Source organism: Mytilus californianus, unplaced genomic scaffold (genome assembly GCF_021869535.1).
Source record: "Mytilus californianus isolate M0D057914Y unplaced genomic scaffold, xbMytCali1.0.p SCAF_1, whole genome shotgun sequence".
NCBI classification, from domain to species: Eukaryota; Metazoa; Mollusca; class Bivalvia; order Mytilida; family Mytilidae; genus Mytilus; species Mytilus californianus.
Genome location: NW_026262581.1, coordinates 29,788,508 through 29,932,686, shown reverse-complemented (window position 1 = coordinate 29,932,686; position 144,179 = coordinate 29,788,508). Strand labels below are relative to the sequence as shown.

Below are 144,179 nucleotides of genomic sequence, written 5' to 3'. Positions count from 1 at the left end.
TGACATGAGGGTCTGAGTTTGGTTCATTAATTTTTTTATTCTTTAATTTTTTAGACTATTTTTCACTATTCTTTATTCTTTTTGCGCAATATTCTCTATTCTTTATAATTTAGCACCCTATCAGTTTCTATTCTTTATTTTTTGTACATTTCTTTTTCTCTATTCTTTATTTTTTGGCCCTTTTCCTGTACTTTTTGCCTTTAATTCTTATTCTGTAAACCCCACTCAAACCATGCATGATTTTGGAGGATGATTATCTATCTGCCGTTATAGTGAGATCAACGGTTAGCTACTCAGTGTTTAACCTCCAAATTTGTTTTGACCAAAAGTAAAGTTAAAAGATGCGTAATTGCATTATAGGAAAAAAATTCTGTGTTATTGATCAATATATATAACGGAATGCACATTATACAAATAGGTACTAAAAGTTATTTGAAAGTTTTACTGATATACCATTCCTTGTTTAAAATGAGTATGAGCGAAAAATTTATTAGATGTATGTCAATACCAACATACAGATCTATTTAGGACAAACACTTCAATCACTAAATCTCCAAATAAATGTTAGTAGGGTATATATAATAAGTTATATGAAATTAAGTAATTTATTGAAACGATATATTATGCATTTAGTGCCTTAACAACTTTGAACATGTATATGTCTTGATTAAGCAATTTGTATGCATTAATATGAAAGTAATGATGTAACTTGACTTAAATTCACTTTGATCATTTGAACACAAAATGGCAAATGAGTGTACTGTTTAATTATTTGTTCTTTGATGTTTGTAATCTCTTATATATATGTGCATTTTCAAACAATTTGATGCAGAGCTTTTATCCAACGATATTCTAAATTTTACACAAAAAAAGTCATTTTGCTTATTATATTGTTTCATTCAATGTGTCAATTAACAAGTGAAACTGCGAGCTACTGCTCACTGATGATACCCCTGCCCAAATATGCAATTGGAATATTTAAAGTTATTGTAAAATGATATAAGTGTTTGGGAAACAGGAAGCTGTTGAGTGATGAATCTGAAAACGCATCACACGGTATAGCTGACTCATATAAACCCTGAAACAAAATTTCAGGAATCCTTGTAATGTAGTTCCAGAGAAAAATGTGACGAAAATTTTCAACTTGGATGTCATGTGTAAAATGATGTAAGTGTTTGGTAAACAGGAAGTTGTTGAGTGATGAATCTGAAAACGCATCACAAGGTATAGCTGACTTATATAAACCCTGAAACCAAATTTCAAAATCCTTATGATGTAGTTCCTGAGAAAGATGCGACAAAAAATATTCATTGGACGGATGAACAGACAGAGGTAAAACAGTATACCCCCACTTTTTAAAGCGGGGGGATAATAATTAAATATATAGATGACGTTGTTAGAGTCAAAAATACATTTAATTTTTCCACAATATAGATTTTTTGAAAACTTCTTTGAAAGAGCATTTAAAATTGAATAAAATGCTCCGCAGGGCGCAGCTTGATACGACCGCAGAGGTCGAACCCTGAACAGTTGGGGCAAGTATGGACACAACATTCAAGCTTGATACAGCTTTGCATTTGGATTGTGATTAAATATTTGACACAGCATAGGTTTCTGACACAGAATGAATGTGGTCTAAGAACTTAAAAATTTTGACTTGGACATTCACCTATTATGGTCCAATATCCAAAATCTAAATACATGGTTAGATTCAGCATATCAAAGAACCCAATATATTCAATTTTTGTTGAAATCAAACAAAGTTAAATTTTGGACCCCAATTTGGACCAACTTGAAAACTGGGCCCATAATCAAAAATCTAAATACATGTTTAGATTCAGCATATCAAAGAACCCTAAGAATTCAATTTTTGTTAAAATCAAACAAAGTTTAATTTTGGACCCTTTGGACCTCAATGTGGACCAATTTAAAAACAGGGCCCAAAATCCAAAAACTAGATACACGGTTAGATTCAGCATATTAAAGAACCATAAGAATTCAAGAATAAAACCCCATTGAAATTGGTCAAGAAATAAGCAATTTATAAGAAGTATCTTCTTTTGCACAATACTGTGCAATTAAATATTTCTTGCTATTGCGCAATACTGTACAATTGACAATTTCTTGCTATTGCGCAATATTGTGCTATTGGATATTTCTTGCTATTGCACAATACTGTGCAATTGAAGATTTCTTGCTATTGCGCAATACTGTGCAATTGAAGATTTCTTGCTATTGTGCAATACTGTGCAATTGAAAATTTCTTGCTATTGCACAATACTTATTATATAATAATTTACACATCCTGTTTGGTGTGTATCTCCTACCATATCATTATTATTTGCTTTTAAATATAAATCAGAAATAACCAACTTAAAATGGAAAATTTTAAAAGAAAAAAAAAAGGAAGAAAAGAAAAAAAAGGAAAAAAAAAGGAAAAAAAGAAAAAAAAGGAAAAAAAAAAAAATCACCCCCCCCCCCCCCAAATTTTTTGAACCCCCTTATGATTCATCACCCCCAAACTCAATCCCAGCCTTCCCTTTGTGGTATGGTACCTTGCAGTACAATTTCAGAGAGATCCATACACTTGAACACAAGTTATTGTCTGGAAACTAGAAAAATTTGTTTTTTGGCCCCTTTTTGGCCCCAAATTCCTAAACGTTTTGGGCAATTACCCCCAAACTCAAACCCAGCTTTCCCTTTGTGATATGGAACCTTGTAGTACAATTTCAGAAAGATCCATACACTTACACACAAGTTATTGTCCTGAAACTAGAAAAATGCTTGTTTTTTGCCCCTTTTTGGCCCCTAATTCCTAAAATTTTGAGGCAATTACCCCCATCATCAATACCAGCCTTCCCTTTGTGGTATGGTACCTTGCAGTACAATTTCAGAGAGATCCGTACACTTGAACACAAGTTATTGTCTGGAAACTAGAAAAATGCTTATTTTTGGCCCCTTTTTGGCCCCCAATTCCTAAACGTTTCGGCAAATACCCCCAAACTCAATTCCAGCTTTCCCTTTGTGATATGAAACCTTGTAGTACAATTTCATAAAGATCCATACACTTACACACAAGTTATTGTCATGAAACTAGAAAAATGCTTGTTTTTTGCCCCTTTTTTGGCCTCTAATTCCTAAAATTTTGAGGCAATTACCCCCAAAATCAATCCCAGCATTCCTTTTGTGATATGGAACCTTGTGGTACAATGTCAGAGAGATCCATACACTAACACACAAGTTATGTCTGGAAGTTACAAAAATGCTTATTTTTGGCCCCTTTTTGGCCCCTAATTCCTTTACTGTTGGTACCATAACCCCCAAAATCAATCCCAACCTTCCTTTTGTGGTATTGAACCTTGTGGTAAAATTTCATAGAGATCCATTTACTTAAACTAAAGTTAGAGTGCGAAAACCAATGTGTCTTCGGACGACGCCGGACGACGCCAGACGACGTCGACGACGACGACGACGACGACGACGACGACGACGCCAACGTCATACCAATATACAACCACAAAAATTTTTTTGCGGTCGTATAAAAATGCAGATCATCCTATTTGGATAGAATTTAATAAATACAAAACTCCATATTATTTTAGTCAAAAACATTTAAATATAGTAATACAAGTCACAATGATGAAGGATGTTTGCTTTATGTCCAATGGCAAATGTTTCATGTATATTTAGGACAAGTATCTAAAAAAAGAACAAGAGTGCACACGCTGAAATGTCTCGCCTTCTTTATTAATCATTGATATTATGTTGATAGTTCTAAATATAAAGCTTTACTACAACTATCACATAAACTTAACATGATCCAAGAAAATGAGGTCAAGGTCATATAAACCAAACAAAAAATACATGTACACCTTACAATCATTCAATACACTAAATATAGTTGACCTATTGCTTATAGTTTCCAAGATACAGACTTAACCAAGAAAACTAAACATTGACTAATGAACCATGAAAATGAGGTCAAGGTCAGATGAACCATGCCAGGCAGACATGTACAGCTTGCAATCCTTCCATACAACAAATATAGTTGACCTATTGCTTATAGTAATAGACAAACAGACCAAAACACAAAAACTTAACACTGAGCTATGAACCGTGAAAATGAGGTCAAGGTCAAATAAAACCGGCCAGACTGACATGTACATCATAAAATATTTCCATACACCAAATATAGTTGACCTATTGCATATAGTATTAGAAAAAAAGACCAAAACTCAAAAATTTTACATTGACCACTGAACCATGAAAATGAGGTCAAGGTCAGAAGACACCTGCCAGCTAGACATGTACACCTTACATTATCATTCCATACACCAAATATAGTAGACCTATTGCATACAGTATAAGAAAAACAAACCAAAACACAAAAACTGAACTATAACCACTGAACCATGAAAATGAGGTCAAGGTCAGATGACACCTGCCAGTTCGACATGTCCACCTTACAGACCTTCCATACACCAAATATTCTAGACCTATTGCTTCTAGTATCTGAGATATGGACTTGACCACCAAAACTTAACCTTGTTCACTGATCCATGAAATAAGGTCAAGGTCAAGTGAAAACTGTCTGACGGGCATGAGGACCTTCCAAGGTACGCACATACCAAATAATGTTATCCTATTACTCATTATAAGAGAGAAATTAACATTACAAAAAATCTTAACTTTTTTTTCAAGTAGTCACTGAACCATGAAAATGAGGTCATGGACAATGGACATGTGACAGACGGAAACTTCGTAACATAAGGCATCTATATACAAAGTATGAAGCATCCAGGTCTTCCACCTTCTAAAATACAAAGCTTTTAAGAAGTTAGATAACGCCCCCGCCGCTGCCGAATCCACCGCCGCTGCCAAAACCACCACCGCCGGATCACTATCCCTATGTCGAGCTTTCTGTGACAAAAGTCGCATGCTCGACAAAAATGAGGGAACCACACTTCCTTTCTTGATATTTGATAAAACGTATGAAAATACTATTACTTTTGTTTTCCCCCCTCACATAATCACAGATTCTTTTATTCACAAGAAAGTCTAAAGTATGAAGTATTAATAAAGTATATATAAAACATTTTACTTTGTGTCATTGTTTTATCAAGAATATATATCTATATATATGTGATGCCAGTTTTTTTGCTTCTGCATTATAATGTTCTAAGTTGTACCTGTTTATTAGCAACATACCCAAACAGAACCTGCAGAGGCCATTGATATAGACATACTTTCAGAAATTTCTTAAACAAATTTCACAATCACATTATAACATATTTTGGGGACATTTGTAGGAAATTAATTGTTAATTTTGAGATAATTTTTCCCCAAATTCAGGGTTTTCAATTTTAGTTGCCCGAACATGTTCTTGTAAACAATACCACATGTGTCAATATACAGTTGTTGAATAACATATGCTGAGGGACAAGCTTGGGATAATATTTTAAAAAAATCATTAAACCAGTCATTGCCCACATTAACCAAAATTTAAATATTTTAGTAAATTTTGATCTGAGAATTATTTAAAACAAATCATAAATGTTGAATCGATGAGGTAAAAAAGTATAACAACAAAATAATTCATAAATGACAATGAAAATTTCAATAAGTTATATTTATTGTTAACCTGTGGTTTGTTTATGTGAAATACCAGCTAGATTATAACAATAAACCCTCAATATTAGAATTTTCTATCAATTTCATAAAAATAATGGCGTAATTAATAGCAAGATTGTCAGGGGACAGAAAACAAAGACTAATGGCCAATACATTCCCATAACTAAACAATCCCCACTCAACAGGCTTCCTGAAACAACATACAGTCCAACATGATAAACAGGAGGAAAGAAGAAAATTCGAAGTTTTCAGCATCGACCGGACTCAATAATACAGTTGTTGAATGAGTTATGTTGTGGGACAAGCTTGGGATAATATTTGAATCATTAAACCAGTCATAGCCCATATCAACACAATTTAAACATTTTTGGAAAATTTTGATCCAAGAGTCAAAAAACATATACCAAATTATATATATCGTTTGAAATGATAAAGCAAAATAGCTTCACTGAAAAAAATCACAATTTTTAATGAAAATTCGAAATATTTTTATTTATTGTTAACCTGCGATATCGTTTATGTGAAATACCATCAGTCCTCTAGAACAATAAACCCTCAATATTAGAATTTTCTATTAACTTAATAAAAATAATGGCGTAATTAATAGCAAGATTGTCAGGGGGGCAGAAAACAAAGACTAATGGCCAATACATTCCCATAACTAAACAATCCCCACTCAACAGGCTTCCTGTAACAACATACAGTCAAACATGATAAACAGTATTCCATCAACAGGAAAGAAGAAAATCTGACATTTTCATCATCAACCGGATTCAATATGTTCAGTTCATAACAAATACATAATCTTCAATCTTTCAATAGGAAATGAGCTGACTTTCATGCATTAAAAATAAGAATGTTTCCAAGAAAATCGGTAAAATACCAGTTAATATTGAAAACAAAAGTAAGTTAAAGGAACACATCAAGACTGGATACTTCTAATCAGGTGACCTGATTATTATTTTCTTATTAATCATGTGACCTGATTATTATTTTCTTATTAATCATGTGACCTGATTATTATTTTCTTATTAATCATGTGACCTGGTTTTGATTATTTTAAAAGTACTTTAAGTCTCAACTTGAGTCACTACTGAATTTAATTTGGCTCTTTTTTTTATTTTATAGATTGCATTTTCAAGAAATCAAAACTTGACCCTAAAGTTCTTAGTAAAAACATGAACCCTTTAGAATTGTTCTGACACTGACAAGTCTCAGACTCAAGCTACAAGTTTTTCAGCAGATCCCAGGGAAAGACTGCAGATTGAAGTTGGTCCTGCTGTTTGTAAACATGTTTTCCTCTTGTTTTACTTCATTAAATGTTTGAGGACATTTTTTAGGTCGTTGTAATGAGCAATAACCTCTTCAATTCCATAAAAATATATGAAACATGTAGTTTTTCATCAAAAAGAAGAAAAAGGGAAACGATAATTCACCCAAAAAATAGATAAAGATGACCTGATATTAACTTGCATCCACTCTATCCTAAATTTCAAAATACATAAAATTGAGAATGGAAATGGGGAATATGTCAAAGAGACAACAACCCGACCATAGAGCAGACAACAGCCGAAGGCCACCAATGGGTTTCAACGCAGCGAGAAAATCCAGCACCCGGAGGTGGTCCTCAGCTAGCTCCTAAATAAAATAAAATTAAACTGATTGAAAGATTATGTCTTCATCATATGAAAATCAAGTACAATCCTTCCCGTAAGGGGTTTAGTATCATTATTAAGGTCTAGGATTATTGTGTTAATTTATGACCATATTCATTGAATGGTCAACTTCTGGATCGATAGTTTGAAAGTTTTACATCCAGCCTTTTAAACATGCTTAAAATTGATAATAATTTCAAATTATTCAACCAAAATTCAGAATTTTTTTTTATCTCTAGTCAGTCTGAAGGAATAAAACCACTTATTCATAGCCCCATTGCTTTCTATGTTAAATTCTGCAATTTCAAGCATTAATGGATACTTTGTCTTAAGTTCAAATAAAGTGGCAGTAATTTCATGTCAAAACTATACCTTATCCTAACTTGTGCTGAAAAATTCAACATACATGTAATTGCATATTAGAGCGTACTGGTTCCCAGAAGTTTGATAGTACAAAAACAGGTACTTCTGATCTGAACAACAGGGCAAATGTGCCCTCCTATTATAATTTTATATACTTTCCTTATTATTCGAAAGAAACTTTCAACAAGGGTTCTACAGTGATCCCAAGTCCCCAAGCTTTCATTTGATACCAAAACTCCCCAAATATTTCACCTATTGACAAAGAAATAGCTATGCGTAGGAACTATTTTGTTTAAAATATGTACTACTTTCTTGTATGTCCTTTCTGACCTTTCTGACTGGGCCCGAGTTAGTGGTTCTATACCTGAAGACAGATGTTATGAAATCTTGTTCATCTCTTTTTTTTGTTTAGCTCATATAAGGTGGGTGATTTTTCTTGGCACCTAATTTTGATGTAGTGTATTTTTTCTAATTTTTTTCTCCATTTATAAACCTTTTAACAACCCTCCAAATACATTTAGTGCCAAAGGTCCTCCCGTTAATATGTCTTGATTTAGAATCTAACGTTAAATTATGCCCCCTCACAGTCTTTGAAATTAAAAGGAAACACAAACTAAATGCCAGTCACAATTTGAATTAGCCAGGAGAAATCTTCTCAATAATCTAATGAAATTTTTCTTATACGTTGGCAGAATGAAAAATAGAATTTGTTCAGCCATAGCTTGAAAAATTTGATCATGCCTTTTAAATGATCATTAATCATCTTGGAGGTTATGATAATTGTTTGATCATATTTAATTGTAATGGCAAGAAATTGATATTCAATTACTTAGCAGAGATAAATGCCATTCTGATCCTTTTCAATACTCTCCCTTTGTTTCAATTTTTTAAGATACACCCTTCCCCCTATGATGTGATAAGTTCAGATAAAATAAAAATGAAAACATTAATGGCATTGCAACTCCACAAGAAAAGTATACACAACAGACATTTACAGATCACCATACGATATCCAATCAGTGGTGGATTCAGGTAGGGGTCAAAGGGTTTATCCCCTTTTATCAGAAAAAATATAATTTTGATATAAAATCATCCAAAAATGTTTTCTCCACCCTAAGCTCAGCATAATTTTTACCACTCAAAAAATGATACCCCCCCCTTTTTTCTCTCATCCCTGGATAATCACCCCTGAAAATATAGGCCAAGCTTAATTGTGAAAATGTTAAATACTTTCATCAAAATAAGTCATAAACTGCTGCCATAATAGACCCATATGGTTCCCTCCATTGTCATCGAGTTAACTCAGGTTAAAATCTATCAGTTCTGTTCATTCATTTTTGTCTGGTGCATCTTTTGATGTCTCATAATTATGTGCATTCACCCATTATCTGATTTCATTTCAATTTATAATATTTTTACTATGGTATCATTATTTCAGTGCAAATAATAGCGATTTGCTAGTGAAGCACACTGAAGCATGGATGCAGGTAATTGTGATAAACTTTATCAATACCGATGTCATAAGCAATGACTTTTGTTATCTACTTGCAATCTTTGCAGCCATTGATATCAGATCATCGCAGACCTGGTTAACCAAAGCAACTTGATTCTAACCAGAATGTCATATAATACACCTGAATGTAACCTAATACAGGCATAAATACCAAGTCATTAATGTTAATATAATTAACAACATTGTAACTGATCTGATTTACAACTGAACTTAAGGGAGTCTGGTCTGTGATGTTGTTTTAAGTTGAATATTTTAAGCATGTGACATTAGCTTTTTTTCATATCTTACATACGGTAGAGGAGGTGGGGATCTGAAACCATTTTTAAAAATAATAACAACTAATTCATTATATAAAGGACCCATGAAGCAAACCCTTATTTGCACTGAAAGGTTCTTGCCATGGGAAGCAAGTGGTTTTGGGGTGGACATATAAATATTTGACCATGAAGGTCAAAGTTCAAGGTTATTGTCCATAGTATGTGACACATCATATTGAGATGCTGCACCCATGTGTCAAATATTAAAAGCCTATGTCAAAGGGGAAAAAGGTTATGTATGGGACACGAAAATGTAAAAAGAATTCAAGTATTTTGACCTTGAGGTCAAAGGTTAAGGTCACATCACAGTCATGATGATTTGGGATAACACAATTATGCTTAGGTGTCAAAAGGTTAATAAGTTATAGCTTGGACGAGTTTTATGAGAAGTGGAATAGAAGAAGAAGAAACACAACTAAAACATAATAACTCCCTTAGGCTAAGGGGACACATAATAAATTATCATGATAAATTTGTTTTCTATTACCACAAAAGGGTTAAAAAAAAAAAGTATATATTTTGACAAATCATCAATTGCATCAATCTTATAGCTTAAAATTTTGTGAACATTTTTGGCAGAAGACAAGACATAGGTATTTATGTATCTGAATGTGCATGAATGAAAGTGATAAATTTTTCTGACATCTCAATCAAATCCTTGTAAACCAAACAGCTCAATATTACTTTCAAAGCAATATCCTTGTATCAAATTTCATAATACTACAAAATATTATAAATTTTACGAGCGAAAGCACTCACAATAAAAAGTCTCCCGACTCGGTACCTCTAAATTTCCTTTCCAAGTCACAAATCAATGAGAAAAGCAATCATTGCTTGTGACACAACACGACTTGACTTCCAATAATCAGTTCTTTATAGACTATGTTTACGTCTTCTCCAGTCAGAATTTGTGAGGAAATTAAGAATTTACAGGAAAATCAAGCAAGCAAAATGTAATAGATCACATTTTGTTACAATACCAAAGATCTGTTTTTTGCAATTTTACAGCAATTTTCGGAATACTTAATGAACATCATTTTCAAACTATAATGCACAATATGATTGTTTGATTGCTGAAATTATGCAGTTGTTAAAGGGTTTGGAGTCACATAAATATGAAAGAGAGTTGCAAAATGAAGTTTTAGTAGGCTGTATACTAGTTAATTTTTAGGGAAATGGATTTCATCCAAATCAAAAATATAAAAATATATGAGCATGAATTTATATAATTGAAAGCAAGGATATTAAATACATAATATTGGCCATGAATACTATGAATAAAGAAGATTTATAATTGTTGTACCCTCTGCCTTATAAGATAGACTTAATGTAGAATAGAGAATGGAGACAGGGAATGTGTCAAAGAGACAACAACCTGACCAAAGAGCAGAAAACAGCCCAAGACCACTAATGGGTCTTCAATGCAGTGAGAAAATCACCCACCCGGAGGAGAGCATCAGCTGGCCCCTAAACAAAAATGTATACTAATTCACAAATGGTACATAGACTGTAAACCAACTAATTTTCGCGAGCGATTTATTTTCGCAACTTTCATGAGTAGAAAAATAACGAGGAATATAAATCGTCGTGAATATGCAAAACTTTGATCTTTCATAATTAACTATATCGAGTAAATTTGAAAATCACGAAATTAAATCGCCTTGAAGTGGACTAGAAAGGGCTAAACGCGAAATAAAGTATCCGCGAAAATAAGTTGGTTTACAGTATTTTATACTTTTGATAATGCCACCACCATGATATAGCCAAGAGTGCTGAAAGTGGCATTAAACACCAATAATCAATCAATCATTTAACAATGCTAATTTAGTGTATGCTCCTTCAATGATATGTCTATTTGTATGGATTAGCCACTGAATTGTAAATCTCACACACAATTTTGTAACTTAAAGGAGCAAAAGTCAGGAAATAATTCTCAACAAATGCCCTAGACAAGGTGAAATACATTGAAAACCTTGCTCTAATTCAGACCTTCAACATAAGAAAAGATATATCACCTAACAGTAAAGAATTACCTTATGAATCAATAACAGATGGTCATATAACTAATGTTTTACCACATAAAAGTAATTTGATTTAGCTCAACGGAAGGTTATCTTCAGTTCAAATAACCACAAAATATGAATAAAGAAGATGTAGGGACTTATACATCTATATAATAACAATCTAAACCACACAAATAACCAGAAGACTTATACATCTATATAATAACAATCTAAACCACACAAATAACCAGAAGACTTATACATCTATATAAACAATCTAAACCACACAAATAACCAGAAGACATACAGAGAACAACATGCAGCTAGTCTTCAGTCAAAGACAGGTGTCAATTATGTCAAGCTCATTTTCAATTCAAGTTTAATTTCTAATTTTGGAATGTTTTCAAAAAAATCTTTGCATGAACAAAGTGTTCAGAATAAATGATAAATTTAGGAAAACAAGAATGTGGGTCAATAGGACACCATGCCCCATTCACATTATCACATCACATTTTCATGCTTTGTGATTTCTGCAAAATCTGGGTCAATGTGTTATACGTTTTTATTTGTCTTTATTTGTATAGCTATTTTATTTGAGGATAGATGGATGGCTGTTTAATGTCCAGTGGCAAATTAAATGCATATTCATGTAGAGAACATGATAATGTGATATGAATATAAAAACTGCTGTGGACTAGACCAACACACTAAGCCAGATTTTCAACGTGCTAGTTCACAAGGTAATTATAAGTCCACAGAAAGACATGTCACCATACACGGACACACTTTTCTGACTCTGAGCTGACCAGACTTTGCTCTGGCTCCTAAATGCTGCATGCTTAGCGGAGAAGCATCAAATATCAGTTTTCAAGTCTTTGGTTTGACCCAGCTGTGGTTTGAATCCACAACATCACACAACCCCTTGAACCCTCCCCCTCCCCCTCCCTCCTAAAATTTGTAAAGCATGGGGTTGTCCTAAAATCCTCAATCCGCCCCTGACTTCCTGTGATTGGACTTAGATAAGGGGCAGATAATTCTTTCTAACAATAGAAAACAATGGCGTACTTAGTGTATGATCAGAAATTTAGCCTTACACCAGGTCAAATATGGACTCTTCTTGAAGAAAAATTGTTGTTTGGGTGCTTGAAAATTAAAAACCCATACAAATTGAAATTTACATAAAATAAGGAATGAGCTATTAATAGTCAGTCTCTATGCATAAATTATTTTTTGAAAAAAAGAATCTTCACAATGTGTACAGGGAAAAATCAAGTTCAGTGTGAAATCAAGGACTATTCTTTCCTTACACATGAAAATGGAGGTCATGGAGCTACAGTGAATGTCTGCTTCTAATAGTTTGGGACTTGTGACTTATAGGATGACTTACATTTTGAACACAGGTTGATGAACCAAAACATTTCAACATTCCTGAATATGAAAAGAAATATTTGCCACTGGTTATTAAGCAATTTACAACCAATCACTGTAGCTGTCAAACAAGGATTGTTGGTCTTTTTAATGACAGTACATCAATGTGACATTCTCTTAAAAAATTACCTCCCTTTGCATGAATTTGTCTTTCTTGGAAGCAGACATTCACTTTAGTCTCTTTAGGGAAATTTTGTATTTATTCATATTTTTGTGGCAAGAGAAAGATTTCTTTTCTGATAAAATAAAAAGAGAAGGTATGATTGAAACTGAAAATATTGCAGAAAATTCTGAGGAAAACACTTTTATATATATATAATTTTCAAAATGTGTAAATTTGATGTACAAGCTGTTTAAAAAATCTGCCTATAGGAAATAACTGATAACAATTTTGCATGTAAAAGACCTAATACAATAGAAGGAAATATTCTAAAAATAAGTTAGTTTTATCATTGAACAAGTACACCTAACCTTTTATACTGTAAATGAATAGACGTACTTAACCTTTTGGGTGTTAAGCAGAATTGTCTCAAAATGACCACAAATCTGTCTCCAAATAACCATCTGACATCATGCAACAATTACATTTTTTAATAATGACGTCAAATGTTTTAAATTGTGATGCCAGATTTTGTGGGAAGAACTTGTGTGGTTTAAAGTAATGGCAGACAAATTTGCATACAAATGTTAATACGTCTATAAGAACTTGGTACAACTTGGTAAAACGAAGCAATCAGTTTGTTAGTTCATTTCAAATGCAACATTATTGTTTGCATTACTGTCATAAAATAGAACCTAAGTTAAAATTGAGATGTCTGCTTTAGTCTGAAATTTGATCTTACCCGTCTAGTGTTAGACAAAATGACAGTTTTTATCATCATGCCAACCGTACTAAAGTTTTATCTTGTCTGCAAATGAATTGAAATTTTCTTTTTTTTTTTCCCATTAGTGCTAACAAACATCATTCAGGCTTGTTATTTTAAAGTGAAGAGAGAAAAGCATTAAGTCCTGTTAATCGGAAGTAAACGATTTATAACAAAACATGAAATACAATTTTTATCTGGCTTTAAAAGCTGAAAGTCTATTACATCATATTTTTGTTTAACAAGTTTTAAGGTTTATCAATCGTTGTTACTGATGCAACGTGATTGATCTAGGAAAACTCTGTCAACTATTTAAAATTGCCATGCGTCAAATATTATTTACTTTAAAAATTTCTATCTATTTGGTTCCAAAAGCAAACCATATTTAAACAATATCGTGGCGGTATCATTTAAGTGCAGCTTCATTATTTCATTCGCATAGCAGATTTACATAATTGATTAGCAATATTAGTTAAACAATAGCGATATAAATCAACTGAAAATTCACAATTCTATCGCGGAAATTTTGTATCTCGTAAAAGTCAAACTTGTAACATTTGATTTAAAACCAATACTTAACAAATATCCAAATATTGACAGTAATAAACCATTACACTTCATTCAACAAAATCATTAGGCGTTTGATTACATTATTCAACTGCAAATGAGTTTTTGACTTTTTAATTCAGATATAATTTCAATTTTTAATATCAATAAATTTTATTGTAGCAAAAATTAAAACTACAATGGGAAATTTCATCCATTTGTTTAATTAATGTTTAATGAAAATTTTGAAATTGCATTTCATGTAATTTATCACTATGAATTACAATCACTGATGAGGTTTCAGGGTGAGGCCATGCTGATACTATGATAAGATGGCTTTGTTGATGTCAAATATATAAATCAGTCAAAAAAACTCATATTAAATAAATAAAAGGGCCATAACTCCTTCATGAAAAAATTGACATACAAATAACTTTCATTATTTTGAGCTATCAGCCAGTAATTAAGCCTACAGAAAATTCCATTCCTATGATTAAGCATACAATATGATATGTTCCTGGCTATGTAATTCATATCAAGGGCTAACACAGCATAAAACATAAGTAAGACAGGTTGTGGCATCACTACTTTTTCACTTTGGGAGTCCTCAAAGATAATTATGCTTAATAAGGATTATATATAAAAGATTTCCAAAAACATAATAGTATAGACATGATAGATGTCTGATTCAAATAAAATGTTTAATTACTAAAGAATATTAACTGATTGTCCTTATACCAGATTTAGTTTAAACAGGTTTCCAGAACACACAGGGTTCAGTTTAGACAGGTTAAAATTCAAATTTGGCTGTTCCTTCAGAATTTTGTTTAAATCAGGATATCTCAATTTTTATGGTAATGTTGATTATAAAGCCAATAAGTTTAGATATAATCTATGTAAACTCATTGATCCTTTGAGTAAACTTCTTCTTAAGGGATATCAATTTAACACTGTAGTAAGATCTTTGATATTGTTTTTATCGTTACTTACATTGATTTTTTTTTTCATAACTTAAAACATAACTTAATATATATTGCTCTACATTTGTGAAAACTTATGGTCTTACATGCTGTCCATATTGTGTACTAATATTTTGGCATTGATCAAACTTGTTATTGGCTTTTAACTAGCTGTAAGTAACTGTGAGTACTTTGTAAAAACATAAAATGTAATTTTCAATGAAAAACTTGTCACAACATCAAATATAGACAAGAAATGATTGTAACAGGATGCTGTTACGAAGTCTCCCAAACGAAGCTCCCATAATTCGTCATTCCCATGGTTGCCTGACATTGGGTAAAGTCCAGTACAAATTGGTTTGGTCCAGTAAAGTGATATGCATGATTGAAGCATAAGGACTGACCTTGTATGTCATTCAAATCTGCGTGACATGACGAACAGGAATATGTATGGTTTAGGGGTGGAGATCTCGACCATTTACAAGATATTAGAAAATTTGGGGGGGGGACCCCTGGGGACTGACCCTATATATTATTAAAATCATTGGAACATGACAAACAGGAACATATATGGTTTAGGGGTGGGGATCTCGACCATTTACAAGATATTATAACATTGGGGGTGGGGGGAACTCCTGGGGACCTCTCCTATATATTATTCAAATCTTCATGACAGGACAAACAGGAATATATATGGTTTAGGGGTGGGGATCTCGACCATTAACAAGATATTTGAACATATTCAAATGACAAGGGGTGGGGATGACCCTTCGGGTATTACCATGTATATAATTTAAATCATCTTGGCATGACAAACCAGATTATATATGGTTTAGGGGTGGGGTCTTGACCACTTACAAGATATTAGAACTTTCTCAAATGGCAGGGGGTGGGGTGACCCCTGGGGACCAACCCTGTATTTCATTTGATGTGCTTTATCATAACAAACCAGAATACATATGGTTTAGGGGTGGGGATCTTGACCACTTACACGATATTAAAGCTTTCTCAAATGGCAGGGAGTGGGGGTTACCCCTGGGGACTAACCTATTATTTCATTTAATGTGCTTTTTCATTTAGAAAATTTTCAATTATAAAGATTGTGTCTATCACTAACTGCTTTCAAGTTATAATCATTTGAAAATTAAAAAAAAAAAAATCCCATATGGTTCTATAGTAAACCCCTCCTTCCTTTTTGCCCCTCAAAGTACCCCTTTATAAACCCCATTGCACAAACAAAACTCTGAATGCACCACTAGACATGTTAGTCTAACATATTGTGAAACCCTAAGTTAATCTGACAGCGGTTTTGGAGAACGGATGTGGACAAGTTCAAATTTAAAAGCGGCAGAAGAAGAAGAAGAAGAAGAAGAATTAAAAACCAATTGTTCAGAGAACAATTGAAGGTATTTTCACTTCTTACGATTCATTTTGATATGAAAATAGTAAAATACGGTTTAAAATGTCATTTCGAGTGTCAAATGATACCTTAATGTACACTGATTCCAAAAATATACAATTTTGTTTGAGATAAGGGAGATAATTAGCTACTTCCAGTCTGAAAAATGTCACTTCCGGTATTATTTGATCATTTACTTGACCCTGATTCCAAAAATATATGGTTCTATATACTTTTACATCAAATAACTACAAAATAAGCTACTTCCGGTTTACACAAGGTCATTTCCGGTTGGATTTTCAATTGCAACCTAATGAAAAAAGTCCCATGGCTTTATCGTGTTTAAATATGAAGTTAAAGCAAAGGTCAAAATCTAGAACGTCAAATTCAACTTTGACATTGAGCTCAATTTCAAGGTCATAAACCAAGGACCTTAAATCAAATTACCCTAGGTCTTTATTATACTTGGTAAATGAGTTATACCACCATACATGTAATTTTAAAGATATAAAAGGGAGAAAAACTCCCATTTACGGTCAATGTACTCTCGCAATCAAAATTTACGTGTTACGACATGTCGCAACTAACAAATTAGTAATAAGAACTGAGCAAAAACAATAAGTCTAAAGTGGATCTAAAAACAACAGCTACAATTGTTTATTTTTTTCTTTGTAAACTATCTTCATTCTGAATTTCAATTGTACATTCATCATGTCCAAATTTCTTCAAAATTGGTTATCTACAAAAATTTACTGTTTACAGAAAAAACTATATTGACTTATAGATCAATTAAAAATGATGATATAAATTCTCCAACCATCAAATAACTGCAATTTCTGAACAAATTACATAGTTTTAAAAAAAAGAAAATATTATTTGTATAAAAACAATAAAAGAAAATGTTCATGACACTTTTATATACAATCAATACATGTATAACATTACCATACTGTGAAAAATTATTTGAGATGTACAAAAAAACAAATTTTTTTGCCAAATAAAACAAAAAAAGGAAATAACTGGATAATTGATATAACACCTTTTGGTTATTTTTGTGTATAAGAATATACTGGTAATTGACTGAAACATAATAAGCCTAGGCCTTTAGGGAATCTAAAGCATACTGTAACATATTTTTGTACATACTTTTTCTCTTATAACCATTTTTAGCTAACTTTGAAGTGATTTACATTTTATATATTCTCTTTTTGTGGTAAGATTGATTGAATATTATTGGTAAATAACGCCACTTCAGCACACTTGCTGGCTATTTCAAGCAGCAAGATTTTTTGGTGGAGAAAGCCAGAGATACCAAAGAGAACTACACACCTTTAGCAGAAAAACTTACAATACTAATCAATCAAGATCAAGACCTCAGTGTTGACATGCTAGATGAACTTCTTAGACCACTCATCCACAAAGGCCCTCTTATAAGAGAATACATCATTTTGGACGATTTATATTAGAGAATATTTTTTTACCAAAGATAGTCAAATAAAAAAATAGCTCATGAAAACTAGTTGAATACAGCAATATGTTTCAAGCCATTTGGGCTCAGGGTGATTCATATATATTTATAGGGGCTGATACACCATTTTAGAATACTTTGCATGCATACAATAAAAATTTTGGCATCTTGGCTAAGTGAAGGAAATCCCTATTTAAAGTGCAATTGCTCAAATATGACAACGATTATCTCTGATCTTTGGTTGCCTTTATCTGAAGCTAAAGTTCTTTCCTTTTTTGTATAAGAGATGTTTCTTTTATACTATTCTGTAACATCCATATCTGCTAGTTTTAAGCAAGAATAAAATAGCAGAAAAAAAACTTTATACCACATCAAACACATGCTACATTTGCCAAAGACACTGCACTAAACATGTGTAGGCTTAGTGCATCAGCAATTATGTCTCTTATTTTCAAAATTAAGCAAAATGTGCATTTTATTACCTTACCTCTTAAAGGCTCTTATCATGCTTTATCTGCTTGAACAAAACTGCAGGCTTTCATCAATCACATCAACATTTATCTATCATGATCATTTATCATTGCAAGCTGACATCCCAGAAACTATCTCCAGCTTCATACAGGTAAAACCACCTTAATTACAGGTAAAAACAAAAGTTAAAATTTGCTATATTTACCTTGATAAAAAGTCACCACTTTTCTTGCTCCAGGAAAAAATAACATCAATGCGATGAAGATTCCTTCACATAAATCAATAACACGACCTAAATGAAAAATAAAACATTCTTCTAACCCAGACATCAATCATCGACATCGAGTTAATTAGTCAATTAGGGTAATGATACTGGACAATGGGAATCAGCTAGAGGCATGCGAACAGTATTTGAATTGACCGATGTGAATTGCAGCAACTTCTGTATGAATCGGGAGACACATTTAATAATTATATATGGATGAGTGCCCATTTTATATTGTGTGAATGAAATAAGCCTTAACCTAAAGATATTTTTCCCATGGAGCTGTTGTCCACGGATAGCAGCTAATGATCGAATAAATCATTTGAAATTCGTGTGTAAAATACCGCAACATTAAGTTCAGCTTTCGATTTTATGAATTATCATACTGCAATAAAAATGTAAAGATCATCATATCATACAAAATAATTCTATACAAACTCAGTCTGTGACTTTTATGTTTGAAATTGTATACATTTTCAAGGACATGTGCAAAAAAGATACCATTTGTATGCAAGAGATGAATTTTAAGGTTAATCTTTTTTTCCTGCTTTCAATTAAATTATTTTGTACAGATGACATGTATAACTACAAAATCAAATTCAGCTATATTTAAAAATAATACAGCACAGAGAATTAAATTTCTACAAATGCCACATATTATATGGTCATTAATTTTATATAAATGCCTTGTTTTAGATTATATAACATGAGAAGAGGCTTTTAGCCGTCATATGATTCCATTGAAATTATATTATATAACACAGCTTTTTAAAAGAAGAATAAAAAAATATGTTTTGCTGGAATTATTTAAGGAATTCAGTGCCCTCTAACCTGCATCACATCCTAAGAATAATTGTAATATGCACGAAAACGTGCACATGCACATGTATGTAAATATATTCATTAACAGTCCTCAAGATTTAAGAATTTTTTTATCATTTCATTTGTGTCAACTTTGCCTTGACAATTAGCAACTATAAACTGCTAAAAATACTACAAAAAAATTCTATTTATATTGTATTAGAAGCATGAAAAATTTACAATTTTTTAGAGGAATCATTTATGGAAGGTGCCATCACTTTGCATCATATCCTAAAGAGTAACTGTTACATGAACACTTGCAAATGTACCTGTATAAAAGGTTAATTTACAGTTTTCATATGTGTCAACTTTGAGTTGACAAAATAACAACTACATTTGTAAATGAACTGCTAATAATGCTTAGATATCTAGGAAGTGCTAATTATACATATGTTAGCGGCAATAAGAGAAATTAGGCATTAAGCTTAAATCCTAGGCAATAAGATAACGCCTAGGTAGTAAGTCTATTGCCTAAATAATGTTAGGCATTATTCTTAAATCCTAGGATTTAAACTTAAATCCTGAAAATTTCGTCCAGGCATTAATGTTAATGCCTAAAATAAATACGAGAGTAAATAAAAAGAAATTTATTCAAAGTTAAAATACATTTGGTACATAATAAAATAACAAGAACTGAAGTTTAAATGTCAATTACCTGCAATAAAATCATTAGTAAAATATTGATAACAAAACTCATTGAATAGACCTGTTAAAATAAATATAAACTTGTTGGATAGTTGTCTCATTGGCAATCATACCACATCTCTTTATTTTGATATTGATAGAAAATTGTATTGAAATTTATGTGTTACCACTTGATGCTGAGATATGGCACAGACGATTGCAAAGTTTTAAGTTTCTAGCATTTGTATCTGGTGATCGTCCAATACATTTGTGTAAAGCAGAATTCTTTTGTATATGGACTAATTTGATTCCAACTGACCACTTTGTTAATTCATTGTCCCTCATCCGTGCAGTAAGCATGTCATAAATATTTCCTTTAGACCACTCAATCTACCCTGTGATTGGGGATGTATTGGCTTCCCGTGAACAATAACTAGTTCTGGCACATTAGCATTAATTCAAATATAACCAAAGCTCTAATAGAATAAAATTTTGTTAAGTGATCTTGGTACACCATAAGACAATATAGTTTCAATCTGATTGATTGATTGATTGGTGTGTTAACACCACTTTCAACACTATTGTGCTATTTCGTGGCAGTCAGTTTTTATTAGTCGAGGAAGCCGGAGTGCCAGGAGAGAACCACCGACCTTTGGTAGGAAAACTGACAATCCTAATCAATTAAGATTGGGGTCGAGTGCACCTACCCCGTGCGGGATTCAAACTCACAACCTCAGTGTTGACTGGCTAGTGATACAGTAGTTTGACGTCTTAGACAACTCGGCCACCAAGGCCCCCAGTTTTAATCTGAATTTGATAGGAAATCTATCAAATCGACCTGTCTACTGTATAATTCTTTGGATAAAAATGGGTTTTACTACTACTCCCTTCCCTACCCTATGCGTTTTTTATCATGTTACAATTTTAACAAAATGGAAGAAATAGTACAATGGAATCATGGAAAATGTTTGCAAAGCCATTATTAGGTTGTTTTATTATACTGCCTACAATAATGATAGGCCGCTATGACCTATTTCTTTATGTGTTTTCCCAAAATACCACACAGTTCCTCTAGAAAAAAAAAAAACTTTGAAATTTCCCTCATCATTCTTGTTTACTTAAGTAACCAGTCATTCAAACCTCCAATAGTAAAAAATGTCAAACCATTTTTAGTTGTAATAGTCTATAGCTGCCTTCTTTTCTGGTGCCAAAAGTTTTGTTTTCCCTGATTCAAATTTATATTCCGCAAAAATTCAAGAAATTTGTAGTCACTTACATGCTAATAATCCAGATTAAGAATTGAAAAAAAAAAAATAGATGGGTATTTAAGAAGGAGGCTGGAGGCCTGTTTTTTGTACAAAAAACTTGATTTGATTTGATTTGATAAGAAAAATTATACATTCAATAAAACCTATGGAAAGAATAAACGTGACTGGCAAAAAGTCATATCTACAATTGTCTATTTGTGACCAGCTCAAACTGGCTCGATTAATGAAGAGTGAATTTTCTTTAAATAACTTATAGATAGAATCATCAATTCCACCTTTTCCATAAGACACAATTACTTGTTTAAAATTCATTATTTTTGCAATACCACAAAGAAATACGAGTAAGTTCTGCTTTGAATACGAAAAATTGAAGATCTTTTAAATGAATGTATATTAAATTTTGGAATATAATTTTTTAGATATTATTCATAAATAAGATTGAGAAAGGAAATGGGGAATGTGTCAAAGAGACAACAACCCGACAAAAGAGCAGAAAACAGCCCAAAGCCACTAATGGGTCTTCAACACAGCGAGAAAATCTATTTCACCGAATGTACATGTATTTGGAATATAAAACAAAAATCACAAGTTTAACTTATTCCCTGAAATGATGTTCGGCAATAGGTTGAATAATATTCATCAGATTTCAGGAAATAAGCTTAATGCCTGAAATTTCCAGGCAATAACTTAATACCTAGGCGTTAGCCTATTGTCTAGGATTTAAGCTTAATGCCTAATTTCACTTATTGCCGCTAACATATATAAGGGACCGATTTTGTTATATATTAGTACAAAGTAGGCTGTTAACCTGTGTCATCTCATTCCACCATAATTGAATGCAATACCTGCAGTTAAAATTGATTATGTGGTGATGTGGTGGTTGGTGGAGCATTAATGAAATACTAAAATATGTTATATTTGGTTGTAACACATTAACAATTAAGAATTAATAGTACGTGATTGGTGAACGTTGAAATTACTTTTTAGGAATGAATTTCTAATTTTCTCAGGCCAAGAAAAAAAAAAAAGAAGGAAAATATGGTTAGTCAATGGACCTTTGGGAGGGGAGGGTTAGGTTAAATTTTACCATTTTGCTCAGATCTATACAATCTTACAATAACAATAGTTTATATGTGCTATTTCTTGCTAATATATTTAAAAGTATGAATAAAATGTTTGAATACAGTATATATCATACATACCTTATCTTTTTATCTAAACAGCTCTTCGTCTACGGAAAATCTCTCAACTTATAGTGCCTAACTTTTGTGATAGAAAATCAATATAGTTCTTTGTCTTCCTTCTGAAAGGGAAAAAACAAGTCACAGACAGAGTGACACTTGTGTTTTCAGCTGCTAATGTTGTTAATCACAAAAATGGATAAAAGGAGATGTGTGGAACATAACGTCAATAAGACAGCAACTCAACAATAAAAATGGGTCATCTAATAAGACAGCAACTCAACAATAAAAAATCATGTTAATTTCTCTGTCTTTTGCTTGTTTTTATTAGAAGTCTTTTACTTTGTCAATTCATATCAGAAGAAACTGTATAAAAGTTGACATTAATTATATTACAGAATTACAATAAAAAATTGTATGATCTTGAAAATGTTGCTTTTAACTAGATTGAACTGGTTTAGTGGACTAAAACTAATGTACTCTCCCCTTCATCTTTAAAATCACTCCAGTAAAGAGGAGGCCAACAAAACATGTTGTAGTCAGTGACATGGCAAATAAGAAAACATGATTGATTGGTGTTTGCTTTACGCCGTATAAGCTTAAAAATTGCTATATCATGGCGGGTGCTTTTTCAAATATTTTAACAAAATGTAGTTTTCAAAATCAGACATAGATCTTATAGGATACTAAAACTTAAGTTTAAATAGAAATTACATAAAAAAAAAGAATATATTTATAATGGCATGATACTAAACCCCTAACGGGAGGGATTGTGGTTGATTTTCATATGATGAAGACATAACCTTTCAAACAGATTAATTGAAGTCTGGGGCTAGCATGTCAGCTAGTAGTCCTTTGATAATTTATGTTGATCATTGTCATTTTGCTTAGTTTCTTCTGTTACCTATTCTAACATCAGACACAAGACTTCTTTTGATCTGAGTTTTAGATGATTTAGAAGCAGAAGAAGAAGGAACACTCCTGGCAAGAGAACACAGTTATTTTGTAGTGCATTTCTTATCTAAATTTAAATAAACTGTTATCACAGAGATATGTCTCGCCTTTTTGTAATTTTGATAATGCAAATGTTGAAATTAAAATAGCAATACTTTAACATGTAAGTTATGCAAATATTCAAAGTCGATGAACCATGATGACTGAAGGGACAGGGCTAAACAATCTCCATGGAATGAGATGTGCCAATGCTAATACAACTGCATACCAAATACCATTGACTTATCATAAGTCATTCCCTTTAAACAAACCTAAACACAAACATTAACTTGTAAACTATGTAAAAGTTTCAAAGTCAATGAACCATAATCAGGGGTGGGGCTATATAATCTTCATGGAAATGATACTAGCAAATGCCAATAAATTTGCATACCAAATATCATTGACTTAACATTAGCAGTTCATCTTAAACTGATCTAATCACAAACTAATACATGTAAACTAAGCAAAAGTTTCAAAGTAAATAGACCATGACTGAAGGGGCAGGGCCAAATATTCTCCATGGAAATGAGATGTGCTAATGCTTATACAACTGAACACCAATTAACATTGGCCTAACACTAATGGTTCCCCTTGATCTTACCTAATCACAAACTAATACATGTTAACTTAGCAAAATTTTCAAAGTCTATAGACCATGACTAAGGGGGCGGAGCCAAATAATCTACATGGAAATGAGATATGCCAATGTTTATACAACTGCCTACCAAACATCATTGACCTACCACTAGTGGTTCCCCATAAATTGACCTAATCACAAACTAATACATGTAATCTATGAAAAGTTTCAAAGTCAATAAACCTTGACTGAGGGGGCGGGGCCAAATAATCTCCATGGTAATGAGATGTGCCAATGCTAATACAACTGCATACCAAATATCATTGACCTACCACTAGTGGTTCACCATTAACTAAACCTAATCACAAACTAATACATTGTTGATGACGCCGCCGATGCCAGAAACAGCATACCTATGTCTCGCTTTTTGACTCCGTCAAGGCGAGACAAAAATCTCACCTGCACATTCTCAATAATATTTTTACCGTGTGGTGTACTACTTTTGGGACAAACTATATCAAAATTATGGAAATCTTCATCACCTCTGACTCAAGATATGAACAACTTTGTGTTAAGGGGGTCTTGAATTCTGTTTGACAGCTTCAGTCCAGACATACTTATTTTTAACATTTTCAACAGGACCAAATCACTACTTTACTTTAAAATTCATGAACCAATTTTTTTAACAGTGTAATTTCTTCCCCCTACTTGCTATTTGAGGCATAATACATAAGAAAATATATATATATATATATATGTAAGTCTTAATTTGTACACCATATCCGGATTTGGACAATTAATGTCTCTTCATTGATGTTAGGGATCGAAACAGTATTTGGAAGGCCATATAATTTACCTCAATTTAGGATAGACTCTTGAATTTTAAAGAGTTGACATAGGGTGAACGGATCATATAAACCCGAAGATAAATATAATACAAGCCCAAACGAAAAAATATAAACAAGTCTAAACTGAAAACAAGGTTCAAACCTATGATTTCGTTGGATAAAAACCGCAATTTTTATACGTGTGCATGTAAAACAAATTTCTTGGTAGAGGGGTCTAAATACAGCACAAACAACATTTTTCAAAAGACCAAAAAAGTTAAAAAGTATATTTAAACAAAACGCATTTGACTAACAGGTCGAACAACGGATGTTCTTAAACCCTGCTGACTGCCATTGGCAATTGCCAAATAAACAGATCACAGGATGTAACAAAATGGATCTTTATTATTAATTAAATACCAAACAGAAAACAATAAACTTGCAGAAAAGATGGTATACCGCAAACATGAGGTGCAAATATTTGTACACCATATCCGGATTTCGACAATTAATGTCTCTTCAGTGATGTTAGGAATCGAAACGGTATTTGGGAGGCCATATAATTTACCTCAATTTAGGATAGACTCTTGAATTTTGAAGAGTCGAAATAGGATGAACGGATCATATTATAAACCAAAAGGCAAATATAATATAACCCCCAAACGAAAAAATATAAATAAGTCTTAATTGAAAACAACGTTCAAACCTATGATTGCGTTGGATAAAAACCGCAATTTTTATATGTGTGCATGTAAAACAAATTTCTTGGTAGAGGGGTCTTAATACAGCACAAACAACATTTTCCAAAAGACCAAAAAAGTGAAAAAGTATATTTAAACAAAACGCATTTGACTAACAGGTCGAACAACGGATGTTCTTAAACCCTGCTGACTGCCATTGGCAATTGCCAAATAAACAGATCACAGGATGTAACAAAATGGATCTTTATTATTAATTAAATACCAAACAGAAAACAATAAACTTGCAGAAAAGATGGTATACCGCAAACATGAGGTGCAAAAATTTGTACACCATATCCGGATTTCGACATTTAATGTCTCTCCAGTGATGTTAGGAATCAAAACGGTATTTGGAAGGCCATATAATTTACCTCAATTTAGGATAGACTCTTGAATTTTAAAGAGTCGAAATAGGATGAACGGATCATATTATAAACCCAAAGGCAAATATAACCCGAAACGAAAAAATATAAATAAGTCTTAATTGAAAACAATGTTCAAACCTATGATTGCGTTGGATAAAAACCGCAATTTTTATATGTGTGCATGTAAAACAAATTTCTTGGTAGAGGGGTCTAAATACAGCACAAACAACATTTTTCAAAAGACCAAAAAAGTGAAAAAGTATATTTAAACAAAACGCATTTGACTAACAGGTCGAACAACAGATGTTCTTAAACCCTGCTGACTGCCATTGGTGATTGCCAAATAAACGGATCACAAGATGTAACAAAATGGATCTTTATTATTAATTATATATACTAAGTAAGTCTAAAAGCTTACAACATCACCAAAAAATAATAAAATCATGATCAAATGTTAAATATATTCGGATAACTAATATCCTTCATCAGTAAGATGTCAAATGGTTCTTATCTTGACATGTGGTAGGCACACTGTAATAGTAATCTTGATCATTATACAAATTATCATGAATCAATACGCTGGTAAATTTTTTCAATATTGATGTTTGGGAGGAGGAATAAATTCCTTAAAACTGAAAGAGTCCTGTACTGACGCCTGAGTTACTGGAAACCAAGTGATGGTAGGGACTTATTCTATGTTTTTTCATTAATGCCCTCTGGGAAAACTGTCCTTAACTTTTTTATCCAAAACTTTCCCGAACAAGTCTGTCGGCCCTTGACCAACCCTCGTTGTGGTCTATGATAGTAATGGTAAGGTTTTTGAGATCAGCTTGGGCTTGCCCAGGTGATCTCAAATGACGACTTATTGGGAGGTCGTTCTTGCAGGTGTAGTCACTTCGATGACCATTCATGTGTTTGTTGAAAGGCTTTTCTATATATATATATATATATATATATATATATATATATATATATATATACAAGTCTAAATTGAAAACAACGTTCAAACCTATGATTGCGTTGGATAAAAACCGCAATTTTTATACGTGTGCTTGCAAAACAAATTTCTTGGTAGAGGGGTCTAAATACAGCACAAACAACATTTTCTAAAAGACCAAAAAGTGAAAAAGTATATTTTAACAAAATGCATTTGACTAGCAGGTCGAACAACGGATGTTCTTAAAACCTGCTGACTGCCATGGTGATTGCCAAATAAACGGATCACAGATGTAACAAAATGGATCTCAATTTTAATCTAATACCAAATAGAAAAATAAGAAAAATTGCGGAAAAGATGGTATACCGCAAACATGAGGTGCAAAAATTTGTACACCATATCCGGATTTCGACAATTAATGTCTCTTCAGTGATGTTAGGAATCGAAACGGTATTTGGAAGGCCATATAATTTACCTCAATTTGGGATTGACTCTTGAATTTTGAAGAGTCGAAATAGGATGAACGGATCATATAAACCCGAAGGCAAATATAATACAAGCCCAAACGAAAAAATATAAACAAGTCTAAATTGAAAACAACGTTCAAACCTATGATTGCGTTGGATAAAAACCGCAATTTTTATACGTGTGCATGCAAAACAAATTTCTTGGTAGAGGGGTCTAAATACAGCACAAACAACATTTTCCAAAAGACCAAAAAGTGAAAAAGTATATTTTAACAAAACGCATTTGACTAGCAGGTCGAACAATGGATATATATATATATAGGTGTTTTAACAAATTTTTAGTGCAAAATAAGTAATAATATCAAAAGTTTTCACCTTACAACAGTTATACAAATAGATCTATAAAAAATAACAGGGTAAGTTATGGAATTGGCAAAAGGATTATTTTTCAATCAAAATCTATGAACATTTTTGTAACCATTGTAACAAAAAACTAATTAAGACCTGTGGTAAATAAACTAAACTCATAGATACATGTACCAGACTTAAAATTTTGCATGCCAGACACTCTTTCTGTCTACAAAAGACTCATCAGTGACGCTCGAATAAAAAAGCTAAAATTCCTTGAATGTGCATCAAATGTTTTCACCTTGGTACAATGTGTGCAATTTTTTACCAATAAAAAATAGAGATTCTACGCGATCGCATCGATTATGATTTAATCTTTCTCCTCTTGGGACAGTTTAGAAATGCATGGCTTGTCAATAATGTAGAAATATAGTATTGCACAAGATATAGTGGTGGTATAATCTGTTTCTGTTTTAATGAAAGAACACAATCTTTTTCCTTCCCAATGATCTGCAAAAAGATCGTGTTCTTTTTGTGAGACCTCATTTAGCATGGTAATCTTTTTCATAATGTCACATATAAATATAGGTATCATTTTCCACCATCCTTCATTACATTTTCTCCAAACATGCCCAAAGCAGCAGTACATTGTATATGGATAATGATCTAATGAAAAAGAGAAGTTGGTTTTCATGGTTTTATGCTGGTTTTTTTTTACAGTTGAATTAAGGATGTACACCTCTGAGGAGCCAAAAATTTCTAGAATTAAACTTTTTTTCTTAACCTGATTTTTGGGTTTATATGACTGTAAAAAAATAATTTGTGAAGAAAAAATCATATGGTGGTCCACTTCTTTTTTTGCTACGGCCCTTTGAAAGTACCCAATTTTGATGATTTTCCCATTTTTCATCAATTTTTACCCATTTTTGGGCTATTATCGTGAAAAAAATCACAGTTCCACAATTAAACTTTTTTTCATACTTTCAATAAAGATGTAGTGGACCAATCTGAATAAATTTAACTTAAAAAAACTATAGGTAGGTGTTAATATAAGAAAGTTTTATCATATTTTGATGCTTTTTTGTGTCAAATTTACCATGCTGTCAGTTTTGTAAATTTGTGATTTCTCTCTATTTTAAGAACAAAATGCATATTATTTCAACTTCTTTGTTATAAATGATTGAAAAAATACATATCTAAGAAATTTGAAAAGAAAAAAGTGATATGGGATGTACATGTTTCTGGTATAATCATTTCTTGCACCCCTCACCCATTTTCTCAAAATTTTGGCTAAAAAGACTGACTTGATTGGTAATAAAATTTGAAAAATTTATTACTCAAAAACCACTTATTGTAAATACACAATTTTTTCACTGAGTTAAGTTTGATTATAACATTTTTTAAATTCATTGATATTTTCCACTTGTATCACATGTTTTGGAAATAATTCCAGAATGAGATTTCAACAAGACTGAAACGTCAGAAGAATACATCCTTAAGAAATCTATACAAAATAACTTGGTAGGGGTAGGTACATGCAGACTCAACAAGCTTCTAAAAATTAAGTATTCTATCGAACAAATCAGTTGGGTAAGTACAAAAAAAATGTATCATTGTATGTACGCCAATTTCACTTTATACTTTTTTTTAATTCTAATTCTTTAATTGCCTACAGCCAGAAGGCAAGATATTTTTTTTCCAGATTATGAGATAACAAGTTTTGATCATATAACTTTATATTCCTATACATATATTTAAGATATTGATTGATACAATCTAGACACATTTCACTGTTACAGTATTTTAAAAATACCATTTAGAAATGTTATGATAATGAAAGACTTTAACGCAGGAATGAGTACTGAAAAAAGATTACATCCTATACCTTATCTAAGCATATCCTTTTAATTTTTTTCTCTATAACTTATATTTTCTCATTATTCTCTTATTTTTATCTAGATATATTCTGTATTTTTTTTGCCTTTTTTTCTCTTTTCTTCATTTTTTCCCCCCATATTTCCCTGTTCTATTTTTTGCCATTTTTCTGTATTCTTTTTATTTGTTTGCCCCTTTTTGTCAATTCTTAACTTTTTTTGCACATTATTCTCTGATCTGTTAAGGTGGTACATAACACTACAGGGGGATAACTCTGTAAAAATCAGCTGAACGTTTTAATCACGTTCTATTGTTAAGGAAATATTAAGCTTCTCAATGATCAAAATTAGTGTTTGTCAAACTGCTATATATCCAATGAAATTTCTCCGATAAAGTGTGTGGTTCAAGTTTTTTTGAATTTTTTATATATTTGTCAAAGGGTCAAAGTAAACATTTTGTCAAAATTTTATGAAAATTAAACGAGCCAAATTAATTTTAGTCAAGGTGTTTGGTACCACCTTAACCCAATCAAGACCATCATATATGGCAAGATGGCTCTGCAGAATATATATCAGAATGTCTTAACGATTTTTGCTGCTGAAATTGAAATATATTAAACAGTATTATATAATATGATTGACTGATTGTTTTTGTTTTTAACATCCAGTGGCAAATGTTTCATAGATATTTGGGACAAGGAGTTTATAAGAATATAGGGTATGGCCTTTAAAAAGTTTGGGATCAGTCAACAAAATGGGTTATAAATTTATTGTGCAAAAAAGAACTATTTTGAATTATCAAAAAGTGCAAATGATTGAATAAAATGAAATGGCTTTAGGTTAGAAACTCTGGATATCTGATTGTTGATGATTTTGATAACTTAGAAGATGGTGGTTTTCAGATGGTTCAATCTAGCAACTTATTCATTTCCTGGACAAGTTGTCCACCAAAGGTTTTGCTTGTATTTGAATTCTAAAATATGCAGATTTCATTATTTTTGCAAAAATAAATAGACATTTATTTTATTTCTAACAGATTACCATAACCAATTTGGCTGACTAGTCCCAATCTCAGCCTAGGCCCTATTATTCTGTACAAAATGTTTCATAAGAAATTCAGGCTTTTATGATAATAAAACTAATAAAGTACTGTGTGTAAAATGTATATATATGGGGGGGTAGGAGGGGTCCTGATCATGAAATCCCGGGCTTAAAAACATGGAATCCAAAAATTTAAATCCCGACATCCCGAAATGCGAAAAAAGAATTCCCGGACCCCGAAAGGATCAATCCCAAAATCCCAAGCTTAAAAACACCCGATCCCGGAGTCCCGATAAAGGTCCTACCCCCCCCCCATATATTGTCAATTACAAAAATTTCAGAACACGTTTTTAATACCTGAAGAGTGCTAGCAAGTATTAATTTTTAAAATAAATGTTGTCAAAAAAAAAAAAGAAACATAAATTCAATAAGGATGTGAATCCATTTGATAAATATGAAAATAACCTGTTAATGCCAATAAGTCTTAAAATGTAAATGTATATACATGTAACCACTCTTTATTGCTGAAAATTTATGTTTAATTTTAGTATGTTTTAATTTTTATTTTTGACTGAGTTACCCATTGGATTTTTTTCAATGATTGAAATCTCAGAGTGAGTAGATTGAAATAAGGATTTCACAATAAGGGGCTGCTTGCTCAACCCACCAAATAGCAAAAGGGGAATAAATCAGTTCCTGAAATGATTAAAGAGGGGCCTGATGGGGGGGGGGGGGGCTCATCACGATTCACGAGTTGATTTTTTTGTCAATCACTATTCACAGAAAATAAATTTCCATGATCATGGATCACGAAAATATAAAAAAAAAATAAATCTGTAGAAAAACGGATCACGATAGCGAAAATGCACCGATCACGAAGAACGAAAATAACCCATCAGGCCCCTCATTAGATATTAATAAACTCTGACAAATCAGGAATATTTTTCTATTAAAAAACTAAATGCAGAAAATTTTCCCTGAAAATAGTATAATAACAATATAGTCAATATATTATGTCCCAGCTTTTTCTATAGATGAAAAGTCCTAAATTGTGATTTACTGAGATTTAAATTTAAAAACCTGTGAAAACTTCTAAAAGTTGGGTTTTTTTTTAAAGGAGACTATATATATATATAAAAAGACTATGGCCTTTTAAAACCAAGCATTATAAAAATTAATATGGTACTCAAGAAAGGTATGAGATTTGTTCCATTTTCTATAAAAAAACATGCCATTCAGTTTACTTTCAAAAAATATGGCGGGTTGTGCACAACCTGGAACTGAAATGACCTGTGCGTGCATATTTGTCAGTTGTGGGGTGGTTTGCAGAGAAATAAACATAATGCCTTTCTCTGACCATATCTTTGATATGATCTTAGACAGGTTTCATCTTTTCTATAGGACGAATAATCTATCGCACAAATTATGTAGTCCTCAGCTTCAGTGGATATGAATTACCACGCAAATTCTAAATTAGTGGACAAGGGGAGACAACACAGATTGAATAACACAGGTAACAAAAGGGAATTACCCTAAAAATTCTTGTGACGGTTTGTTTCTAAATTTAGCGTTTACAAATCATAAACACTACCTATATTTGTGGGAGTTTGCACATGTCGGTGAGTATTACCAATGAATAATTTCTAAAAATATCACTGTTAGTTACACAATAATTACCAAAGGTTACATGCACGCTTCCTACACATGAAATAAAATCTCTGTAAAGAATATTATATAAGGATCTGCTGGATATTTATGATGATTCATAACAGAAGTGTTGTAGATAGTCAAAGAGCTCTTCTTCCTGTTAAAGAATATTATGCCAACTAAATGTGAGTTATCATGGTTGTGGAAATCATTTATGCGATTTTCTTTAGAACTGTGTGCCAATTCAGGAGGTTATGTTGACTTAAAACTGAGCATCAATAAAACCTTTTATTTATTTGATTTTGTTAGAAATTCATTTATTTTGGCCTTTCAATCTTTTCAGCTCCTCAAATACCTTCCTGTTGTTGGTTTTCTTTTTTTTAATGGCTTCTTTTCACCTATTCAAGATCATGTTTTGTCTGTGTATTCATTTCAATTTTTTGTTTTGATTGTGTTTTTAAAAATACATTTAGCTCCAATAGACAGTAAATATAATAGACTTCTTGTAACAAATTAATGGTCTATACACCTTATCGCTATTTGTCTCCCATTACTGGACATCACACAAGTTCCCGTAAAATTTTGACATCATAATAGAAAATGTCTGACGCCACAATGGAAAAGTGATTGTTGTATGACGTCAAAAGTTCGAGCGGGACAGATTCTCGGGTCAAGCGGGAATAGCGATAAGGTGTATTACTAAGCACTGTTAGTTTATTACTAAAGTTATTGCCATATCTGATAATTCCTTAAGTTACAAAAGTATTACAAAAACCAATAATCAGTATTGTTTAGTTACATTTAAGCCTAAAATTTTACTTGAGCCCCTATTTATTTTAATCTAGGTTTAAATAAGGATTTGTATAGTACTATACAAATCCTTGGTTTAAATTTCTGTCATACTTCTCAATTTCCTGGAAAACCCAAAAAATATTTAAAAAGAAACAGAGCAATCTTTTACAGGGAACTTATACATGATCTATTAATAATTGTTTGTACCTGATTATATACTTAAGGAAGTTTAATTTGAAATTTGGATGCAAATTCCATCAATATTCAATTTAATTTAAGATGTCACATTTGTGCCTTCATTATTTGACTTGAAAATTATAACAAAATATGTATGATCAGTGTTAAATAACCTGATGATATATATGGTAAGTAACATGTACATTTACTAAAACTATTTAATTAGTTGATTATAAGTTTTCTGTGTTATGTTTTGATACTGTTGTTTGTCTTTTTGTTTGTTTTTTTTTGGCCATGCATGGTGTTGTAATTGTCTGTTTTTTCTTACTTGTGATTTTCAATTGCAACGTTAGTATCTTTTCTATCTTTTTATTTAGTGAAGACAAGATCTTAAATGTCAAAGGTTTTCTGAGTTTTTAATCAAGTTTAAGAAGATGTAGTTCACTTGTTGTGACTAGCATTTTTATGGAAAGGTGTATGCACATAGTTTTATGATATAGTTGAGACTGGCATATGTGACCTGCCATGACATTTCCAGGCTTATGGTGATAAACCTCTTATTAATAATGAGAAAACGTCAATGTAAAGTCACATAACTAAATTGGGGCACCAGTTATTGAATGTCCAATTATATCATGCGGTAAAATAAAGTCTAATTTTTTCTTGACTTGAAGAAATTTGAATCTTATATCATGTATATAGACATGATAGAGATATACAAAACAAGTAGATTTTACGTAAAATTATTAATTTAGGTTAAAATCCCGTTCAGAATCGCGTTCTAAATTCATACAATTTATCTTTTAAATTTCACAGCATTGATCTGAATTAATTCTTAAAGGGGCCATAAAATAAACTTTTGTATATCATTATAGGCATTTCAAAGTGCAGTGTTTAAATTTTTCTCTAATTCATTACCAATACGGATTGCAGCATGAACACCAAGTTTGGAGTAAATCTCATTGTTTCACATTGTAAGGGAAAATATGTACATATGTATGGACATAAACCGGTACATGTAAATCAAGCAAGATATGCCTGCCCATTAGGATCCTAATAGCATGAATAGTGTCTCATCCCATTTTCGTTCATATGGTTTTTTTTTTTTTTATCTATGCCTGACTTAGAACTACTTAAACAAGATGTATGTGTTGTTAAAAGTTTTCTTATATCCCTTTCACCTGCATGCCCTAATATTATTGATCATGTTGTTTGATTTTTCATCTTACTCTACATTAACAGATTTAATGACTTTATTAGGATACATGTACAAAATGTATTCACAATAATATATATATATGAACATTAGAAAGCATATTAAATAATACACAGCTCCTTGATGGTTTATATATATCCTTGTATTCACTTTCTTAGCATTGTTGCTAGGACTATTATACTAATGTTAGTATAATAGTCCCAGATTGATGTTACTACATGTAAGTTTCCTTAAGAAAAAAGAAAAATGTTTAAATGTTTAGGTCATCATTATTTAGATTGCAGATTCCAGTGCATTATTGCCTTGGCACCCGAATAGTTGATACATGTATATTGAAATAAAATTTCTTTAGTTATTTAGTTATTAAAGCTACAATTACATTTTGATCAATTAAAAAAGATTACCCCCCCCCCCCCTCCCCCCCCAAGCAAACAGAAAACAATAAAAAACAAAACAATATGACAAGTTTCAAAGATAACTATAATATAGATGAACATACATGTGAAAAATTGAAAATAAAATGAAAATTTTCAATAAAATCGAAAGTAACAAAAATGACCATTACCCAGTATTCTGTTATTTTGCAGAATCTAACAAAATAATCTGTCAGGGTGTTCTGAATCTATGTATACTTCATAAAAATGCAAAAATCTAATTTTGACCCTAGTACCTCCATAAGCCTGAAAATCTCATGGCTGGTCACATATATGGAAAAGATTTTTGGATGTGGTTTTAACTGTAGCTGAAGTTTTTTGAAGTTTGACCATATTTTAATTTAATGTATTTAGTGCATGTGGTATTATATATGATTTTTAATGTTAAGTTGTTCTCTTAGCTAGCTCATTGCTATTGAAAACTCCATAACTCATTTCTGACATTTCAAATTGGCAAATTAAGAATGGTTTTATATCTTTAACCACTAATAAGCATTGTAACAGGAACATCTACTGCTGTATAAACACAAAGTTATTGTCACTTTTTTCCCAAACTTATACATTCTGTTAGTTTGACAATCATATTGAGACCTTATACATAAATAAAGAATGTCTTACATTAGCAAAACATCCATGAGGGTACATTGTTTGTACCTTTTATCATATACCTTCTTGAACACCTGAGATTACCCCCTTTTTTTTGGTGGGGTTATATGTGTAGCTCAGCTTTTAGTTTTCTACGTTGTGTTTTACAGACTTTTTTTTGTTGTTTGTAAATTTTTTGTTTTCTTCCACGACCTTGTTCGTTTGTCTTTGACTTATAAGTTTGAATATCCCTTAGGCATATTAATTCCACCTCTCCTCTTCCAAATAGTCAGTGAATAAAAGTATTGGCATGAATGAAATAATTCATCAAATTTTGTCTGCGCAAAACTCCATTTCACAAAATTATGCAATTGTGCTTAAGCTAAGGTTGCAACTCTGTGAGAGGAAGTTGAACTTATTCCATTTTTTATGGCCTCGCCGTAGCGGTGGGGGCATTAAGTTTTACCCTGGTCCGTCTGTACGTACGAATGTACGTCCCAAAATTGGTTTCCGTTCTCTAACTTATTTTGCCTCAACCAAATGTTATGAAACTTATACACAATGCTTATTACCACAAAACACAGATCAAGTTTGAATTTTGGTGGCGTCACTCTAGAGTTATGCCCCTTTATAAATGGAAAAATTGCCAAATTTTTATTTTCATCTAAATACCAAGTAATTTTTAAATTGGAGTTATATTCCTTTGTCCCTGATTATAGTTGAATCAACTACAATCAATACTTTATACAATGCAATGTTCAATTTTGACTTCCACTGATAAAACACAGATCAAGTTGAATTTGGGTAGTGTCACTTTAACCATTATTGAGTTATGCCCCTTTATAAATCGAAAGATTGCTGAATTTTTCATTTCCGTTCTCTAACTTTAGTTTGTCTCAACCAAATGTTATAAAACTTATATACACAACCGTTCTAGAGGTATGCGTGTTTACAAATAGAAAAATTGCTGAATTTTTCGTTTCTGTTCTCTAACTTAAGTTAGCCTCAACCAAATGTTATGAGACTTACACACAATGCTTATTACCACAAAACTCCGATCAAGTTCAAATTTGGGTAGCGTCACTTTTACCGTTCTTCAGTTATGTCCCTTTATAACTATATAATATGCAAGCGGGGGCATCATCTGTGTCCACGTGTGGACACAATCCACATTTATTTTCTATTCTTTTCAGGCTCATGAATGTTGCATGTGCTCTAGCTCCCAAAAATTATATTTTTGGCTTTCCAAACTTTTGATCTCTAGCGTACCTGCTGAAGATTATAAAAGTACCATATGTTGTGCACACATAAAATCATATTCTTTTTATTTATCATTCTAATTAATGCACTCATATAAAAAGGGGGCATGTCATTTGTTGTCTTTAGATTTTAAAGTGTAACAGACAATATAATGGGTTGTTTTCTCATTTACATATACTGTAAATTCAGAAATTATTGCGTGCATTTATTATTACGATTTTTGAAAAATTAACAAAAATGCGAGTTTAACTATTGCAAATTTTGGAAAAGCTACATACAGATATATGTATTTTAAATCAGACTGTGAGTTTTTATACGACCGCAAAAAAATTTTGTGGTCGTATATTGGTATGACGTTGGCGTCGTCGTCGTCGTCGTCGTCGTCGTCCGGCGTCGTCGTCCGAATACACATTGGTTTTCGCACTCTAATTTTAGTTTAAGTGAATGGATCTTTTTGAAATTTGACCATAAGGTTAAATACCACAAAAGGAAGGTTGGGATTGATTTTGGGGGTTATGGTACCAACAGTTAAGGAATTAGGGGCCAAAAAGGGGCCAAAAATGAGCATTTTCTAGTTTCCAGACAATAACTGTGGAACGGTGTATGGATCTCTCTGAAATTATACTACAAGTTTCCATACCACAAAGAGATGGTTAGGATTTGCTTTGGGGGGTTATGGCTCAAACCGTTTAGGAATTAGGGGCAAAAAAGGGGGAAAAACAAGGTTGTCCTGGTTAATGGACAAATACTTTAGTACAAAACATAATTTAAAGCAGTGTAAGGGAGATAAATCAAATACATCATTGAAATTATCTCCCTTACACTGCTTTTAAATTATGTATAAAGTAATGGTTAATGAACAATAAAGATAATCTTAAACAGTGTAAGGGAGGTAATCCAAATACAACGTTTTGGTTACTTCCCTTACACTGCTTTTAAATTATGTTTAAAGAAATGCATATTTATAAAGGAAGACCAGTAAAAATATCTGCAAATGTTGCACCTTTTTTTTTTACAAAAAAATCCATATGAAAGATTTGACACTATATTTTTATTAATTCTATTATAAAATAGATTAAGTTAGCACTATGGTAAATTTAAATGGGTAATTATGGTTGCCAACTCCATTGGAAATTTGAATTGAGATTATGACCATATCTTGAGGGAAAGAATTTTTTTGGGGGAAAAAGGGGGGGGGGGATAAAAAGAAATTATGGGGGGCCAATTTTTTCTCATTTCAGATTTCAGAAATTAAAAAGAATTATTCTTCAAATATTATTTTTTTTTCAAATTTCAAATATTGAAAAATTAAGAAGTAATCTTGAATTGCACAGTATGGCGCATTAGATTTGTAAAATCTTTGATCACATTTATTTATTTGTTATGCCGAATCTAACAGTGTATTTAGATTTTTAATTTTTTGTCCAGTTTTCAAATTGGTCTACATTAAGGTCCAAAGGGTCCAAAATTAAACTTTGTTTGATTTTAGCAAAAATTGAATATATGAGGTTCTTTGATATGCTGAATCTAAACATGTATTTAGATTTTTGATTTTTGGCCCAGTTTTCAAGTTGGTCCAAATTTGGGTCCAAAATTAAACTTTGTTTGATTTCAACAAAAATTGAATATATGGGGTTCTTTGATATGCTGAATCTAACCATGTATTTAGATTTTTTATTTGTGGACCCCGTTATCAAATTGGTTCATATTGAGGTCAAAAGGGTCCAAAATTAAACTTTGTTTGATTTCATCTAAAATTGAATTATTGGGGTTCTTTGATATTCCAAATCTAACCGTGTATTTAGATTTTTAATTTTGGGTCCCGTTTTTTAAATTGGTCTACATTAAGGTCCAAAGGGTCCAAAATTAAACTTAGTTTGATTTTAACAAAAATTGAATTCTTGGGGTTCTTTGATATGCTGAATCTAAACATGTGTTTAGATTTTTGATTATGGACCCAGTTTTCAAGTTGGTCCAAGATAGGGTCCAGTATTTAAACTTTGTTTGATTTCAACAAAAATTGAATATATGGGGTTCTTTGATATACTGAATCTAAACATGTATTTAGATTTTTGATTATGGGCCCAGTTTTCAAGTTGGTCCAAATTGGGGTCCAAAATTAAACTTTGTTTGATTTCAACAAAAATTGAATATATGAGGTTCTTTGATATGCTGAATCTAACCATGTATTTAGATTTTTTATTTGTAGGCCCCGCTATCAAATTGGTTCATATTGAGGTCAAAAGGGTCCAAAATTAAACTTTGTTTGATTTCATCAAAAATTGAATTATTGGGGTTCTTTGATATTCCAAATCTAACCGTGTATTTAGATTTTTAATTTTAAGTCCCGTTTTTTAAATTGGTCTACATTAAGGTCCAAAGTGTCCAAAATTAAACTTAGTTTGATTTTAGCAAAAATTGAATTCTTGGGGTTCTTTGATATGCTGAATCTAAACATGTGTTTAGATTTTTGATTATGGGCCCAGTTTTCAAGTTTGTCCAAGTTGGGGTCCAAAATTAAACTTTGTTTGATTTCAACAAAAATTGAATATATGGGGTTCTTTGATATGCTGAATCTAACCATGTATTTTGATTTTGGACATTGGACCATAATAGGTAAATTAAAAAAATTCAAGTTCTTAGACCACATTCTTTCTGTGTCAGAAACCTATGCTGTGTCAAATATTTAATAACAATCCAAATTCAGAGCTGTATCAAGCTTGAATGTTGTGTCCATACTTGCCCCAACTGTTCAGGGTTCGACCTCTGCGGTCGTATCTCATTTTATTATTATTGCAATACTCAAATAGTCGCGTTATTCGCATTAATAAAAACCTCGCAATAATTTCTGAATTTACAGTACACAATCTTCTTTTTTTCAACATGGATATCTTCCTGAACATGTCTGAAAAAATATGCTTTCAACATGCATTATTTATTCATATGCATTGAAGTTTGATAAAAAGCTTTTATAAAAAGTTTTCCTAGTGAAATCCAGCTTCCTTCCCCAATGAAAATTGACCGCCATGATATAGCCAAGTGTGCTGAAAGTGGCATTATACATATTCAGTATTGGTACATCTATTTTCATCCCTTGTGGTTTCATTTTTGTATGGCCAGGCAACTTAACCAATGAACGATTGGTTTTTCAAGGAGAAATTTAAAGTTCCCATTGAATGAACTCCACAGAGAATAATAACTTAGCCTATTGCATTTATACAAATGGACAGTATTTACAAAAATTTAAATAACCAGGTAAACAACTCATTCTTGGTAAAGTTTTTTTTTTTTTTTGCAATAAATTAATTTTACCACATTTGAATTTATCATGGCACCTAAGCATTCGGCATTGATTTTAAATCAATATGACCAATATTATGCAAGAAATCATGCAAAATGGTAAGGAATTTAAATGAAATAACAAATACACAGGAAATAACAACGAAAAATTGGTATCAAAATTGTTTAAATGTGTTTAAAAAGATGATGACATTGTATGATTAATATAAAACATTTTTTTTATGTAGGTCTAAGACCGAATATGGTTCGATCACGAATGGCAGAAGGAGGATCTCCACTCAACTCACTACCAGGTATTGTACTATGACTATAAGGCTGGAATTTGTGTTTAAATAATAAGTATGCCCAAACGAAAGCTTCATAACTGAATAATGTTGGAGAAATTCTTTTTTGGTTCCTTTTGGTCATAAAGCTACTCAGGTTTTCACATATTTTTACATCCTTTGTCTTTCATATACTAGGTTTGAGTGTTTCTGATGAAGGTAAACCCAGTAAGAGCACTTTGGGTGCACCAAATTTATAAATTGTTATTTTCATCTACAAGCACTGGGTTGATAGGGTATATATCACCAGCTCAGTAGTCAGTACTGACATTATTTATAACACCTGTTCAAAAATTGAAAAATTAAGAGCTTATTAAGTATCTAACTTTTCAACTCGCTCAGGCAAAGTTGACCCTAGAAGAATTTTGCTGGCCCCCAAACCAGACAAAATTTGGAGTGGTAAAGGTAAAAAGTCTGGATTAACCATAAATGAAGCTTCATAAGGGGGTCTGCGGTATGGGTTTTGCTCATCGTTGACGGTGACCTATAATTGTTAATTTCTATGTCATTTGGTCTCTGGTAGTGAGTTGTCTCATTGGCAATTATACCACATCTTCTTATTTTCTTAATAGGACACATCAAATTTATAAAATGTTATTTTCAGTATACAATTGAGTAAAGGCTTTCCAGTTATCTGTAGATTTGAACTATCATGATTATGTGAAATCTTAACAGAACAACATAATTCAAAGAAAAGATTAGGCGAAGACTTCAATTGATATTTCCATTAAATATACACAATTATATTCCAGTAAAAGTAAATATTTGGATTACTCAGACTAGTTTATATTATACATTAGATTATATAGGTGTTTTGTCTTCATTGTAGGAATGATAGGTATTCTGTCACTGCTTGCTGAAATCATCATTTGTCAGGTACATGTTGGATTCAAAGATTTAATATATATCATTAGTTAATCTGGTGGAGTCTCTAGTGTATGGTGTCACGAGGATTGTGTTTATATAACATAGTTTAAATGCCAAAACTTTGATGGACTTTAACAGTCTTGTTGCTTTTCATTTCAGATACACCCTCTAAAGAAAAAGATTTTTTTGGAGCTGAAATATGGGAAAATCTTCGTTCAAAACACACAATGCTGTCATACTGGCGCCGTGGCTTGACAGAAGTTCTAAAAGACCATGAATTTGATGAAGCTGAAGGAAAGAAAGTTATAAATTTTCTATTGTCAAATGTAAGTTTTCAAGTACTTACATGAGCAACGTGACGGGTTTCACATGTGGAGCAGAATCTGCTGTCTCTTCTGGAGCACATGAGATCATCCCCAGTTTTGGGTGGGGTTTGTGTTGCTCAGTCTTTAGTTTTCTATGTTGTGTTTTGTGTACTATTGTTTGTCTGTTTGTCTTTCTATTCTAAAGAACCATACATTCAGTCTCTAACAATAATTAAAATTTTATTATTAAAAGATGATCAAATATTTTTTAAAATAAGGTTGACAATTGAGGTACCTCTAAAGATACAGGAAACCTAACCAACTGAAAAAGGGTAAGAAGATAATAAGGGGTAAAAATAAAAACCCACAAAATAGTCAAAAAGAAAAAAAAAACAAACATTACCATAGCCATGGCAAAAGACAACCAGTAGGCCACATTTAAAACAAGAACTTCATCAAACACCTTCGTAGAACTTGGGTCCCCTGGAGGGTTAGGCAGTTCCTGTTCCACTTATTGCATCCCTCATGTTTTTGGGTAAAGATTGTATGAAATGCAATCAAAACCCTATGGAACTGACTTGATATTTAAATCTTCCAAGGTTTTTATCACTACCTTTGATAGTTAAAACAAAATAGTGCCGTGAAGTGATCATTCTTTAGATTCTATCCAATCAATGTCAAGCAATTTATTAATAATATGTTATAATTAGATATTCAAGTTTCAATATGATGTGTATTTGAATTACTGTACTTGTCGATATTTAAAATAACATAAGTAATGCATGGTGTATGAATCTGTTATAAAAATAGGCTCAACTACAATGTAAAATCATGGACAAAGGAAGATAACTCCAACTCAAATTTATAATTTGCTTAGCTATTAATTACAATTCAATGTTTTATTTTAAAATCACAAAATTGCAAAATGAAAGCAATCTTTACCCTTTCAGTGCTCACAATCACTTTGATTAATCTCACTATGTGATAATCATGTTCGTTTTATTTGTTTTAATTTTATATTATACAACTAGTATTTTTGAACACAGAACAATGCTGTGTTCATCTTTTATTAATAGATTTCTTATATTTTGTTTCAATCTTAATTTCCAAACTGCACTGACTGTTTAAAAACCTTAAGCAATCATTAAATTGAGAAATTTGACTAGTCATTTAACATCACTGATATTAATATTTTGAGGATAAAATCTCTAAGCAAAATATGAGATGCAAATAACTCTTTATAAAATTTTGTGTCAGAAGCACTTTCCTTCATTAGAAATGCTAAAACATTTGAGATGGATGCAAAAATATTAAAAATGAAGCGACATCACAGGAGGAGGCAATATATTTTGTGTTGGAAGACTGTGACCTGTTGATGGTTAGATGCCTACTATATTGGTAGATATTTTGACACTACATTAACAGGTTCAAGCAAACAATTTGACAATGCAATGGCAAAAAACGAAAAACGACCAAAAACAGTAAATAAAACACAACGTAAAAACTGAAGTCTGACCAATACTTTCAGGGGTGATCTCCAACTGGTGCTCCAGAAGGTCAAGCAGATCATGCTACACATGTGACAATATTATTGATTTATTTGCAACTGGACCTTAAGCATCCAATTATCAACACATTTAAGGAATGACTGTAATATTTTTTCTGTCTATGAAGAAATAACATAAAAAATATGGTGCACACTGAATAACCCGCGTAGCGTGTTATTTAAAAGTGTGCACCACATTTTTTATGTTATTTCGAATAGACAGAAAAAATATTAAAGTCATTTCTTATAATTTAATTCTTAAAAGGAGTAAATCATGATAAAAATGTTGATGACGTCGCGGTCACATGACAAAATTATGTCTATGAGCTGATAGACAAAACACTTTCAGCCAATCAGAAGATGTGTTACATCCAAAATTAAATTATTCAGGAATACCACAGTAATTTTTTATCAATTCACATGAATAATTTCTGAAAAAATCAATTTTTAAAATATCTTTAATAGGTAATGAGTGAAATTTGTGTTCTATAAGAATACCAGAATTGTTTTAAAAAAAATAGTCCAGGTATCTGTTTTTAGCTATTTCTTTATGGCATCATTATAATTATATTGTGAACATAAAATCTATTTTTATCTTTTGTAGTTTCGTTTTGCCATATTGGCTGCTAAGGAACACGGACCTGGTGCAACAGTCAAGATACTTTACAACTTAGTCCCTAATCATTTGAACTTGGTCAGCTGGCGGAGGATATTAGTTGGAATGAATTTAGTGTTAGAAGAACCTGATACAAATAATGACATTAGACTTATAGGAATCACTTTATCTAAAAAACATAAAATTGAAATGATTATAAAAACGTTAGACGAATTTTCCAGATTGTTAGTATTGCTGAAAGGTGAGTTAAAGGACATTTATACATGGTAAATATTCCTGAGTTTCAAATACATATCTTCTTTATGATATATGAAACATGTGTGCAAGACATATTACAAAAAATACTGAAATTATAAAAAAGAAGTTGTGGTATGATTGCCAATGAGACAACTCCCCACAAGAGACCAAATGACACAGAAATTAACAGCTATAGGTCACCTTACGGCCTTCAACAATGACAATGAGCAACGCACATACCGCATAAAAGGCCCCAAAATCACAAATGTAAAACAATTCAAACAAACGACAACCACTGAATTACAGGCTCCTGACTTGGGACCGACACATACATACAGAATGTGGAGGGGTTAAACATGTTAGCGGGATCCCAACCCTCCCCCTAACCTGGGACAGCGGTGTAACAGTACAACATAAAAACGAACTATAAAAATCAGTTGAAAAAGGCTTAACTCATCAGATGGATACAAATAGAAATACATATAACAAAAATACAGAGTGGACGTGAACGGGTACTTGTACATCCCAACAATAAAAAGACATTAAGTACAGATCTGAGAGTACTTACAGTTACTGACAGCTAGTTCAAAGCCAATAACAACTAATAAAAAAAAATCACATCACACCTCCAGTAAGTATATCTAGCATATTTACCTTTATCATTAGAAAAGTAGGCTTTAAATGAGTTGCAGCAAATATATTTGCATTCAGATTTACCAACCGACCATTTAATTAAATAGGAAAACTTTTGTTTGATAAGATTGTATGGAAGTGTAGTGTGAAAAGTTGAAAAGTTAAAACTGTCAACTGAATCAAAAGGACCATCAAAAGCACGTAATTTATCTACAACATCCAAAGAATTTTTTACACTCCAAAAATAGTTAATTCCACTATTTTTCATATATTTTATTACAAACGTTTATGATAAGTTCTTTGATAGTAGTTAAGTAACTAGATAAAAGCACTGAAAGATTAGTTGTAGAATACTTACTAGAGGCCGAGATGAAATGATATTTTACTGGTTTTTTGTGGTGTTTAGGTAACCAATACATAGTAGGGACTTTCAAATGTTCAGAAGAGGCCTTAAGCTGTGATGTGGTTATGATATATTTGTTTACTATATGACTCTCTGTGAAGCGCACGGATTTGAATGTAGATGAATTTAAAATTTCATTCTTAAGAACGTCCATGTAGTATTTACAGCTGCTTTGTCGGTCTTTACAAACACAAACCGCTTTGAAAGTTCTTGAAGTTAATTTCTTATTCTGGAAATAGGCGTATTGAGTACTCTTTTATTTATTTCTGAATTAATTTCAAAATGTGATATTCGAATATCCACAACATTCATACATTTATTTAAATACGAATCAAGAGATTTTTTATCAGATTTTTATTCCCGTTTACACCAATTTTTACAAAACGAGGAAGACTACTTTTGTTTAGAGATTACGCCTGTTACCTGGATTTTATTTGTCAAATACGTGGATGCGGTGCCCAGAGTGGAACCTTGGAAATAAGGAAAAGTGTTACACTGAAAATTGACCAACAGATTAGCCACAATTTGAAAAACATTTAACAACATTGCCTAAGCTTTGGAAAATATCTATCATACTGAGTCAACAAATATGATCTACAATACAAAATCAGAGACAAGGAGTCAGTCATTTAGTAGTATAACCTCATCAAAGTTTAATAACAGGCTTGTAATTTTGTATGCCAACAAAATGCTTATCTAGGGGCCCCTAATTAAAACAGTTGAAGACCGAATCAATATTAAGGAAGTCAGAGAGCATTCAAATGCAATAATTTTGAAGAAAAAAGAAGTGCTAAATTAAATCTGGTTAATACGTAACTTGTATTGCTTTTTATCAACATATGTGTATATGGATCAGATGTGTGTTTTTTTATCAAAAGTATGTGAAACAGCACTTAATAAATTGTAGATAAATTTCTGTCATATTATTGTGGTTACTGTTTTGTTCATTTTATAGCGAATTTCTATATAGTTAAATGTACACTTACTGAAAGAAACTTTTCCAATCTAGTTTATATTTAAAATAGTATATATAATTATGATCATAAAAAGAAATTACGGTTAGATAGAATTTTCTTCTTATCTTCAGATTGCAATTGGCAAGTATTGCAGACAATTCTCGATATGGACCAAGGTTATCCCATGGCTCTACTTGAAATAGTAAGTTATCACTTGTCTTTAACATATTTTAATGAGTCGTAAAAGATATAAAAATGTATATTTCATTAAAACTTAAGGAAAAATAAATTTTACCATTGGTACTTTAGTAAAATCTTCCCTACTCTTTACAGGTGCATCCCATTACACTTTAAGAGTAAATGCCCAATATTTTCTTGTACTGAATGATTATGTGAAGCAGAAGACCGAATTTCTTTTGTGGTGCAAATTTAGATGGTTAATGCATGTTGTTTATAAGTTTAGTTTAAAAAAAAAAGAGGTTGACGAATCCAGGGGGACATTCAAAGCTCATCAGTCATATAAAAACTTACCACACCAAGGCTACGAAAATACAAACAAGTCCACAATACACTACATAAAGAACTTAAGACTGAGCAACACAAACCAAACCAAAAATTGGGGGTGTAAAAGATAAAGACAGTTCAGACATTTTTTTGTCTATATTACACTTTATTAAAGAAGCATTAAACACACTTTTGAAAATTAATATTATCTCTATGTTTTTATTTCTTTGTAGTTGGATTATTGCAAGGTCCATGATACTGCACCTGTATCAAAACAAAAGAACTTAAAAATTTTGTATGAAATAGACCATTTTTCAATGCGTCAGTTAGGATTTTATCGTGCAAATCCAGCAGAACCAGTGTCATGGTCTCGGCCTGCAACTAATGCTCATTTGACGTTCATTTCTATATTATACGCATTGTATGGATCTTTAATAAGAGAATTTCCACGTTCTAACAACTTTCATAGCTTACCTGTTCTTTGATGTCTTCTTCTTTGACTGTTATGATGGATGACTGATGACACATGATGTACCAGGTATAAAATACGAATATCAGAAAAATGCCATTATTTCCATGTATTAACATTATATTATCATTTATATGTTGTTATCTTAAAAAGATATGTTGTATGTTGTATGATGTATGGATGTTATTTTTTATGTCAATATTAGAATAACTTTGATATACTGAATAAAAAGATTTATTACATAGACAAGAAGGATAAGCTTCAAACTTTAATGGACAGACCTACCTCATCACTGATATTGGTCTTTTTTTGTTATTTTAATTTAATGCCTTTCAATAAACGCCTGTCGTTAAGTGCTTAAATAGTTAATATTTTTGTCGAGCCTGCGACATTTGTCGCAGAAAGTTCGACATAGGGATAGTGATCCGGGGGCGGCGGCTACGGCGGCGTAAGCTAACTTCTTAAAAGCTTTGTATTTTAGAAGGTGGAAGACCTGGATGCTTCATACTTTGTATATAGATGCCTTATATTACGCAGTTTTCGTCTGTCACATGTCCATTGGCCATGACCTCATTTTAATGGTTCAGTGACTACTTGAAAAAAAAGTTAAGATTTTTTGTAATGTTAACTTCTCTCTTATAATGAGTAATAGGATAACTATATTTGGTATGTGCGTACCTTGCAAGGTCCTCATACCTGTCAGACAGTTTTCACTTGACCTCGACCTCATTTCATGGATCAGTGAACAAGGTTAAGTTTTGGTGGTCAAGTCCATAACTCAGATACTAGAAGCAATAGGTCTAGCATATTCGGTGTATGGAAGGACTGTAAGATGTACATGTCCAACTGGCAGGTGTCATCTGACCTTGACCTCATTTTCATGGTTCGTTGGCTATAGTTAAGATGTGTTTTGGTCTGTTTTTATACGACTGCAAAAAAATTTTAGGAATTAGGGGCCAAAAGGGGCAAAAAAACAAGCATTTTTCTAGTTTCAGGACATTAACTTGTGTGTAAGTGTATGGATCTTTATGAAATTGTACTACAAGGTTCCATATCACAAAGGGAAAGCTGGGTTTGAGTTTGGGGGTAATTGCCATAAACGTTTAGGAAGTTGGGGCCAAAAAGGGGTAAAAAAACAAGCATTTTTCTAGTTTCCAGACAATAACTTGTGTTAAGTGTACGGATCTCTCTGAAATTGTACTGCAAGGTTCCATACCACAAAGGGAAGGCTGGGATTGAGTTTGGGGGTGATGAATCATAAGGGGGTTCAAAAAATTTGAGGGGGGATTTTTTTTTCCTTTTTTTTCTTTAAAATTTTCCATTTTAAATTGGTTATTTCTGATTTATATATAAAAGCAAGTAATAATGATATGGTTTGAATAGGTTTTTTAGTTCTTAGACCACATTCATTCTGTGTCATAAACCTATGCTGTGTCAAATATTTAATCACAATCCAAATTCAGTGCTGTATCAAACTTGAATGTTGTGTCCATACTTGCCCCAACTGTTCAGGGTTCGACCTCTGCGGTCATATCAAGCTGCACCCAGCGGAGCATTTTATTCTTATACTGTATGCTATAGGTCTACTATATTTGGTGTATGGAATGATTGTAAGGTGTACATGTCTAGCTGGCAGGTGTCTTCTGACCTTGACCTCATTTTCATGGTTCAGTGGTCAATGTTAAATTTTTGAGTTTTGGTCTTTTTTTCTAATACAATATGCAATAGGTCAACTATATTTGGTGTATGGAAATATTTTATGATGTACATGTCATTTTGGCCGGTTTTATTTGACCTTGACATAATTTTCACGGTTCATAGCTCAGTGTTAAGTTTTTGTGTTTTGGTCTGTTTTTCTATTACTATAAGCAATAGGTGAACTATATTTATTGTATGGAAGGATTGCAAGCTGTACATGTCTGCCTGGCATGGTTCATCTGACCTTAACCTCATTTTCATGGTTCATTAGTCAATGTTTAGTTTTCTTGCTTAAGTCTGTATCTTAGAAACTATAAGCAACAGGTGAACTATATTTAGTGTATTGAATGATTGTAAGGTGTGCATGTATTTCTTGTTTGGTTTATATGACCTTGACCTCATTTTCTTGGATCATGTTAACTTTATTTGATAGTTGTAGTAAAGCTTTATATTTAGAACTATCAACATAATATCAATGATTACTAAAGAAGGCGAGACATTTCAGCGTGTGCACTCTTGTTTTACACTTTAAACAATTTTCAAAACTTCATCCTGACAAATAAAAAGAAATAAGGCTTCATGTTCTGTAAGTTTTGTATGAGTAAAGATTGTTACACCATAGCCAGATTGCCACAGATTAGTGACTAACAACCACTGGGACGATGCTACTGCTTGTGAACGTCTCCGAAGGTATCACCGGCCCAGTATAGTCAGCTTTGTGTGGACATGAAATATCAATGACATAGTCTTTACCTGTAAAGGTACTGTTTATGAAATGTTGAAATTATTCGAAACAGATAGGTTTTAAACCACAAGGCATAGATTGCCATAGCTTCAGTTGGCACAACTTATCGGATTTTTTTCGGTTTTTAATGCTCTTCAACATCGTTTTTCATTTGACCTTACAACTGTTTTGATTCGAGCGTCACTGAAGAGTCCTATAGACGAAACGAGCATCTGGTGTACCAAATTCCATGCTTGGTATCTTTGATATCTTAATTTAAACCCTCTTCCAACCTATGCTAGACGTTTCAAACACACTGCCAGTTCGACCACAGTCGTTTCGGCCATACTGCCAGTTTGCCCTTACTTTTAACAGCCGTTTCGGGGTTGTAATGTTATGAAGGAATGGAAATATTATTGTTTTTAGAAACAGACGTGAAGAAATAAATGGAAAAAACCATGGGCGGATCCAGGGGGAGAGTTCCGGGGGTTGGAACACCCCTTTTTTTTGACGATCAATGCATAAGAATGGGGACATCTTGTTGGAACCCCCCCCCCCTTTTATCCTGGGTTGGGAACCCTCCCTTTTGAAATTGGCTGTATCGGCCCCTGAAATACATATTAATAATAAACTTATATTCATTGATAAGAATGTGTATATGAATGTTATAAGAATATTTGTAAAATAGGGATTATTAATAAAAAAAAATGACTTAATCGGTCCTTATCTACTGAAATTTTTACCCAAAATATCTATATTTTAAATTATGATAGGCAATAATATATAACAAAATATATTCCAACCCAGCAGCCAGTACTTTGGTTTTAGCCATGATGAAATTACTGATATTGTTTGATTTGAATTTGCTGCCAGTTATAATATTTAAAATTTCGAAATCATTTAAATTAAGGAATGTAATTCCATTATGCATAGCTCTGAGTCCTTGTTCAGGTTTGGATTTACTTTGGTACTTTTTGATTTTACCAGTTCTTTAACGTTTGTATAAGGTTTAGGACATTCAAATATTTTGACCTCGAAGAGACATTTTAATTGTCGAAATGTGCATCTGGTGCTATAACATTGGAACCATTATTGTAAATAAATAGATATTTTTAATCAAGTTTGGTTAACATTCAATGAATAACAAAGGGAAAAGGGTACACTTATATTAACACCAAGTCCAAGTTTCAAGGGAAAAAGGGTGAGGCTCACTATTTGATATGTAAACCCAAAAGTAAAAAGAAACCATAATTATAGTCAACATTATATACAGAATCTTGTATGAAGATTTTATGAAAATAAGTCAAATAGGAAAGGAAAAAAAGGGATAAATCGCATATTGAAAACTTGTGTCCCTCTTAGTATAAAACGGAACAAAATGCATGGCATTTATAGCAAATTTTTGACTTAAAACGATTGGAAAGCTCGATAAGTACTAGACATGCAAACAATACATAATTTACATAGGAAGATGAATTTATCATGGCATGGAAAGTCTACAAGATATCTACAAATGCAGTTGTCTAGGTATATATTCTTGTAACATTTGACAAACCAATTGCATGTCTATTCGAAAAGAAAAAAGGAATACTGATATAAAAATGTATCGGTGCCGATACTATGGTATGAAGTGCTTGCACAATATTCGATTCAAAAAGGTCTCCATTTGGTTTGAAAGCTCACCAAACATGTCAGGATTTGAGACTACTTGCGGGTTGTTTTTGTTTTTAGAGAGAGAAACGAGAAGTTTCCAGACCATCAATGTGAAGACGTTAGCAAAAAACTTCAAAATGCCTCAAATCATACCAATCAAAAGCATTTTAACAATTATTGTCTCTCCAGTGATATTCGATACGCTATCAATTTATTTTCCACGAAAATGATCATGGTTTCTTTTTCACAGACAGTTGTGTACACTATCTGTATCTGTTAGTTTTTATGGAGAGACAAAAAACCAACATCATGCCCACACTCGTGAAGCCAGTTCAGCAAGAAATTATAGCAGTGCTGCATGCTGAATGATTAATTTATCTCTGAATCACTATTTCATAATAAGACTGAGCTTATTGACATTTAAAAAATATTATCGACACACCTTACCTGCTTATCTCGTTTATCGTTTATCACATTTTCTCTGTAGAATTAAATCTGCGATCAGCCTTTTGAGCGCATGTTCTAAGACTAGTTTGTTCAATAACGGAACGGTTTTGCACACGCTGATACACTTTTTACATGAACTTGATAAAGTATAAGATCTAAAGGAAACTTTCTGATTGCATCTGAGACTATTTTAAAATGTTATAGTAGTCTCATATTCAAAACGAATTGGCCTAGAAGACGGTGACAAACACTATCTTGCCGCATTTTTTTTACTCTAAATTAACCAATTTTACGGCACCATATGCGTATTTCGACAATGAATGTCTCTTCAGTGATGTACTAGGGTCCACTGTGGCCGAGTGGTAAAAGTAGTCGAACTAGTGTGTTACTAGCCTGTCAACACTGAGGTTGTGAGTTCGAATCCCACACGTGGCAGGAGCGCTCGACTCCAATCTTAATTGACTAGGATTGTCAGTTTTCCTAATAGCTGACCACCATACTGAAAGTGGCGTTAAACACGACAATCGATCAGTGATGTCCGGAGCCAAAATATTTGAAAATAATAAACTTTTTGTACAAACATTGAAGAGTTGATACAATCGAAAAGGACCAAACGATAGCCAGCCATGACAAGAGTATTTTTCCTCTTTTCTGTTGCCTTTGACAAATGTTGGAGGAAGACATTTTTCAAACAATGAATAATCCCAATTAACTTGAGTCTACTCTTTTTTTGCACTGACTGAGCCAATTTGACATGTTTGCCTCATATTTTGCGGATTTGTTCGGTTCAATTCCAGTATGGAAGAGAATTAATCCACACGGAAAACTCTACAATAACATTGAAAGCTATACAAACATGATAAGTATTAACTGTACTAAGTGAAACATCTAGACACATTCATTATCTATATTCTAATTTACAAAAATCAAGACATTTATTATCAATAACACAGCATATCATGAGTGTGGTGAAAGGGTGCGTATGGCTCTGTTTTCGTTCGGGAATTTTTTATAACCGTTCCCGTGTTGGATAATGAAAAAGAAATAAAAATCGAACATTGAACACGTTATCGCGATTTCAGAAAAACCTACACCATGTGAAAAATTATTGCTTAAATGATATAATTATTTTTTTATTCTATACTTATAGGAATATTAAACCGTGAGGTAAGTCGATCTATTTCACTCTGAAATTAAGCAACTTTTTTTTTATTTGTCACTGCACAGTTAATTACAATATTTTTGAATTGCTCCCCTTTGACTCTAAATGAATCCCGATAAAGTCTCAAAAACTTATGGTTTTGCAGATTTTGGATATTTTCCTTTGTGTCTATAAATTACATCCCCTCGAAGGACTGTCATTTTGATTTTGATTTTACTTATTTTTGAGTTGGGTATTTTCATCACATCACTGTCGATCACAACAAAATCGGCTTCTTTCCCGTTCTCTAACGATCCAACAATATGTTCCTGTCTCATGGCATATGCACCATTTATTGTGTACATTTCTATAGCTTGTTTGATTGAAACTGACTGGTGGCCCCTTTCGACTGCATGCTGGATACCGATAAAAGGATTCAGGTCACTTACATCCCAGTCACTACTCAAGGTCACTGTGGCGCCAGTGTCTGCAACACTTTTCACCGGAATAAAATTTTCAGCTCGTTCCGTGCCGACAACCGATTCTGTGCTGTGTCTTTCACAAGGAAGCGTGTAATCACCAGACACTTGGAAGTCGGCTACAACTTTAAGATCCTTAAATCTATCCAAATCCCCCTCGTCTATAAGTTCTAAATGTGTCATTCGATGACGTGTATTGTTTTCTTTTGTATTTTCTATGGCATTCAGGACCTCATGAACGGCTCGGTCACCAATGGCATGTATATGAAAATCGAATTGTTTTTCGTCTGAAAAATGTTGCAAACTCTTAATGTACTTTTCTATCCGAGCCTGTGTGAAATAGTTCATGCCAGTATTTCCATCCAGACCTTTAAGGTGTAATTTCTTTATATATGGTTTAAGCATAGCAGCAGTAGTATTGTTCAGTAACCCATCAGAATACATCTTTATTTGATTTTGTCGTAAAAGACAGCCATCATCACAGTGGCATTCAGTATGTAGCTGTTTCAAATTCTCAATTTGTTCTTCATCGCACATATTGGAATACACCCAAAATCCCAAAATAGCTCTGACTGTAAGCTTTTTATCAGCACATGCTTTCTGCCAAGCTTTATGGTGTTCTTGCTTCCAAAACACTCTTGCATCGCAAACAGAAGTAATGCCATATTTTTTAATTTGATCTAAGGCATACATCAAACCTTCATAGTTATATTTTTCCATTTTTGCTGAAGGTGCCATTGCAATATCCATGATTTCTATGCCTTCATTTTCAAACAAAATTCCATTTGGTTCCTCAGTTCCTTTTTTTCTCATTATAATACCACCTTCTCGGTCGATAGTTTGACTATCTATACCGGCTAATGATAAAGCTCGAGTATTTACCCAAACGGAATGTGATGTTTCTTCCATCATGATAGCGGGTTTATTAGGAATAGCTTCATCTAATATTTCCCTTGGAGATCTTCCACCACTTTCAATATGTTCTAGCATCATTTCGATTGAATATCCATGTCCAAGAACCCAGTTTGTCCCTTTCTGTTTTGGTGCCTGTTTCTTTATAAGATCGATCATATCTTCCGGAGACAGGTCAGACGGTAATTCGCAGGTTCCACCAACCTCTGAACCTGCCTCTAGAGGATGCATATGGACGTCATGAATACCAGGAAGAACAGTAGCTCCATCTAGGTCGTACATGTCATATTTACCTGCAAATTATATAATAGTATTAATTGTCCGAAACTATGGACACTGCTTGAACTAAGAAGTATAAATCGCATGTACTTTCATCATAAAGTTCGTATTTAACTTACAAGTCCTTAAGTCCAAGTTTATAACTGCTCTTAACAAGTTAAAATATATGCCAGTCCAGAGGAGCTAATGGCAAATATTACTACAAAATATTTTTAGGAAAAGTTAACTCATTTAAAGAATTGGACAAGCGTTCTTTGACCAAGGCTACTCTGTCATTCCAGAGGGGCAATGCCTTATTTAATGACTGAAATTAAAAATATATTTATGTTAAAAACTTTTAAGAGTTTCATCTAGACATTCTGATTCAAGATTCTGATTATTTTTTTACCCCCTTCTTTGTAACTTTCAAGGTTGGAGGTTTAGCTGGCTATCAAAATAGGTTTATCCCACAATTTTCCTCGGAAAATGCCCGTACCAAGTCAGGAATATAAATGTTTTGTTCGGTTTGTTGATATAGTCGAGCAATTGGTTTTGTCAGGTTTTATGGACTTCTCCTTTATTTGAATTTACCTTGGAGTGCTGTATTTTTGTAAACACCTTTTCATCTATAAAAGTTTTATTATAAATCCCCATAAAAAGGAAACTAAAGCAACCCTCAGGAAATTATTTAAATAAAAATATTTTGATTATCAGTGACCTTGACCTTTGTCGATTAATACCATAATCAATAGCCTTTTTACCCTTCCCTTAATCTTTCATGTACATTATTTTAATTCCAATAAAGAAAGGTAAAATTAAGCTCCAACATGGAAGCCATTTTTCAGAATTTTTATTCTAATAGTTTTAGTAACAGTGACCTAGAAATTTGACCTAATGGCTCCAAAACTATAGGCTTCATTCCGATCCCTACATCTTCCATCTATATCAGTGTCATTCTAATCAAGCAATGGATTTAATCTACCATCTCGAAACCATATTTCAAAAACAATTATATTTCTAGTAACAGGACAATCAAGTTACCTCGGCTTCTTACCCTTCCCTATAATTTCCATTTGAATAAGTTTTATTCCAATCAAGCAAGTGATACTCATTACTGGGGGTATAAAATGTAATCTTGTTTCTTACTATTTTATTTTTTCTGTAAGGTATATATGAATGTTGCTCAGTGAGTGGGTGTTTCATTGGCTTCCTTCGTGAAAGTTTCTGCTTTTTTTCATCTGATTTCATCGATGTTCGGTCATGAATATTGCATTTGAGTGCAAACTTGTGAAAAAAGTGAGCTACATCAACTGATAGAAAAAGAAAAAATTGTAATTTCATCAAAACTAATATTAATTTTGTTTGTTTGCCGTGGATCGATCTGTCGCAAATTCGATGCAGATTAAACAATTGTATTTTGCAATTAGTATTTCTTACCTGATGTGTAGAAATTCTTTGCCTCCCCGTCAGAGCCAACATAAATAATGATACCATCTTGAACCACCATGGCATTCTTTGGCTGTGTGTCCCAATCGGAACTCGCCACTGTATAAATGTTTCCATTCAGATAGATGGCTCCTCCAGATAATTGCCTGGACGCCTTAGAGGATGCCATTAGAAGGAAAATTTATTTCTATATTTGAAAAACGAATTATTAATCCAAAGTTAGTTGTTTCTGATGGGATGTTAAAATTTCCGACTTATTTCAAACTGTACATTTAATTTTACTAAGTGCGCAAGTTATAAAAATATAAAATGTGACAAAATGCTTAGTTACTTTTTTATCGGACTTTGTCGAATAAAGCAAGGTATTTATACTTCCACTGTCATTCAAAATTTTGATGAACGTGAATTCAGAACAGTGCTTCGGACGCAACACATTTATTAATTGTTATTTTTACTTTCTAAAATTTGGTCGGTGCTGCTGCTGATGTACTTCTAGTCACCAGGGATATCATCAGCCCAGTAGTCGGTGCTTCGGTACTAGCATGATTTATAACATTTTTTTCCTAAATGATTCTTTGAAAAATTTAAAAAGAAATTAAGGTTCCTACTCCCTTAGGCAAAGCTGACTTTAGATGAATTTGGCTATTCTATTAGGTCACCTTTCGTCATATAGATTCTCACTCACGCATTCAGGTATTAAGATGAGCATACCATTTTATTTTTATGGGGTGGGGGCTAGGATGAAATTTGAAAAAAAGGCAGGTCAGGAGTTTTGAGTAAAAAAAAAGGCAGGATGAACAACTTGGCAAAAAAAAAATCAGGATGACAATTTATGTAAAAAAAGTCAGGATAAACTAATAAAAAAAGGCAGGACCGAATAGAGTGAAAAATAAAAAGACAGGACAGAGATTACAACTGAAAAAAATGCAGGACATCATTTTTCATCCTAGCCCCCCCTCCATAAAAATCAAATGGTAGCTCCCTAATGCATCCCTGGACTTTACATTTTTTGGTTAGGGCTTTTCTGACGAAGGTAAATCAGAACAGCAATGAGTATGCAGCAATTGTTTAAAGTGTTACCAGTTCTTTCATTACTATGATAATTTCTGGTTTAAGGTTACAAGTCCTTACCAAGTAAACATTTAGCAATTATTGATTATTAGTCCAGTCAATAAGTTTAATGCGACATAAACCAATAATGTATTCTCTTGCACTTGGAATAATCTTCCTAACTATGAGTGCGAAAAAAGAAATGGTTGGTTCCTGTTACAGTTGTATTGTGATAAATGAATGAAATCAATAATTTCGGGACTCACACTTGTTAGAAATCATATATCAAAATATACTTTCATTATAAAGTTCGTATTTAATTTACAAGTCCTTAAGTCCAAGTTTTCATAACTGCTCTAAACAAATGAACAGCTGGCACTGCCAACTGATATTCCCAAACCTTCATGATTATAACGAGACACTCGAGTTATCTCCAAAAACTATATATGACTACTCAAGGACTATATGCTCCAGGGAAATATAAAAAGTTATGTATGTAGAAAACAAAATTGTTGCCAAAAAAGTCTTCAAAGTTAAAATATACACTATGACCCTGGCTTATATGTAAGTCAAGAGGAGCAAATGGCAAATATTACAACTGCAAGTAAAACGTCCTACAGGATGATCATATATGTCGTATAAAAAATATTTATATAGCTGTTGATACTACATATGAATACGGTCTGATAAAATATTCAGCTTATATATGACACGCCCTTACATAGATTTTTATAAAAACATATTCACTCAAATTTGTATAACCTTATATAAAAAATAAACACTGTTTCATCATCTTGATCTACGGTCGGTCGCTGTTTACTTAATAATATGTGTTTGTGTGTACTTACCTAAGCTACCTGGTGTTTACTATATATCAATTTGTGGTTAATGTTCCGGATCTTGAATCTAATATGAGGTCACATGGATGATATTAAATTTAAATGTATTTTGTCGACTTGTCTTACATTTTACTGGTCATTTATTTCCATTGTTTTATTAAAAATATAAATGGAATATTGACAATATCATGAATATATTAACCATTGTTCAACCGTATCTGTTTGTGTAACTTTACCCTTAGATATATTTCACACAAGAGATATGTATTGACATTTAACATCCAACGGCTCTTTTCACAAAAAAATTACGAGTAAAAATACTCGTAAGTCATCAACATTTAATATTATCTTATTGCAATCAATTTTAATCGTAAAATCTGGTGAAAAATCACTAAATGTAAAGTGTAACGGTTGTTTAATGACACTTTGCTTACTTTTACCAATATTTCTAACGTGTTATGATAACAATGCAGATCTAACACATGTAACACATGAAAATAGTATGAAAATTAGTACCGCAAGTAAACTTTTTATTTCTTAGATAGAAACAAATATATTGGGTTGAATTGTTGCTGTCACTTTGTGATCTTATACACCACGCCAAAACCATGAAAACTAATCAGTGCAAAAAGGATAGAAAATTAAAAAAAATATACATAAAAACATGTATTTAAAAAACTCATCAAGGATACCAGGGTTATAATTTGGTACGACAGACTTCGTCTTCATTAGACTCATCAGTGGCGATCGAAAAAAAAAATGGCAGGCCAAATCAATTTGAAAAATAAAATTAACGAAACATAAGTGGTTAGTCTAAAGTTGACTTTATATAAAAATAATAAGATGTGGTATGGTTGCAAAATGATACGGCTATCATCCAGACACCAAATGAAGTAATGTAAGAATACAACCAAAAACGTATAGTCTGTCAGATATAAGTTTTTATTCGTTTTTAAATATTGCCTGAAATATAAAAATAGGGAGATATGTTATGATTGCAAATGCGACAACTCTCCGCCAGAAACCAAATTACCTAGAAGATAACAACGAATTGAGCGGGAGGTTTGGCTAGCCATAAAACCAGGTTCAACCAACCATTTTTTCTTAAAATGTCCTGTACCAAGTCAGGATTATGGCAGTTGTTATCACACAGTCCGTTTCTTTGTATGTTGGCGTTTGCTTTTGTTGTAGTTCAGTGTTTCTGTTGTTCCGTTGTTTTCCTCGTATAGTTGATGTGTTTTCCTCGGTTTTAGTTTGATACCCGGATTTGTTTTTGCTTAATCGAATTATGACTATTGAACAGCGGTATACTACTGTTGCCTTTATTTATGGCTTCAATATTTTTACTTTTCAAGCAAAACCTGAACAAATACACCATAATTATAATTTGGAACGGCATACACTTGTTTTGTCAACAAAAGATTCATCAGTGGTGCTATTATTAAAACAGTGACGGCCTAATCAAATACGATTGTAAAAACAGTGAAAACCAAATATTCCATAAAATTTAGCCACATGCTTCAAAATTAATTTATGCAAGGGATAAGTAAAATTTTAGTGTTTTGAGATATTCAACATTCCGAACAGCAAAATGCCAAATGTGCCTAATTCGAGATCGTGTAATCAATATTTAGATATGAGTCACATTCTTATCCAAAACGATGTTTTCCATAACATGTCTCTCATAAATACGGTAATGCATGTCGTTATCGTTTTTGGCTACGGGAAAAGTGACCAAAGTATGTAAATTTCAACATGTTTATGTCGTTATTGTGACACCACAACCGACTTTCGTGTCCTAACGATTCAAGATTACTAGAACACACCCGAGAAATCGCGGGCATTTAGAGCGTGATTGAAAGTATGTAAACTGTTGTAGGATGAATTTTTGTAAAAGATTTTATAACTGGAGAATTTCAGGAAAGGTATCAAAAGTTATAGGTATTTGGTGACAGGACATTTTTTTTAGCCTTCCCCTTTTTTTCCAAAGTCCGTTATTTTTTGTTTTCTGTTTTTCTGTATACTATGAACATACATATACTATAAATAAAGTGTATTTGCTATAATTGATATATTATATAGAGATTCTTTATATAATATATCAGTGACCGCCGTGGATAGTGAACTTGGAATTAGTCTCTATATAATATATCAGTTACCGCCGAGGATAGTAAACTTGGAATTAATAGTAAATAGCAAATACACTTTATTTATAGTATATGTTTGATCATAGTATACAGAAAAAACGCGAAAATAATTGTCCTGTCCCCAAGTACTTTAATGAAATGTATGTGTAATTTTAACTAATCGGAAGTCTTGTCTATGACTTAAAAGTCTGTCCGATGACGGAAACAATATCCGGACGCCTTTATTTTCGTTTTCTTCCCAAAATAACCCAAACTGAATAATCATAAGTGAGGATGACAAATGCGACTATGCATGGTACTTATAGGACACAGAGGCATGATGATTAATTTATTGTGGAAGGAAGAAAAGCGACACACAAAATGAGGTCTTCTCATTTAATAGTATAGATAACATTCTATTCATGTGTACTAGTATATGAAAGTATTAAAGAATTGTACTATTTTTGCTATTTTAGTAGTCAGTTCTTCTATACTGACATTATTTATAACATACCTCCTCAGTTTTATGAAATGAGTAATAATATTCTAATAGTCCATTGTAGTATTTCCTGACATGTAAAACATACATGAAAGTTTTTTCTATATCGGATTCAAAATACAAGACGGGCACTAATGTTGTCGAAGGGCTTTATAAATACTCATTTAGCACCAGACATGTTGAACATTTAATCCAAGAGCAGCGAGCTCAATGAACAATATAAACAAATTTTACGGCAACGCTTCACAGGGTCTGCAAATGTCTTGATTTTTTATTACTCTAATGTTTGATTGTTACAAAATGAAAATCCCAATTATGCTGGTCAAACTTGAATTTCCACTTTTTCATGTTTCTAGAGTGAGTTTGATGATAAATGTATAGACTATTTCTGTTTTCTACAAGTTATATTTGTATCTTGAACTTATTTTTGACATGGGTATTTTTCTTATTGTTCAAATTATCACATTGATTCGCCTTCACTTGCTATATTTGGTGTAAAGGGACTATCTAGTGTGTGTTGAACATTTCGTTTGTATCGAATTTTGAAGGACCTTTCTACAAAAGGAAGGTTTGGATTTATAAATCATGATTAATCAACTATTTCGCTTTTAAATTACTAATGTTACCAATTTTGTCCTACTCCCAAATGCGATATTTTGACTGATGATGGATTCCATTGGCGGGTGATGCACCCATTACAGGAGACGTTTACCCTTAAGACGAACTGAAAATCGTTATCAATCTGAAGAATGCTGTAGTCAACTAATCCAAATATTGCGAGCAAAGTGATTTATTGAAATAAGGATACAGATTATTTTATACGTTTGTACTATTTCGACTATCTATCTCACTATTTCGCATTGCACTTCTCGTTTTGTGGTTTTTGTTTTTCTCTTTAATTTCGTTTCTTCCTTTTCTCTCTCTCTGTATGCACATCTGTTACACTGTAACTTAAGCCTATGCCTACTTCGTTTTCCCCCCGTTTATCACAATTTACGCTTGGTAGATCTATTAATGACAAATGTATGTACAATGCCTGCTAAAGTTTCATCTGACTCAAACAAAAACTCTCTGAAACTGACATTATCAAGATGACTGATTTCTTGATTAACAACGTAATTGTTATGTTTAAAAGACGTGTTTTCAACAAATAATCGATAACCCCATTCGAACCAACTGTGCTCCTCTTCTTGCCGACTTATTCCTTTATTCATATGAGGCTGGCCTCATACAGGAGCTTATTAGGAAGAACGAAAAGATGCTAGTATTATCCTTTAACTTCATGTTCAGCTATATAGATGATGTCCTTTCACTAAATAACTCAAAGTTTGGTGGCTATGTTGAACGCATCTTTCCCATCGAACTTGAACTAAAGGATACAACAGATACAGTTAATATAAAAATAAGAAGATGTGCCTCATATCTTAACTTATATATAGAAATTGACAATGAGAGTCAGTTGAGAACAAAACTTTACACCAACAGAGATGATTTCATTTTTGTCGGGCTTGCGACCTCTGTCGCAGCAAGCGAGACATAAGGATAGTGAGGCGGCGACGGCGACGTTAACAATCTACTTAAAAGCTTCATATTTCAGAAGGTAGAAGACCTGAACATGCTGAATGGTTCATACTGTGTATATAAATGCCTTGTGTTATGAAGTTTCCATCTGTCATATGTTCATTGTCCTTGACCTCATTTTCATGGTTCAGTGACTACTTGAAAAAAAAGTTAAGATTTTTTGTAATGTTTATTTCTCTCGTATTATGAGTAATAGGATAACTATATTTGGTATGTGCGTACATTACAAGGTCCTCATGTCTGTCAGACAGTTTTCACTTGACCTTGACCTCATTTCATGGATCAGTGAACAAGGTTAAGTTTTCGTGGTCAAGTTCATATCTCAGATACTATAAACAGTAGGTCTACTATATTTGGTGTATGGAATGATTGCAAGGTGTAAATGTCCAACTGGTAGGTGTTAACTGACCTTGACTTCATTTTCATGGTTCAGTGGTTAAAGTTAAGTGTTTGTTTTTTGGTCTGTTTTTTCTAAGTATTTATGCAATAGGTCAATTAAATTTGGTGTATGGAAATATTTTACGATGTACATGTCAGTCTGGTAGGTTTTATTTAACCTTGACCTCATTTTAACGGTTCATTGCTTAATGTTGATTTTTTATGTTTTGGTCTGCTGTTCTTCAACTATAAGCTATAGGTCAACTATATTTGGTGTATGGAATGATTGTAAAGTGTACACATTGTATGTCTGTGTGGCATTTATCATCTGACCTTGACCTCATTTTCATGGATCATTGGTCATTGTTAAATTTTCCTGGCTAAGTTTGTTTCTTTGATACAATATGCAATAGGTCAACTATATATTTGAAGCATTGAATCTTTGTAAGGTGTACATGTCTGTCTGGCAGGATTCATCTGACCTTGACCTCATTTTTATGGTTCATTGGTCAATATAAAGTTTTCATGGTTTGGTCTGTTTCTTGTATACTATAAGCAATATGTCAACTATATTTGGTGAATAGAATAGTTCTAAGGTGTACATGTATTTCTGGCTTGATATATCTGACCTTGGCCTCATTTTCTTTGATCATATTAAGTTCATATGATTTTTGTAGTTAAACTTTATATTTAGGACATAAAAACAATGATCAGTAAAGTAGGCAAGACATTTCAGTGTATGCACTCTTGTTTCAATTGTGATCTTTCCATTTCTGTGCGGCAATATTTCAGCAGCAAGCAGCTGCATATGGAGTATATATCTCCATTTTGTTAAGATATTCCAGAGCTTGCGTTATCTATTATGATTTCCTGGATAAATTGTGTTGCAATAGTAGCAATATACCAACTTCACCTGCGTATGGGATATACATTTCCCAACTCATTCGGTATTCAAGAGCTTGCAGCTGCTAGTCAGACTTTATAAAACGTCACCAGTGTTTGAGCAGAAAATTTAAGGAATAAGGGTTATGTCATAGAACGTCTCGTCCTTTCTTCTAAAAAAGTTCATCGAAAGATACCAAGACCTTGTTGATAAATATTCAACTTCACAAATAATACATGATGGTCTTGAAGTATAGATTATAGGTACTGACGTTGTTTATCACCTTAATTACGTGTTATAGTGTTCTTGTTTTGTCTTTGTAAATTATTACCCTTACTGTTTAGTCCATTTTTTGGTAATATCCCTTTGGCGTGGCTCGGAACTCATACATCCCGTCATTGTGTTATTGTGCAATGGTCAATTTTTGTATTCTTGTCCTTCATTTTTGCCTATGTGCTATGTCTATATGCCATTTTGTTTTTTCTTTGTTGACATATTTGTTTGTTTTTATAGTGATTAAGATTATAACACAACGTTGACTGCTATACTACTATTTTTTTCATTTTTACCTATTATGTCTGTTTGTTTTGTTCACACATTGTTGTCAATATAATGGAATTTTATGCCACTGTCATACAAGTGAGAGGTATAGCTAGCTATAAAACCAGGTTTAATCCACCTTTTTCTATATAAGGAAATGCCTGTACCAAGGCTGGAATATGACAGTTGTTTAATTTCCATTCGTTTTATGTGTTTGAGCTTTTGATTTTGCCATTTGATAAGGGACTTTCCGTTTTGAATTTTCCTTGCAGTTCGGTATTTTTGTTATTATACTTTTGCTACTTACACGGACGTTTTTAAACCAAGGTTTTCAAGTGGTGAAGTTGAAGTCAGTCCTTCGAAAATTGATGAACATCATCACGAGTTGTTTGACCGTTATGGAATATCTGTTTCAGAGATGATGACGGAAATGTTCCTATTGTCGTAACTACAATTACTATTTACCTCGAATGTGACATCAGCGAATTACACTTATCACTGAATTTGTACTTACTTGAGCAACACGACAGGTTCTAGGTGTGGAGTAGGATCTACTTACCATACGTGAGAGCACCCCTGGTCCCAGCGGCATAAAACTTTCTGAGTAAATTCATTTTGCTCAGCCTGAAAATTTTCTCAATTTTTTTTATTCTCAGCAAAATACACCGCCATAAAAATATCAATATTTCCTTACTACAGGCACATAAATAATGTGGCGGGGTTTAACATGTTTGTGATCGCTCAACCCTCTCCTAACCTAAATCAGTGGTGTAACAGTACAACATAAGAACAAACTATAAAAATCAGTTGAAAAAGGCTTAACTCATCAGATCGACACAAAGGAGAAAAACATCAAACATAAACACAGACCGGACGTGGCAGAGTATTTATCTATCCCTCATCCTTAACTACAAAAAGGACACTTAGTACAGATCTGAGAGTACTCGCAGTTACTGACAGCTAGTTCAAAGCCAATAAAAACTTATAAAAAAATCATGTATCTAAGACTAAAATATCAACCAGTACACATCCAACATCCAATGAATTTAGTGTGAAGACGTTATTAACAGTCAGAGAAAAACATGACCTAGTGCAATGTCAAAATAAAGGTATCGACAGATTGTAGTACCGTTGAAGTGCATATGTGTATATCATAACTATTTAGTATGATTTTAATTTACTGATAACAAAATCGATTTTTATAATAATAAAAACAATATTCAAAGATCTAACTACAATGTTGAACTGTTAACCTTTTAAAAATACATATATTACGCTCATTGAAATCCAAAACGTCACTACAGACACGGGCATAACGAACAAGTTGGGATATATGAACACCGTAAGATTGTGCCAGAGGAACATCACCGTCTAAAAAAGGAAAATTAACAATAGTGAAAGAAAAATCATACTTTTTGTCGTACATTTTTGTGTAGAGGTTCTGGTGTGAAACTGAAATATCTAAATCTAGGAAAAGACACTTATTGCCGTTAATATTTGATTTATTCAAAGTAAGTTCCTGTGGGTAAATTTCGGCAGTATATTTAGAGAATTCTTGATTATTTAACGAAAACATATCATCAAGATAACTGTAAGTGTTGTTGAATTTAAATGGAATTTAGACGGGTCTTTACTGAGTTTAGCCATAAACTGTGATTCATAAGAGTACAGAAACAAGTCTGCTATTAAAGTGGCACAATTGGTGCTCATAGGAATACCTACAATCTGTCGATAAACTTTATTGTCGAAACGTACATAAATGTTGTCCTCTCATCACACCTCCAGTAAGTATATCTAGCATATTTACCTTTTTCGTTTGAGAAAAAAGCTTTATATGAGTTGAAGCAAATACATTTGCAATTAGATTTATCGAGCGACCATTTAATTAAATAGGAAAACTTTTGTTTGATAAGATTGTGTGGATGTGTAGTGTAAAGAGTAGAAAAGTCAAAACTGATTAGCTTGCTGTCTCTGCAATATCCTTTATATTACGTTTAATGCGATTAAAATAGTCAAAAAACGAAAAAATTCAATGAAAAATACTTGATAGCAAAACGTTAAATTCACCGGTCACTTACTTCCTCCCTCTTTAGAGGTCAATGTAGGACGTCTGCTTAATACGAATAAAGAACAAAATTGAAAAGAAGAACACAATTGGGGGAATCGCATGAACACCAAAAGGAGGAAGAACGATAGCGTTGACATACGACCATTCTGGGAGTTTTTTGACAACTTTCTGCTAAAGCAGAATGTCTGAACAAAGTATATTTTGTTTTAATTAGACTTATCACCAGGTTTGTACTTACATGAGCAACACGACGCCACATGTGTAGCAGGCTGCTTACCCTTCCGAAGCACCCGAGATCAACCTGATTTTTGGTGGGGTTCATGTTGCTCAGTCTTAAGTTTTCTATGTTGTGTTTTGTATACTGTTGCTTGTATTTTAGACTTTTTTTGTGCCATGGCGTTGTCAGTTTATTTTCGACTTATGAGTTTGAATGTCTTTTTGGTATCTTTCGCCGCTCTTTGCCCTTGCCTATATTAAAATTTTTGCTGTATGTTTTTAAGTAAGGATAAATAGGTCAAATATTATAATATTTTCAATAAGGTTATTTTTGTTTGTTTGTTTAATACTGACTCCGTTTAATTCTCCATTAATAACTTACTGTACAGCCTCTTTATGAGACATCTGTCCCCTAGAAACCAAATTACGTAGAAGTTAACAATTATATCTCACCATACGGCCTTCAAAAATTAGCATAACTCATACGACATAGCAGCCATTAAAGGGCACCGAGAACACACATGTAAAACTGACGGCCTTTCTACAAAAATTGGAATCGTATATACACATGTTTTGTTTGATGTCATGATAAATCTTACTTTTAAGAGCCACACTGATTCCAACAACAAATGCACCGGAGATGATATCATCAAAACGCAGATTTGTTTTATTGACAGCATGTTTGTTGAGTTTGGGGAATTGATATGCACAATTTATGAGCTTGTCAATCAATGAAGAACGCATTGCAACATTAGATATTGTGAATTCATTATTATTCGTGGGATGGTGATTTTTGTAGGTTTCCTAGGTACAAGTGAACCACGAATTTTTAAAAATGTTCAACGCAGTACAAACCATCTACAGACTTGTATGCAGACGTTTGTAAAACCGCGAAATTAAATATACACGAAAATACAAATTTTCCCTAATCTACCATCAATATTGGTACCCACGAAAATAAATTATTCATAAAATAATAAATAAATACAAAATACCATGTTGTAAAATTTATTAACAAAATGTGTTTTACCAGCAACTGGTGAAAAAGACAATATCACACTTGCGGCAAAAAATGAACTGATAAGGAAAATACTTTTAAAAATATCTAAGTTCATTTTATCTTGTTTAAAAGAACTTGCCATTGAGAACCCTCAGATGAGGATTTTTTGTTAAAATTTTTTATTTGGTTTTGTAATCACCAAAAATGGACGAATAAACTCATCATAGATACCAGGGTTAAAAATTTGAACGCAAGACGCGCGTTTCGTCTACAATAGAATCATCAGTGACGCTCGAATCAAAAAGTTAAAAAGGCAAAATAAATCACGAAGTTGAAATCGAAGAGCATTGAGGACCCAATATTACTATATAATTTTTCGTGTTTAGCTGTAATCCAAACAAATATGAAGTTAAACGATTTTCTACATATCATACGGTTGATAACAGCACACTTCTCACTAGTGTTCAGTTCAACTTTAATAGGATTGTTTTGAGAAACTAATTGTTTAATGAGGAATCATCGGTATCGTAATTTAAAAAAACAATCTCAAATAAACAGCCTTCAACTACGTAGTTGTTTTGGGCTTGTTTGATCAGTTCAAAGGAAGAGTTATTATAATAGCCATTATTTAGCCCCTAAAATTGCAAAAGCACAATTGTTCAGGTCAATGATTATGCTCACCAAAAAGGTTATTTTACCGAATTTAATAACTTTGAATAAGACATCTCGTAGAAGAACAGATTTTCGGGTAAAGCATTAGCGGATATCTATATATGAGTGACAATATCTCAAAGTGAGGCAGTGCTTGCAGTTCCGGAATAATTTCAAAAAGTATTAGGCCTTAATGCAAATATTTATCAAGTTAAAAAAAATAAATAGTAATATGTTGCCTACTAATTTCTTATCAACAATTGACGTATGGTATTTGATAAATTTAATTCAGAATCCAAAGGGCCATAAAAGTCGCCTTATCATAGCATCTTCCCTACAAAGCAATATATAATGGTATTAGCAATGATATAAACTTTCATGTTTTCAATTTTTATTTCCGTTATAACTCACATCAATCCGAGCAAGACTTTTAAAATATATATCGGAGAAGAAAAACCCCAACTGACCTTTATACAGATAAAATGAACTTAGTAAAAACATTTTATGTAACATTGATAAGCCCATTTTCATACACAATATAAATTAATAAACAAAAAGGATTTAGACTTATTAAAAAAAAAGAATGGATCCAAAGAAGGGTGTTGAAACTTAAGGTTAACAACACTCTTACTTGGAACCTAATCTATCATTGAGAATTTAATTCATGAACGAATGCTAATAATTACTCGTTAACATAAAGACAAAGTTCATCTTGGAGGACGAACAAAAAGCCTTAAATTGAGACTATTTACAGACAATAAGATTTTCTCAAGCGTCTGAATATTTAAACAATCGTGTGTAAAAATGGGCGACACTATGAAAATTATATCATCAAAGCAACAGTGTCAACAAGCAAAACATATTTTTACAGGTTGCATAGAATACCCTTTGTGCATGACTATTTACAGTCTATTCAATCACAGACACAAATTGAAAAAAACAATATACACAAATGTAAAAAAGTATCTGACATTTGGCAAATAACATAATGTGGTAAAATGTATTATATTAAAAGATGCAACAGTACAACTACAAGTAAAATAGTGTTTGATAAGTCTCGATTTTGCAGCATTAAATGCATTCTTCGACATTGAGCTTTTGGTATTTCAAGTCCAAAACAACAGAAATATAGATATTGTTAGACGAAAAGACTATGCATAGTACAGCAAATTATTCTGATGTTTAACGGTCAAAGTTACAATTTAGGCGTTTTGAATAACAAAAGCGATTCAACTTAACCATTTCTCTTAACAAAATTTCAAAGGATATAAATCCAATTTAAAGTTACCAGCTTCAACTTTTTTCAAATTGTTGTTTGTTTTCTCAAAGTTTTTCCAAAACGTTTGCCAAATGGTATCTATCTTTCTGAAACTGCTATCATTTTTAAATCATACTTTCGTGAAAATAATTGTTTCAAATATGTTGACTGTTAAAGATTGAAGTCATTTTCAACTAGTCTTGGTTATAACAATCAATTGATATGTTAGGTGCTGTTTGAAAATATTGCAAATTGTAGGACAAATGTCCGGTGTTTAAAATATATGGTTAGAAAAATGTGCACAATCCTAGCTATCAATATCTATTAGTAAACAACAATGTATCAAACACTAATCTAACACGTTGATAGACTCTATAGCTATTACACACGCTTCTCAAATGCCCTATAAAAATCACTCCTTAAGGATGGTCGCTGCTCTTGTTTTTGATTTTTTTGCCAGATATTCGGAATCCTCTGGTTTTATCCATGTAGTGCCATGAAAAAATTTTGCCCACTAACCCCTACTTTTCTTTTCATAATTTGATTAAATATAGTTCAAAATGCCATCTTTGAAAATCTTTTTTTTTTCATACTTTTAGACAGAAAAAAGGTGCGGATGTTAAATGTAAGAAAAATCTAGAGAGGATCATTTCCCGCCAAATTTTCAATGGTTTATATCTCGAAAACAAGCACACGGACCCTTCATTTTTATCTGCTTTTTTATTTCCTTTATTTATATTCTATCAATTCATAACAGTCTTTTAAAAAGCTTATTATTTTGAAATAGAGTAGCGAACATCCTTAAATGTTAAAAACATTAACTATTATACCAGATTAAGAATCCAAATTATTATCCTCTATTTAAGGGTAATAGTTGTATGCTCTATTGATCTTACCTACAATATCAGATTTTGAATGATATTGAAGTTAAAGAAAATGAAAGATGTAGTGTCATACCTATTATAATATGAAATGTCAGGCAAATGTATCTGATTTTACAGATTAAAGGACAAATATAGGAGTTAACAAATTACACTGTATATTGTATGTTTCTCAAGGAATAACTGTTGGTATTTACCGTGCCCGCCTCTATACTATCGATAATCATTGTAAAAGGCGTGTCATTGAAAAATAAACCTCTCGCCAGTTAAGTCATCAGTATAACAATGTGTAATAACGATAACTATTTGGTCATAAAGATACAGCATTTCTTTCCTGAGTAACTTGGTTAGGATATAAATAACCTGTAATGTTTCTTAAAGCTAGTAAATGTTTCCAACAATTATCTACCCTTAACCAACTATAGCCAACCGTTTGGTTGTAAGGATCAAAATATATCTTTTCTGAGTGATTTTACAACTGAATTTCTCAAATTACTAGGTGAGTAATAATTTAAAATTAATTTTGCAGACATTTTCTGTTAACAAAAGGAATGTTTCATGAAGTTTGTATGTTTTTCATGATATCAAGAGGTAAACATGTTATCATTAGTGTGCATAGAACTCCCAATTTTAAATACTTGACAATGACCAGGAAAACATTCATTCAGGAACTTTTTTCTTAATGCCACCTGAGAAGCGTGAATGAAGAAAAAAGTACGAAATTTCAAATAAACAGTGATTTTGTAAATGTGTAACAGTCGAGTGACACAAGGCATTGGATTACTTGTTATTGCACCCATCTAAAACACCGCTTTACCATATATCATTATATGTGTGTTCAGAAAAAACGTACGGTGCAATTTCCAACCAATAAATGGTCAAACTTAATTTTTATATACGAATAACATGAACGGTATAAATTTTACTACAAGATATAAAATGATAATACTTTGTTCTTGAATAATAATTTGATGAAGGAAAACATATAAACCAACCAGTACAAGAGACCAAATCTACCCAAAACGTACAAATGAAATCACATTTTCTAAAAAATTGCACATATGAGTTTCGACATTTTAGTTGATTCCAGATCTTTTGATAAAGCAAACGAAAGATGAAAAATAATAGAAATAACAATGATAATTAGTGAAAATAGAGAAAAAAATAATGAAATTCATTTCGTTTACTCCTGTCACAAAACAGGAAAGACAGGTGATATTCTTGTAAATTATATATATCAAACATAGTCATGTGACGGATGGGTGTAATAACGTTCTTCACTCAGAGCCTCAACGCAATCACTCAACTAAAATGATTGACATGACATGTACATTTAAAGACAACGGTGATGACTATATGTTGGAATGACTGAATTAACTACAACAGAAAAAGTGATTTCAACATGAATTGATCCAAGTATTTAAAAACACCCATTCCAGTTAACGTTATTCATTTGAATACCACATGATAAATACTTAAACATTCAAAATATTAAAGTCAAACATTCTCTGTAGTGTATGCATTGTTGATAAGGTATGACTCATTTCGCTTGTATTTGTTTCACTTACAGGGTCGAATTTAGGAAAGGGACGAATGCGTATAGTATTTGACAATTTGGTTATATTTCTAATCGGCAATTAACAATCTGCTGGTTCAAATATGAATACTAGTATTTTAATGTTAATTTTACATGTAAACAATTGCATTAAAGGACATCAAATTTTAAATGCATTTGTATGTATCTACATGAAAATGCCATTTGTTTTTGGTTTTGTTTCGGAATTTCTGTCTTTTTTTATTTGATGTATTGATATTAAGAATTAGCCCAAAATAAAATATAGCTTCATTTTTAATTATCTTTAGGCATTTGTAAATAAATAATATACTTCGAAATCGGAACTGTGTTGCATGTATATAAAACTTTAATAAGGACTTGAAGCTTAAACGGTGTATATTCTGCTAAATAAAAGACAAAAGTTTGTATTTAATCCCTTCTGTTGAATAAATTTATGGGAAATTATTACTATATTTTTAAGATTTCATTTAGTTAGATTTCGTTCATACTAAAATCTGCAGAGACTTTAAGACCAACATTACTGGTAGTCTCATTTAAAAAGTAAAAAATAAATTTTAATCATAAGACACTTAAAAAATTGCATAAGCATATACTCAGATAGAATATGTGTACCAAAAATATAATTTATAATTAAAAAGAAAACATAACAAAATTGAGAATGAAACCAGAGATCGTGGCTATTATTATAAAACGTTAACTCATAAGAACTGTTTGAAAAGATGAACAGCTGAAATGTATAGTAAATATCGTACGAAAAGTAAAACAATAGGCAACACAAATGTTGAAAAGTAAAAAAATAGGCAACACAAATGTTGAAAAGTAAAACAATAGGCAATACAAATGTTGAAAAAACACTACGAAAGTAAAGAAATAGGCAACACAAATGTTGAAAAAAAAACTACGAAAAGTAAAACAAAAGGCAACACAAATGTTGAAAAAAACACTACGAAAAGTAAAAAATAGGCAACACAAATGTTAAAAAAACACTTGGTTTTCCAATGCACACTACAGAGTATATTTTAATTATTAAGATGTACAGCAACAAAAACGAATCATGAGCCTAGTATAAAGACAGGACTCCCACCTTTTCACAAATAAAACATCCAACCTCTATGGATTGCAAAATTTTGTATTTCATTGATGAAAGCATTAAAAAGTCCCCAATACGCAAACTGCGTACGTAAACAAGAGAGTCGAAGATAAAGCTTAATCATGCCTCATTCAGATTTCATTATGTACATTAACTTTAAAATGTTTGAAAATCTTCTAAAAATATTAAAGGTTTGTTCAAGGAATTAATAAGTATTATGTTTAAGAAGTTGATTTCAAAGAAAATGACGAAAACGAAGAGGAGGGAGTCCAGTCCTAAACTATGGCCAGCAACAATGTCAAATTATTTTTTTACATGTAGGACATAAATCGATTGAGCAAAATGGAAGCCAATTGTGATAAATTTTCAAATGAATTGATTTTACTCAACTCATATCATTAATATATATGTTTAAGAAATAAGGTTAAACATCGATTTCATTGCATTTTTTCATCTATATGTTGAAAAGTATGTTTTTCCGAAAATATTTCTAATGATGAATAAGAAACCAAATTAAAAGTGCTTTCTCGAGAACAGTCAATGCTTGGTACCAAGATGAAATGAAAATGTCAAAATGCGCTCGGTGCATATAAATAGAAGTTTAAAATCTACAGCGCTTTAGTGTTTGAAAGACATACAGACGGCAGCAAATGAAGTTTGACCTTATTAAAAAAGTGTTAAGTCATTTTAAATTAAGAATGTTTGAAGTGAATTTGAGCAACATCGTTTATATTCAAGACTTGTCAATAAGAGTTCATCTCACATATCTCGTCTATAGAACCTCTATTATATGTTACACCATCATCGGACCTTGCTTTATTACTATTTGTCCTTGTCATTTCGAAATCATTTTCTTCTCTTTGAGAAGGTAAATTTGACATAGAATTCGATTCTGCAATGAAACCCATGGGAGAATATTTATGCTGTTTTTTCTTATAGGAGATTTTTCTGAGGACTGAAGTTCCATTCATATACGTTTCTAATACAACGGACCCATTTGACGGTTTTCTATCTTCAATAACAGTTGGTTCACAACCACCTTCTCCGTAACTTGGAAGCGACAATGTGTCTTGTGATCCAGAATTTTGACTTCCGTCTGAATCCGAGCCACGCGACCGGACATGAGTATAAAACAAGGTGAAATTGTTTGAAATTACGGGAATAGTTAACGCTATCATCAAAACACCAGACACAGCACAACATGCACCAACTACGTAACCATATACTGTAACTGGATAGACATCGCCATATCCGACTGTCGTCATGGTAATCAGTGCCCACCAAAATCCCATGGGAATCGTGGTGAATTTTTCACCAGGTGTCGTTAAATCCTGTAGCTCTGCATAGTAAATGATCGATGCGAAGACTAGCATTCCAATCAATAAGAAAATGGCAAGCATGAATAATTCCTGTACGCTAGCTTTCAAAGCATATATTAATATTTTTAGTGCTTGATAATGCTTTACAAGATGAAAAATCCTGAACATTCTGGCAATTCTTAGTATGAACATGATCTGAATGATAAATTGCTCATTCATATAGCACGAACGCATTTCAGATGTGCTGAAAATCAGTTGCATATACAACGGAACAAGTGCTAATAAGTCAATTATATTCATCATTGAACGAACAAAGCTTAATTTGTTTGGAGCAAATATAAATCGTACTATTAACTCTATTGTGAAGAAAACGGTACAGATCAAATCTAATTTTTCTAGTGCTGGATGTTGCGTCATAATTTGAACAAGTTGTTTTTTCTCTCCATTGCAGTCGATAGTTTCGTTGGTTTTGGTGTGGTTTTTTGTCGGTTGCAATTGTGGCAAAGTTTCTAAAGTAAACCCTAAGATCGAAGTCACTACAAAGAGTAATGATATTACTCCATATATCTGAAAGAAAAAAAATAAGTTAAATGCACTCAATGACATACATGAATAACAAATTAGAGGCAAATATAGTTTATTGATTTTGAAATATCGTAAAGTATAAAGTGGCTATATCAAAGTAAATGTTAAGTGCCAATCTGCCTAAGAATCAGGCAGTGGTGAAAACATGACTCAACTTTACAATAATTTAATTTCAGAGTGTATAATGGTGCATGAATATAACATTCGTTTCCCTTCCCTGTTCTGGTAATTCAAGATATAATTTGGTTGAAATGCAGCAGAATATGACAATCAAGGGGAGATAACTGCGTAATTTGCTATTATTCTAACCAATATGTATCTAGATATTCCTCGAATTACCAGACACGCAGAAACGAAAGACCTATCATTTCTAACTCAGGATGAGGATACCTTCAAAATAGGGTGGTTAGGTCGGTGAGTTTTTTACGGTGCTATCTTGGAGGTTTTTTTGCGAAATTCAATTTCATGCAAGAAAGCCTTCATATAAATTTGCAAGACAAAATTCTAAAATTTGAATACTGATATCGGAGAGACTTTTGTTTTAATCTATCTGAATAATAATATTTGGTATATTAATAGTGCTTTTCGACTTCTGATTTAAGAGGCAAGTAACATGTCCATCAAATTAAAGTAGAGTTTTTATTAATGTGTTTTTTTAATCAAACTCATTCACAACGATCTTAAAAAATAAAAAAAAAATTGAATTCTAGATTATTGCAATATATTACTTTCTGCAAATTCAAACGCATGACAATGTTTTAATTGCACATTTTTAAAAAGTAATGAACCGTGCTGCAAAAGCAGTTGATCAATGTAGTAAATTTAGATGACTTTTGACTATTTTAATGAAACCTTGATTATGATTTTGTTCACCAGTTCGTATTAGTATTATATCTTTGTGCTTAATGCGAAAAGAATGTGTGTACACTTTAGATTCTGAGATCGGACGGGAACGCGTCTTAATTAGAAGTGAAATGTGTCTTTGACATTTCAACCAGCTTAAATAGTGTTCAACCTACGAATAGTAGAAATCTACTGTTGTCAAGATCTAACAAACCTCACGAAGGTGCCAAACAGATAGAAGTTGACTGGAAAGAGGAAAAGAAGAAGGCTAAAAGCAACAGAGAGAAGAACAACGAAAGGGGTGATAAAGGAGATAGGGATGTCTTGGATAGAAGAAGAGAAGACAGTACAAGAAAGTATGAATATGATAACACAAATAAGTAATATCAGGCAAAATGTTTCAAGGTTCAACGTGTGTGCATGGCGTACATTTTATACTTCTATAGCATGTGTTGCGAGCATGAGAGTTGACGAATGACGAAATATGAAAGTAGTAGAATGAGATAAATTGAAATACAGTGCAGTTACAAACAGACAAACAATGTATGTAAAAGCAGACAAAAAAATAATCGAATTGCAGACATAACTTTGAGGTTCTATTTGGTAATATAGCTCTTCAATTGTTTCGGTTCTTTTACATCCTTGGCTTTCAAATATTTGGTTTTGAGCGTTCCTCATGAAGGTAAATCCAGAAAAGTGCTCCAGACGCATGAAATGTATAAAGTGTTGTTTTCTTTTCTTAAAGCAGAGACAAATTTGATAGTAAAACGATCGGTACTGCACGAATTTCAATAGACTGTTTTCATATTACCAACTTTTGACTACGAATTTTACAATTTTTCGACAGGTTACCTTTTTGTGGTTAGACATCCTGGTACGCAGTCAAGTAAGAGCAACCAAAAAAGTAAAATCTAACATATAATCGGTGTAATTTGAGGGGAAAGTCTACTAATTTCTCATGATTTTGTCGTGTATAGAAAATATTAAGCAGCTAATTTTCCCCACAAGATGTACCGATTGAAACCTTGATTTAACTCTTTTACGTTGCTCTTACTTGACTTGGTACAGGATGTCCAACCACAGTGTAGGTAACCAGTCGAAAAAATATAAACTTCGGAGTCAAAAGTCGGATATATGAAAATAGTCTATTGGAGAAAGACTAAATGCTTCGACAGTGTAAGTATTTTCTATATGCATCACCCGTCTAAGTTATTTGCATTCGTAACTGTTAAAAAGAGGAACACAACACAACAGCAATAGACATGTCTGATCAAAGGCACATTTGAAGTAAAATTTTTACAACCTAAGAAACCGTAACAATCAACCAATTTGTTATTGTCACCATACAGATCTTGCATAATGATAATTTATTTTTTTCCGACCCAGTATTGTTGAAGAGGGTTTTGAGATAAGAGTTTGTCAAAGTATGAAACGTTACAAATTGTAGAATCTCATGGCCTAGGGTAGTTGGTATATAATTACTAAAAAAAAATTGATGTTTAGAAAATGAAAACTGAATCATCCTGTTTTTCAGGAGGTTTTGCCTTTTACTGCCTGTAGAATCTATTTAATGAAAAGGTTCCATATAGATATACGAAGCACACATGCTTGTCTCTGTAATAATTATCGTTATTTGTGTAGTCACTGGGATACATCATAATGCACCTTTAAATGAACATCAGCTACGATTTAGACAAAAAAAATAATATCTGATTCTTTTGTTTCAATTATCAATATAAGTTGCATTTTGAAATAATATTTCGTTAAAGGCGGTTAGTTAGGTCCACACTTGTTAAAATTAGCTCAAAACATCGCTGATGTATTATTGACTAGCAAATCAATGATTCAATCTCAGTTGAATCCGTATTCATGTTACTTTTAATTTAATCTCTGGAGATCGGTTACGCAGGCGTGCTCAGCTATTAAAAGGAAAAGAAGGTAAACATTGAAAGTGAAACAATGATGAACCATTTCGTTGACTTATTTGATCCACAAAAAATCATTTTAATACAGATAGAAACGATGATTAGCATAGTTTTTTAAACCTATAAAATGAAATCAAACAGACCTAGAAAAATCCATTTGCACGTGCTTGCTATCTATTAATATTTGTTTTTATGTTAATATCGGATTTTTTTACCGTCAGAAGTTTTCGGAGGTCATCTCGATGGTTAATCGGATAGCTAGATATCTAGACCAAAAACGCTGATACGTATTATTGAGTTCAAACATTGTAAATTGTTTAGTTAAGAGTCAAATCATTGAACATAAATTTGACAGCTAATGCCCCTCTAAACAGAAGGAAAGGTCATTATTAATTATCTGAAGCTGAAAATACATGATTTTCTTGGATTTGTTCTACTTGCATTTCAGATTTGTTTATTCAATTGATTCTAATTTATATGGATATAACAACCGATCCAATAGCAGCGGAGTACTTCTGCAGCCTGACTGTTTTATAATATAAATTTACAATCTATAAATATGTTTTCAAACTCTTCATGTGTATTTGTTATTGGAATCACTGTGAGTTTTATCATACATACACGGCTATCTGCGTTTACGATTATAAGAAAGGACGCACTTCTTAAGAAGATAAAGAAATTTTCAATTAAGAATTTATTGGTGTAAAGTGTATATTCTTATTTTCTTATTTTCCAGGATGCTCAGCCTTAAGAGACCTGACTGTCATAACTTTCGCACGAAAGGGTAAAAATGACTGTTTACATCCATTAAGATGTAGTTGTTTATAGCTGGTGTATTTTGTTTTAAAATGCAGACAACCCCAGTTGGAACAGAAAGAATCGGACAAGTGTAGAGACATTTAACTTACCATTGCCTTCCGCGACGTCCTTGGATGTTCTAAAATTAACCATACTTTCATTTGAAATCTTCTCCATCCTTCGTAATCATCAAGATTTATATATATTTGCTCTTTCTTTAAGCTTTTGTTAAAAGAGTCCAGGATTCTTTTGTTTTCTATGTAGGATCTGTAATGCCGCCAGCAGCATGATTTGATATGCAGTTCACTTATTTGCCAGAAGTCTAACTCCCTCTTTACCACTGCTCCACATACTTCGAGCGGAACATGCAGCTCACCTAGAAAAAAAACAAATGTGTTATCAATGAAATATTATGCTAAAATATTGGGAAATAATATAGAAATGCATTCTATAAGTAGTATCTATGTTCTCTATCACTGATTCACGTAACTAGCCAATCTTTATTTTGCATGTGACTATAACTAACCTATCAATTTATACGTACGGCTTTCAATAACCTAAAAATTAGACTATTTTTCAAATGATGGTGGTTAAGTTTCGTTCTGTTTCCCGATTCACTTCTAATGAGAATGAAAAACATGATAAATACAAAAAAAAAAATCCTCAAAGGTAATCATTTTTAACACACCCTACACAATAAAGCTATTTCATGAGAAAGAATCGTTCTACTAGTATGAATAGTTCGCTTCGATGGTCCAAATGACACATGGTAGAAAAATATGTGTTGATACCAGATACCACATTCTAAGGAAAATTTTACAAGTGACCAGGACCGTACAGCTGATTTAATTAAACATACCAAATCGGGAATTTTCAATGTCTCAAAAGCATCATTAAAATTTAAAATATTGTTATGTTACGATTCAAATCATTGTTTATAAAGATTGGTATAATTTTAATAAAATATTACAAGTTTATAACATTTACATGATCAAATTGAAAATAAAATTAACCATTTGTAATGAAACATGCATAACAACAAGACAATTTGAAAAATGGATCTTATAAAATTTTCAAAAGCAGTTTCCATGCATGTTGACATGTGAAATTTCGAAAATAAAATTACAGCATAGAAAAATTAACAAAGGGTATATGATATAGACAAAAAAAAAACGCTGCAAGAAGAAAATATCTTTTAATAACCTTAATAAACAATGACTTTGATCGTTTGAACATATATTTGTACCTAATAAGGCACGATTCGAAAGATTTTCAAAATATGAACGAAATTATTGATACTTTAATTTCGTTAAGTAACACAATGTGAATTTCTAAGGGAAAGGATTCATAAAAGGTCTAATATCATTCACTACTGGAACAGTGATATTGTGCGAAGGAATTAGTAAGTTAGTTCTAAATGTGAATACACAAATGTTCATCTCATCTTCCATCAAACCAACTTACTTATCTTTCAGCTCCAATATACATTTTGATTTTTACTGAAATCGATTTAAAATCTAAAAAGAGTGACAAAATTACACATTAAACTGTGAGATATAATTTCTGATAGTGAGGCACTGTGAAAATAACAAGTATAGAAGCAGAACATGCTCAGAAGAACATAAACTTACCGTTTTCTTTCGATCTTTCTTCTGTTTGAAAGATCCAAACAATTATTAAAAAGAATAATAAAGCATCAAATGGACCATTCACTGGTGAGGTAAGGCAAATAGAATGAAATACGTGTACTGTTGATAAACTTGTCCCATGGTATTAACGATATTTAAATAATGCCTTTTTAACGACTTCAAGTCTCAGACTATGTACTAAGATCATTTTATACTTTACTAACCTGAAATAGCATAATGCAGAACCAAAGATCATATGATGTCAATTAAAAGGACATTATTCTGTATATTCATGCTTACAGTTACAAACGAAATGTTATAAATAAAAGACTGCTACATACTATTGCTCTTTTGCTTTGAAATTCATTCTAGAGAATTTTCATTTACCTGTGTATAATATGACGCGTGTTTTTTTCAAAAGTGATGATTTTCTAAATATTGTTTAACATTTCACAATGGTATCATACTTTAACTTTGTTTCAACCTGTTTATTTACTTTTGACCTTAGTTATTTATCCCTTATAATTTTTATTAACTATGTATTTGCATTCAGGTATCACAGATCAAAGTTATTCTTTCATTGTGTGTTAATTTACGTTTTTTGATTGAGTTAAGCCTTCCAATTGATATTTTATAGTGTGTCTTTCTATGTTGTGATGTTATACTATTGTTTCAGAAAAAGGGAGAAGGTTTGGTACCATTAAAACGTTTAATCCCGCTGCAAATGTTTGCACCTGTCCTAAGTCAGGAATCTGATGTACAGTAGTTGTCGTCTGTTTATGTAGTTCATACGTGTTTCTCGTTTCTCGTTTTTATATAGATTAGACCGTTAGATTTCCCGTTTGAATGGTTTTACACTAGTAATTTTTGGGGCCCTGTATAGCTTGCTGTTCGGTGTGAGCCAATGCTCCGTGTTGAAGGCCGTACCTTGACCTATAATGGTTTACTTTTATAAATTGTTACTTGGATGGAGAGTTGTCTCATTGGCACTCATACCACATCTTCCTATATCTATATACAATACACATTCAAGGAATTACTTCTAAAGGTGTAGCTCTTATCGCAAATTTGACCTGAATTTATTTTTCACACGAGAACTATTTACAAAAAGTCTTTCAATTTTTACTTTAATTCATAGTATCACAATTAAATGTGAGTTCTTTGAGGTTCCAACAATATATCATGCAATGACTCACCTCTTAACAGACAACAACATTACAAAAGTTTTAAAAGAAGCTCTAAAAACTGCAACGTTAATCAATTTTCGGAAATTTTATCCCAAAATACTTCAAAACGTAAGAGATGGACATTAAACCAAAATTATTTTGAAGATAAAAATATACATTGTATTTTATATACACTTAAATATTGGGTATAAATGTCTTTCGTCGCGAAATATCCAAAATATGTAAAATTTGCAACTTTTATGTCAAAATGTATCAGCAAAGTGAAGTACTGGATAACATTTTGATTTATTGAATATATAAAATTATTCAACTTTTTCTAAGGTTAAACGATCCTAACTATTTAATATTTGAATTCCAGTACGATTTGACAACTTTAAGATTTTAGTTTGTGAATGAACCAAAAACAGGGTAAATTGGCACTACCTCTTTCCAATTTGCAAATCTTAATAGTAAAGATTTTTAATTATATTTAAAACATCAAACTGAAAACCATTTCAATAATGAATGTCATATACCATATCTTCACACTTTTAGAAATAGGCTGAACACATCAAATGAATGTCTTTAAAATAAAGTTCTTTTGAGATATGTTGATCAGAATTTTTAAACTTACAGTGAATAGATGTTTGTTTTAAAAGCTAAATTCAGAAGAAAGGAAAATACCGTTAAAAGTTATGTCCGATTAAAAAAGAATCATTAGAAAAATCTTGACATTGGGTCCAGTTACAGATCAGCATGATAGCATTATCATTCAAAGAAAAAAGCTAATCATTAGCAATTATTAGACTTAAAAACCAAGGCAGAAGCATGATATATATTGCAAGGATCAACCATTTTCGTTTGGTCAAAGCACAGATGCATTAAAGTACATAGATTTTGTCAGGAAACAACAACCTGTTCTTGTCACTCAACACGAAAACCCACTTGCTTTTAAATTACATGGTGCTTGTTCCTGCCGACAAATTAAGTCATTGTATTCAAAGATAATTTCAATTACTGCTTGACACAAAATGAGATACCGACAATCCACATGACTGACATGTCAATAAAACTTAAACATGAGAAGTACTAAACGATCACATGTCTTTTGTTTTAGCCAATGGCGATTAACCGTATCATAATTCCCCAAAAATATTAAATTGAGCTTTTAAACAGATGGACTATCGAAAAGCGAAATGATGCACATATCATTAAAATATTTTTTGAAATTGAGGCTCAGTAAATGTTGTTGACAATTCTTGTTATGTCTGCACGTATTCAGTACTTATCCATCATTTGCTTTAATTGTTTTTAGTTAGAGCGTTCTAGATGAAGAGAAATATAGAAAAGTGCATAAGAAGCATACATATTTTAGGGATTTAATACCAACCCCCTTAATATATAAGACCATTTGTTTGATATGTCTGAGTTTTTGATTTTGCCATTTGATAAAACAATTTCCGTTTTGATTTTTCCTTGGAGTTCGGATTTTTTGTTATTTTACTTTTTACCAGGTTAGCAATACATAATTATTTCGTGGAAAATATACCACCATTTTAATCAAAGAAAAACAGTCCCCATTCTTTTCCTTTCACGGATAAATTTATGTCTTATCTAAAAAATAAAAAAACAGAATGCATATCTGATAAAAAAAAGGAAAATTGTTACAGAAAAACTGGCCTTCCAACTTTTTTTATTCGAGCGCCCCTGATGAGTTTTATGTAGATGAAACACCTGTCTGGCGTACAAACTGTATAAGCCTTATATCTTTGACGAGGATTTCCACATGGGAAGCAAATTGAAAAAAAAGGAAGAAGAGCTGATAGAAATATATCAGATCAATGAAGATATCTTCAGCTTTTCTATTGTTATTTTGCCCGTTTAATATAATACTTTATAGCACACATCTCCCCTTTGTATATTTCTGGTTTACGTTTATTGCCAACAAGAAAATCTAAGATTTCTGGTAATTAAGATTTTATCATCAACAATTTATGGTCGTTTTTCGAGCAGTTTTGCCACTACAGAATATCTATGTGACAGATACATGAGATAAATCATGGCTCTTCTTTGGTGCATTTAAGATCTCCATGTTTTAATAGTTTTAAAATGTGCATACGTTGTAAAATCAGATGTATACTTCTATCTAACAGACGAATTTAAGTGCAATATAGCAATTAAACCAATAGAGAATAATTGCATGCAAGGCTATCATTTCCCTAAAACAAGTTTTAAAACGTTCATATTTAATTAAAACAAGTGGAAATATCAATCCATTCAGGTACACGATACACTTTTAAGAGTGCACTCGAATCAAGGGACTCGGCATGAGGTTTGATTGGACTACAAAGACAGAAAAGTACTTTTCGCAAACAATAAATGGTAGAATAACATGAACAAGTAAGTGAATAATCTACATCAAAAATTTTGAAACAAAAAATTGATGTGATGACTTCAATTAGTTTTCTGATAAATTCTTGTCAGGAGTTGCCACAAAGTCACAATTTTCCATTTAAAACAAAGAAATAATAGATATCATTGATTTCAAAGATAATTCTTCTTAGTATATGTACAATATGACATTTCTATTTCATATATTTCCATCGCTGTTTAAACATTATTGCACTTGAAAATTTTGTTAAACAGTGTTGGATAAGGGATCATAAACCTTGATGTTTGGAAAAAGTTACCAAGTTTCAAAACTGTAGCCAGTACTTAGGTACTGACCAATATTGATGACAAATTTTCAGTTTATGAATTCTGTAATTGTGCGTTTAAAATAATGCTACAACTTTATCAGGCAAAGTGACTGTTTTGGTTATTCTGTCTTGGCCCCTTTTCTATTCCAAAGCGTTAATTGTCTTTTGCTGTAGGTTGTCAAGCGCTCATGATGAAGGTAATTCAAATAGTTATACGGACTGAACATGACTGTAATAATTTCAGTAATACATCGGATACGGCACGAATAATGGGTTATATTGTATTCAATTGTTAAAATGATCAAACAAATCAGAAGGGTTTTTCATTGAACTGTGATACTAAATATAGTTTTAATTCATAGTTATATGTCAGTACTATGCCTGTTGTTCAGTGGTTGTCGTTTGTTGATGTGGTTCATAAGTGTTTCTCGTTTTTATATAGATTAGACCGTTGGTTTTCCTGTTTGAATTATCTTACACTAGTCATTTTAGGGCTCCTTATAGCTTGCTGTTCGGTGTGAGCCAATGCTCCGTGTTGAAGGCCGAACTTTAACCTATAATTGTTTACTTTTTACACATTGTGACTTGGATGGAGAGTTGTCTCATTGGCACTCATACCACATCTTCTTATTTATATATATTCATCAAAGATACCATGCTTATAGATTTGCTTATATACACCAGACGCGAGTTTGGTCTACAAAAGAATTTTTTTATTACTTTATTTGGCCTTTTAACTTTTTTGAACCGAGTGTCACTGATGTGTCTTTTGTAAACAAAACGCGTTTGGCGAACACAATTCTAATCCTGGGATCTATGATGAGTTTATTTAAGCTATTTAACCGAGACAATTGTCAAAGTGTTCTCTGTTAATATTCATGGTTTCACATTACTTAATCCTTATCGGAAAGGGAGAGGGATTATCGGCCTGCTGTTCTAGTTAAATATACTATATATATATAGACCAGCTAATGTTTTATATTAGTTAAATAAGAACAATAAATTAGTTCTAAGTATAATATACGTTTATATTATCCTATCGTCTCTTTTACCAAAGACTATTCTTTATCGTTTATGCAAATGCAAAGTATCAGACAGAAACAAATAACGTTATCTGGGTCTTAAAAACAATAATCAGTAAAATAGAGGTACTGCATTATGTGTCTGTCTGTTGTTAGTTATCATATATGGAAGAACTTCTGTCAAGTCATATATCATAGTAAGCAGTATTCTAAAAATAGAAAGTTTACACCGTTGATTGACATCAGCAACATTATGACGTCATGCATACCCTTGTAGACATTTTTTTGTCACGCATCTTTAGTCGTTAAGGTGACTAATGTATCAAAATAGTATGTGTTCGAGATTAAAAAGCTTTTTCAAATCTGGTATTTGCGGGAATAATACAGAAAAAATCTCAAGCATTTGATAAAAGTGACGATATCAATTTGTTTACATCGGTAATTTCAAAACCACAATCGTACCCTTAAAAAACAATATCTATGTCTTATTTTTATATGTTATCATGGAATTGCGTTAGAATCTTGTTATTCTGATTTTTTTTAAATGCTAATTTTTACAGCATGTTGAAGGAAAAAAAATGAAAAAATCATGTACATACAAAATCTAAAGCACTTTTTTTACACTGATTTCAAGAATGTTCCACATAGCATGGTATCAGTTTTCTACAGCGACCTATTTACAATAATCAAGTGTTTGAGCATGTCGGTATACTCATTGGCACAGGAACTTTAAATACAATATTTTGCCTTTGTGGGAATAAAAGGATTTTGGAAGGATAGCTGAATGCTTAACGGAAATATCTCAGATATAAAAATAATGCAATGTTGTATGATTGCCAATGAGACAAATATCCACCAAAGTTCAAACGAAGTGGATGTAAGAAATTATAGGCAAATGCAAAATGCTTTTCAAACAAACAAAAAAGAATTACACTCCACGAAAAAACATCATGTCATTCGGAAGGATAAACTGGTAGGTACTCCGCTAACAGTATTCTTCGTGATGTTTATTGTAAATGAATATAACACTATATAAATTCCGTGCGTTCGAACTACTTTTTCTGCATTTACCTTCATCAAAAACCAAATATTTCAAAGCCAGAGATTTATAAATATGTAAGTGAAGATACGAGGATTTCATGTTCATTGTTTTTACTTATTGCAAATATATACAGATTATAACATGGCATTTTTTCATATCAGACCCCTTATCAGCCCTAGGTCATGATATCAGCCCGAGAGCCGAAAGGCTCGAGGGATGATTTTGACCATGGGCTGATAAGGGGTCTGATATGAAAAATGACATGTTATGTTCTTTTTATCACATACTTCAGCAGAAGCCATACAGACAAGAACACTTTTTAAAACTTTATAAAATTGAGTTAATGTATTATATTTTTTTTGCATTTTTTAATAATATATTTTTCTGTTTCCTACCATTCGTTTTTATACTACTTAATTATGTTTTTCACTAAAATGTACAACTGAGGTTTATTTTCCGGAATTTGCAGAATGACGTCGAAATGCCTTGCGATAACGTTAAAAAAAGGCATGCGATATTAACCGGAAGCAGTTGATATAAACCGGAAGCAGTTGATATATACCGGAAGCAGTTGGTAACGAAAGTCATATCACACGGCTAAGACAATTCTTCAAATTTAATGAATAAATATATGTACAAATTAGTTTTATCAAGGGGTACAATTATACCATTATTTTCTACAAGTATATGATAAACCTTGATATCATCTGATTAGAACTGTTGCTGTATACCTTGATATCATCAGAACTGATGCATAAGTTTGATAACAACGTTGATAAGATTAATAAAGATTCTGTGTGTGGTCTCCCGACACTAGCATAATGGATGCTGCACTTCATAGAAGTTAATAAATTAGTACAATCGACTTCGAAGTCTATTTATTAATATAATTGTTTAATTCTCAGATTTCATGTTATCATTTTTACAAAATCAAATGCTATTTATCCTACCGTTGTCTTAAGAAAATGCCTGTACCATGTCAGGAATATGACAGTTTGTTCCTTTGGTTGATATATAGTGAGCGTTTAATTTTGTGGACTTCCCCCCTTTTCTAATTTACCTTGGAGTTCGGTATTTTTAATACTTTTTTGCACATGATATGCAAATTAATCGTCGTAATTAAAAATAAGATTTTAATTAACAGTTAACATAGGGTATATTAATAATATAAAGTTAACATCAATTTCAAATCTACACTTCATTTTTCCTCGAATAGAAATTATTGATCTCATCAATTCTTTCTGAAAATTGCATAATTTCTTTCTTGGATTAAATCTGTCATATAATCGATACTTGGAAAAATATAATGTTGTTCATATTCATATCTTGTATACCAGATTTTAAAATGTTTCTAAACGCCACTTTAATCTTGTAAATTTTGCCAGCCTTGTCTAGGCTTCTTGCTGACACTGTAAAGTCTAGATGAAATATATATCCATGTTACAATGGTATACTCGACTTATCATTAAATATTAATCAATGTTTTCACACCGCTAGTTTGAGTTGATATATTGCAAACAGAACCGCATTTCCGATAGAGCGAACGTGTTATATTTGCTGGATATGGAAGAAATAACACAGTATCCTTTTATTTCAGTTGTTGAAAGCATCGACTCTCGTAAAGAATCCATTATCAGGACACAAGGTGATAATGGATACACTTTCTACAGTCGTATAATATTTACTGGTTTATCAACATATCTTGTTTTTTCTGTATTAAAACAAATGGTGGTTTTCTTAATATGTCTTATGTATTTACAATGCTTTTAATTTGTTACAACGGTATCTGAAACACACTTTTCAAATTCAAAAACTCTGTGGAATAGTGCTATACTATTATGTTCCATGATGGAATGGATGAAGCGGTCATAACAATAGTTCACGATGAGGTATATATCGAAATAATTTTAACAAAACAACTACTAATACTGGGTCTAAATAGGGTAATATTTCATTCCTTTCAATCATATAACTCTTCCCGTGTTTCGGTACATGTACCTTCTTTCTTGGCTTTCCATTTTCGGCTTTAAGCGTTCCTGATAAAGGCATATCCAGAAAAGCGTTTCGGACGGATAGCATTGATCAAGTATTATTTTCATTTTTCATCTGAGTTTGTATATAGAAAAGACTATTAAGTAGAAATGTAAGAGGAATCTGCAATATGTAAAATTGTTTTTTTACTGGTTTCAAAGGTATAGCCATTTGCAAAATTTAGACAATTTCACGGAGAACTTGTTCGTACAATCTGAATTATTAAGTCCGTAAATTGGCAAACAAAAATTTCCAAATAGATGCATCGACATCCATATGTTCGTTAAAAATATTTCATTGTTAATGTCTTTTTGGATATTAAAGACTGTTCATATTTCAACGTTATTCACGAAAGGACCCCTTTTTCATTTTGCAATATTTTATTTAAAGGGGCATTAGCTACGTATACAAGATATTAAAAAAAAAAAAAATAAGCAGCCAGTTTGTTTCAATTTTGTTAAAATAATATAAGAAATATCGCTTATGAATTATTCACTTGTAACATTGAATTCGTATTCATGTGACCTCCTATTTAACCCCTTATCTCAAGATGGGTTACGCATTAACTAGGCGTGTTCAGCTATTAAAAGGAAACGAATGTCAACATTGAAAGTGAAACAAGGGTTATCCATTTGGTTGACTGATTCGATCCACAAAAACTTATTCTTATACAGGTAAAAACGATATTTGTTTAACATATAATATGAAAATCAAACAGACCTAGAAAAATCCAATTGCACGTGTTCGCTATCTATTTACATCTATATTCATGTCTATATTGGGTTATATGACCGTCAACAGTCTTCAGAGATTAAAATACACACGAAATGATTATACATATTATCGCGTCCATGCATTTTATATTGTTTATTTTAGACTTTTTAGAATTTAGATATACGTTTTAGTATGTTATAAATCAAATATGAAAATTTGAGTCAAATCGATGAACATGAATTTGACAGCTAATGCCCCATTAGTTATATAAGGCGTTTGAAAACCTAAAGCTAATATTCAACAAGAAAATAATATATCCATCACTACGATTTTTGAATTCATGGACATAATAACCTCATCAAACATTCACCTTTACCATTTGATACGATATCAACCATATAGTATTTGTATTTTTAAGTATGTTTTTATTCTTGTCCCCCAATTAGTCCAAATTTGGTTCTTAAAAAATTCATAGACAGAATTTGTTGTGTTGGAAGCCCACGTGGGGACTAACCTTAAGCTGCTAAGGAAGCTTCATTGACACTGGCAATTAACAAAATACTGCTAGTTTAGATAGCGTTAGATAATTTGATGCTTTAAGTTACACTATATCTTTATACAAGACCCCCCCCCCCCCTAAACATATTAAAATAATTCAAAAAAACTTTATTGCGAAAGCTTATAGCTTACAAAATTTTAGGAAATGATATTTGATGAACTTTTTTTTGTTGCTAAATATATCAATTATGTTACATTTACACATATTTATTTTTAAATATCTCCGAATTTCAAATGTTTCGGTTTGAGCGCTTCTGATAGAGGTAAATCCAGAAAACCGCCTTTGACGCACGAAGTTTGATAAGTGTTATATTCAATTTACAACGTCTTTGTGGCATATGTCTATTATTTTCGGGTTAAATTTTAAAAAAAAAGTTTTGTTTGGTTAACGCCCTACAAGGAACATCACCATACTTCTGTTCTGTTTCACAGTTAAAACTAAAACTTCAAATGACAAGATCATATTGACATTTTAAAATTATTATCTATAAAAATCAACACAATAGAAGAGGCATTACTATATCATTCTATTGAATCAAGAAGTATTATAGACAATTGTCAATATAATACAATGCACTTATAAAACTGAATTCACATAATTTCAAAATGATTGAACAATTTTACAATTTGAAATTTCATTCGATACAAATTCTTTCTTTTCGACTTGATTTGCTAATTTCAACCGGAATAAAACAAAAGTGGGTTAATCATTACATTTTTATCTATTCCACATTTATTGAGATTAATCTCTATCATAGTAAATTTCAAATAATATTCAATTCATTGCAGATATCATGCTGACGATATTATACCTTATTACTTTTTGTCCCTGTGAGACATTCTTCTTCAGGCTGTAATCATATCAAAGTAGAGAATAAAATGAATCAAAACCTTTGTTTACAGATATAGAGAAAAACAATATTAGATTGACTTCCAGTATATTTTCAACTTCATTTATTTAAGTTCAATTGTCTGCAAAATTAACCGAATTTATTAAAAAAAAAATTAATGAAATAAATGAATTTTACGAGCAATGTGAACAGATACCTTAGGAACATCGCTATTGGTTGGCCTTTTTTGTAAATTAATGGACGAGCATTTAATAGTATTTGTACACGTAATTATGACTTCTCTTGAATCGAATTTAGAGCTTGACACATGGACACTTTTTGTCTATGAAGAAAGGCTAGATTCTTTAATGTTTTTTTTTATATTATGGTTATACCTATAAAGACATGCACTCTACATCTCTGTTTATTTTAGGGAATTCAGATTTATTATTTTGTGGTTTTTGTACACTATTGTATTGTGTTGCCTAAAACTTTATTTTGTGCTACGGTCCTTTTTTTTATTCTTGTCTTTCAGATTTGCTTACTTGCTTTGTCTATAGAGTGTCTATATGTCATTTTGTTTTTCTTTGTTGATATAGTTGTTTGTATTGCTCACACATGTTTGTCAATATAATGGAATTATATGCGACTGTCATACAGGTGAGAGGTTTAGCTAGCTATATAACCAGGATTAATCTACCATTTCCTACATAAGGACATGCCTGTACATAGTCAGGAATATGACAGTTGTTTTCTATTCGTTTGATGTGTTTGAGCTTTTGATTTTGCCATTTGATAAGGGACTTTCCGTTTTGAATTTTCCTTGGAGTTCGGCATTTTTGATATTTCACTTTTTAGTATATTCTATGATATCAAATATATTTTAATACAGACAATCCAAACTCTGAAGGTTACATTAATATAAATAAACTCATCATAAATACCTAGGATATGTAAAATATGGCAAATTTATCACTACACGTATTTTTAAACAAAGGGCTGCGTGACTTCTAGAAAATTTTGACCAAAGGAAAAATAATTAGTACGAGTAAAAGAGGCACACTAATATTTAGGTGTAATACCACCAAATCATAGTACGTCACATCCGGTTGCATACGAAAATAGGTCGAAAAAAAATATTCCCTTGAATTTGACAGTTGTAGGTAATTGATCCTACATTTCATTGCAGTAAAACATTTCTGGGTCATAAACATATATCTTGGGTATTTCAAAGCACCATTATTTTTTTATTTGGGGTTTCTATAGAATATTTTGGAAACTTGAGGTTATATGGTTACTAAAGCTTGTACACAGGTTAAAAAAGGGGGAAAATTTGATTGGTTAACTTCCAGTGATGGTTATTTTCTTATATGCAATGAAATGTTATGTGAAATTTTTTCTATAGAACTGGCTAGGATAAAACTTTACTCATGCCAAGTATTTCTTTATTTGAAACAAAGATAAATTCTGCACAATTTTTTGAAAAGTGCAAATTTAACAAAGACTAATAGGAGAAAATCAATGGTGGTATTACACCTATTTTATGATATAGTAGGGCCGAAATATATTCTTTAATAATAGAAAATTGCCAATAACCTATGTCAATCGCCTGGAATCTAGAAGAAATCTATTGACTTTTAAAGAGACTATGAAGATCTGCCATCAACCCCAAATTCCCTGCAGGACACAGGTATATACACACAACAGATATAACTTCAGACAATCGCTGACTTAGGACATGCACTATTAATTAGGCTAAAGAAAAACACAAACATATGTCCGCACCTATAAAGTGTCATATGAGGAATACATAAGATATACAATGCTAGAGCTCTCCATATTTACTTATCTCAATTAATGAGATACTATGGATCATAACCCATAAATCTTACGACCTTGTCGCGATTAAGTGACATATTATTTCGATGTTAACAATTTGTGTCAAAGACAAAGGACAATCATCTATCATACCACTGCGATTTGTTTTAATTAACCAAATTACTTCAATACTCGGTTGAAAGACAATGGTTTGTATCCGTTTCTTGTTGTAATCAATAATTCATAATCATAATCGATGGTTAACAATGGAATACTATATCATTAATTTATGACAATATTGTTTTGTTAATAAAAGGTCAGTCATGATCTGCAGTTTTTACATTTCAGCATAACAAATATATACAAATCTGGGGAAAAAAATGTACATTAGCTATCGTTATGGTATGGGTAATTAGAAGAGAGGCAAAAGATACCAAAGGTGTGTTTAAACTCATAAGTCGAAAACAAACTGACAATGGCATGGCAAAAAACGACAAAAAGACAAACAACAGTAAACAAAGGACAACGTATAAAAACTAAAGACGGAGCAACATGAACTTCCCCAAAACTGAAGGTGCAACAGATATTCGATAACGGTCAACCAACTCGTGATTGCGTCGTTCGTAAAATTTCCGAAGGGTTTATTTAAACTTCGCCACTTAAAATGTGGTTATTAGATAATACTGTCAAAAACAAATAAATTGTTAAAGCAATATGAATGAATTTGCTTTGTTTAAAAGTGCTTGACACTTGCCTTCTTATCATATTCTAAACATAGTGCTTAAATACAATGTCAATATAATAGAAAATGGAAACGGGGAAAGTGTCAAAGACATAAAACACCCGACCAAATAGCAGAAAATAGCCCAAGGCCACCAATGGGTCTTCAATGCAGCGAGAAAATCGCGCACCCTGAGTCGGGCATCGGCTGGCCCCTAAACAATAATGTATACTAGTTTAACGAATTTATTTTCTAAAATTTGAGTCTGCACCTGCACCTGGACAATAGGTATAAAAGCTATTATGGGATTAACGTCAATGAAATAGCAACCAATTGCAAACAGGATAATTTAATATAACAAAAATGCTCATATTGAAAAACCTAAAACCTTTTTTCGTAGGTATGAAATAAATTTCTTTTATAGTTTAACCAACGTCTTATATAATTAATAACGTTTACAAAAGGGTTAAAATATATAACTGACAATATCACAGACCACAGAAACCACCAGGAACCGACTCATCCAAAGGTCTATAACACATTCAATTAGAATAATGTACACCAAACAGACGCATAAAACAGCCTAAACAGAATTAAACAGGTACTCGAACCAATGGTTGACGAAATGAAGAGAACAATATGAATGAAAGGAGTTAGGAGCAAACGTCAATGGAACAGCAACTAAATGAAGCAAAAATAATTTTAGATGTTAACATTGTAAACATAAAAAGTTCTGAAACACCTTACACCTTTTACATAAGTCTGAAACAATACTCTTTTATGCTAAAGGATAACAAAAGATAACAGAAATCCTAAATAAAACAACAGATCTTCAGAACTTTCAAAAAATGTGAAACACGGATAAATAAAATATATGTAAATATTAGTACTTTTACTAAGATAATGCTTTCGTGCTTCGTTCATCCTATGACATAAAATGTTGGTGCCACTGACTTACAAGTCGATATTTTCAATTGTATTCAAAAGCATCATTTGCATGATTGTTATTAGAGTAATTGACAGTAGACAGGGATAGTGAACTCACGTAGATTAACTGAAAACAGGAGAGGTCAATACACACATACATTCAGAATACGATATAGTTAACACGAACTTAAAATTCAACACAAACTATTACCGGAACAGAACCAAAAGGTCAACAAGATTAAGAAGACAATATGCATAAATGGAGTGCTGGTGTAAACGTCAGCGAAATTCTAATTTAGCGACACAGAATACCTAAAAGGCTCACAATGCAAACATAAAAAGTTCTGAAACAAATAATACCATTTTAAGAAGGTCCAAAATAAAGCTCTATCATGTTTTACTTGACTAGTTCGGGCTTGTATAATAAAACCTACTTAAAAAGGATGACATAGATTAGCGAAATCTCGGACAGTACGAGAGATCACGCCAACCACCAAGATGTACATACATGAAAAAATAAAGTATCACTACAGACAATGAACAAGTGCTCTTTCTTAGTAATTGATTCCGCTACTGGTTAACGTTATGCCAATCAAATACAAGTGTCACTGACTCACAAGTCTATGTGTTCGATTGTATTCAAAAGCCTAATAACATTATTGGTGTAAGAGTCATTGCCAGAAGCTAGTGAACTCATAGTGACTGGTAAACATAGAACAGGAAAGTTCTATGAAACATATAATCAGAATACGCAAAAAGTAAAGCTTACACAGAATATTACTGGTGCTTAAAGTAAAGGCGAAGAACAAGTAGAGAATACTGTTCCAGTTTAGAATTTACCTTGTACTATTATTTTAATCTTTCTTTATTTGACCTTTTCAACTTTTTTTATTCGAGCGTAACTGTAGAGTCTTTTGTAGACAAAACGCTCGTCTGGCGTTCAAAATTTTAATCGCGGTATCTATGATGAGTTAGATTCACAAACGATCAATAGAAAAATCGAAATGTAGATTTAAAAATAAATCACAGCATAATTCAAGCAACACATATTAAACTACAATTATGTTACAATTAGATTGATTTCATAATTGCAAATAGAAAAATTAACTTAGAAAACGTTTCTTCCTGGTACAAAAGGGAGTAATTAAATTAAAAGAAGTCGGAAAACTCAGAAGATTAAATTTGATATGAACTAATACCAATAAAACTAAGATATAATATGATGTTAGCTGCTTGAATTAAACCGAATCAATATATGAAGACGGAAAAGAGGAAGATGCCTTGACGCAAAAATTAATATAGAAGAACAACTGAAAAAACCAGGACAACCATATAAAACATTATATAACAAGGGCCTTACAACCCTATAAATAACAACTAACATGAGCTTTGCTTACCAAATAAACATAACATAATAACGGGTAAATGTACATATAACAATAAAAATAAAGCTGTTTGAAACATTTAATAATTTGACAGAATAATAAAAGTATCATTTATTAATCAGTTGCAAACTTAATGCAATCGGTCTCTCATATATATATGCTCGATCTTTAATATGACTTCGGGCAGAGAAGAGACACGATGTTTCCAAGCTTTAAAGATGGAATTGATGTAAGCAGTATAAATGACAGATGTTACATTGATATTTTTCAATGCCACAAGAGTATCCTATCAATTAGTATAAATTAGTATTATCTGTTCTATTTATACGATCCCATATTTAGTCATTGACCATGACAGTATATTTAGCTTTACAGAGTGGGCGTCAAGCACAGGACTTGATGATACTCGAGCAAGATATAAACATTTCGATTAAAGACATTAATTGAGTTTGTTCAAGCTTCGTCTATAATTATACAGAGTACACGTTACACGTGTTTAGTATTGATAATAATATTGGATAGCAAATGCCTGACACATTAGACTGTCATTCTGCGATTGGATAATGACAACAGCACATTGTAATTGATAAGCTATATCTTCTGTATTCCCGCAAATAATCATCAAGTGTGTAGTATTTTACTCACTTTCAATTTCCATCGGGACAGCATGATAATAAAATACAACTCACAACTGTTGCATTACGTAATTCGATACTAATGTAAGAGATGACAATTTTGCATGAGGCACTACTAGTATATTGGGAGATTATTTGAAAGTAATAAGTTTGTAGAGTGCTGTTTTATTCTGCAAACGGCGAAAAAAGTAACATAACAAAAATACCGAACGCCAAAGAAAATTAAATACGGAAAGTCCCTTATTAAATGGCAGACTCAAAAGCTCAAACACATCAAACGAATGGAAAACAACTGTCACATCCCTGACTTGGTACAGGCATTTCTTTTGTAGAAAATGGGGAATAAAATCTGGTTTTAAAGCTAGCTAAACCTCTCACTTGTACAACAGTCGTATATAATTCCATTATATTGACAATAATGTGTGTGCAAAACAACATTGTGCTATAATCTTAATCACTATAAAAGCAAACAACTATGTCAACAAAGAAAAATGAAATGGCATATAGACACTCTATAGACAGAGCACATAAGCAAAAAATTAAAGAAAAGAATACAAAGAATGGCCATAGCACAATAAAACAATGGCGGGATGTATAAATATCGAGCTACGCCAAATGGATATTACCAAAAATGGACTAAACAGTAACGGTTAAAAATATACAAAGACCAATAAAAAGAACACTATAACTCGTAATTAAGGTGATAAAGATCGATGAGCGGCTGAAAATTCTGAAAAAAACCAAGCTCAGAATATATGTAGTGGTTATTTCGAACTTTAAAGAGAGCACTAAAAACCGAAAAGTTCCTTATAGTGACTAATACGGCTAAGGCAATCATATGCTTTGGGGTAGAATAACATTATTGTTTTCAATAATTTAACATTCTATAAACAGTCAGTCTATATAAAGGTCAACATATTGATGATAGTTCATTTCAACACAAAAAGTGTTGACTACTGGACTGGTGATACCCACGGGGACGAAACCTCCACCAGCAGAATAATTAACCCGTGGTTATAAAACTCATCAGAGATACCATGTCTAAAATACTAGTACCCTTTGCCATGTTTTTGCTATTTCTTATAAATAACTAAGAATGGAAACACTACGGAAAATTTTCCTATACATTGTATATTACATCGATAAATATACACATACATGACTCCCTACTTAAAAACATATCATCCTTAAACGATAGCAATTACGCGATTTTACACGGATATAACATTTACAATATTAGGAACAGAAATTGGCATTCTGATAACATGTGGAAAATTCTTTATCTTTATAGAGAAGAGAGACACACATAAAACAAAGCGACTGTCAAACAAGTTAAACACTGGAAAGACGGAAAAATCAATGCGAACTATTGTAAAATTATCAATTCAGAACTACAGCTTAGGTGCATTTTTGTAACACTTCGTACAAATGAAGCATATAAACACGGTGTGATAACTATATATAGAGAATAACATATGTTTTTTTTTTCAATATCACACTTGTATCAACCCGAGACCCCAATATAATACCAAGAGCTCTGCTCGAGGGATTATATTGTTTGATGGTTGACAAATGGTTGATACGGTGTGTGATATTGAAAAAAGACATATCATATACACTTTATTATATACATGTACCTCAAGTACTACTAATCTCTCTACTTATATATTTTCACGACACATGACGTAATATATATAACGGGTTTGATAAAGCTTTTGTAACCGTGACTGATATCGATTACGTGACGTCATACAGACTAATAGGGGTTTGATAAAGCCTTTGCATCTGTGACTGATATCGATATCATTGCGGATGGCGATACAGCACGATTGTCATCAATTGTATTACACATACAATTTACCTGTATTTACTACAAAGTATATATATAATAAAAGGCAATACAAAAGGGCATGAAGCGGTCTTCATAACACAAGAAAGCAAAGTAAGTTAAATTCAAAAGGAAATAACGAGTAAATTTTGGTTTGAAAATAGATACAACTTAAGATCATGCATCTTCAACTATAACGAAATGATTCTCTAATATAAACACAATATAAAAGATTGAGTTTAGCGATTAAAATAATTATGGACATTCAAACCAAACAAATGCAGAGAGAGGATTAGGACAGCTATAGCTACCAGGGAATACATATACATCCTATCGAAACAATGTTTAATTTAGGCTTACAGTTTGTCACTGCTTCCTGTGCGATCACAATATGAAATCGTACTAATGTCATCCAGCTAATAGATAATTTAAATATTACATAACTGTGATCGGACCAAAAAAAAGAAACTTGATATGGAAGATGCATTTAGATATGTTGGTATCACTAAAAGAAACCAAGAATGAGAATGATTATTTTGTCAACGATTTTTGATTTAAAGAGAAATGCAATTTACAATTTGTTTATTTCAATAAAACATCAGAACTGGGTATAGACCACGACTTAATATGACTTTGTATAGTGAGGTAATCAACTAGGTAAAGGTCCAAGATTTAATATGTATAGTGAAGTAATCAACTGGGTAAAGTACCAAGACTTAATATGTATAGTGAGGTAATCAACTAGGTAAAGGAGCAAGATTTGATATGTATAGTGAGGTAATCAACTAGGTAAAGGACCAAGATTTAATATGTATAGTGTGGTAATCAACTAGGTAGAGGACCCAGATTTAATATGTATAGTGCGGTAATCAACTAGGTAAAGGATCAAGATTTAATATGTATAGTGAGGTTATCAACTAGGTAAAGGACCAATAATTTAATATGTATAGTGAGGTTATCAACTAGGTAAAGGACCAATAATTTAATATGTATAGTGAAGTAATCAACTAGGTAAAGGACCCAGATTTAATATGTATAGTGCGGTAATCAACTAGGTAAGGGACCCAGATTTAATATGTATAGTGAAGTAATCAACTAGGTAAAGGACCCAGATTTAATATGTATAGTGCGGTAATCAACTAGGTAAGGGACCCAGATTTAATATGTATAGTGAAGTAATCAACTTGATAAAGGACCAAGATTTAATATGTATAGTGAGGTTATCAACTAGGTAAAGGACCAATAATTTAATATGTATAGTGTGGTAATCAACTATGTAAAGAACCCAGATTTAATATGTATAGTGAGGTAATCAACTAGGTAAATGACAAAGATTTAATATGTATAGTGTGGTAATCAACTAGGTAAATGACCAAGATTTAATATGTATAGTAAGGTTATCAACTAGGTAACGACCAAGATTTAATATGTATAGTGAGGTAATCAACTTGATAGAGGACCAAAATTTAATATGTATAGTGAGGTAATCAACTTGATAAAGGACCAAGATTTAATATGTATAGTGAGGTTATCAACTAGGTAAAGGACCAATAATTTAATATGTATAGTGTGGTAATCAACTAGGTAAAGAACCCAGATTTAATATGTATAGTGAGGTAATCAACTAGGTAAATGACAAAGATTTAATATGTATAGTGTGGTAATCAACTAGGTAAATGACCAAGATTTAATATGTATAGTAAGGTTATCAACTAGGTAACGACCAAGATTTAATATGTATAGTGAGGTAATCAACTTGATAAAGGACCAAAATTTAATATGTATAGTGAGGTAATCAACTAGGTAAAGGACCAAGATTTAATATGTATAGTGAGATAATCATCTAGGTAAAGGACCAAGATTTAATATATACAGTGAGGTAATCACCTAGCAATAGAATAAAAAAATCATGCTGATAATCTGTACGCCAGATTCACGTTTCGTCTAGTTGGACGGTAAAAAAACGGTCAAGAGCATTGAAAAATCAACAATTTCTTAAAGCTGTGCCAGAATAAGTTTTAGTTTGTAACCTGGATTTGTTTTCGCTTAATCGATTTATGACAATTGAACAGCAGTATACTACTGTTGCCTTTATTTAAGGCTATAACAAAAAGATAAAATGATACTAAGAAAATAACAAGGAGAGACATTGTATGTGTCATTCACTTTAAACCTGATAGATTCATATCAATATAAGTTTAGGGCATAATTTTAATATTACAGAACACACTTCATAACAAATTTGCAATTATCACACGTAAAAGCCAAAATTCGGAAAATATCTTTCAGTATGGCATCATGTGATTGCAGACAAATACATTCGTGCCAAAAGACAGAAATTCATAACAAAAACCTCCTACGTCTTAATGAAACAATGACCTAATAGCCTAGAGATATATACAGCATAGTATTTACCAATTCCGTTCCCAATTACTGTCCAAATAACATAGATGTGAATAAAGGAAATGTAATATTGTAATCATGCTGAAACACTGATTTACAAATTCATTTCAACGAAAGCATCACGTGACTGACTTCTTACTTTGGTTACATAGACTTGTTGTGCATCTGCAAATCAATAAGGACACTTATATTATGTGATATCAATCAGACTTAGGCTTAGACATAGTTTCTGAATTAAGTGCATGTATGTGCATGAAAGACAGACATTATGCATAGGGATGGAGTGATGAAACTTAATTACTGTAATAGAATGTTCCCGTAACGACGTTTTTTTTTTCGTCCCGTGGTAGTAATTTTGCATGATCATCAACCATTTAATCTACATTTTCTACAAGTTTGCTCTAATACAAAGAGAAGTCATGCAAGACTGATTCCTTAGGGATTACTTTTGGGTTTTACTGTTTGCATGAAAAAATAATGAGGTTGTAATCACTTCTGAACTCCTACTTAAATTAATTGTGGGTATGTCCGCTCTTCAGTTCCAAGAGCTACTTTAATTTTAGTCTTGCAAATACAATGTACTTCAATTTTGTCGTTCATTTCGGTGCATCTGCGTTCTTCCCTGTTTTTGTTTTGTTTGTGTTCGTGTTGATCAGTTTTTAGCTTTTTATAAAGAGTTTTGTATACTAGGGTCGATTTGCGTTTTTCGTCAAGACGTTGTCAGTTAATCTTCGACATGAGTTTTGAATGTCCCCTTAAAAGCTTCCGTCCTTTTTTTTATTAATCATTAAAGTGAATTAGTGAAAATATGTTTTAGAGACAAACAGATAAATTCTGCAACAATGTAATTGTGAATACAACTGATTGAATGATAAACATCAATGAGACTTGAAAACAACGCAACGTTACAAACAACCAAACCACATAAAGATGTCAACATCCGGTAGGGAGTCGCAATGGCCGTGTGGTCAAAGTAATTCATCCACAAAAATCACTAGCCTGTCAAGACTGGGGTTGTGAGTTCGAACCCCGTTTGTAACAGGTGCGTTCGACTGCGATCTTAATTGATTATGGTTGCCAGTTTCCTGCCGAAGGTCGGTGGTTCTCTATGGGTACTCTAGCTTCCTCTGTCAATAAAAAAAATGTTCCCAACAAAATCTCCAAGAGCATTGAAAGAGACGTTGGAAGACAACTAATATTCAACCAATCAATCAATATCCTGTCCTCACCAAATGTCAACAAAATATTTACATTATGTCTAGTTGTAAGTCATTCCGAGTATACAAAATTAGACAGCCTAGCGGTAGCGAGTTGGTTATTTTAACCTTTAAGGATAATTGCTGCTCTGTTTCAAAATAACAAGCTTTTCAAATAAATTGATTGCGTATATATATATATATATATATATATATATCGGAATTAAAAAAGCAGGAAAAAAATGAAAGGTTCGTGTCCTTGTTCGTGAGATATAATCCACTGAAAATTTGGCGGGAAATGATCCTCTACACTTAACATTGGTACCGTTTTCTTTTAAAAACTATAAAAATTATCAAGGATTTTATGAAATTTTCAAAAATTGTTTTTTAAATTGAATAAAATTATGAAAAGAAAAGTAGGGGTTATATTAGCGGGCAAATTTTGTTTTTGGCAACACATGGATAAAACCAGAGGATTCCGAATACCTGACAAAATAGTTTAAAACAAGATTTGAAAAAATGTATAAATTTAAAATACTGTAATGAATAGTGTTCACGTTCATGCTTAAGTGTGAACGTTTAAGATCAAATGTTAATGTTCATGACATAGTATTATTGTTTATGGTAAAATGTTAGATTACATTGAATTCGTGTGTGGATAATGATGTAGCAGGTTTTTTTTTATTTGTTAAAGCTGAATAAAATACTGCTACATATGTTTAACTACATTTTATTTTCTAACTGTACCAAATTTGAAAACACAAAAAATATATCCCGATCTGAGGACAATTAACTAACGATCAAAGCAAATAAAAATCAGCCAAATCGGTGTATGTATAAGAAGGTAAAAATCAACGAGTGGTCGTCGTTTGTTGCTGTTTATCTTATTTGTTTTTCGATCATTATGTTATACCTATAACAGGTCGTTCATTGTCTCGTTTAAATTGTCTCATATCTGTCATTACGGGGCTTTTAAAGCTTACTATGCGGTATGGGTTTTATTCATTGTTGAAGGTGACCTATGGTTATAAATTTCTACGTTATTTGATTTCTGATGGAGAGTTGTCTCAAAGGCAATCATACCACATCTTCTTATTTTCATATAGAAACATGAAATAAATCCAAACTGGGAAACACACACACACAAAACGATCAGGATTAAATTAGCTCTTTAATCAGTCCAAACTTTGCTGTGCCATTATGAAATTGAACCATCAAAAGGACAAGGAGGAAATTAAAAAAAGTTGCGCAATGTGCATGTACTAGACACTGAAATACTTGCCACACAGTCATATGAACAACACATAATAATATGCCGTAAATTGGAGTGGAAACTATCACACTTCTTCTTAGACACAAGGGTAAAAATTTCAAAATTTATATTAAAATAAAGTAACTAAGTATTAAACAATATTAATATGATAATTCGGGACTCGTAGTAAATAATAAGACACTTTTTGAATGTCTGAACAAGTTTCGAATAAAAACGATTTGACATTTGTCATATCATATTTCCTTTATTATCTGAACAATCAGCTCTTTAATTATTCATAAGAAAAACTGAGTCATATAGGAATCATAAAGAGATAAAGCGTAGCAAATATCATTTTTTCATAAACACAGTAAATTCAATATAACCATGATTAGGTCATAGTCCATGTATATATACCCATTGATTATTGTTTTTCAAAATCAAGCATATATCTGATTTGTTTTCTATTCTACATGAAATATATATTTAATTGAAAAATCTTGTATTTTTATAAATAATTTCCTAAGAGTCTATGAAGTCAACTATGAAACAAATAAAGGCATTTAAACAAATTTGAAAAAGCAGTGGTCTATGCTCAAAAGCGGATATAAAACATGATGATAAGTGTAACTATGATTAAAAAATAACAAGCAACGAGTTGTAAATTTTCTGAAAAGTAAGGTCAGCGATAAAAAAAATCATTCGATACATTGAAATTGAGAAATAAACACCCACTCTGTGTTTAGAGAAGAAGACTTTTCCTTCATAAAAAATACAAACGATAGAAAAACTTTTACTTTCATTGCCATAAAGTTTTTTTTAGTACTTGTGTTTTGTGTTATCTATGATATCGTTATTTTAGAGTTGAGTGTTTATCCTTGTTTTTAGTTATATTGTATGTAATATAGAATGTTCCTATAAAACAATGTTAAACCTCTCCACATAATCATGTGCACCGGGTTTATGCTTACATGAGCAACACGACGAGTGCAACATGTGGAGCAGGATCTGCTTACCCTTCTGGAACACCTGAGATCATCCCCGGTTTTTAGTGGGGTTCGTGTTATTCAGTCTTTAGTTTTTAATGTTGTGTTTTGTATACTGTTGTTTGTCTTTTGGTCTTTTTCTTTTTTTGCCATGGCGTTGTCATTATATTTTCGACTTATGAGTTGTAATGTCCCTTTGGTATCTTTCGCCTCTCTTTTGTAGATCTTTTATAGTTTAAGAGCTTGCCGTATTGTAGAAACCTGTCTAATATTGAAGACTAAAAGTTGACCTCTATATATCTTTTGGTCTGTGTGTTGCTGTTTCATAGCATTTACAACATATGTATTTTTATTCATAGGAAAGTAAATTTATCAAGAATATTTACAATTTAACTCATCATAGATTACAGGCTTACAATTTTGTACGCCAGACGCGCGTTTCGTCTACAAAAGATTCATCAGTGACGCTCGAATCAAAATAGTTAAAAGCTCAAATAAAGTACAAAGTTGAAGAGCAAATCGACACATGAAGATAGAGAAAAAAAAAAAAAACAGTTCAAAAAGATAATCGAAGACTAAGACAATAAAAATCATGACCGATGTACAAACATATTGTTATTATCAAATATACCATTCTTGGTTAAATAATTCATTATTTTACAAACAAATTTTCAAGCACGAACATAAACGAATGCAGTGAAGATTTTTCAAATCGAAAGCTGTAATTTTAAAAAGAAGCGGAAGTTTCCAAGGGGACAATGCCAATCTTATAAGTCGAGGAAAACTGACAAAGCCATGGCAAAATACGAAAAACGACGGAAAGACGAAAAAGTCCACAACACACTGCATAGAAAACTGAACAACAAGAACCCCATGGAAACCCAGGGTTGAACTCAGGCACCAGGAAGGGTGAGCAGTTCATGATCCACATGTGACACCCGTCGTGTTGTTCATGCAAGTACAAATTTGCATCCTTAAAAGCCAGAATTATTTTCAAATCTGTTTTTGTGATCATAAGCATATTGAAACAAAATCATCTGGTTTCATTTACAAGTATGTCACGTGCATGCATTAATTATTCATTTTCTTTTAATTTTATGATTTCTGTTATTTCTGTGTAGTGAATAAAATGAAAATACCACAGAAAGGTAATTTTGTTTCAATTTCCGAACTGATTTATTTTCAACCAAGTTTTTATGATGACTGAAGTCGTCATCAAAAACCCTCTGCGTAGAGAGACTCTAATCTTGTTTTCTGAAGAATAAAAGTACAACTTCTTCTTTAATATTTAAACTAACATTGTTTGCACTGAAAAAGCCTTCCGTGATATTTCTTAGTATAACAATCAATAATTCCGTAACACTTAAAATCTTGTAAAGATTTGAATACATTTTGAAGATCAAAGAGAATAATTCGATAACGAGCTGAACTATGTTTTTTTCAATTGTTAAAAGCTATCAAATGGGTCGATTGTTTTATCTGATACTTGAAAAAAAATACTGTGGCCGAACAGGATAAATCTGGTGTAAATAGAGCATTTCAAAAGATCAGCATAAGCGATTATGAAAACTCAAATATTGAAATGTTTTCTGCAACACCTGAACGAAAAAGCAAACAGCAAGATACGTTTTCAGAACAAAATCTGACACACATATTGATAACCTACAATAATGCAACTATTTATTTGGAATTTGATGAGGTAGACCTAATATCATTATAGTTTGACGTAAATTTTACATTGAGGTTCTGCAAAAGGAAATCACGAATTCACCAAAATTCCAACTGACTTCATTTTCAGAAAACGATATCTGTAACAAACATAAACTATTAGCTACTTCTTTACAAGCAGAACCAAATACAATTAAAAACCAATTGTTCAGAGAACAATTGAAGGTCTTTCCACCAGTAAGGATCTATTTTGATATGAAAATATTAAAATTTGGTTTTAAATGTCAATTTCAGAGTCAAATGACAGCTTATTGTACGCTGATTCCAAAAATATATGGTTTCTATACAAAAAGATATAAATAAGGGAGATAATTTTTTACTTCCGGTTCAAAAAAATGTTACCTCCGGTATTGTTTGATAGTTTACTTGACACTGATTCCAAAAATATATGGTTCTATATACTTTTACAGTAATTAAGTACAAAAAATAGCTACTTCCGGTTTACAAAAGGTCACTTCCGGTTGTTTTTTTCAAGGTCACATTGCTTGCAACCTTATGCAAAATATCCCATGGCTTTATCATGTATACATATGAGGTAAAAGCAAAGGTCAAAATCTAGAACGTTAAATTTACCTATGACCTTGAGCTCAATTTCAAGGTCATAAACCAAGGACCTCAAATAAAGAGACTCTAGGCCTCTACTTTAAATTGTTAATGAGTTATATTACCATACGACTAATATTAGATATAAAAGGGGGAAAACTTGCATCAAATGTCTACGTACCCTTTCAACTCAAATTTACGTGTTACGACATGCTGCAACTAACAATTGTGTGAAAATATTTTATATCTTATATGATTTCTGAAAATAAGAGATAACAAGCCAAAATCAAAATTTTGAACATGACCTTGACCTTTGACCTTGACCTCATTTTCATTTTTTTGGACCAAATCAAAAGACCCTAGGCCTCTATCACTTATGGTTTTCCAGTTACAAATACATTTCACATATATCAAATACAAAAGGGGAAATAACTCTCATATTGAGTCTTCATAAAGCTTCGGTCTAAATAAAACCTAACGGATATAACGAGCAATTTGGAAAAATAAATTTGTCGCTTTCTTTTACGGTTGCGGAGGAGATCTCATAACAAGAAAAACAGTGTTTGGGGAGATAACTCTTACAAAGAAAAGTGTTCGGTTAAACAGGGTCAGTTTCAAAAGCAAATAGACTGTATGATATCACATACCAAAAAACTAAGCGACATCTTTTGAAACAAAAATACACTGCAAGAAAAAAATTAGGCGGAAGGAAAAAAAAAAAAATAGAACGTCAAATTAAACTTTGACCTTGACCCCAATTTAAAGGTCATGAAACAAGGGCCTCAAATCAAAAGACCCTAGGTCTCAATTATATAAGATGAATGAGTTATATCACCATACATGTAATTTTGAATATAAAAGGGGAGAAAACTCCCATTAAATGTCTTCGTACCCTTTCAACTCAAATTTACGTGTTACGACATGTCGCAACTAACAATTCTGTAAAAAAATCTGTCGACATCTTATAAGATTTCTGAAAATTAGTGATAACAAGCCAAAATCAAAATTTTTAACATGACCTTGACCTTTGACCTTGACCTCATTTTCATTTTTATGGACCAAGGACTTCAAATCGAAAGACCCTAGGCCTCTATCACTTATGGTTTTCCAGTTACAAATACATTTCACATATATCAAATACAAAAGGGGAAATAACTCTCATATGGAGTCTTCGTAAAGCTTCGGTCTAAATAAAACCTAACATCCTGAGGATATAACGAGCAATTTGGAAAAATAAATTTGTCGCTTTCTTTTACGGTTGCGGAGGAGATCTCATAACAAGAAAAACAGTGTTTGGGGAGATAACTCTTACAAAGAAAAGTGTTCGGTTAAACAGGGTCAGTTTCAAAAGCGTATAGACTGTATGATATCATTTACCAAAAAACTAAGCGACATCTTTTGAAACAAAAATACACCGCAAGAAAAAAATTAGGCGGAAGAAAAAAAAAATAATCAGAAGAAAACCAATAGGTCTTTCCACGGAAAGGTGGAAAGACCTAATGAAAGTCCCAACTATGTACTGGCTTCCGAAGCTACACAAATCACCTTACAAATATAGATTTATTTCGTCTTCAAGTCATTGTTCCACTACTAAATTGTCTATTCTACTTACTAGTACACTTGGTACAATCAAAAACCTGATAATAAATTGTTCAAATAAGGCCTTTGAAAATAGTGGAATTAACTACTTTTGGAGTGTCAAAAACTCGTTGGAAGTACTTGATAAATTGCATGCATATATTGGTGACTTTGAATCTGTTCAAAGTTTTGATTTTTTTACCCTACATACCACTTTGCCTCATATTCTTGTTAAGAAAAAATTCACACACCTAATTAAATGGGCATTTAAAAAGTCGGAATGCGAATACATATGTTCAAACTCTTTTACGTCATTTTTTAGTAGCAACAAATAAAAGAGCTATGTCAATTGGACATGCTTTGATACTATATCTACCCTTGAATTTTTACTTGATAACATTTTTGTTCGCTTTGGAGATTCCGTATATCGTCAAGTTATCGGAATTCCAATGGGGATTAACTGTGCACCACTTATTGCGGACCTGTTTTTGTATTGTTATGAGTTACAATTTATGACTAAAATCAGCAAAGACCCATCGAAACAACATCAGATACAAAAATTTAACAATACTTTTAGATATTTGGATGATATATTGGCTCTCAATAATGACAACTTCAGTATGTATACTAAAGAAATTTATCCTGTTGAACTTACTTTAAATAAAGCTAATACTAACAATGACCACTGTCCTTTCCTCGATCTTGATATCTATATCATTAACGGGAAGCTTAATACAAAAATTTATGATAAAAGAGATGATTTTTCATTTCCTATCGTTAATTATCCATTTTTAGATGGTGACGTTCCCTTGTCACCATCTTATGGTGTTTATATATCTCAACTTGTACGATTCGCTCGTGTATGTAACAACGTATTAGATTTTAGCGAGAGAAATTTATATATTACTGAAAAATTATTACACCAGGGTTTTCGATATCATAAACTAGTCAAAACATTTACTAAATTTTATCATCGGTATAAGGACATCATTCGTAAATATAACTCAACACGCAGACATCTTATACGTTCGGGTATTTCACATCCAATCTTTTATGGTAATATTCTTTACAAAGCACAAAAATGTCAGTATTCACCTCAAAAGCTAACAAAACCTTTAAACAGACTTATTAAGAAGGGATATAGTTACGATACTGTTGTCAGGTCATTAAAGATTGAATATTTTGGCTTTAATATTGATTCACTTATAGGGTCTTTGCATCGGAATTAAACATATTTATTCTAAAACCAGTTGTTGGCATGACACGGGTTATGTTCTTCTCATATATTTTATGACGGTATAATACTAAACCCCTAACAGGAGGGATTGTGCCTGGTATTCATATTATGAAGACATAATCTTTCAATCAGTTTAATTGAGGTCTGGAGCTGGCATGTCAGTAACTGCTTGTAGTCTGTTGTTATTTATGTATTATTGTCATTTTCTTTATTTTCTTTTGTTTCCTATTCTGATATCGGACTCGGACTTCTCTTAAACTGAGTTTTACTGTGCGTACTGTTGTACGTTTGTTTTTCTACATTGGCTAGAGGTATAGGGGAGGGTTGAGATCTCAAAAAACATGTTTAACCCCGCCGCATTTTTGCGCCTGTCCCAAGTCAGGAGCCTCTGGCCTTTGTTAGTCTTGTATCATTTTTAATTTTAGTTTCTTGTGTATAATTTGGAGTTTAGTATGACGTCCATCATCACTGAACTGGTATACATATTTGTTTAGGGCCAGCTGAAGGACGCCTCCGGGTGCGGGAGTTTCTCGCTGCATTGAAGACCCATTGGTAGCCTTCGGCTGTTGTCTGCTCTATGGTTGGGTTGTTGTCTCTTTGACACATTCCCCATTTCCATTCTCAATTTTATCTAATTTAAGGGAAATAACACTTAAAATCGCTAGTACGTTTGTGTCAAGCATATTCACACATTTATAATAAGCGTCTTAGTAACTTCAAAAAATAATCATGCACTGCCTTTAACAAACGGAGGACTGATTTGCAAAACACTACCTCATTTATCTAGTTGATTGTTGTAAACCTTCACCAGCCCAGTAGTCAGCACTTCTGTTTTGACTTGAATTGTCATTGATGTGGTCACAATTATAAATTAACTGTTTACAAAACTTTGAATTTTTCGAATACTTAGGATTTTCTACCCCAGGAATAGATTACCTGAGCTGTATTTGTCAAAACCTTTCGGAAATTTGGGACATTATTGCTCTTCAATTTCGTACTTTATTTGGCCTTTTTTCCTTTTTTGATTCGAGCGTCACTGATGAGTCTTATGTAGACGAAACGCGTATCTGACGTACACAATTTTAATACTGGTACCTATGATGAGTTTATATTCAAGTGAATTTGGCAATAAAGCAACTTCACGTATTTGTGTATTATTTTGTAACATTGGCTTTCAAGTTTTGGGTTTGAGCATTCCTCTAGGAGGTTAATTCAGAAAAGCAGTCGGACACACCTAACCAATTGTATACATAGTTATTTTAAAATAAAAATAGAAATAATTAAAATGTCAATTGTTCTTGAACAATTGAGAGGTCTTTCCTTTTCATAATGTAAAATATATGTTTCAATAGTCGTAGAATGCATTACAAAGCTCTTTAACACACTTAAAACCCTCAACATATGACAAAAAAACACATAATCCGCTATTTGGGACATGACCTTGACTTTGACCTTATTACCTTTGTCAATGTCATTGTCCACGATGTCATAACAAAAGACCCCATGGGTCTAGGACCTTTGGTTCAAGAGTAAAAGCTAATTTTGTCTTTTCAGAAACAGTTTATTGGGGTTATGCCCCTTACAGATAGGTCAAATCTCTTTGGTCATAACGTAAAAAAGTTTTGCCTCTATGACCCAAACATTTTTCACTATTTACTATTTCTGTAAGTATTATCGTTTTTGAGATATCCAATAAATAATTTTTGAGGTCAAAGGTCAAGGTCAACCTCAAAAAGCTTTAAACACACACAAAAAATCCTTTAAATAAGGTCAAAAACACATAATTCGCTATCTGGGACATGACCTTGACCTTTGACCTTTTGACCTTTGTCAAGGTCATTAGTCCCCAATGTTATTGCTGAAGACCCCATGGGTATAGGACCTTTGGTTATATGTTATATAATAAAAGCTGATTTTGTCTTTTCAGAAACCTAAAACAGGGGTTATGCCCCTTACAGAAAGGTCAAATCTCTTCGGTCAAAATGTAACAAAGTTGCGCATTAATGACCCAAACATTTTCCACTATTCAACACTTCTGTAAGTATTAAGGTTGCTGAGATTATCCCATAACAAGGTGTTAGGTCAAAGGTCAAGGTCAACATACCAATTTGACCTTGAGGAATTTTTCAAAGTCACATGAATTGATGATGATTGGTGAAGATCCTATGTGTCTATGACTTACGGTTTCTGGGTTTTGGTGGCCAACCGACACCGGTTAATTTTTATAGGGGCATAACCCTACCAATGAGTCGTTGAATCTTTTCGATCCAAATGTAACGAAGAACCAGGGTCTGGTCCTGAACAAATTTCACCCTTCGTTTTTTTTGTACATATTACGGTTACGGTGTTTGAATGATAACAAGGTTTTTAGGTTTCGGAGGGATAACTCTGGACCGACAAAATTTTATGACTCACAGGGTGAGTACCGGATAGGTATTCATGTAACCGATACAAAATGTGAACCTGAAGGCGACATGGCTTACGGTTACGGAGGGAAATTTTGTCAAAGTTTGGCGGAACAAAAAGAATAATAATAGTCAGAAGAAATACAGTAAGGTCTTTCCTTATAGAAAAAGGAAAGACCTTAATAAACGGAAGAAATACAGTAAGGTCTTTCCCTTTTGGAAAAGGAAAGACCTTAATAAGTAATTCAGATGTATTCAAATCAACAGGAACTGGCTTTAAACAACAATTTCAATGCATACACTTTTCATTGTGCATTAGCCCCAAACCCCTCCAAAATAAATACAAAACAAAAACAAAAACAAAAAAACAAAAAAAAAAACAAAACAAAAAAATACTATGATACCGACATCACAAAATGAATGTTTTATTGACGAATAATTGGTGAGGAAAGAGGTGGTAGAACCCTGAAATGATACTATCAAAATTTTAAAGATTGACGAATGTTTTTGCATCAACATTACAAACAAGACATTATTAAGTATTTTGTTTAATTTCCCATGTTATGGGATTGCAAAGGTCAGTCACATGAGTTGATGTTATCATTTATCAAGGATTAGAAACCTTTTGATCTGAGAACCAGACCGTACAATAGAACTTTGACCTATAATGGTTTACTTTTATAAATTTTGACTTGGATGGAGAGTTGTCTCATTGGCACTCATACCAAATCTTCTTATATCTATTATCTCATAAATTCAACTAACTAGAATATTCAGTAATAAAAGTGAATATCATAATACTCAATCATCTCTACGGCAATGAGCATAAAACTGCTTTAATGATTTTAGAAAAATAAAATACACGTAATATTCTTTGAGAAGTACCATTTCGACATTTATTGAACCAAGTAATTAAAATTTTAAACTTTTCTGAGATTTTACAAGGTAAAATCAATAATTACCTAGTAAGATCGTTTTAATTTATACGCTAAATGAAACACGAAAAGATTTTTCATTTCTGAAAATACATTAAAATCGCTTTTGAGAAGCATTTCAAAATTCTATTACGTAATCAACCTGTTGAAGATATCGGTCAAAGGGAAATACTAACAGTTTTAATCTGGAAGTTTTAAAATGATTGAGAAAATACATAACTTATTAATAATACAATGATCAATATTAGTTCCAAAATGGAGTACATTGCTAAAGACACGATACTCTTAAAGACAATCTAGAATAATCACATGACATTCACAATTTGGTAGAGCTGTATTATACATAAAGTAGAAGGTTTATGTTAGTGTCGAATAGTCTTGGGTTAACACAAAACAGGCATGTATTTATAATGGTTAGAAGAAAAAATACACTTAAATGAGCTTAAATGAAAAAAGTCCATTTTCGAATTTCAAATAAACTATGTTCTGACTTTTTCAAAAGACTGCCTCTGACAAATTTGAGTTTTGCATAAGAGGATATGTCCCTTTCTTGTCAAGTAAAAATTTTGAAGTTCATTTGCCTGTTATGAAAATGATTCTGTTCATCTTTGTCAAAATGAACAACATCAAAGAGATGTGATATAGATACATAATAAATGGTTTCAGTTGTATAGGCAATTAATTCCTTTTTTTTCTAATGTGATTAAATTAATTCTTTGTTTTATTTTAAGGAAGTAAACCTAGATGAACGGAGATAGTTCTCCCTTATAATCAGAGGAGTGTTTGCGTCAACTATTTTTATAAATATATTCTAAGCTTCTTGGTAACACAGACTGTTTCACATCAGTGTTTAAAATAGATCGGTGAAGCTGTCTATTTAAAACGCATTAATGATGTTGAGAGTTATTTTCCTTTACCCTGATTTACCCTCTTAGTTGAGCCTTAAAATAAATCAGTATAACATCTGGACATTTATTGGGAATTTTTCAATTGAAATTGATACACTTCAGAACTGGGATACAAAATATTATCCAAAGATATTCTAGAAACAAGGTCAATATAAGGAGGAAGATACTATTAAATCATAGCTGTCAATTGACCCGTATTCTGCGGGTTACACCTGAGAATTTCCTCCTTCACACGGGATTTTTTAAATACCCGCCGGGTATTCAAATAACCCGGGATTTTAGAAAATGACATGTTTTCACCCGTATTTCTGACCGGTATTGTTTCCGGTATTTAGAAGTTAAATATACTTTCGGTTTTCTCTGCGTTTTCCTTTGAAAAGGTAAACTATTGAAATCATAATTTGCTTATTTACCGTGCCAATGACAGCTATCAAAACATTACATTTGATTGAAAAGTAACAATTCGAGGATTGTTTGTTTATTGTACCCCAGAAAGTTGAAGCCAGTCAAGTTTGACATACAATTATATGTCCAGATTAAAAGATTTGCCGTTTGCAAATATCAAATATCCTGTAAAAATCATTTGAAAACAGTTTGAACCTTTTAATACATTTCTGTTGGAAAGAATAATTTTGTTATCACTATAAATGTAAAAGCTTTATATCAAATCCATATGCTCTAGATATTACACTGAGAGAAAACACACTTACTTCTTTTTATTTATCTTCCTCCTGTGTATAGGAGCACATTAGCTATAATTGATTTCTAATTACATGTATAGCTGGGGGTTTATGACATTCATTCACAAAAAGAAGTAAACTTGTGTGAATAAAACAATAAAAGGGCATTGCTTTAGAAAGATATTTAATTAATGATAAATATTTATATACTTAACAAATACAAAAGCGATTATTTTTAGGATACTCAGTGGTACATGTATAAGTTATAGTATATAAAAAAAAAACTCTCAGTACTAAATTGGACCGAAAAAGTTCGTACGCGTTATGACCTGACATTTTCTTCTTCAATGCAGGTCATGACCTGCTTTTCAGTTTCAGAGGTTGACAGGTATGATTAAATTGGGGGGTAGTTTAGGAGTACCTCTTCTGCCCTCTGCAATATTTCAATATTTTCTTAAACTGCAATGATTTTTGTAAATGTAGTTTTTTTTGTTTATATCTTACATGTATAAAAACCAAATAACGACATGTGTTGTTTTAAAATCACATTATGCCATTTTGTTCAGATATCTTTTACAAATGCAACTTTTTCTTTTTGAGTTGTAAATATTTGTAGTCAGTTAAATCTGTGTTTATTTCATCAATTCACAATAATAATAAATTCAATTTTTTATTGTAATCAGGAAATCCATTGGATTTTATATCTAAAATTTTCGTTAAGTACTGCTACTAAGGAATTAATACAAATTAAATAGACGTTGACCTTTGGGTACCTTTTGACTACTTTTTGCGTTGGGTTGTTGTCTCATCGACGTTTTCCCCGAGACCTTCTTTTATTATTATATATAAGAAGAAGAGGACTGCTGCTGTATACTCTGCTGTAGATCTGTCATGGAATATTCTTGATGTCGTCTGTACAACAATGTACATGTTATCAGTGTTAAAGGGCAATAACCTTTTGATATTCATCAGTTTTTAAAGCTTTCCATTTGCTACGAGTTTTGTATGACGGTCTTGATGAGGGGTCCTTCATTTCTGTATTCTTTAATTTTTTAGGCCGTTTTTCTCTATTTTTTATACTTTTTGACCATTATTCTCTATTCTTTATATTTTAGCACCTCATTATTCTCCATTCGTTATTTTTGTGGTCCATTTTTCTCTATTCTTTATACTTTTGGCCCATTATTCTCTATTTTTTATATTTTTTGCCCATTATTCTCTATTCTGTAAACCCTCATCCACACCTTTTTGTATATAACCGTTCTTTGTTCTAAAGTCGATAGTTGTCTCATTTGCAATCACAAAACATCTCTTTTATATTGTGTATATAAAAATTTTAAATAGACATATTTAAAAGCTAAACAATCAAAATGTATTGAGCTAAGCTTCGTTTTATCTTATTTGTTATTCATGCTGAAACCATTGAAATGAACACAACAGTAAACAAATTTCTCTTTTCACGTTTATTTTGAATTTTAGAACTGCGTTTGATAGTTGAAGAGACTCGATCTTCCTCATGGATCCGTGTCTTTATTCACGTCCACATTCTCTTCTCATATTCCTTGGATCAACATGTACATTGATATTAAAACTTGCTTGCTATTATATATGAAGCAGAAAATACTTTTTCAGCACCAACTTGAATAATAAATTATCTAAACTTATAATGATAATCATCACTATATTGCTTACCCTTCTGAAGAGTTCGTTTCACTAAAAACTATTTTCTAGAATACATGTTCTGAAATAGACTGATGTGAACCATATATGGGACAGTGAACATTTCCTTTTTCCCACCTCATGACCATTACTTACCTAAGACTTACCACTGATAATACACGCAGATTCTTGACACAAAATGGTAAGTATATCTTATTAATCCGGAAATACTAGAACATACTTCCTAATCGGAACACCTGAACATTGGTTTTGTGGTCTAATTAGCACGGAATGAAGGTGTGACGAGCGTACCTGGGGAAGATTATTGCAGAAAAACCTGTTATAGGCACGAACATCAATTCATTTGTGTTTAAAAAAACTGTTTTATCTTTCGTAGACATCTTACAATAAATGTAACCGGGTGAGTTTCCAATATCGAACCGGAAATTTTTATAATTCGTAGCAACTGACCATGATCTATCTATTTCTGTATCGACTATGATCTAGTAAGTTTGTCCGCACTGATTGTGAATTTCATATTTATATGGAGGAGCTTTTGAAACACCTTGCAAACAATCATCTTAATTAAAGTCAAATTTATTTCTGCAGCTCAGCGTATCTCTGTGTTCATTGATACTGGTTTATACTTAGAATTTGTTGTCTATCGTTACATTGATTGATGGCGATTCTAATACAATTTGATTATCATATAAGAAACATTTCAGGCAATTTAGAAGTAAATATTAGATATCATTTAAATGTTATATTTCAATGTACGCGCTAAAAAGCTGTCTGACATGGTGTTTGCCTGATTCATCCTGTATTATGTAGTGTTCATCGATTTCAGATTGTGGTAATTTCGAAAACTTCTGCATTAAAATCGTCTGAGTACCTTTAATTACATCACAGCAGACGACAACGGAATCATTCCATAATATTTGCACAATTCAATAGTTTTACTTTTGATCAGGCGATTGTTTTTGTTATCAATGGCACGCAACAGGGCAAATGACATTACATAACGACTTAAAACCGTAATGGACTAGGGTTAAATTAAAAAAAAATATGTGTGGTTAATGAGAATTATGAAATGTTAACAGGTGATTGGAAGTTGATATATAATTTCAAACAAAGCAGATGTGGATTTCCCAAGATACGTTGCAAACATGTAATATATATAGTACCACAGGCATTAACAAAATCAGAAATCGTAGAAAAACAGACAGCACCAGGGAAAAATAAGACAAATATAGACTTGAAAGCAGTACAAAGAAAGTAAAAAAAAGAACAAAGACGAACTTCACCAAATCATGTTGGTAAACAAACTCAGGTGTTCATGTTGTATACTAGATCTTATATTATTATGTATCACTTGTGTTAGCGTTTAAACTAATGATATATTTTCAGACGTGCAATGAATTTATTTACTGTTTACCAACAGACTAGCTCAAGACAGAGACTGGATAATTATGCCTTTTGGTGTCTTAGAGTGATTGAAATTTAATTCAGAACTATACTATGCTGTCATATAAACAGTAATTGGGAGTCTTGATGCTGTAAACTATGTAAGACCACATTTGTATAATTGCACACTCTCTTTGGAAAAATTATGTCTGAAGTATGACAGTCGGTCGCCTATGTACGATCTTCTCTTCAAAGGGAGCTTTTAATAACAGTCGTCCAATAGCAACCGACCACCAATATTACAAATTGATATGTATAAATGCAGACTGGCTTAATGCTTAAATGCAAGCTGACATTCTATGCACTTAAAACGTTCCGACATAATATATCAAGATACTCATATAACACTAAATGCAAATATCTCTTTGAATCTGTCAAACCAAATCCATCACAATTCATTTTCGTGAGTTGTCTCAATGCATTAACAACATTATTGAAAGACAACGTCTAAAGATGGTACGAACAATCTATAAAAAAACCACACCGACAGACTATTTCATAGAATATTCATGAAATCTGAAGATAAGTCAAATTCATAGCTGAATTCTACTAATGAAGCATTTAAAATATCACAAAACGTCGCCACAGTGGGACCAATCTGTTTCAATGTATATTCAAGCTCTTCTCAAATATTATTAACTGTCTTAGTCAAAAGTATATTTTTATTGTGTGTTTGGAATCTGCATTAATGATCCGTTTGATTCAGGAAACGGCAATACTGTTGTAGAAAATCTTACATCAGATGAACGTTGCATTAAGCGAGAGAAGGCAAAAAAGGTTCGACGAAGGCAAACGTCAACAAGACCCTCATAAAGCGGCGAATGATTTCAGACGATATAATTAAAGGAATAATAATGCTACGTTCGAAGAGTTGCCACCGTAAATTGGGAGTTTGTCGGCCGCTAATGCAGTTTGACCGGCGAATCAAAGCGTCAAATCCACACTCTACAGTTACAACTCTTCAAATAAAATACTGGGACATTCCTTATTTTCGTCGAATGAAATAATACTAAAAATTCAAAGAAAGTACTGTCATTACTGTTCTAATGAAATAATAATAATAATTCAAATAAAGTACTGCCATAATTGATCTAATGAAATAATAAAAACAAAAAAGTTCAAACTAAAACATATGAATTATCTCAGAAACGTCGACTGCTATTGTGCAACGTTATGTCAATGACTCCGACCGTAAATCGTGGAATTTACGACAGACGCAACCAATCAGACATGGTGTTACATATCATATTGCAACTAAGTAAGGTGGTGGGGGAAATATAAGAGTTTGAGAGGTAAAAATGGGATAATGAAATGATGAGATTTGTTGGCAACATATCGTGTTTTACATCTAGATACTGTTTAAAATCTATTACAAACTCTTAAGAGCTTATATACCAAAAAAAGACGCAAGCAGAAACAATCCTTAAAGATTACCTATACCCAATGGATTGGCAATAAGACAACTTTCAACTTTTAACCACATCGTTGTAATCTAAATTAAGAGAAAAAAAGTCAAAAGAAACGGATCAGTCCGATTTAAAAAAAAAGAAAGATTTGAACGCTCAGTATGCCAACGTACAATCCGGACGTACAAGTCTTAAGTAGGATAATCGGACATCCCATAATGTTAGCTTTGAATAGGTTGATGATCTTTGGTAGGTTCCAAGTCAAGAATATAATATAATTGGTTGATGGATGCCAAACGTCTAGTGGCAAATATCTTAATGCATATTTCGGGAGTTATACCTGAAATGCAGCAAATATAATACCAGTTTTGAAATCTTTTATTTGACTTGGGTAAGGGTAGAACCTAGAATATTATGCACATTTCACATACGTATTGAGTCGTTCACAGTAAAAAAAAAAACACCATACAACAGCACATATGTCGTCATTTAAGAAGTCATCGTGATTGATTGCTATTTTATACTTTTTATTTCATTAGAGTGTGTTGGGTTTTATTTCTATAGCTATATACATGTCTTGCATTGGTTCACAAAGTCTTTATAATAGCAGTTTTAAAAACTTAAGGAATAAATGCTTCTTTTCAACATTATTAGGGTGTAAAAGCGTTGATCAATCTGCATTTTTGAATGAAGCGCGAAAGCTGATATCGTGTTGATATCAAATATCACTACTCCTCCTAACAACACAAAACAGAGGTAAGGGGTACAGTTTTGTTTATATATATGTAGGACTCAAATCTATGGCAGATTTCTAATTATGGCAAATGTGACGTCATGTCATCCCAAATCTATGGCAGATTTTTTACAATCCTAATCTATGGCAAGATTTGTAATTTCCTAATCTATGACGGATTTTTGTTGTTTCCAAATCTATGGCAAATTTTGGGCAAATGAAAAACAATGCAGTCCATATACGACTAATGACTTGTCTTAAACAAGTGGAAATGTACGACAATTTGAGCATGTATATAAACAGTTGTGAAATAAACATTCCATAATGTTCAACCAAATCGTGATGGCAATCAAAACAATTTCGTAAATCATGAATTCATATACGTTAATACGGACTTCAAGATTGAAATAATGGTACCTGTTTAACCCATTCATTAAACCAACTAGTAAGTCCCTTCATAAACAAGAGGGCATTTTTTTTAAATGAAAAAACTAAAATAAAGATAAACAGTTTGAATTTTCACAAATTTCTGTCATCGTTAATACATCTCTTTATTTGAGGACGATTTAGATCAAATTGGTATCCGGTAATTTTATCTTTCACTTCATAAACTTTGGCAGCCGTAGGCGGTAATATATTTTTAAAATATTCGGTACCGGTAAAAAACAGCTGTGCCCTTATTCATCGCGAGATTCGGCCGGTACAGCACATTTTGCCCTTCTTCCGGATAATAGGTCACATCTTCATTTAAACCATCCGCAAATTGTTGAAGAGAGAAATACCTTAAACTGGACTGGTGTTCAAATCTCTGCCATAGATTTATTTTGTTTGACGTTTGTAACGTTACATTTGCCATAGATTAGGAGTCTGCCATAGATTTGGAACCCACCATAGATTTGAGTCCTATATATATATATGACTTTGCCTAAAAAGGAGTTATGTGAATAGTTTATAAGTTTTGAGACCTTTTTTCCCCTGACGTGCAATATTCAGGCTTTCAGTTTTGACATTTTGTATGAACCTAATTTATGAGTAAAAAACAATACTTTCAAACGAACAGGATCAATATCCAATTTGTATTTGCAATGGTTAATCTTTTTGAAGCCTTAAAAGTTTGTAGATAAGCATACTGAAACAATATATGGTGCGTCTATCTGATACTGAATCCATAAAAATTGAACACCCGTTTCCAGCTGTTTCAAGTCAGATCGATATTTAATTAGCAAAATCAAAATAGATGAGTTTCCGTGATGTCTAACACAGCCATCAGAACGCACCGTATCGTTTCATGTATATTTCACCTACTGTCATTATTGTCGATTGCAGTCAGACGGGGTTCGGTTTATCGATGCCTTGTGTCCAATGTTAGAAAAACACGATAACAGGAGGTTACAAAGTGTTAATCCAATTAGATATACGCATCATTGGAATACAAAATCAACTATACTCTACAATTAAATAACATGGGATTAGGTCAACTGCGTGCATTCGCAAGTTTTCTCAGTACAGTTGTTGCTATCGGCAGCAGCCGACAATTAAATTGAATCATTTTATAGTACTTCTGTTGAATAATTGATAAATAAAAGTACCATAGAACTCCAAATGACCGTGAATATCTTTAAATTGCAAAGCTCTTGCTAATAATGTTAATGGATAAGGGATAAAAGGTCGTCCATTCTTAGCTTTTCTTTGCTATAAAACTCTTTAAACAATCGCACCAAATATAATGGATAGTATCTAACACCTTTGGTCTAGTAATCATTGATTGAAAAAAAAGAACTTTCCAAAGAACTTTTTCTGTTACCATATTAAAAAAAATCGATTTTCCAGTTGTTTCATTTCCCAAATCACTCAGTAAACGTCACATATTTAAGAATTCGTGACATCCATGTACATAGCGAGTTTTTTAAAACAAAATTTAAAGTTACAAATTTGACTTTTATTTAGTTATAAAGTTAACTTAATCATGGATCAGTATCATATCATTTAATGCTAGTATGATCATAAATAACATCTTCATCCATTTCATATGACAGATTTTTGCTGTACAATCAGTATAATTAGTTATCTAAATCGTAGTTGGAAGAATGATCAAATATAGAATTTGTAATTCCATGATATTGACATCGATAAGTGAATAAATGGACGATATATGCAAATTTACACGAGAATTCAATGTTTTTATGTTTAGGCATTCGGGATGTTAAGGTTAAGATTTTATTAGAATTTCTGACTACTGACTATTATCGTTAATATAAGAGGTTTTTTTTTCTTTTAAAACGTCAGTGAACTATGCCCTATGTTCTCATTTAAAGTTTGATAAGTAAAAATTTAAGGCATTAAGTTTATTAAGCAATTGCCTAGACAATTATTTATGCAATGAAAATATCAGACAAGCTAATTTCCTTAAATAATGAGAGAAATTTCCCTTATTGTTGGACTAGTATCAAAGCAACAAGTTTCTTTTTTAAATACTAGAATAAACTTTCCCCTCGTTTTGTTATACATTTATTCTACAATCGAAATAGTAGTAATACATTGTATGAAAGCTAAAACCATTTCATTTTAAATTTGTTACTACAAAAAATCTGTGAATGGACTCTTTCCATTTCCAAAATCTCCATAAAAAATTTATTATTACATCTGAACTGTATTATCAGATTTATATATAATTATTGTTTGTTTATACGTGTAATAGTGTTTTTTGTTTGTTTTAGCATTTTATATGAAAATAAGAAGATGTGGTATGATTACAAATGAGACAACTCTCCACAAGAGACCAAAATGACACAGAAATTAACAACTATAGGTCACCGTACGGCCTTTAACAATGAGTAAAACCCATACCGCATAGTCAGCTATAAAAGGACCCAAAAATGACAAATGTAAAACAATTCAAACGAGAAAACTAACGGCCTGATTTATGTACAAAATAATGAACGAAAAACAAATATGATTTACAACAACAAACGACAACCACTGAATTGCAGGCTCCTGACTTGGGACAGGCACATATATACAGAATGTGGCGGGGTTAAACTAGTTTAGTATCGAGTTTCATCTATATACTAATATCTTAGACTGATGTCTGATTTTAAACTTTAACTCGTTAGCTTAAAGAGAGTCCTTTTTGTCACAAGAAAAGAGAGTAAAGGACAAAATAAGACGTGAGAAGAGAAAGGACCTGGACCATGTGTTGTTCGAAGAAATAGGGTATTTTCGATTGGTGTGTTTTATTGTACTGTCAAATATCTTATCATGTTATCATTTTTATGTACAGGGCCCGTATGCATGAAGCTACTTAAGTTAAGATTTGTTCCGAACGGACGGATTTTTCTACATGTCCTACGATAAATTAGTATTACGATTGGATATCTTAACTTAAGTAGCTTTATGCATACGGGCCCTGATGTTCAAATCATTTACTGTTTTATACAATTTGTTTACGTAGTCTCATTTAAAACTTCTAAAGACATTTGAGGTTAAATAGCGCATTCAGAGAACGAGAAATCATAATAGAACCACATAATATATGTATAGTACCATGTTACACAGTTTGCTTCGACACATAAGCAATCATAAGGTGATGAGATATTTTGAAATATTATAAAAAGCTTATAAACGGTATAATTCATAAATAATACAAGATCATTGTCAACTGTTAAAATGCTTCTTTGAGAATTTATGATGGCTGTCTAAAACGGACACAATATATTCACAGAAATAAGATAGTATTGAAGGGAATATCAATACTTCTTTTAGGTGTCTAAAACGGACACAACACCTTCATAATAATAAGACAGTTGTGACGGAAATATCAATACTTCTTTTGATTTTTACGACACAACAAAGGATGGAACTAGAAGTGCAGCTTTATAATAAGCTCTGAAACATATGTTGAACATCGATTATATTCCAAACATGAAAATGTCATTTATTCTCTGGGGATCCTGATATTCTTTTCTGTTCTTATATAATAAAGTACAGTGTTTCTTTGAAAATATTTGTCATCATGATCATAAGTTGAGGACTTTAAACTGTACTGTCTTTTCCTAAAACAGTCCAGAAAAAGTCTAAACTTGACTTGATTTGTCTTAAACTATGTCTTGATTGTACTGGACAAAACTATGAAAATAAGGAGATGTGGTATGATTGCCAATGAGACAACTATCCACCAAAGTTGAAATGAAGTGGATGTAAGCAATTATAGGTAACCGTACAGCCTTCAACAATAAGAAAAACCCATAACGTATAGTCGGCTTTAAAATTAAAAGGCCCGACACGAAAAAAAAGGAAACAATTAAATTGAGAAAATGAACGGCCTAATCTATAACAAAACAATTTACGAAAAACAAATATGACAAACATGAACCATCGACAACCTCTGAACTACAGGCTCATGACTTGGGACAGGCACATACAGAATTTGGAGGAGTTAGACATGTTTGAAGGCGCCAACCCTCCCCTTAAACTGGGACTGTGGTGTTAAAGCACAACATAAGAAAAAACGATAAAAATCATTTGAAAAGGGCTTTACTTATTAGATGCTACAAAGCAGAAAAACATCAAACAAAAATATTTTTTGTTATACTACATGCTATTGTCGACTTATGATTTTTGAGTGTCCTTATGTCTCTTCTGCCTTTTTGTCTGAAAATTGAAAAAAAAATTATGATTTTTTAGATTATAAGTCGTCCAATTTTCATTGTGTTTGAGGTAATAAAATTATACCTTAGAACTTTTAATCAACACAAGACAAATTTTGGATATATATTTCCTTGTAAGACAAACTGACATTTATTGACATTAAAGGATTCAGTACAATATGATAATAGTAAAAGGTCAGACTAAGTACACTACAGATTACCCCGACATTTATCCTGAATGATACTTCATATGGCATTTTAGTATTGCATTCAATATACAGCTGATCTTTATTGGAAAATCTGGTCGCTTAAGTCAATAATTTGACTCGATGTGTTGTAATATTAATATGTGGATATTTATTTTCAAAACATTAATTCTTTAGCAACTGAACATTGACGGGGATGTCATTTGATAGCAACCATATGTTGGATTTATTATTGCACAACACGCTTATGTAATAACATAAAAGCAGGAAATTTCAATGCAGGAAAATTCCATTAGTTTGTAATATTGCACGGTTATGACATATAAACCATTAATGCTTCATTGCACAAGTAATAATCAATGAGAGAGAAAGAACAATACGAAAAAAGGGAAAACCCCTTAATCCAGTTATATATGAAAATATTATGTAACAGGATAATTAATCAGGTCGTGGAAATTAGTCTTCCATAAATATTCTTATATGAAGAACGTTTAAACATAGACAAAAGAAACCGTAAAATAATTTCATGAATTTGATTGTTGAATTTTGACTTCATATTTCTAACCTCGACCCTTGACCAGAGTCAGATGTCTGATGTCGACCTGTGACCAGAGTCAGATGTCTGATGTCGACCTGTGACCAGACATGTGACCAGAATCACATGTCTGATGTAAAGAAACAAAAATAACGGTGTAGTCCCTAAATCTGTATAAAATTATGCCTATGTACCACTTTATTGAATATTTGTTTGATAGCTGTTTTATTGGCGGTAATCGTATCAATTCGGTCAAAATAGAACAACATTGCAGCATCAAATTAAAAAACCCACTAACTCCGTTATTTATTCCGTGTTTTATGCGTTTTAACCATTTCCGGTTTATAAGATCAATAGTTCAGGCCTTCCATTTGATTTCAGAGGTTCATGATATTTTATAGCTTTTATTGAATATCCAAGCGGGTTATGTCCTTTTTCCGAGTCGAAGGTTGTGTAAATAAAACGACATTTTATAAATGTAATGCGTCCGCAGCGCTTTTCTGGATATTATGTGTCCTTGTATTCAATGAAGGTATCTCCGTTTAAAAATCTATGGAATAATTTAGAAAAAAGAACTCGATTAATGCATTTGGTATCTGAATTTCATCAAAGAGAACCCGTAATTTAATAGTTTGTACATTTATTTCACAACTGTTCTGTTTACTATATATATTTACACTTATTAAGAAAAACAGAGTCGTAATAGACAACTAATACTGAAATACAACCACTGATAAATGGTTTTTTTTGTGTTTGTTCAGGACAAAATTGGATTTGAACAAATGTCTTTTTCCTTATCAGAAAATTTAACTTGCCAATACGTCACCAAGCAATCTTATTGTAAAACATTTAGGGAAAACATGGTTAAGACAGCAATAGTTGCATTATAAGTTGTGAGCATTAATCCTTGCCTCGCAGAGGAAACGCATATAATAAGCCTTCAATTTGTATCATTAATGATTATGTACTTTTACTTTTCGGAACGGAACACATTTTAAAAGTTGATTACATATCTGAATTATTTAAATTCATTTAAATAATGTTTAATGTATAATGCTGGGTATTCGTTTAGTCAAGTTTTCTTCTTCTTCTAAAACAACTTGATCTTTTCAGAAAATTGGATTGACTATTAACTGATGTTTCTTATACGCCATACCGGCACTAAAGCTATAAGAAGAAGAATGTTCAATTATACATTAGAGATCCTACCTTGTTCTTCTGAATAAAATAAATTCTGATAGTTCTGATACGTTCGAAATATGCCCAAAAACATAAAGCTCCAAAGCGAATTTTCCCAATATTTTCTTAGATTTTGGAAAAAATGTAAATAAAATTTATAAATTATATGCGTTTGAAGCACTTTTCTGTATTTCACTTCTTAAGGAACGCTCGAATAAAAAAATATGAAAGCCAAAAATGTATAAGTACCAAAACACGTGACTAGCTATATGACAAAAAAAAAAATAAAAAAACAAAAAGAAAATAAACTGTTGACACAGAGATATGCTTCGCCTTTTTGTAATTTTGATAATAATGCAAATATTTAATGCAAATGGCAATATTTAAACATACAAACTATACAAAAACATTCATTCAAAGTCAATGAACCATGACTAAAGGTGCAAAACCAAATAATCTCCAAGGAAATGAGAAATGCCAATGCTTATAAAACTGCATACCAGCTACCATTGACTTATCATATGTGATTCTCTAAAAACTAACCTAAACACAAACTTTAACTTGTAAACAATGTAAAAGTATCAAAGTCGATGAACCTTGGTATGGGGTGGGGGCCAAATAATCTCCATGGGAAAAAGACTTGCAAACGCTAATACTATCATTGACTTAACTTTAGTGGTTCCTCTTAAACTGATATAATCACAAACTTTAATATGTTAACTATGCAAAACATTCAAAGTCAATAGACCATGACAGAGGGGGTGGAGCCAAAAAATCTCCATGGAAATGAGATTTGCCAATGCTTTTGCATCTGCATACCAAATATCATTGCCCTACCACTAGTGGTTCCCCTTAAACTGACCTAATCACAAACTAATACATGTTAAGTAAGCACATTTTTTTTTCGAAATCGCGACGACATATAAATACATGTGTGTCAAAGAGTATGTCATAAATAAATACATTCCTCTGCACATTTCAATAGTACACACAAAAATTGAAATACAACATTTCAAATTAAAATTAATCTCAGGTCCTTTTTTTATTACAGTATTGCAAACATAGACAGGATGATACCTTATTTAAGCCTTAGCAGCTGGTTGTTAACTACTTCTATAGAGAATTGCTCTGCAATTTCAAACAGCTAAAAGATTTTTTTACACAATTGCCGCAAAACATTCATCAGACAAATTGTACAAAATTAAGCATGATATCATGGAAACATTCTAATTTACCAGTATATATTGATTTGATAACTATTGAGTAATGAATTAAATCTTCCACTCAGTAAAAATGACAGAAATTACACAACCGAATCTTATCGTCTGCCAAAATCTTCCTCCGCTCAGCCATAAAAATCGAACTTTTCTCTATGATTAATATGATTACCATCGATTAGGTAGACAATTATTTGAAGAATGACTTAGAATATTTCGACATGTATTTAGATATGCCTTAATCACAAATACAAAAGAGAATATAATATGTATGAATATACGGAAGATCGGTTATGTTTACAACGCCTCGTTTCATAACAGACATGTTTTTTAATCATTGAAGTCAAATTCTATTTAATACATCATAATGTTATAATTGCATTCCGTACATTCGATATTTCTCCTCCGAATGACCTCCTGTCATTCCATTGAATAATTCCATCGACTTATGTCATGGTGAGGTCTTACATTTCACACGCAAAAGAGTTTAGGAAATAATCTTATGAAGGGATAATCAGCGGGAAAATATCCGTAAATGAACAAATATAGACAAGATAACAATAAGAATTTCTGATTAGATGATCTGACATTCGGTTATCCTCAATCTTTAGAATGTAAATCTAGCACACCAGGGGAAAGCTTACTTTCGGATGATAACTTTATATGGCGCCAAGAAGTAGTTCGAGGGATTCCAAGTTCTAATAAAAGCTTAATAAGAATTCAAAAAGATGTGTAATCCTAGACAGAAGTAATCAATATTATTCGATCCTCTACTTTTCAGATTTAGCAAAAGCATATTGTATTATCAATGTTCCTATGTTTCCTCTGTTAATTGGAAACGTTTGATTCTAATTTTGTCGGTATGTCTTTATGGTTATCTAACTACTAGTATATTGTCTTTTTGTGTATACTCTGGATCTTCTCCAAATCTGTGCTTTGAATCGCTACTGTCGAGCAGTGACCCAGTATCCAAGGCCAATTTGGGTCGACCTGGACTCCTACTGCTCTACGAAATTCAGGAATTTTGATTTATTTTCATAAAACGTGGAAAAACGCATCGGGTCGATACCGCTGCTGATGGACTGCTATAGTCTCCGATGGAATTTTCAGCTCGGTAGTAAGTTCTTCGGTACTGACATTATTTATAACATACATCAACTAAAGTTCCAATTTTCTCAGACACAACTGATTTTTGATGAATTTAGCTATTCTTTGTAGGTCTCTTTTGTCATATAGTTCCTCTCGTAATCAAGTACTTATACATCCTTGGCTTTCAGACGCATCAAATTTATAAAGTGTTATTTTCATAACGATTCCAGAGAGTACAAAAATTCTAGACTAACCTTCAATAGTTATTCTCGAAAACAAACATGCTTAGCGGTCTGACGTAAATACTACACGCAAGTTCTTAAGATTTTCTACATGCAAGGCCGTGCGTTCCACAAGGAGTCAAAGAGTAAACAGTTATGTAACTAATATATCTCAGCAAAATGCCTCCTCCGAACACTTGGAGGTTCTTACTGTGTTTAGGTAACCAATACACAGTAAGAACACTTGGAGGTTCTTACTGTGTATTGGTTACCTAAACTACACACAAAAAAGACAATCGTTTAAAGTTTCATCTAAGCTTCAAGTATGTGTTCTTCTACTAATATTTCCGTGCTTTGAACTTACTAAAATTAAAGAACTTTTTATTAACTTTGCAAAAAAGCATATGAAAATAATGGAACTAATTATTTTCGAAGTTTAAAAAACCTATTTGGTTGTTTTAGATAAATTACGTGCTTTTGATGATCCTTTGAAGTCATTGACAATTATGACCTTTCGATACTCTACACAACACGTCCATACAGTCTTATCAAAAAAAAGTTTTCTGATCTAATTAAATGGTCCTGATTGCAGTTTTAATTTCTGCAACTACTTTAAAGCTTTCTTCTATAATAAAAAATGTAAATATGTTAGATATGCTTACTTAAACTGTGATGAGATGACTAAAGTTGTAGATTTTCTACTTGACAATATGTGTGAACGTTTGGGCAATAAAGTTTATCGAAGGTTGTAGCTATTCATATAGGCACCAATTGCACCCCTTTAATAGTAGACTTATTCCTGTATTGTTATGGCAAAACGTGTTAAAGATCCGTCAAAATTCCTTTTAGTTGATAAATCTAATAACACTTAATATATTGATGACATGTTTGCTCTAAATAATCAAAAATTCTCTAATTTTACTGCAGAAATTTATCCGAGGTTGATTACTTTAAATAAATATAATATTAACACCAATAATTGTCTCTTTCTAGATTTTGAATATTTCAGTTTGACACCAGAAAATCTAAACAAAAAATTACGACAAAAGAGACAATTTTTCGTTATCTATAGTGACCTAGCTTTCAGTGCTGCGAATAATCTTAGTTCGAAACTTTGTGTTTTTTTCTTTGTCTTTGTGTTTGTCTTTGTGTAAGTTGTTTTTGTGCTCCAGCCGATCTGCTGACCCAAATCATTTCCAACTGTAATCTAAAGTTTATTCTTATGTTGTGCTTTTACACAAATGTCCAAGGTTAGGTTGATTTGATTGATTGGTGTTTAACGCCACTTTCAACACTATTGTGCTATTTCGTGGTGGTCAGTTTTTATTGGTGGAGGAAGCTGGAGTGTCCGGAGAGAACCACCGACCTTCGACAATCCTAGTCAACTAAGATTGGAGTCGAGTGCACCTACCCCGTGCGGGACTCGAACTCACAACCAAAGTGTTGACTGGCTAGTGATACAGTAGTTCGACTACTCAGACCACTCGGCCACCGAGGTCCCTCCAAGGTTAGAGGATGGTAGAACGATCACAAACATGTTTAACCCTGTCACAAGCCTGTTATTCAGTTGTTGTCGTTGGTTGTTGTATGTTATATTTGCCTTCCGTCAATTTTTTTTTGGTCCTAAATCAGACTGTTGTGTTTTCGTTTGGATTTTTCATATTTTGTTACGCCAGGGACTTTAATAAAAAAAATATTAACACAAATACTGATTATACGGCATGCGTTTTGTTCATTGTCGGAGGTCCTACAGTGACCAATAGTTGCTTAATCCGCTTTATTTTGGACTCTGTTAGATAGTTGTATCATAGGCAATCATACCACATCCCCTTATTTTATATTAACAGAACAGCCAACCTGTTCTAATGGCAACGATGGATGCATGAGAAGAATGCATCCTTATTGTAGTAAAATCCTTAAAATTTTGCAGTCAGAATCGTGCAAATACCAAAGTAGAACGTACAGTCAGGGTCTGACAACCTACCAACAACGGTATCAAATCAATCAAAATAAACACATAAAAAATCTATTACAGTGAACTTAATATTTGACTTAATTACCATTGCTTTGGAGTGTAATGAGGTTCGTTGCAATGCAGGATTCATTTTAAACATATAGACACTAACTCATTTCTGCAACATATACAAAAAATATTATAAATGATAAAGTGTTATTACACATTAAAGCAAATATATCATAAGTAGCGCAGAACTCCATTTAATTCAAATATTACATACACATTAGTTTTCTTAAGTTTCATAATTTCAAGCAAGGAATGAAAATAAATACAAGTTATAAATTCTTTCACAATAGCACCTAGATGTCTAATGTAAAAAGTTTAGACACTCTCATGGCTTATTAAATCTCATATACAGCAGTTACGAAGATTCCGATAGTTGTATTATAGTTGTTAAATCGAGTTCACCCTAAAGTCTTAATTAGTTCTGAAGGCTTGCAATTTCGATTTGTTCAGCTGGACACGGTGATTATAAACTGTTTGAGTTTCTCAAGTTAACCGACCATTTTCAGGGTTCATTTTGCTCTGATGGAGAAACGCACTGAAATTACCATTCTGCAATAAAGCAGAAATATTAATCATGTCATGTATGACATGTTGAGTTGGGAAAAGTGCAAAGCAGAATTAACAAGTGTCGGACCCAAGATTTACATGAAAGCATAACACAGGTCAAACGCGCAAAAGGATTTGTCTATGTTAAAGTGTAATGTTGTCTCATCTTAACTAATATATTGATATGAAGGCAATTTATTCTCTTTTACTAGTACTGTTTTAAAAATGTTATTTTTATCACCGAAGAGTTTCAAAACTCCGAATTGTATATTGTAAACTTTCAGCAAAAGGGACACCCCAAATAAGCATAAAATGTAATAATATTAATAAAAATAATTAATATAGATGCTTTTGAGAAATGGAATGTTTGAGTTATTCATCCGGAACTTAATTTATGCAGTAGTGTTTCAAAAATATTGCACAAGTTGCATTTGAACGTTTCATTTTTAAACATCATGTAAAATGAGGGAGAAGATACCATTACAAAAAATAAACAAAAGAATAGCTTAACAAGGTCTTATGAAACGACATCTATTTCCGACACAAAAAATGTTTTATTAGAAATAAGAAGGTGTGGTATGAGTGCCAATGAGACTACTCCACATCCAAGTCACAATGTGTAAAAAAGTAAACAATTATAGGTCAAAGTACGGCCTTCAACACTGAGCCTTGGCTAACACCGAACAGCAAGCTATAAAGGGCCTCAAAATGACTAGTTTTAAACAATTCAAATAGGAAAACCAACGGTCTAATTTATATAAAATACGAGAAACGAGAAACACTTATGAACCAAATCAACAGACGACAACCACTAAACAGGCTCCTGACTTAGGACAGGTGCATACAAATGCAGCGGGTTTAAACATTTTAACAGGCGCCAACCTTCATCCTAACCTGAAACAGTAGTGTAACATCACAACAAATGTCAATTGAAATGGCTTAACTCGATCAAAAATACATATAGACAAAAACAAGTAATAACCTGGTATCTTTGATGAGTGTTTTATTCACTAAACTATGCCGTCTTCGTTGAATTTGTGAATTCCAGGACTTCTCCTATCCAACAATTAAACCCATGCTAAATATAAGAATAAGAAGATGTGGTATAATTGCCAATGAGACAACTCTTCACCAGAGACTAAATGACATAGAAGTTAACAAGTATCGGTCACCGTACGGTCTTCAACAATGAGCAAAACCCAATCCGCAGAGTCAGCTAAAAAAGGCCCCGAAATGACAAATGTAAAACAATTCTATAACGTGAAAACGGCCTGATTTATGTACAAAATAATGAACGAAAAAAAATATGATAAGCAGCAACACACCCGTTTGACTGTGCAGGATGTAACTGTAACTATGCACCCATATCCGGTATGAATGGGAACGTTAAATCAGATACCTTGTAAAGTTAAGTGGAAGGCTCTCTACACGTTAACAAAACCTTGCAACAACACCGAGGAATATGAAATTGGCCTGTTGCAAGACAAAAATATCTCCCCTATCCAACATACTCTCTTTTTCCAGTTGAAGTTTAAATTTCGCACTTCATTCCGGTCAACTAATTTTGCACAACCTACTTATTGAACATATTGTTAAATTGTTTTCTTCCTGAAAATTCATGAAACACTGAACTCAGATAACATATGTAACAATCAATGATCAAAGCTATTTGTGAAATTAAAAAAAAATATTTAAAGCGCAATTTACACATGATTATCAAAACTAAGGACTGTTACTGTATAGTAGCCAATGACTTAGTTAATTCTCAATCTAATTGTAACAACAACAGCTAAATTAACTTTAAATTACACTTTTCAGGACAATTTCTTAATTTTCAGATCATTTAAGTTTAAACAATAAAAAATGAAATTGGTATTGCTACCATATATTTCTATAGAGATTGCACCGCATTGCAAAGTACTAACGTCTAAATCAATATTTGTCGTGTCAATATTAATGTCCTTGGAGGGAAATGCATCTCTGGATAAGTGAACTCATATTTTTACGCTACAGTATCAAAATAACACACGACAATAAGCTAAGTGAAACAGATAGTATTGCTGTCAAATGAAAGAAGAGATAAGGTCACTTAATTGTATTAATATAACCATTATTCTATATCGGAACACTTATAAAACCTGGTGAAAGGATATCAGATAGCGTTCAAAATATTATAAAGAACATTAAAATTATAAAATTGTTCATTGAAGGATACTAGGACAAGAAATCAAGAACCAAAATAAAAAAAGAAAGTATGGAAGCCGGATGCGGCCAATTTCACGATTTCGCGTTGTATATCTATATGAAAAAAGGCGAAAACGCGAAATATGACAATGCAAAATCGCGAAATTGGCCGCACCCGTCTTCCATAGGAAAGGCAATGCAGATTTTTAGTTTTTTTAGGCATATTCTTCCTATCTTTTATACGATAAATTCCAAAAACTTTCAATAATCTATGAAGCATCTGTAATTTGATTAAATGTTTAAAAAAATTCAAAGTTGTCAATTCTCAAAGAAATGCAGATTCTATATTGTGGATTTTAGTCAAGTTTAGAGGATTTAAAAAATTAATCTGAAGTGAAATCAATACAGTGGGAATTGCCCAAACTTGATTTAAAAGTTTTATTACAGTTGTTGCTGTAAATTATTTGTAAAATCAAATACGATGGTTTCAACAAATAATTAAGTTGTACAAGTTGTAACAGTCCAATTACAAAATGATTTGAATGTATTCTTTGAAAATAAACTGTATGGAAATTCCAAGAAAACAGGATTTTTCTTCACATAAAGAGCCTTAACTACAGCATTGAATTCTCAACCGTCTTTAAACTACAAACAACTTTGATTCTGGACAATTTTCCTTCCATTAAATGTTTTATATAGATAGCCTTAGCCAGGTTTAACACGATTTATGGGGAATTTTTGGCTTTCAATGCTACGTTTTTGATTCAGCCTTCCGACTGTTTTTCGAGTGCCACTGGCGAGTCATTTGGTATATGACTGGTATGTTTGATGAGTTTAATATTCATTTCAGTTTTCCTTTTTTACTGATTTAAAACAAAGCACCCAGTAGTTTTGTATCTTTTATTCTTATTTGTCTATTTGTGGAGTGTTGATATTTGACCAATACATTTAGAATATTCAACTCATTATTTGAAGTTAGGCTTTATTGTATAGAGGACTATATGGTATGGATTTTGTTCATTGTTGAAGGCCGTACTGTGACCTATAACTGATTAAGCTTGAGTTGAGTTTAAAATATTTTTACCCTTGTCCGTTGCTAACATGAAAACTGTAAAAGTAACGAAATTAGAAAACGATTTATTTTCGTGATTTTCGCAAGAAGAAAAAAAAATATGCGAATTCAAATCATGGATATTCTCTTATCTAAAAAAAAAATATTAAATTTCGAAAATCGTGATAAATTAATTGCCGCAAATTAGGATAGAAAATCTTAAATAGTACAGAAAAACGTATACTAACGGGCAATTTACGTCAAAAAATAAAGGAATCCAAGACAAAAAATGCTAACACATAATCGTTTAGCACCATGGTATGACACGTGACATGATAGTTCTGTACAAACGTTTGTTTCACGTGGAATCAAATCTAACCATGGCATCAACAAGCGCGCGCCTCTGCATCATATGACGCAACTGTATTATTCTCTTGGTGAATATAGAATTATTGCCATTCAGAGTATACTATAGTTTCATTATGTTAACACACAGATGAACAATTATTCTGCACCTTGGGTATAACATATAACCACATTTTCATTAATTAACTGATCTGCATTAACATTTACTAATTATAGAATGTGGAACATATAATATTGTACATGTCGCTGTAAAGCCCAAAGCAAATTGTGTATTACAGATTCGATCAATAAATTTCATATCAAAATTAAAGATGACTGTATAATGTTCACAAAGTGGAGAAGACCAATTCCAAGCATATTACAGGAAATTTTCCAAGCCTTCAGTTGATTTAAAAGAAACCCTATCATCTGATAAAATAACAAAACTTTTTAGCAGAACCTGCTAAAAGAAACCCTATCATCTAATAAAATAACAAAACTTTTTAGCAAAACGAGACATAAAAGAGAGAAACGTTGAAATAATAAAAAAATAGCAATATGGAATTCTTTGACTATCTTATCTATGATGCTAAAATTATCCAAGCTATATACAGTCAGATATGCACTTAAAATGTGTATTTATTGATTGTATATTAATCCCTTATGGGTCCACCAACACAGCTACATTTTTATACAAATGGTTGAATATATATTGTCCAAAATAAGGTGGCATTAAAAAATTATAAAAGTTTCAGAATAGAACAAATGAATACTTGTACTTCCATGTATATATTTAACAATATACTTCAATAATTTTCATTTGTTTATGACCAGGATATGAATTATCAAAAAGAAAAATGCAAAATATAAATTAAACTTACCTGTTCTGTAAAAATCAATGACTGAATTGAAAACAGCAGGATGGCGGTCAAAAAAGTATTCATCTTTTTTATCTGAAAGAACATGGTATTCAGCAAGACGCGCTAGTCTTGTGTTAGGTATAGTCCGGAGTGTCGAAACGTGGGTCTCGTGTCGAACACCACCAACATTGAGCAAAATTCGTTCATCGTCACCCGTTTGTTTCTGGTATCCATTTTTTCTGATTGGAGTTGCACCTACATCGTCCAGAAAATTTGACGCTTTCTCCTCATCCTGCATATCCGATCAGACATTTGAATATATATTCCTTGTTAAACAACTCTACTTCAATTATTAAGCGTTGATAAACAAATTATTTAAGAAATATAAAATCATATTTAATTTTATATTGTCCTCGTGAGTCATCAGTAAAATATCCATATATGAAAAGTAACTTCCAATTAATCGTTTCCATATTTAGTTTCATTACAGATCAGCACTAGATTATTTGACTCTTTTATTTATTTGCAGAAAATAGTATAATTCAAGTCACGTGTTTTCCTCAACACCGAAGTTGTTTCCCTTGTGTTATGAAATGATATACCGCCCCCTATCTTAAGAGAATGAACGTACTATCGGAGCGCCATCAAACCTAGTCACTGTCTTCGAATTACTTTGATGAAACATTCGAATAGTAATACATCGGAAGAACACATCCAGGGAATAACTGGTAATTTGCCGGTGCAGTACCATGCACACTGTTTATCGAACTCTGTCTAAATTATTATCTTGTAATCATGGAATAATGATGTCGATCGAACGTTGAAGCCAGACACAACAGGGAATTTCGTGGATTGTTTTAAACACATCAATTTATTATTTATTGTCATATAATGTATAATTCAGCAGCACTGATAAAAATTGTTGGTTCATTAAAGTGCGGAAATATATTTTCAAACTATTTCATACATCCTTGTGGAAATTCCATGTTTTTTTTTTAATTAAAAGTGTAAAAAAGGAGAATACATGAAATAATCCAGGAATTTATCGAAAGTGTCGTTCGAGTGCAGAGTATATAGATATTTTTGTCAGACAACACGGTTCATTATTTTGTGTATCCTCTTTTGTTAATCTATTTCCTTCGTAATCCATTGTCCTTTTATTTTCGATTAGCTTATCCACCCAATATATAATGCATGATTGTCATATTAGAATAGTTAGGATGCTGCGACCAAGCAGACAATGTCAAACTAATTATATTGATCCTAGAATTGTAATCCGTAAAATTTTATTGCAGTTCGTCATAAACACTAAACTTGATGTAATGATATTCTCCCGTGTGGAGTCATCCGAAACTAATTAAATTCGTTTCTCTCTAGGTATTTCCATAGAACAGGATGCCATGCGTTTTTCAAAATGATATAAATGTTTTTAGATAATGTTTTGAGCATTGATTGTACCTTATCGATTCATACGATTGTCTAGAGCAGACTTCATCAGGGTAATTCCTACAATTGCAAAATTGACATCAAAAGTAGCTTTTTCTCTTACAAGAAATATTCATTTCACATGTCGAAGAAAAATCTATAAATATGCAATCTTATATACAACATAATTCTTAACGCTGACATCCAAAGGAAATTTCTAATAGAAATTTATTAGACAAAATGAACAAAAAATATAATTCCAGTTTCGAAACATCTTATCTTTGAGCACAATCAATATTTTGATATTATAAGGCTATGCGAACCGGCAGTTTATTCATTTATAATTTCTCTTCACAAACATCCTTATCAAAGAAAAAGCTAAATAATTGTGTTCAGTTGGCAGACATAGAGATGGCGTTGATATTTGATTTGTTGAGGAATTCGTATTAACATTGATAATTTTGTTTACAAATTGTATTTGTTTCATTGATACAATGATTATCTGGAATTTTCCCCAACCCAACATTCATAGAAATAATTGAAATTTATTACTGAATATTTTTATGTGTAATCAAATATTGTTTTAGGTGTCAGCCCACCAATTCACAATCTCTTTTTATTTTGCCAAATATTTCAATTATCACAGCTCTCTAAATATTTTTCCGTAAGTTTAACTTCATGAAAATCATGTATAATATCCAGAATTATACATGTATCAACTTTCTACATGCCAATTTTCAACCAATGTTTAAAGTCTTGTAGTGACACATAATTTTCAAGAGTCCCCTGCTATTAAAAATAACATATCGAGTTTCTGGAAATCTTCATTAGAATACTATTAAACACATCTACCCTGAAATTGTTTTGCAAGTTCATGCTCAAGTAAATTCAATACAATGATCAAAATATATTTCTCAATCAAAAAAGTTACATTCATATTAATTCATTTGCTAGTTTAAGTAAACAACAACATCAAAAGCACCATTTTTGTCAGAGTAGGGCTACGTTTACATATATTCTAAATTGGAATAGCAGAATTGGTGGTCTGACACCTTAACTACTACGTATTATTTGAATAGTAATAAAAGATATCAAGGGGGAAATCACACACCATAAGTCGAAGAAAAACAGATAATTGCTTAAATCCACCATATTTTGACTAATTGAATAGTTGTCTCATTGGCAATCATACCACATCTTCTTATTTTATAACACCTTGCCCTAAAGAAAAACACTAGTCCATAGAACACTGCACAGAAATTAAAGATTGGGCAACCAGAAACACACAAAAACCCGGGATGAATTTAGATGTTCCGGACAATTAGTATCTGCTTCACTAGTGGCACCCGTCCTGTAACTCGTAGTAAGTAAAAAATCTGAGAGGCAATATCTTAAAACAACCCATTATTCTGAAATTCTTTTTGATTATACCAATATGATTGTTATGACAGTAACTCGCTTCCATACATTGAGGATATATACCATTGCATGCTTTTAATTTGATCTGAAAATCTGAAGAGGTCAGCTTATACCATGTCGTCTTTGTTCTCAAGTGCATAGATACATTTACTCGGAGTTGTCCTTAGAAACCACTCTAGATGACAAACTCACCATTTCCTTACAATATGTCACAATATCAGTTCATATATCTATATGTATATGTATATGTAGAAAACTAGCAGTTCCGTAGCGTGTATGTATCCAGTATGATTGTGTGCTGAATTCACCACATCATATAATCATAATTAATACAAACGTTGCCCTCCTTCTCTTTTTAATATGGGAACCCTCAACTTCTTTTATTTTGTCTGCATACATCATAAACATGTTCAGTAACGGCATCTACGGGAGATTAAATCAGGAATAGTCCTATCGCCATATTGTTTTCGGGGTGATGCCTGTCGTCGTTGGTCGATCTTATAGTATCTATTACAATACATGGGATATTATACCTACGAAGTTCATCTTTATTATTAATCTGTCATTAAAGGATGGCAAACATGCCATACAGTTACACACTGTTTCGTTTATACATACAGCTTTACTGCGATAACTCTACTCAAAAGTTTGGTAAAGAATTGCCACTTCATTTACGACAATATATTTTCTCAATTGGATAGCAAACGGCTTTACAACACTGCCACTATGTACATACTGTTTTCGTCTTGCTTTCTTTGATATTTGATTTATTATGATCACTCGGCCAAATTGACTCAAAATAATGATGGGTCTCTTCAACAATAATTCTTAATGTTTCATGGCGACCAGTTGTTATTGGTGGAGTTCCCGGGAAGAACCACCGACTTCCAGCAGGAAAACTTGCAACCCTATAGTCAATTTAGATTGATGTCGAGCGCACCATGCCGACTAGGGATTCGAACACAACCTCAGAGTTGACAGACTAATGATCACTGCAGATGAACTACTTTTATAAATTAACAACTCGGCCACCAAGGCCCGATAAATTTATTAGCATGAGACTTGTTCAATTGGTCTATCGAACTATGTGTTATCTAGAAATCATTATCCCCTACTTGCCACACGGTGAACTTCAAATCCTTTCCTTTAAACTATGCACCTTTGAATATGTTTTTTTTTTGCACGTGTTATTTTTACTTATGACATCCGAACACAATATGTTTTCGTCAATGGATATCGTTTTTATGTAGAATCGTTTATAATTATTGAAAGGATCCGCGTTGGACACCTGAAGGGGAGGAAGACCATCAAACATAAAATTTCATATGATCAACTATATATGGGATTATTTTTGCTTCCGGCTTTTTCTAGATCTACTTCAATGCAATAAGATACTTAACTTAGATTACAACAATGTCCAAAAAGTAACTTAAAAATGTCATTTCTTCATAATTAAAACTACCGTGTGCTTAGCTTGGATGTACAATATAAAAAATAATTGGTACTTTCGAGAACAGCAACGGGATTTTCGCACTTCACGTCAATAAAATGCAGAGGATTTTGGATTAATCCCTTTTCGGTTTTAATCTAAAATGTTGGTATTTGTTACATCACATGCAAGAAAGTGGCATAAATTTTGGAAGTTAAAAGTAAAGATGGCTTGGTGTCGGAATGGTGTGTCCAGATCGTACTCTTATCTTTTGAGCTTGATACATATATGTATTGTACTTCCCTTCGCCTATATCACCCTGCTCAATATATACTTTGTTTACTAAGACGCAAAGAAGTACAACTTGAAATTTTTGTTAATAGGGTTTAATGGCAAACTATTATAGTATGACGCTTAACAATTTTGTGTGTCGGGAATACATTAAGGTTTTATTTTTTTCTCTCCTCAAAGTGATACAAGCAAACCAATCAACTATAATTCGGTGTGACCATGGAAGTTATATGTCAATATAATACTTTCATGGTATGACCTAAGACCTACTTTCGATGAATTTGAAAGGTGATCCCCAAATATGATTTAGTGAGAAAAAAAATAGGCGTTTCGTATCTATTGTGCTAAAACGAAATACTACCACAGCAAACCAACTAAATGTAATAGGAATTTTTGATAACACAAAACACAGTCAGTCAACTCATTTTGCTAAAAGGATTATTTCTTCGATATGGTATATTAATAATTAATAGTAACGTATTGCATGTTTATCGACAGAACTATACAATGGTATTATCAAAATCGAATGTCCGATGAATAATTTATCACTATACACTATTAATTGAATTGAAACCAAAGTCATACAAGCTTTTATATTAATATATAAAAGGTTCAACAGAATGGCTTATCTTTGAGTTGTAAATGAAGTTACAAATTGATATATGATTAATAAAAAAAATCATATTATATATTCATGGTGCTTTCAGTTTCAAGCGCCTTCTTTTTGTGTCGTGTTTCATAAAGAAAACACATTGTGACATCATTACATCAATGACAGTAATTTACGCATGATATATAGTCTAGATTGTGAGCGATCATTCCTTTTTTTAAGTTGAATATATAGTGAGTAAAAAAAGTTAAGCAACAAGTATTTTCAATATCATCTTCCCTTCGCCTATATCACCCAGGCGTCCATGCTCAATATATACTTTGGAATTTACTAAGACTCTACTTTTTACTAAAGGGTTCAATGGCAAACTATTGTAGTATGACGCTTAAATTAATTATAATTTTAAACTTAACAACAAATAAATTATTTAGGGCAAAGAAAATAAACCATAAGTAAGATGCAATTCTTAATCGAAAAAATAGTGAAAGATATTACCGAAATTTTGTAAATTTTTTTTTCAAAGTTTCTTAATTAAAATAAATGTGGCTAAACTTTTTATTCTCAATATATAAGATTGAATAGTTAGTTCAGTAGTTTCACTTGTGTTAAAAGACAATAGATAAGAAAATATTGTTAGAAAAAAAAACCCCATCTGTCTAATGTATTAAAAAAAATGACCTTAGACGGTTAGCCCAGTAGTCAGTACTTCAGTGTTGACATGATTTATCCTTGATATGGTCATAATTATAAATTAACTGTTTACAAACTTTGATTTTTTTTCGAAATACTAATGATTTATTACCCGGGGAATAGATTACCTTAGCTGTATATGACAAAACCTTTTGGAATTTTAATTACTCAATGCTTTTCAACTTCTTTCTTTATTTTGCCTTTTTAAACTTCTTTGATACGAGCGTCACTGATGAGTCTTTTGTAGACGAAACGCGCGTCTGGCGTACAAAATTTTAATCGTGGTATCTACGATGAGTTTATCTTTAAGGTTTTTATGCTCTCAAACGTTTCCTGTTTTTGTCATTTCAAACTTCTGGAAAATAAAGCATTCCTAGTGTATTTTATTCAAGAAATACTGTATGTGACGTACGCTCGGAAATCGTATGATATGTTTTTTCCCTCACATACTGTTATATTGTCTGTGTATTCTAGCCTTGGATCCTGGCTCAAATTAGGGCAGAATCCAAGGCTAGGTACGTATTATCTATATCTAATTTCAATATGTAAAAAGCTGCACAATTTTAACTCTTTCCGTATGATGTAAAATGTATAATTTTGTAATTTTTTTCAAACAAATTGATATTGGAAGTTATTCATTGTCATCATTGATAAACAGATTGCCAAGTTTAAATTTGCTTATCTTTGTAGAACCCACCTGATATACATGTGACTGAGATGAAGAACAGCAATAAAAGCAATGTTCCTTTGCTTTTGTCATTTTAGCTGTGCCTATACTGATTTTGTGTCATGGATGAATACCCCATATCTTTTCTCTCCTATTATGTATGCACACGATTGCTTGTATGATTAATTGTTTTTGGCTTTACGTACACGTACGGTGGTAAATATTTCATGCATGCATACTCAGGACGAAAACACATTAACAATTAATACAATAAGGAGGTTTTGCAAGATTAAGCGGGATGAAAGGCAGGACATTTGGACTCCTACTGGAAAATGGGGGTGCTTTGTATAGGGCCAGAATTTTTATCTTGCAATGGGCTTCCTACCGACCCCGTCAGAGAGTTTGTACAAGAGTTCTTTAACGTGAGATGGCACTCTCTTTACACGAAGCATCGAATTTAACATCCCCATTCCGAATGTACGTGGCTACGTATTTATAATACATCGCGCACAGCCAACCGGAAGCCCCTACTTTAGCAACTTCCGGAACAGGAGAAGTCCAAAGAATTACCATATTTCTATATCTGAGTCAACCCTTGGGATTTGTACGTAAACGATATGAGCCTGTAAAACTATCCTTGTAATGAGAGTTACAAGACTGTAATGCACGGGGTACTAAACCGTCATGTCTTAGTTTCTAAATAATTTTAATCGCCTGTACAAGGTCATTTTGAATAAGAATTGGATTAAAAATTAAGACCAAAATTCAATAAGAAAACCAAAATTCATCACATGCTTTTAAAGTTGCATCTTCTGTACACGCGCTGCAGCTTTCTTTGAGTCTTAATGGGGCTTTATTCAATTAATTTATTTTAAGTTGTAATATTATAAACTTCATTAAACGATACAGAATAAATGTAAACAAGAGACTCTCAAGAGCCTGAATCGCTCACCTGTAATTTTTTTCTTAAATCTTTCATCAATGATTATTTTTGCTTTTCACTAAATATTAATGAGTGGCTTAAAAATGCCATTTAAATGTTTCTTGACGTACAAGGAAATAAAATGAAAAATTTATGCAAGAAACTCTGAAACTCATTCAGCCCAAGTTTGGCTGAAATTGATTCAGCAGTTTCAAAGGAGAATATTTTCTAAAGTAAGCAAAATAGATGAACAAATTGTGAAAAATTGTCTTTAAAGGACAATAACTCCTTAAGGGTCAGTTGACAATTTTGGTCATATAAAACTTATTTTTAGATCTTACTTTGCTGAACATTTTTGCTGTTTACAGTTTATCTTTATCTATAATAATATTCAAGGTAATAACCGAAAACTGCAAAATTTCCTTAAAATCATCAATTCAGGTGCAATAACCTAAAAATCAGATACCCAATTTGGCTGATAATTTCAGGGCAGGTAGACCTTGACCTAATGAATACTTTAACTTCTTGTCTGATTTCCTTTAAATGCTTTAGTTTTTGAGACATAAGTCAAAAACTGCATTTTACCCTATGTTCTATTTTTAGCCATGGCGGCCATGTTTTCTGAGGAAACAGGAAATAAAACACAAACTTTATTCTAGATAACCTAAGAATCATTCAGCTTAAGTTTGATTTAATTTGGTTCAGTATTTCAGAGGAGAAGATTTTTTAAAGTTAAAACATGATAACCAAATTGTGTAAAATTGTCCTTAAAGGGCAATAACTTTTTAAGTGGTCAATTGACAATTTTGGTCATAAAACTTATTTGTAGATCTTACTTTGCTGAACATTTTTGCTGTTTACAGTTTATCTTTATCTATAATAATATTCAAGATAATAACCAAAAACTGCAAAATTTCCTTAAAATTACCAAATTAGTGGCAGCAACCCAACAATGGGTTGTTAGATTCATCTGAAAATTTCAGGGCTGATAGAACTTGACCTTATGAACATTTTTATCCTGTCAGATTTGCTCTAAATGCTTTAGTTTTTGAGATATAAGCCAAAAACTGCATTTTACCCTTATGTTCTATTTTTAGCCATGGCGGTCATGTTTTTTGAGGAAACAGAAAATAAAACACAAACTTTATTCAAGACACCATAAGGATCATTCAGCTTAAGTTTGGTTGGAATTGGTTTAGTAGTTTCAGAGGAGAAGATGTTTGAAATAGTTTACACCGGACGGACGACGACGACGGACGCCAAGTGATTGCAAAAGCTCCCATTTCCTTTGGAAAGATGAGCTAAAAATCATAATGAGCTAGTCGAATACTGATACTAGTGAGTACGAGTTCATTTTAAAAACGTTCTCAATAAAAACAAATCTGATATTAACATCATTAACTGTGTTATGAGATTGTGACAAATTACTGTAATAGAAAATAAACGTTTTGTCGATTATCATTTCATCAGAAAATTTATCGCCATTCCCTAAAAACGATGTTGGTTTATTAATTCGATGGTCAAAACAAAAAGATGATTTTGATTAAATTGTTATATATTTTTGTTTGTATTCGAAAATTATTATATGAAAACGCCATTATCCAAAATGTTATTAAACAATATCAATCTTACTTTCGCAGAAGCTGATGCTGGATTCATTGTAGCCTTCAAACACAGCAAGAGATCCTTTATCTTGTTTTATACTAAGCAACACAAGACACACACCACTTCTTGTAAGAGCGTTTTTTTCTTTCCGCTTCAAGTTTTCTCTGGTTTAAAATTGAAAAACTAAATATAAAGACAAATGTATTTATATAATAATATGTTTTAACCCTATTTACAAATATTGTTGGAAAGAAATAAGGTTAGAAAAGAAAAAAAAACAACCTTTTGTTCATTCCTTCAGAGGACTAATTAACCTATTATATACTAAAACGCATCTTCTTGAACTATTCAGTCTCGCATTAAAAATCTTTTTGAGATTGGGAAAATATTAAGAATTTGAAACTTTGTGTAAAAATCTGTATAAACCACTCTTATTCCTTGAAATTTGTACACATAGAAATAATAGCAGTGGCGTGTTTCTGATTTCTTTTCGTTCAGTGTATATATAACTACGTATTTAAAAGTATAATAAAAAGATTCAGGGATTAGCAAATTCTATTGAGAAAGAGTTATTTTCGTTATCATCATCATCATCATCATCAAGACCATATGTAAGTTAGTTTATATTTCATTTATTATAGTTTGGAATTCTATATATGCTACCTTCCTTGGCTGAACATTTTTATTTTCCGTATATTTTTAAGTATGAAGTGAAAAAGGACAAAGTCAGACGACAATAAAAACGGGGAGTGAAACCCAGTAACCAGTACATTCGTTGAAT

General features: G+C 32.1%; 3 protein-coding genes across 5 annotated transcripts; 1 reads left to right on the top strand and 2 right to left on the bottom strand.

Annotated features, from left to right (window-relative positions):
• Positions 1-32,479: 32,479 nt before the first annotated feature.
• On the top strand, positions 32,480-47,509 carry LOC127701348 (uncharacterized). Of its 3 annotated transcripts, none has more exons than XM_052205251.1 (6): positions 32,480-32,606; positions 40,626-40,691; positions 41,748-41,914; positions 44,044-44,296; positions 46,416-46,486; positions 47,022-47,509. In XM_052205251.1, the coding sequence occupies exons 2-6, from the start codon at positions 40,640-40,642 to the stop codon at positions 47,271-47,273; spliced, it is 795 nt and encodes a 264-aa protein (XP_052061211.1). In that variant the 5' UTR covers positions 32,480-32,606; positions 40,626-40,639; the 3' UTR covers positions 47,274-47,509. The 3 variants fall into 3 exon arrangements, with proteins under 3 accessions (XP_052061211.1, XP_052061203.1, XP_052061219.1); XM_052205243.1 differs by lacking the exon at positions 32,480-32,606 and adding an exon at positions 32,654-32,819; XM_052205259.1 differs by lacking the exon at positions 32,480-32,606 and adding an exon at positions 33,642-33,791.
• A 5,163-nt stretch (positions 47,510-52,672) lies between these two features.
• Positions 52,673-57,956, bottom strand: LOC127701159 (putative amidohydrolase YtcJ). Its single transcript, XM_052204985.1, has 3 exons — positions 57,914-57,956; positions 56,007-56,202; positions 52,673-54,604 (listed from the first exon to the last, which is right to left on the bottom strand). Exons 2-3 carry the CDS (start codon positions 56,182-56,184, stop codon positions 53,073-53,075), a joined length of 1,710 nt encoding a protein of 569 aa, XP_052060945.1. The 5' UTR covers positions 56,185-56,202; positions 57,914-57,956; the 3' UTR covers positions 52,673-53,072.
• Positions 57,957-67,187: 9,231 nt separating this feature from the next.
• Positions 67,188-135,688, bottom strand: LOC127701167 (potassium voltage-gated channel subfamily C member 2-like). The gene is made up of 3 exons (XM_052204995.1): positions 134,362-135,688; positions 78,232-78,497; positions 67,188-74,537 (listed from the first exon to the last, which is right to left on the bottom strand). The coding sequence occupies exons 1-3, from the start codon at positions 134,636-134,638 to the stop codon at positions 73,395-73,397; spliced, it is 1,686 nt and encodes a 561-aa protein (XP_052060955.1). The 5' UTR covers positions 134,639-135,688; the 3' UTR covers positions 67,188-73,394.
• Between the last annotated feature and the right edge of the window lie 8,491 nt (positions 135,689-144,179).

Bases quoted from the DNA above. Each gene is read 5' to 3' on its own strand.
- LOC127701167 (XM_052204995.1), bottom strand. From the start codon at position 134,638: ATGCAGGATGAGGAGAAAGCGTCAAATTTTCTGGACGATGTAGGTGCA. The intron at 78,498-134,361 runs GTAAGTTTAATT...TTTTTTTTCTAG, and splicing joins CATTGATTTTTACAGAACAG to GTGAGCTGCATGTTCCGCTC. The intron at 74,538-78,231 runs GTAAGTTAAATG...TTTTTCTTTCAG, and splicing joins GGACGTCGCGGAAGGCAATG to ATATATGGAGTAATATCATT.
- LOC127701159 (XM_052204985.1), bottom strand. From the start codon at position 56,184: ATGGCATCCTCTAAGGCGTCCAGGCAATTATCTGGAGGAGCCATCTAT. The intron at 54,605-56,006 runs GTAAGAAATACT...TATAATTTGCAG, and splicing joins AAAGAATTTCTACACATCAG to GTAAATATGACATGTACGAC.
- LOC127701348 (XM_052205243.1), top strand. The intron at 44,297-46,415 runs GTGAGTTAAAGG...TCTTATCTTCAG, and splicing joins ATTGTTAGTATTGCTGAAAG to ATTGCAATTGGCAAGTATTG. The intron at 46,487-47,021 runs GTAAGTTATCAC...ATTTCTTTGTAG, and splicing joins CCATGGCTCTACTTGAAATA to TTGGATTATTGCAAGGTCCA.